General features: G+C 40.0%; 1 protein-coding gene and 1 pseudogene across 1 annotated transcript; one reads left to right on the top strand and one right to left on the bottom strand.

Moving 5' to 3' along the window:
• Window positions 1-30,051: 30,051 nt before the first annotated feature.
• On the bottom strand, window positions 30,052-133,141 carry CATSPERB (cation channel sperm associated auxiliary subunit beta). The gene is made up of 26 exons (XM_047079922.1): window positions 133,063-133,141; window positions 130,104-130,192; window positions 127,524-127,664; window positions 122,770-122,830; window positions 111,387-111,482; window positions 106,898-107,047; window positions 101,642-101,737; window positions 101,387-101,505; window positions 99,782-99,814; window positions 95,730-95,796; window positions 95,413-95,459; window positions 94,612-94,770; window positions 92,926-93,078; window positions 85,559-85,703; window positions 73,047-73,201; window positions 70,484-70,638; window positions 58,957-59,147; window positions 56,659-56,991; window positions 51,510-51,649; window positions 48,768-48,965; window positions 47,561-47,671; window positions 43,371-43,481; window positions 41,911-42,046; window positions 40,297-40,397; window positions 39,539-39,613; window positions 30,052-30,255 (listed from the first exon to the last, which is right to left on the bottom strand). The coding sequence occupies exons 1-26, from the start codon at window positions 133,139-133,141 to the stop codon at window positions 30,052-30,054; spliced, it is 3,345 nt and encodes a 1,114-aa protein (XP_046935878.1).
• On the top strand, window positions 113,733-114,795 carry LOC124512362 (pyruvate dehydrogenase (acetyl-transferring) kinase isozyme 3, mitochondrial-like; annotated as a pseudogene).
• Window positions 133,142-144,179: the final 11,038 nt, after the last annotated feature.

Raw genomic sequence — 144,179 nt, 5'->3', positions numbered from 1 at the left:
ACTAATCTAAGGGTTAGATCCAGTTCGCTGACCTATGACACTTGCCTGCATAGTTTAAAAATTGGGAAATTTTACATAAAAAATCTGGACTTCTGACTTCTCTTCAGGGATTGGGAAATCTGGCCACATTGCTCAAATTACCATGGGACAACAACGGGTAGGTGACACAGAGTAGAAACTACGTCTTGAGAGAGCATACACACCTGTCAGTGCTCACTTGTCCTGCTTTTTTATCCGTGCCTGGCCTTAAGCCCTTAAGTTTCTGACTATTAGAAGAATCAGTAAGTGCCTTGTAGCTACAATAGGTAACCATATGCAGATGAGTCAGTAGAGCAGTTTAAAAACATTTGTTCCCAAGAAAAAGAAGTTCCAGAAATTCAGCAGACTTAATTAAAAAGGATGAAAATTCCTCTAGGTGGTGTTGTTTTATATCCCTTTTGAAATTCCTTAATTCATTTGTTTATCTATCTAACGTGTTTTTCTTTTGCTAAGAACATTAGATTAGAACTTAGATTATTTAATCAAAGTAATCTAAGATCTTTACCAAAGCCATTTTTTTCTTTCTAAAGTGATTAATAATTTTTTTCTTTTCAATATTGGGTTGTGAATCAAGCAGACATGCTTCTAATGGTGGAGTTTACTAGAAGCTATTATTTCTACTGTGTAGCTTATCAGTATCATCCGTATAATTTGTCATTTTTATTTTAAGCACATTTAGATTTCCCACTAACACTTGAATAAATGGTAAATACAATATACCAGCAGCTGCTGTGGAACAGAGTTATTAACATTCAAAAACATTTAAAAACTTTTTTAAAAAGTCAACATGTGGCAAGATGCCATAAACTGGCAGACTTTCGACTGTATCTGGCTCACACACTGTATTAAAAAATTCTGAATTAGTTGCAAACACTGAAAATTGCAATGTTTGTAATGAACCTTCCACAAGGGGGTGCTTCTGGGACACTTGATTGTGCAAAATGACATGCCTGGCCCCACAGACATCGAGTTTGTGACCTGCGCTCCAAAGTTATTCTTTTTTAACTCAGCGATATTACAAGGAACCTCATTTTTCACCCTTTTTTCTGTTGTTTGAAAGGCATTGACAATATATAAAGACATTAAAAAGTACAAAGAAGTACTTATTGGAAATGATGAGACTAAAATGTGACATCATTGTATGAAATCAAGGAACTCAGAAATTAGCAAAGAAATCAGCAAACTCCCAGAACTAATCAGATTTAGTAAGATTTAATGTGAATAAGATAAATACAGTTAAGAACACTCAAGTATTTTAGCATGGAAAATATAAGATAATTTCTCCCTTACCTCATCTTTTAAAAAATGGGTACTAAACACAGTCAGTTCTCATTATATGTGGTAGTTACATTCTCCAAGGTCACTGCAAACCCTGAATTAGTGAATAGTGCATCATCGCTTCTAATGAAACACAGGCTTAGGTTCCTGTGAGCCTCTGGTCACCACATTTTTGTCAACTGACCATAACCTTGTTTTAATGTGTGTTTCTGTTGATCGATTTGGAGTTACAAATAAATTTTAGTAAATAGGCAAACTGGAAAATATAGAATCTGCAAGAAAGAAGAATCAACCGTACGTAAAATTGCAAAAACACCCACTTATAATTTTACAAAAATACATATATACTTTTTTTTTGATGCAGTGTTTTTTCTTTAGCTTTTTGGTTGTTTCCCTTCTCATTCTCCTTCTTCTCCTTTACATCCTTCCCTACTTTCATACCATGCACCAGGGGAATTTATGTAAATGACTTAATTGATATCATCCTGTCTTTTCCTCATGTTTAATCACATACAAAATAAACATATATCCACAAACATATATTGTCTTATAAAAGTAGAATTAAACACCCTTATCTCCGTCTTGCTTTTTATATCTCATGGAAGTTCATCCAAGTCACCCAGTATATCCCTAATTCAGTCTTTATAAAGGCTGTATAATACTCCATGGTTTGGGGCATGTATCTATTTTCTATTGGTAAACATTCACTTTGTACTTATTTTCACTACTATAAACAATGCTACAATAAAGTTCATAGAATATATATTCTCTCTTATTTCTATGGGCTAGGTCCCCAGGAAAGGGACTGGTGGCTTCTGTCAGATCATTTTCCAGAAAGTCTGATGCTAACATTTGTACCAGAAATATCTGAGAATATTCTGATATCCCTATAAGGAATAGATGCTACCAGGCCGCTAGTAAAAGGATCATTTCATTGTTATCTTAATTTGAATTTCCCTGAGTATCATCAAATTGGAGCAGTTTTTCGTGTTTGTTGTCTTTTGGATTTGCCTGTCTGTGAACAATCTACTTTTTCATTGGGCTACCTAATCCATTTTTTGCTGAAATGTAAGAGCTCTTTCTATATTTAGGGATCATAAATAATTTGTTCTCTGTTTTTAAAATATCTTCTAAGTTTGTTATTTTTTGAAAGTTTTTATGTAAGTTCCAGTTAGTGAACGTACAGTGTAATATTAGTTTCAGGTGTACAAATAGTGATTCAATACTTCCCTATGACACCTGGTGCTCATCACAAGTGCCCTCCTTACTCCCCATCCCCTATTTCACACATCCTCCCACCCACCTCCCCTCTGGTAACCATCAGTTTGTTCTCTATGGCTAAGAGTCTATTTCTTGGTTTGCCTCTCTCTCTCTCTTTTTCCCCCTTTGCTTCTTTTGTTCCTTAAATTCCACATACGACTGAAATCATATGGTACGTGTCTTTCTAACTTGTTTCACTTAGCATAATATTTTCTAGCTCCATCTAAAGAATGGATGCCAAGGTTTTGGCATGCACATTCATATATATATGCCACTTCTTTATCCACTCATCAGTTGATGGACACTTGGGACGTTTTCGTCATTTGGCTTTGAAGATAATGCTGCTATAAACATTGAGGTGCGTGTATCCCTTTGAATTAGTAGTTTGTCTTCTTTGGATACGTATCTAGTAGTGCAATTGCTGGATCGTAGAGTAGTTCTATTTTTAGCTTTTATGAGGAGCTTCCACACTGTTTTCCAGAGTGGCTGCACCAGCTTCCATTCCCACCAGCAGGGCAAGAGGGTCCCCTTTCTCCACATCCTTGCCAACACCTGTTGTTTTTTGTATTGTTGCTTTTAGCCATTCTGACAGGTGTGAGGTGGTAGCTCATTGGAGTTTTGATCTGTGTTTCCCTGATGATTCTAAAGTTGTTATAATATACAGACTTTGATTATAGTATTTTTTCCAAAACGTAATTTTAATTTCTATGTAGTCCAAATCTCACCTTTCCTTTATAGCTCTTGGATTTCCAGTTTTGTCCACAGTCTTCCCTGTCCTAGATTATACATGTGATATTTTATATTTTCTTGAAAGATGTTTATGCTTCAATCCATATAGAATTTATTTTTTTAAGTTTATTTATTTTGAGAGAGAGTACATGAGCGGGAGAGGGGCAGAGAGCGAGAGAGAGAGAGAGATGGAGAGAGAATCTCAAGCAGGTTCTGTGTTGTCAGTGCAGAGCCTGATGCAGGGCTCAGTCTCATGAACTGTGGATTATGACCTGTGCCGGGATCAAGAGTCGGACAATTAACTGACTCAGCCAGTCAGGTGCCTCTAGAATTTATTTTTATATATGGTGCTAAGATAGGCCTTCAACTGTATTTTCATCCAGGCGACTAGCCCGTTGTGCCAGCACCATTTAATTAAAAAATCCACTATTTTCCACATATTTGAAATAATACCTTTGTCAATATGAATACTACTATATTTATATTAGGGACAATACATTTTACTGATCTATTTATCTATTCTAATGACGGGTTAAAGGATTGACATTTTTGTATTTTTTCCCAGTCAAGAACATGATGTGTCTTTCCTTTTGCTCAAATCTTATTTTATGGCTTTCAAAAAGATTTTTATAGTGTTCTTCATATAGGTTCTAATCTTGTTACGCTTACTTCCAAGTACTTAATAGATTTTGTTGCTATTATGAATGGGAAAAATACCCCCATTTATTTTTCTAGGAAATTAAAATAGAGAATGGTTATTTTGTACATTTAACTTTTAAGCCATTTTATGAACTTCATGAATTTTATTGATTTTTTATAAATTTTGTTAATGTTTATTTATCAGAGAGAGAGAGAGAGAGAGAGAGAGAGAGAGACAGAGCACGAGGGGGGAGGGGAAGAGAGAGGGAAACACAGAATCCAAAGTAGGCTCCAGGCTCTGAGCCATCAGCACAGAGCCTGATGTGGGGCTCGAACTCGTGAGCTGCAAGATTATGACCTGAGCTGAAGTTGGGATGCTTAACCGACTGAGCCACCCAGGCGCCCCAAGGAATTTTATTGGTTCTAATGCATTCTTCTCATGAGAATCTCTTGGCCTTCCTGGTTATAAAATAATGCCAGCAACAAATAGATGGTTTTTATCTTTCCTTTTCCAGTGTTATGCCAGTACCTTATTTCTTGGTCCTAGTGTTCCTGTTATAACTTCCAAGACGACGTGGAATGTTATAGTAGCAGGTTGTCCTGCCTTGTTCCTAATGGTTTTGATCATTTGACCAATGTTCATTGAACGTTTGCTGAGAGTCAAGCAGTGTCCTAGGGGCTGAGGATACCTGGGGGGATAAAGCAAAATCCCTGGACACATGACGCGTACATTCAAGAAGGGGTACCATGGAAGGGGACTTGGAGTACCTTTGTTCCACAAATGTTTGGTCATGTTCTTGATTTTCACTGATGTCGCTTCAGTGTTTTGTCACTTAAAGATATCATTTGCTATTGATGTTTTCGTAACTATGCCTATGTTATAAAAGGAAGAGCTACCAAATTTTATCAAGTACCTTTCAAGGATTAAATTATATGATTATTTAATTTTTCTCTTTTAACTTACTGATGCATTTGAAATGAACTATGTTGCTTAGCTTCCTGACCCTGAATTGTCCTTGCACCCTTGGACTATACGACTTGGTCATGCTGTATTGTGCACTTAACTGCACTGCTGGATTCGATTCACTAATATTTTATTTGGAATCACTGATCATTTTTACCATTAAAGGTACATAAACTTTAGAAAAAGAACTGGGGGGCGCGCCTGGGTGGCTCAGTCGTTAAGCGTCCGACTTCGGCTCAGGTCATGATCTCGCGGTCTGTGGGTTGGAGCCCCGCGTCGGGCTCTGTGCTGACAGCTCAGAGCCTGGAGCCTGTTTCAGATTCTGTGTCTCCCTCTCTCTCTGACCCTCCCCTGTTCATACTCTGTCTCTCTCTGTCTCAAAAATAAATAAACGTTAAAAAAAATTAAAAAAAAAAAGAAAAAGAATTGGGAGGTTCCACTTTTTTTATGGCAAGGAAACATTCAAATACTATTGGAATGATCTATTCTGTGTAGGTGACAAATCTCAGCTGTTAATCTGATTCTGGTTTTATTTCAGTGGCAGTTGCTTAATACCTTTTCCAGTCTCTTTAATGATAATTGGTTTATGCAAAGTTTCCATCACTTCTTAGGTTCATTTTGGTAACTTAGAATTTGTTAGGGAAGAATGCATTCTTCCAGGTTTTTATTTTGTTTTCTTTTTTCCTTTTTAAAAAAAATGTTTATTTTTTGAGAGAGAGAGAGAGAGAGAGACAGAGCCTGAGTGGGGGAGGGGCAGAGCGAGAGGGAGACACAGAATCCCAAGCAGGCTCCAGGTTCTGAGCTGTCAGCACAGAGCCCGATGTGGGGCTCAAACTCACAAACTGTGAGATCATGACCTGAGCCTAAGTCAAACGCTCAACCGACTGAGCCACCCAGGTGCCCCTCTTCCAGCTTTTTAAATTTGCGTTTTCTGTCCTGTTGCCCTTGGAGATATCATACATCTTTTAATCTTGCCATGATTTGTGGTTATATTGTCTTCATGTTTCCATTTTTAATTTTTATTAGCTTTATTGAGATGTAATTGAAATATAATAAAAGACACATATATAAAGTGTATAATTTGGTAATTTTTGACAAATGTGTATGCCAGTAAAAAACATCACCACAATCAACGAAAATATCCATCCCCTGCTAAAGTGTCCTCAATGCCCCTCCCACTGCTTCACCCCACCCCAGCCAACCACTGATCTGGTTTCTGTTGCAATAGATTGGTTTGTATACAATGTGTATTCTCTTTGGTTTCTTTTGCTCAGCATAATGATTTGGGGTTCATCCCTGTTGTGGTTGTACCCATAGTTCATTCCCTTTTCTTGCTGAGCAGTATTCCATTGTGTGGTCATAGCCCAATTTGTTTATCCATTCACTTATTGATGGATATTTGTGTTGTTTCTAGTTTGGGGCTAGTCTAAGTAAAGTTGCCATGAACATTTGGGTACAAGTCTTTGTATGGACATGTACTTTCATTTCTCTTGGGAAAGTACATAGGAATATGGTCAGCAGAAGTTTAACTTTCTAAGAAATGATAAAACTGTCTTCCAAAGTGGCTGTACAACCACCGTATGACCTGTACCTCCAACACGTGGTATGATCAGTCTTGAAACGGAGCCATTCTAATGGTTGTATAGTGGAACAACAGGTGTTGGCGAGGATGCGGGGAAGAGAGAAGCCTCATGCACTGTGGGTGGGAATGCAAACTGGTGCAGCCACTGTGGAAAAAAGCATGGAGGTTTCTCAAAAAATTAAAAATAGGACCCTATGATCTAATAATCGCACTGCTGGGTGTGATTTACCCCCCAAATACAAAAACACTAATTTGAAAGGGTACATGCACTCCTATATTTATTGCAGCATTATTTACAATAGCCAAATTATGGATGCAGCCCAAGTATCCATCACTAGATGAATGGGATAAAGAAGATGTGGTATATATATATACAATGGAATATTATTCAGCCATAAAAATGTAATCTTTCCATTTGCAATAACATAGATAGACATAGAGAGTATAATGCTAAGTGGGGTAAGTCAGAGAAAGACAAATATTATTTCGCTCATTTGTGGAACTTAAGAAACAAAACAAACAAAGGAAAAAAAGAGAGACAAACCAAGAAACAGACTCTTGAGAACAAACTGATGGTTTCCACAAGGGAGGTGGGGGGGGGATAGGTAAAATGGGTGGGTGATAAGGATTAAGGAGTGCACCTGTTGTGATGAATACTGAGTAATGTATAGAGTTTTTGTTGAATCACTTATTTTGTACACCTGAAACTAATATAACCCTGTTAATTATATTGGAATTAAAATCAAAAATTTAATTAAAAAAACTAAAAGAAAAGTACCATGATATGTCACTGTACTTTTAATTTTGATATACATTTGATCTTTATTAGGGTTTGATTTTGATTCTTGGTTTGAATTCTCTTTCTGTTTGGTTTTGTTGCTTCACAACTGAAAGAGTTAGAAAGAAACCAGGGCGATCTATTCCTTCCACAGCAACCACACATAGGGATACTTGTAAATCTTATTTAAAAAAAGGGGGGATCTCAGACTTGAGTCACCTGACCTTAAAACAAATAGAAGAGTGACTTTTCCCCGAGAGACCCTCCCCCTTGTCTCCACAAGTGACTCTCAGTGTGGAAGGGGAAATAATGATCCCACCACCTTCCCAGTGGGCACAGGAACAACACATTCCACAACCAGCATCTCTTTTTTCCCCACCACCATCCGCTGGAGTATACAAGCCATACCTGAGGCAAGACTAGATAATCTGCCACATGATTTGCCTTTATTTAAGCATCTCTCTGTCTCACCAAGACCCCTCACTACAGCACAGCCTTCTGCTTAGCCCACTGCCCAGTAAACCTTCTGAGAAGATATTTACTCTCCAATTGGAGTATCAGTCTTTGCCCTCTCTATGACCTCACCCTCAAGTCCCTGACTCCATGCCTATTATCCTTGCCTTTCAATGACTCTCATGCATCATATAACTTCTTGTTCGAGTCAAAACCCTTTGGATTCCCTTAAGTGATGCTACAGGCTGAATGTTTCTGTCCCACACAGATTCATGTGTTGAAAACTAACTCCCAATGTGATGGTGTTAGGAGGTGGGGTGTTTGGGAGGTGACTAGGTCATGAGGGTGGGGCCTTTTTGAATGGGATTAGTGCCCTAATAGAAGAGACTGCAGAAGAGCTCTCTTGACCCTTGCCATCATGATGGCTGTTGAAGTGGTGCCATGATCTTGCACTTAGCCTCCAGAACTATGAGAAATAAACTTCTGCTGTTTATAAGCCACCCAGTGCCTGATACTGTTATAGCAGCCTGAACAGACTAAGACAAGTACTAGCTATGTTAACTAAGATACCTGACTCCCGTTGAACTTGCTCCCTCCACTTATAGGCCAAATCCAGGAGGCTGAATCTCTCAAAGTAGAAATAAACCAGCCCATGCTACTTCCAAGATTACTGTAAGATCCTCTAAAAGCAGAATCCTTCCATGGTTTTCAACTTATAATTTAAGGCAGTCCCTGTAATACCTCTATACTCCCAGTAAGGAGACTTACTGCCAAGAGATACTGGACCCCATAAGACTCATGAACAAGAAACAGAATAGTCAAACTCAGGTTTCCTCCAGCTGCTAATTCCACACTGTTCTGGCCTCTATCCCACACACTACTCATTTCATAGTCACTGACTTACATTCTGCTTTTTCCAATATACCTCTTCACCCCAACTACAATTTTTTTTTTTTTTTGCCTTCACATGTACAGATCACCAATACCCATGGACTGTCATACTTCAGGGGTTGACTGAAGCTCTGCTTTATTTCACTAGCACTTAAAATTAAAACTCATTATCCTATTCTATTTACAAACATGAAAGCATCCTCACTCAAGCACACAACAAGCTATCAGCCTTTTTGGCTCTTTAACCTCATTTTAGACCCAGTGGTCAGGTGCTTTCCTCTTATTCATGAACAGTTTCCATACTGGTCCACACCCTTCATAATATCGTACATTGTGATAGTGGAAATCTTAAGGGTCTCCTCTACAAATGGGTCTCCTCCAAAAATGATGAGGACACTTCAGCCCTCATATTGAACAGGGAACCTTACTTAATTTGTCCCATCTTCCAGAACCATAGTCCTGGTAAAAATGTAAAGGTAGAGCAAGGATGATAGCCAGCTCCCCAGGTCCCTTTCTCCACTGGAAAATGGAATTGATTAAACTCCCAAAGTCTCATGGATACAAATATGTTCTAACTATAGTCTGCATTTGAAAAAGGATGGTTGGAAGCTTTTCCCTGCAAATAGGCTACTGCCACAACTCTAGCTAAGTCACTGCTAGAAAGGATTTTCCCCACTTGGGGAATCCTTTTATTCCTCTCCAGAGATAGAGGAACTCACCTCATTGCTCAAGTTATTCAAGATACTCAATGTGTTCTTTCATCTTACAAAAATTGCATGGTCCGTATCACCCTCAATCCACCAAAACCAGAATGGGCCAATGATGCTCTTACACTTAAACCAGTCCAACTCTGAAGAACTCAACCTGACTTAGCCCAAGGTCTTGCCATTAACCTTGTTGACCCTTTGATTTTCATTCTCCTCTCAACACTGATTATCCTTTTATGAAATAATTACTGGAAAGCCAGTGAAGATTCCTTACTTTTTTTGTACCATAGAAGATTCAAATCTGATCCAATCTGATATTCTTTTTTAAAAATTTTTAAATGTTTATTTATATTTGAGAGAGAGAGAGAGAGAGAGAGAGAGTGAGCAGGGGAGGGGCAGAGAGAGGGAGACACAGAATTCAAAGCAGGCTCCAGGCTCCAAGCTGTCCACGGCACTTGAACTCACGAAATGTGAGATCATGACCTGAGCCAAAGTCAGACACTTAACTGACTAAGCCACCCAGGCACCCCCAATCTGATATTCTCAAATACTGACAAGGTCTTACTCAATATACTCTTATTTATTACCAGTAGTTCAAGTCTGTCTTTCCCCCAGACATCTGACTTCAGCCCTTATCTTTAGGTTAAAGGGCTTCTGGAAGGAATATCACCAAAAGACCAATGTTGAACCCAATCTTAGGAAGACCAATACAGTTGACTCATGAACAATGCAGAGGGTATGGGCCTTGACCCCCTGCACTGTCAGAAATCCTTGGGGGAACTTTTGATTCCCAAATAACTTAATGACTAATAGCCTAATGTTGACCGGAAGTCTTACTGATAATATAGCCAATTAATACATATTTTGTATGTTATATGTATTATATGCTGTATACTTACAATAAAGAAAGCTAAAGAAACTGTTATTAAGCAAATCATAATGAAGAGAAAATACATTTGAAGTACTGGACTGTATTTGTTGAAAAAAATCTGTGTGTAAGAGGACCTGCACAGTTCAAACCCGTGTCAACCGTACTGCCTTCCTAACCACTGACTTCTGTAAAACTGTAAGGAGTACAACTTTGGGTTCATGTTTCACAATTTAAAAAACATCAGTCTAGGGGCACCTGGGTGGCTCAGTCGGTTAAGCGTCCAACTTCAGCTCATGTCACGATCTCGTGGTCTGTGAGTTCGAGCCCCGCATTGGGCTCTGGGCTGCCAGCTCAGAGCCTGGAACCTGCTTCAGATTCTGTGTCTCCCTCTCTCTCTGCCCCGCCCCCACTCGTTCTCTCTCTCTCTCTCTCAAAAGTAAATAAATATTTACAAAAAATTTAAAAACCACACCAGTCTTATTTTGAAGTTGGGGAAATTCACCCTAACAGGAGACCTTAAACTGAGGCTCTTTTGAGAGCTGTCAGAAGCAGATAATGACAGGAGACAGACTACTTTCCCACTAGCTTTGGAACAAGTAGACGACATCACAGTGGGGCCAGCTTCTGCCCATGACTCTGGAACATGAGTACCTCAGACCCTCCAATCTGGTCTCCTTCATATTCCTCCTTCATCTCCTTCTCATTATTCTTCCATTTGTCTATCCCCCATTAGTTCCAGGACTTCCGTGAGTCATGCCTTCCCTTTCCTTTTCAGTTCAGCCCTCCTTGCCATTTCTTTCTCTACTCCTCATCTACCCATAAACACTCAAGTCCCCCGGTGTTGCACATTTGTTCCCCCTCAACCTCCCTGACCTCCACATCATAAGCAAGGACACTTAAGATGCTAACCAAGAAATGTCTTTGCATGGCAACCATGGTCCTGACCCATTATCAAAGGACCTCTCACACCAATTTGTCTGAATCCACTAGATGGGTTCCCCCTGGCTTCGAGTCCTCGTTGTGCTTCTTAACACAGCTTCCGTCACTTGTCTCCTCTTTCCTACAGTTATATTCCCAACTAAATGCCTTGCTTCCAAAACCCCTTCTCAGCTCTGGACCACCATCAGAGCTCAACAGATGGTTCAGCCAGTGCTCCAAGGAGAGCGCCAACAAGGAACTGCTGACTCCATGGACAGTTTCACTGAGCCTTGACCAAGACCCCGCAGAAATGACTCTAACCCCTAAGAGTGTTCTGAGACAAATGATGTCTTTCTTGCACAAGAGGGGGCACTGATAAGGCCAAACACAGACCTTTCCCCTTTGCCTGAACCTGCTGACAAGGCCAGACACTGATCCTCCAATTCCCCCTTCTTTGTCTCATGATTGATTTGCTAAGATCAAAGCTGTCCCCTGAAACTAACCACAGAGAAAAACATTTCCTGTTCATGTAACTGACTGAAACTTCTCGTGCTTGAAAAACAAGCCCAACTATAAATCACCCCATCTGCAACTTGTTTACTCCTCCTTACAAAAGTCTAAAGACAAAAACACCCTGCTATGATAAATAAGGTGCCACAAAAGAGTGGCAAAAAATTTTTTTGTTTAATTGATGGTATTGGGGAAATTAGCTCACTCCATGGAGAAAAATAAAGAAAATAAAGTTAAGTCTCCATTTTTTATTAAACAAAGGGGGGGTGTCTCAGACTGAAATCCTAAATTCAAAAGTTAAAATTATAAATCAAATTGAAGAAAATGTAAGAAAATATCTATGTGAACTAGAAGTGGAGGGAAACTTCCTAACCAAGACTCAAATAATGGATGAATTTGAGTCCATCAAAATTAAAACTTTCTGATAAACAATGTACCCATTGGCAAAATAGAGACATGACAGACTGAGTAGGAATTACATCAATTGATCGTTTGTAGACCATTATTGGGTGATAAGTTCAGTGTAGTGATTGCAATCAGCATTAAAAACAATGAGGTAGGGGCACCTGGGTGGCTTAAGCCTCTGACTTCAGCCCAAGTCATGATCTCAAGGTTTGAGAGTTCGAGCCCCGCGTCGGGCTCTGTGCTGACAGCTCAGAGCCTGGAGCCTGCTTCGGATTCTTTGTCTCCCTCTCTCTCTCTGCCCCTCCCCTGCTCATACTCTGTCTCTGTCTCTCTCTCATTCTCAAAAATAAACATTGCAATCCCTATCAAAATAACACCAGCATTCTTCACAGAGCTAGAACAAACCTAAAATTTGTATGGAACCAGAAAAGACCCCGAATAGCCAAAGCAATCCTGAAAAAGAAAACCAAAGCTGGACTCATCACAATCCCGGACTTCAAGCTGTATTACAAAGCGGTAACCATCAAGACAGAATGGCACTGGCACAAAAACAGACACTTAGATCAATGGAACAGAATAGAGAACCCAGTAATGGATCCACAACGTATGGCCAACTAATCTTTGACAAAGCAGGAAAGGATATCCAATGGAATAAAGACAGTCTCGTCACCAAGTGGTGCTGGGAAAACTGGACAGCAACATGCAGAAGAATGAACCTGGACCACTTTCTTACCCCAGACACAAAAATAAACTCAAAATGGATGAAAGACCTAAATGTAAGACACAAAGCCATCAAAATCCTCAAGGAGAAAGCAGGCAAAAACCTCCTTGATCTTGGCTGCAGCAACTTCTTACTCAACACATCTCCGGAGGCAAGGGAAACAAAAGCAAAAATGAACTACTGGGACCTGTTCAAAATAAAAAGCTTCTGCACAGCAAAGGAAACAATCAGCAAATCTAAAAGGCAACTGACAGAATGGGAGAAGATATCTGCAAATGACATATCAGATAAAGGGTTAGTATCCAACATCTGTAAAGAATTTATCAAACTCAACACCCAAAAAACAAATAATCCAGTGAAGACATGGGCAAAAGACATGAATAGACACTTCTCCAAGGAAGACATCCAGATGGCCAACCAACACATGAAAAAATGCTCAACATCACTCATCATCAGGGAAATACAAATCTAAACCACAATGAGATACCACCTCACACCTGTCAGAATGGCTAACATGAGCAACTCAGGCAACAACAGATGTTGGTGAGGATGTGGAGAAAGAGGATCTCTTTTGCATTGTTGGTGGGAATGCAAGCTGGTGCAGCCACTCTGGAAAACAGTATGGAAGTTCCTCAAAAAACTAAAAATAGAACTACCCTATGACCCAGCAATTGCACTACTAGGCATTTATCCAAGGGATACAGGTGTGCTGTTTCTTTTTTTTTTTTTTTTTTTTTTTTTTTTTTTTTTTTTTTTTGGGACAGAGAGAGACAGAGCATGAACGGGGGAGGGGCAGAGAGAGAGGGAGACACAGAATCGGAAACAGGCTCCAGGCTCCGAGCCATCAGCCCAGAGCCCGACGCGGGGCTCGAACTCACGGACCGCGAGATCGTGACCTGGCTGAAGTCGGACGCTTAACCGACTGCGCCACCCAGGCGCCCCAGGTGTGCTGTTTCAAAGGGACACATGCACCCCCATGTTTATAGCAGCACTATCAACAATAGCCAAAGCATGAAAAGAGCCCAAACGTCCATTGATGGATGAATGGATAAATAAGATGTGGTATATATATATATATATATACACAATGGAGTATTACTCGGCAATCAAAAAGAATGAAATCTTGACATTTGCAACTACGTGGATGGAACTAGAATGTATTACGCTAAGTGAAATTAGAGAAAGACAAATATCATTACTTCACTCATATAAGGAATTTAAGATACAAAACAGATGAACATAAGGGAAGGGAAGCAAAAATAATATAAAAACAGAGACAGAGACAAACCATAAGAGACTCTTAAATATAGAGAACAAACAGAGGGTTACTGGAGGGGTTGTGGGAGAGGGGATGGGCTAAATGGGTAAGGGGCATTAAGGAATCTCCTCCTGAAATCATTGTTGCACTATATGCTAACTTGGACGTAAATTAAAAAAAATAAATTATAAATAAATAAATAAACAAACAAACAAACATTGTTTGTTTGTTTTCAAATGAAGTAGAGGGGCACCTGGTGGTTCAGTCAGTTAAGCGTTCAACTCTAGATTTCGGCTCAGGTCATGATCTCCCGGTTTGTGAGTCCAAGCACCACATCGGACTCCACACTGGCAGTGTGGACCCTGCTTGGGATTGTCTCTCTCTCCCTCTCTTGCCCCTCCCCAGCTTGCTCACTGTCTTTCAAACTAAATAAACTTAAATTTTTTTAAAAAAAATAAAGTAGAATAGAATGGAGAATATCAGAGATCATAGTAAGTATTAGGGGAATATACTCATCAACTTTTTGTTTAGATTATGTAAATAAAATGCAAATTAAAATATACATATATACACTGGGGCACCTGGGTGTCTCAGTCGGTTAAGCGGCCAACTTCAGCTCAGGTCATGATCTCATGGTTTGTGGGTTCAAGCCCCGCATTGGGCTCTGTGCTGACAGCTCAGAGCCTGGAGCCTGTTTCAGATTCTGTGTCTCCCTCTCTCTCTGCCCCTCCCAGCTCATGCTCTGTCTCACTCTCTCTCAAAAATAAATAAACATTAAAAAAAAAAATATACACATATATACACAGTGTGTATGAAAACTATAATATTTACATATACATCTATATTAATGCATAGTAACATATAATTAATCAAAATTACTTACATAGACTTAATATACAATTATATATTGTTCATATAATCAATATATATTATAATTAATATATTCATATGTAATCTTTACATATACTAATATATATATTATAGATAATATATATGCATTGGTTATAGTATTAAATATATTCTTCCTGTTGATTATGATCAAAGTAGTGAAAACCACTTGATATCTGCTCAAGCAAATTGCAGAGAAAATAATGATACTCAACAGAAAATTGAGCAAAGTACACCAAAAGACAGTGAACAGAGCGAGAAGACTGAATGGCTAGCAACTATATGAAGAGGTGCTCAAACCTATTAGTAATCTGGCAAATACATTTTAAAACTATGTTACACCAGAAGGACAAAAATAAAATAGATGTATGCTACTGAGTGTTAGGGTACAGGGGAACTCTGGAAGTTTTGATGCAAGTAGAAACTGGTTAAGACATTCTAGAAATAATCATTTGGAGGTACACAGTGGATTAAGAATGCAAATTCCCGTTGACTCAGCAAAGAGGAATCAGCGTCCAGATGTGTGTGTCTGGGGGTGGGACAGATACCCCTCTGCCCTTAAGGTGGCATATAATGGGATGCTTGCTGTGGTGGTGTTTATGGATTGCGAAGTTGGAGGCAAATCTAGGTTTGATCATTAAGGGAACGGATACCTAGAATGTGGTGAATGCACATTTAAAATACGAATTCTTATGCACCAGTTAGAAGCAACAGACTAGTCCAAACAAAATCTTGAGCAATAAAGAAAGAGAATGAGATTTGCACCATAATACCATTTAAGTCAAATGCGTATACGCACATACTGCATATGTTAAGTTAAAACTAGTTGTCTATAGCTAGTAGTAATATGGATTTTTTTCTTTTTTTAATTTTTTAAAGTTTATTTATTTATTTTGAGAGAAAAAGAGTGGGGGAGGGGTGGGGAGAGAGAATCCCAAGCAGGCTCCACACTGTCAGTGCAAGAGCCCGACGTGGGGCTTAAAGTATGCATGGTATAATTTCAATTCTTGTAAACTTATGAAGGGCTGTTTTGTGACCCAGTATATGATCTATCTTAGAGAATGTTCCATGTGCACTCGAGAAGAAAGTATATTCTGTTGCTTTGGGATGCAGAGTTCTAAATAGATCTGTCAAGTCCATCTGATCCAATGTATCATTCAGGGCCCTTGTTTCTTTATTGACCGTGTGTCTAGATGATCTATCCATTTCTGTAAGTGGGGTGTTAAAGTCCCCTGCAATTACCCCATTCTTATCAATAAGGTTGCTTATGTTTATGAGTAATTGTTTTATATATTTGGGGGCTCCCATATTCGGCACATAGACATTTATAACTGTTAGCTCTTCCTGACGGATAGACCCTGTAATTATTATATAATGCCCTTCTTCATCTCTTGTTACAGCCTTTAATTTAAAGTCTAGTTTGTCTGATATAAGTATGGCTACTCCAGCTTTCTTTTGGCTTCCAGTAGCATGATAAATAGTTCTCCATCCCCTCACTCTCAATCTAAAGGTGTCCTCAGATCTAAAATGAGTCTCTTGTAGACAGCAAATAGATGGGTCTTGTTTTTTTATCCATTCTGATACCCTATGTCTTTTGGTTGGCGCATTTAGTCCATTTACGTTCAGTGTTATTATAGAAAGATATGGGTTTAGAGTCATTGTGATGTCCGTAGGTTTCATGCTTGTAGCGATGTCTCTGGTACTTTGTCTCACAGGGTCCCCCTTAGGATCTCTTGTAGGGCTGGTTTAGTGGTGACGAATTCCTTCAGTTTTTGTTTGTTTGGGAAAACCTTTATCTCTCCTTCTATTATAAATGACAGACTTGCTGGATAAAGGATTCTCGGCTGCATATTTTTCCTGTTTAGCACACTGAAAATATCGTGCCAATCCTTTCTGGCCTGCCAAGTTTGAAAAGAGAGATCAGTCAGGAGTCTTATAGGTCTCCCTTTATATGTGAGGGCACATTTATCCCTTGCTGCTTTCAGAATTTTCTCTTTATCCTTGTATTTTGCCAGTTTCACTATGATATGTCGTGCAGAAGATCGATTCAAGTTACGTCTGAAGGGAGTTCTCTGTGCCTCTTGGATTTCAATGCCTTTTTCCTTCCCCAGTTCAGGGAAGTTCTCAGCTATAATTTCTTCAAGTACCCCTTCAGCACCTTTCCCTCTCTCTTCCTCCTCTGGGATACCAATTATGCGTATATTATTTCTTTTTAGTGTATCACTTAGTTCTCTAATTTTCCCCTCATACTCCTGGATTTTTTTATCTCTCTTTCTCTCAGCTTCCTCTTTTTTCCATAACTTTATCTTCTAGTTCACCTATTCTCTCCTCTGCCTCTTCAATCCGAGCTGTCGTCGTTTCCATTTTGTTTTGCATTTCGTTTAAAGCGCTTTTCAGCTCCTCGTGACTGTTCTTTAGTCCCTTGATCTCTGTAGCAAGAGATTCTCTGCTGTCCTCTATACTGTTTTCAAGCCCAGCGATTAATTTTATGACTATTATTCTAAATTCACTTTCTGTTATATTATTTAAATCCTTTTTGATCAGTTCATTGGCTGTTGTTATTTCCTGGAGATTCTTCTGAGGGGAATTCTTCCATTTGGTCATTTTGGATAGTCCCTGGAGTGGTGAGGACCTGCAGGGCACTTCCCCTGTGCTGTGGTATATAATTGGAGATGGTGGGCGGGGCCGCAGTCAGTCCTGATGTCTGCCCCCAGCCTACCGCTGGGGCCACAGTCAGACTGGTGTGTGTGTGCCTTCTCTTCCCCTCTCCTAGGGGCAGGATTCACTGTGGGGTGGCGTGGCCCGTCTGGGCTACTTGCACACTGCCGGGCTTGTGATGCTGGGGATCTGGCGTATTAGCTGGGGTGGGTAGGCAAGGTGCACGGGGGCAGGAGGGGCAGGCTTAGCTCGCTTCTCCTTAGGTGATCCACTTCAGGAGGGGCCCTGTGGCAGCGGGAGGGAGTCAGATCCGCTGCCGGAGGTTTGGCTCCGCAGAAGCACAGAGTTGGGTGTTTGCTCGGAGCAAGTTCCCTGGCAGGAACTGGTTCCCTTTGGGATTTTTGGCTGGGGGATGGGCGGGGGGATGGCGCTGGCGAGCGCCTTTGTTCCCCACCAAACTGAGCTCTGTCATCCGGGGGCTCAGCAGCTCTCTCTCCCTTTGTCCTCCAGCCTTCCCGCTTTCTGAGCAAAGCTGTTAACTTATGACCTCCCAGAAGCTAAGTTGCGCTTGCTGTCGGAACACACTCCGTCCATCTGGCCCCTCCGCTTTTGCCAGCCAGACTCGGGGGCTCTGCTTGGCCGGCGAGCCGCCCCTCCGCCCCGGCTCCCTCCCGCCAGTCCGTGGAGCGCGCACCGCCTCGCCGCCCTTCCTACCCTCTTCCGTGGGCCTCTCGTCTGCGCTTGGCTCCAGAGACTCCGTTCTGCTAGTCTTCTGGCAGTTTTCTGGGTTATTTAGGCAAATGTGGGTGGAATCTAAGTGATCAGCAGGACGCGCGGTGAGCCCAGCGCCCTCCTACGCCGCCATCTTCCTCCTCCCGACGTGGGGCTTAAATGCACAAACCGTGAGATCATGACCTGAGCTGAAATCAAGAGTCTGGTGGGTTAACTGACTGAGCCACCCAGGCGCCCCCAAGAATCAGACTCTTAACTATAGAGAACAAACTGATGGTTACCAGAGGGGTGGTGGGTGGGGGATGGGGGAAACAGGTGAGGGGGTGAAGAGCACACTTATGATGAGCACAGAGTATGTACGTATAAAATTGTTGAATCACTATGTCGTACACCTGAAACTAATATAACACTGTATGTTAACTATCTTGGAATTCAAACTAAATGAAATTAAAAGAAAAAAACCTGAGTTTATACTAGTGTCTCTCACTTTAATCTAGCATCACAGGGCTCATTCTAGCCTCTCTCCCTTTGCTTCTTTGTTTTTATTTTTTATTTTATTTTATTTTTTTTTGGAGAGAGAACATGAATGGGGCAGGGGCAGAGGGAGAGAAGAGAGAGAATCTTAAGCAGGCCTTATGCCCAGCACGCAGCCCAGCATGGGGCTCGATCTCACCAACCCTGAGATCATGACCAGAGCTGAAATCGAGAGTCAGAGGCTTAATGGATTGAGCCACCCAGGGGCTCCTCCTTTGCTTCTTCGTAATTTCTTTCTCTCACAGTGAGAAACCTGGAGCCTATAGTCTACACTTTATTTACTTATTTGCTCCACCCTAGAATATGCATTAAGTAGTTTCAGAATTTCCAATCTGTACCCCTTTAAGAAACAAATTTAACAACTAAAGTACAGTACCTCCTGTTCATGTTGTCTTTAGCCTTACAGTATCTAGTCAAGATGCTTCTTTTCCCAAATTACTCAGGTCACCTCCTTTTCCTTCACCCATCTCATTAAGGTCATATCAGACATTTGCAATACAGTTAGATTCATTTGTTACAAAGTGCATTCCATTCTGAGATGTCTCAACCTCCTGGATGATTTTTTTTTTTTAATGGCATAGAGTCAACTTCACTCTTCGTGGTATATACATTTCCAAGAATTTTGATAAATGTAGAGTCATGTATCCACCACAACAGGACCATAGACAGTTCCACGATGCTAAACAAATCCAACTATGACCCCTTTGTGGTCTACCTCTCCAACTTCCCCCAATGTCTGGCAGCCACCAATCTGTTTTCTGCTCCCATAGTTTTGCCTCTTCCAGAATGTTGTGGAAGTAGAATCATATGGCAGTGCCAATATAGTCTTTTGGGTTTGGGTTCTTTTACTTAGCCAAATACATGTAAGTTTCCTCTATGTTGTTGCATCAATTAATAGTCCATTCCTTTTTTTTTTTTTTAAGTTTACTTATTTATTTTGAGGGGGGGAGGAGCAAAGCAAGAGGGAGAGAGAGAATCCCTAGCAGGTTCTGCACTGTCAGTGCAGAGCTGGATGCGGGACTCAAACCCAAGGAACCATGAGATCATGACCTAAACCAAAATCCAGAGTTGGACGCTTAATTCGCTGAGCCACCTTGGCACCCCAGTTAACAGTCCTTTCCTTCGGGGGCACCTGGGTGGCTCTGTCAGTTGAGCATATGGCTCTTGATTTTGGCTCAGGTCATGATCCCAGGGTGGTGGGATCAAACCCTGTGTCGGGATCCATGCTGAATGTGGAACCTGCTTAAGATTCTCTCTCTCTGTCCCTCTGCCCCTCTCCACTGCTCATGCTCTCTCTCTCTCTCTAAAAAAAAAAAAACAAACAAAACTCAGTCTATTCCTTTTTATCAGTGAATAGCATTCTCTAAACAGGTTGTTTATCTGTACACCAGCTGAAGGATAGCTTGGTTGAATCTACTTTTGGGAATCACGAATAAGGCTGTTATAAACATTTACATTCAGGTTTTGTGTGAACACAAGACTTCAATTTACTTGGATTAATTTCTAGGAGTGGGATTACTGGGTCAAAGGGTATGTGTACGTTTACCTTTAGTAAAACTAACAAATTATTTTCCAAAGTGGCTGTACTGTTCTGCATTCCCACCAGCAATGATTAAGAGTTACCATGACTTTGCAACCACACCAGTATTTGACATCATCACAATGCTTCCTCCTCTGCTGCTCAACTGCCAAATTCTTTTTTGTTGTTGTTGTTTAATGTTTATTTCTTTATTTTGAGAAGGAGAGCAAGTGAACATGTGAGCACGAGTGGAGAGAAGAGAGAAAAGGAAAGAGAGAGAGAGACAATCCCAAGCAGACTCTGCACTTGTCATCACAGACCCTGATACTGGGCTCAAAGTCACAAACAGTGAGATCAAGACCTGAGCCAAAATTAAGAGTCAGATGCTTAACCAGCTGAGCCACCCATGTGCCCCACAACCACCACGTTCTATTAATGTTTGTTTGCCATATGTATAACTTCTTCTGGCAAGTGTCTATTCTGATCTTTTGCCCATTTTAGAGGCTGCTCATTTTCTTCTTGTTTAAAGAGTTCTTTATGTATTCTGCATACAAGTTTTTTTTAAGTTTATTTATTTTGAGAAAGAGAAAGAGAGCAGGGGAGGGGCAGAGAGAGAGGGAGAGAGAGAATTCCAAGCAAGCTCCATGCTGCCAGCACAGAGCCTGATGCAGGGCTTGAACTCAAAAACCGTGAGATCATGACCTGAACTGAAACCAAGAGCTGGATGCTTAACCCACTAAGCAACCCAGACACCCCTCTGCATTCACTGGATATGTGACTTGCAAATATTTTCTTCCAGTCTGGTTTGTCTTTTCATTTTCTTAATAATGTCTTTTGCGGTGCAATAGTTAACTAATTTCAAAAAGCACAGGTCATTATTTATTTTTTTATAGATGGTGCATTTGTATCGTATCTAAAAACTCATCAGCAGACTCAAGGTCATGCAAATTTTCTCCTACGTTTTTTTTCCAGAAGTTTTTTTCTATGATAATTTTGAGTTAATTTTTGTATAAGTTTGGGAGTATGTGTTGAGGTTGATTTTTTTTTTTTTGCATATGGACATCTAGTTGTCCGAGCACCATTTACTGGAAAGGCTTTCCATTCTGTTCCCTTAATTGATATATCTATCTTTTCCCCAACACCACCTTCCTTCAATGACTGTAGAATCATAGCAAGTCTTGGAATCCGACAGCACGAACATCCGAATTTGTCCTTCTTGTTAGAATCGTTCTGGCTAATCTAGTTCCTTTGCCTTTCCATATAAATTTTAGAATCAGCTTGTCTATATCTATAAAAAATTTGTGGGGTTATGATTGGAACTGCATTTAACCTGCTGATCAAATTGGGGAGAGCTGACATCATAACAATATTGAGTTTTTAATTCATAGACTTAACACACTATATCTCTTCTGTTTACTTAGATCTTCTTTGACTTATTTCATCATTGTTTATAATTGTCAGCAGATGGATCCTGTATATTTTTTGATTGGTTTATATATATTTCTTCTTCTCATAGAGAATAGAAATTGAAACTAAAACAATAGTACCTTTTACAATGGCACCAAAACCATGATACACTTAGTCTCTTAAATTGTATGCAAGTCCTATATGCTGAAAACTACAAAAGGCCGATAAGAGAAATGAAGGAAGATATAAATAAGTGGAGAGAGGTAGCACATTCAGGAGGTGAATCACTCAGTATGGTTAAGATTTCAATTCCTCTGGGGGCATCTGGGTGGCAGAGTCAGTTAAGTGTCTCTTGATTTTGGCTCAGGTCATGATATCAGGGTTGTGAGATAGAGCCCAGTGTCAGGTTCTATGCTGAGCATGGAACCTGCTTGGAATCTTCTCTCTCCCTCTCCCTCTACTCCGCTCCTGCTCCAGTGTATACACATGCTTTCTTTCTCTCCAAAAAAAAAAAAAAAAATTAATTCTCCCCTAATCTATTGACTCAACACAATCTCAATCAAAATCCCATATTTTTTTGTTGAAATCATACCAAACCCTGTATACAAATGTTCATTGCACATTTATTCCTATTTGCCAAGAACTAGAATCGACCAAAATATGCTCTCATCGGTAAACAGTTTAACAAACTGTGGTTCATCCATACAATAGAATGCCACTCCGAAATAAAAAGAAACAAAGTAGTGATATACACAATATAGACAAATTCCAACTGCATTCTGCTATGAGAAAGAAGCCAAACTTATAAGGTTATATACCAGATGATTCCACTTATATGACATTCTGGAAAAGAAAAAACTGTAGAGCCAAAAACAGACCCACAGCTCCCAGGCAGTAAGAGTGGGAGAGGTGTTATCTAAAAAAGGTCAGGAGAAAATTTTTTGGAGTGATGGGAAAGTTCTGGATCTCTCTCTCTCTTTTTTTTTTTACCATTTATTTTTGAGAGACAGCGCCTGAGCGGGGGAGGGGCAGAGAAAGAGGGAAACAGAGGCAGGCCCGGTGCTGACAACAGCAAGCCCACCCAGGCGCCCTAGATCTTGATTGTGATTGTGTTTACATGAATGTTCACATACATTTGTCAAAATTCTTAGAGCTGTATACCAAAAAGGATGAATTTAACTTGCATATAAATACATGTTTCTCTAAACTTAAAAAAAAAAGAGGAGAAATCAAAATAAAATTCCGCAAGTTTGAGTTCCAGACAAAATATATTAAATGAGACAAGGTTATGTAATAATAATTTTTGTCTTCTTGGGATGACCCCAGTGAACAGAAGGGCTAGGCTGAGTTTCATGTCCCTGTCACGTGACCACAGCTGGTTGATCTTGGGATAACCATCTCATTGAGAATCCTTTAGCCTGATTCCTGCCACGGATTTTTTACTTGAATTGGAGACCTGAGATAGAAGTTGTAGTTGTGTGTGGCTCGATGTGTGGGAGCTTAGTCACACAACAGCAGTGTGTGAAAAGGTCTCACCAGGAACCCCCTGCTGCTGTAACCTGAAGCTGCCTGGGTCAGTGCAGGGTCCTGAGTCCCCTGGGTGTGACATGAGATGGGGGTGTGTGGGGAGCAGGATAGATATTAGCTGACTTGCTTTTTAAAAATTTTTAAAAATTTGTTTAATGTTTATTTATTTTTGAGAGAGAGACAAAGTGCAAACAGGGGAGGGGCAGAGAGAGAGGGAGACACAGCATCTGAAGCAGACTCCAGGCTCTGAGCTCTCAGCACCAAAAGTAGTGGTATATGTAAGATAGTCTTGGCCAGACTACTTTGTGACCCTTCTGAATGAAGCTCTCATTACACATGGTCAAAAGCTGAGGTGATGAAAACCTGGTTCAGAAATGAGTTTAGGGATTTCCAGTTGTGTTCAGAGACCAGGTATATTTCTTTGATGAACATCAAAATGGCATCTTATATTTCCAAAGACGACTGCAACAATCCCACCAGACCCACAGGCTCTTGGCCATGCCGTGTTGCCACACAAAAGAGGTGGAGTCTATTCCTCCTCCCTTTGAATCTGGGATGGCCATGGGACTACCTTGACCATTAAAATGAAGCAGAAGTGACCTTGTGAGACTTTGAAGTCCAAGTATTGAAGAAAATCTGTTAGCTCCTGCTTTTGTATTCTGGGGGGAAGCCAGCTGCCATGCAAGAAATCCAACTACCACGATTCCACAAGTGTGTGAGTAAGCCTAAGCTAGCTCCATGGAGAGGCCATGTGGAGAGGCAGGTGCCTGGCCAGCTTCTAGCTGTTCTGGCCAGACCACCTGAAGAGCCAGGCATGTGAGTTAGGAAGCCATCTTAGATGTTTCACTCCCAGCAGATGAAGGAGCCTAGACTTGTTAAGGAGGGTGGTTTCTGGCGGTCTGTTTCATTGGTGGCCTTCAAAAAAACCTCATCTCTCAATATTCATGATCGGGCATAGTCCTCTTCCCTTGAATCTGGGCTAGCCTGGTGACTTTCTTTAGCCGATAGAACATGGATGATGTTGTGCCAGTAGGTGGCCCAAGCTTCTCCTTTTGCATCTTTAGGAGCCCCGGGCTGCCACAAAAGAGGTCTGGCTATCCTGGTAGAGAATCCACAAAGAGAGGCCATGTGGACAGGTCTCTTGAAAAGGAGAGGCCCTGAGACTCCACAGAGAGAGAAAGCAGCTCAGACATCATCACTGGCAAGACCAGCAGAACAATTCAACTAAGTCCAGTTCAGACGACACCATCTTGAGCAAATGTAATGGTTATTGTTTTAAGTCACTAAACTGTGGAGTTGGTTGCACAGCAATAGATAAAAGCAGCAATCAGATAAGAGAGGGATCTTAAAACTTGATGTTTAGAATGAAAGTAATGGGCATGCCTGTCTTGTTGGGCTTGGCCACGTGGTTTGATCTGGCTAACAGAATGTGAGCAAACATAATGTGTACTTCTTGCTTTAAGTAGTTTAGATGGGTTGGCTGGTCTCTTGTGTCTGGTCCTGTGCTGTGAGAAGAGCTGGCAGGTTGGCCCATGCCCTTTAGCCTGTGTTCCAGAACCACAGATATGCAGGGCAGACCTGCTTCGAGGCGAAGCACCACAGCCTATCCACAGACCAGTGAGCAAGAAATACATGTTTGTTGTCATGAACCACGGAGAGCTGAGATGTGAGGGTCGCTGCTCCTTTAGAATCCAATATGCTCAGCCAACCAAATACTGTCTAAATTCTTCCTTCAGTGAAACCTTTGTGGCTTCCAGATGGGCCTCTCTTGTAGGCTGAATCTCAAAATCTTTCTTGTGCCCAACTCTTTTTTGAATGCTGGGTTCTGACTCAAAACAAACAGGATGGTGTTCAACAGAAGAGTTACATCACAGAATTGCAGGTATAGAAATGTGCTGATTTTATTGTCAAAACTCTAGGGAAATGTTTATGGGCCAAGAGTTTGGAGATGTTCGACCAAAGACTGAAGAATATAGTACTGATTATTCTCAATTTATTGTCATAGCGATACTGTAGTCAGTATGCTAGCTGAGGCTGCTAGCTGGGCTTCTAAGGGACTGGATGAACTAATGCAAATCTGACGCACTATCTGCATTATGTCAGGTGCCATAGAGCGCCTGGCCCATGGAGAGGAATTCAGACTGATGACACCTGGAAGTCTCTCTCCTTTTTTTTTTTTTTTTTTTTCTTTTTGGTGTCATTAGGAGTGGATTGATAAGGAAAGTATTTGAATCTTTCAAGGCATGCTCCCTGACCTTCTCTTTGGGTAGCTAACACGTCCACAGCACTTCCTAGGTGCCAGGCTCTGTTCTAATACACTTTGTGTATTATCTCCTTTAATTCCCAAATAATCCAATGAGGTAAGTAACATTATCACACTGACAAAGAAACCAAGACACAGAAATAGTTTCCTCAAGAGGACGCAGCTAGAAAGTGGCAAAGACAGCATTCCCACCCAGATGTTCCTACTCTGGAGCCCAAGCTCTTACCCGCCATATTGTATAGTAGGATTGGATGGGGGTGGGTGGTGCTGCAGTGAGAGCTGGATCCTGGTATTGGTGGAGATGGGAGGTGCTAGATGACCATGTCCTGCATGGTCATTACAATGACAGCAGAGTAGGCACAGTAATCACGGTGCAGAGACAACCAGTGAAGGGCCTGGTACTTGGAGTATTGCTCTATTTCAAGTGCAGGCCTTCCGCTGGCAGGGCAGCAATATACCTTTACTGTTCTGTCCCCTTTGACTCTGCTCCCCAGGCTAGTGGGGAGTGAGTGGACCACCTCACTAGGCTATAGAATATTATGTTTCATGGCTCTGAGAGGTATGTAGAAGCAAGTTCTTAAGATATCTTGATAGGTTACATGTGTGATGGAGAAGAAAATCAAACTCAGCAAGAATACACTTTGGCAAAGTCTGGGCTAATTCAGTATTCCGGAGCCTGTGGGGGCCTCTCAATCCAAAGTAAAGGGCAGGCGAGGGCACCTTCCATCCCCACCACTAAGGAGGGCAAACAGTGCCTGGTAGGTCATTTGGGAAATGTGAAGTAGCACATAACACATAATGTTTAGAATATTCTGCTCTAACTCATTTTGGTTCAAAAAGTGGACAGCTTTGAGTGGCGTCTAGCCCAATACAGGCTGCAGTACAGATCTGGTTACTCTATTCTCATGATCTAGCAAACCTACGAACAAATTTAAGTCCTGTTTGTGCCAATCACTTGGAAGGCTCTGAGGTTTTATCCCACTTGCAAACTTACAAGGTAGTTCTGGGTGCTGGGTGAAGATGCAAGACTCCCCGGACAGAACAAAGGACTATTTATCACCTTCAGCAATAGCATTAGCCAGATTATCAGCGTTTGGGCACCACATTTTTCACCTGAGTCTCAGGGTAACACAAAGAGGGTGGGGTGACATCTACCCATGTAACGAGTTATGTTATGTGAAAGGAACCCTGAACTTAGGGAATTTGACTCTTTGATAACAGGCAGTAAGCATGCTGCCTTTGGCTCTTGAAAAAGACGTTAATCTTCATTACACAGTGATCGTGCCCGCCCATTTGCTTTGAATGCCTTATATGCTGCCATGGTGTTCTTCCATCCCTGCCACTTTATATTCCAACACGAGGAATGGGGCAATCCCTGCACTCCCCGCCCCCCCCCCCCCATGAGAATAGTAAAGCCCTGTTGAATGTATTCAGAATTTTCCAATCAGAAAAATCTAGAAACAGGTTATTCTCGTTTCCACATACATTGAAGTTTTGTATTAGGTCAAATTTTTTTTTTTTTTTAGTTACGAATGGGGAGACATGATATTCTTTTCAGTACTTTGAGACGTTATTAGTTTCAGCCCCTCACGATTTGCCTGTGACCTTATCCTCAACTGCGCAAAAACAAGTGAAGAAATGGGTTGATGTTCTGGAATTTACAGCATTATTGTTACTCTGTCACCCAGAAATAGGTGATCTTATGATAAGGAGAAAGTCTACTGAAAGTCCGTGCACAATGGCCCCTTGGACACTGGCAATTTCCCTGGTTGGATAAAATGTATGTTCTATGCCATAATTCCCAGTAAACAGGGTTATTCCTCATAGCTATAACACATTCATTTGGGAAACAAGGATGGAGAATGAATGGTTCTTTTTAATATTTCACTTAATAAAATACTCCTGACACTTTGCTTTCTGCGCCCTGAACTTTGGGCTCTGACAATCAAGTGGTCTCTCCAGCTAGTGTAGAAATGCTTCCAGCAGTGAACACGATATTGATTCCACTGACTTGGAAACCAAGACTGCCATGTAGCCTTTTTTGGTTCCTAGTATATTAGGAAAACAGGCAGAGGGAGAATAATTGATCTTACTGAGGAAAAGTAGAGATGCTGTAACACAATGAGGACCAACATTAACCTGGGTGGATCCTGGGCCACAAAGGTTTATTACCAAAAATACCCAAGGATAATGACCAACGGAAAGTAACAGACACCCGACAACCAAAGGGTAGGTTTACCAAAGACTCAGACCCTGTGGAAATGAAGATAGTTCATTCTCTTGGGCAAAGGGTCCTAGTCAGCTGAGCTGCTGAGGTTCAAAGGCAAGGGAGCACATGGAATGTAGAGTGGAGAGGAATCTAATATCAGCTTTAGTATGTGTTACAGAAACAAGGGTCATAAACTCTATTCACATTTCTTGTTTTCTGTGAAAGCATTGTAATTGTCACCATTTCCCCCCTTTTCAAGAAGAAACTAAGAGAAATTGATAGCAGGTAGACTTTGAATTGTCTTTTTTGGGGGAAGAGGTGAATGAATTTGTGGGTGCATGTACAATAGTTGGATTATCTTAGCAGGAGCATCTTTGAATGTACAGGAAGACACACGTGTGCATCTATAGACCATAGTATAGAATCTTAGGTTAAATAACTTACCAATGGCCATATGGCTAGTAAGTGATGGAGGGAGATAAAAACCAGGCCATACGATGTTAATATCAGTGGCAACTGAGTGTGGGTTATATGGGAACCCTCCATACTATCTTCACAACTTTCCTATAAATCTAAAACTATTCTAAAAGTTGTAAACATTTATTAAAAGAAAAAAAAAACCAGGCTGTTAGACTCTGGAACTTACACTTTTAACCACAGTGCCATGTTTTATCTCTAGACCTTTGGCCCAATGGATGCTCTGAAGAGTTGAAAAACTCTTGTTTCCTAGGTCCCCAGAACGTTCTCATTCTTGCCCATGACAAGAATCGATTGTCCAGATTTTGCTTGGATTATCTTTCTATAGTATTCTTCCAATAAATTTCCCTTTTTATTACAATTAGACACGATCACTCTCTATTATGCGCCACCAAACAGCAACAGCTAACAATTATAGTATTCATGGAGCCAGGCGCTGTTCTAAGTACTTTACATGCAACTATTCATTCGGCCCTCACAATAACCTGCCTATTAATTATCTACCTATCAGGTGAGTATTAAGACTACTTCCTTTTTACAGGTGAAGAAACTCAGACACAAGGAAGTAACTTGCCCAGGTCACAAATCCAGGAAGTGGCAATCCTGGATGCCTGGCTCCTGAGTCTGATCCTTGGAGCCACCTTGCTCACTGCCACCTCAAGAGACCTTTCCCGATATACAGGCACGGCCACAGTTTATAGCTCTCAGAGCTGGGCTCTCCTGAACCAGATGTTTACCTTTTCCTTACGTTGTCAGAGCAGTGTGCTGCCTCTCCTGAGCTTTTCCAAGAGAGTGTAGCCTGATCTCAGAATGTATTGGCCATCTTCTGACTATTTGGGAGCAGGTGCTCTGAGAGAGCACGCAGAGGTACATCTCTTGGATTTCTGCACGTGGGTTTGTAAACCAATACCTTGCACACACAGTGTTCTTCCAACGCCCCCATAATGGGGGTCACATCTCCCTCTTTTTAGGTATTACCGTCTGGTTTTGAAGTTGCTTCAAATGGCTTCATCTTTAACTCCTAGGAGGTTCTGATAGTACACCTGTGGATGGGTGTCCTCTGCACCTGCCTTTCCCTGGCAGGACTGCGTTCTGCTTATACTCTTTTGTGAACAGAGCAAGGCGCAGGCGCTCTGATCCCACAGAATGGGCTCCGGTCAATAAAAGCTAAAACATACGGAAAACTCATTCCACACAGAGATGGCTGTCATTTTACAGTTTTCTAAAAACCTCAAGGAAAATCTTCTATGTAAGGGTTAACATAAGAAATTTGGGGGGGCGCCTGGGTGGCTCAGTTGAGTGTCCGACTTTGGCTCAGGTCATGATCTCGCGGTCTGTGAGTTCGAGCCCCGTGTCGGGCTCTGTGCTGACAGCTCAGAGCCTGGAGCCTGCTTCGGATTCTGTGTTTCCCTCTCTTTCTGCCCCTACCCCACTGGTGCTCTGTCTCTCTCTGTCTCTTAAAAAAATGAATAAACGTTAAAAAATAAAAAAAGAAAATTTCTGTATATGTAGGGGCACCTGGCTGGCTCAGGCAGAAGAGCATGTGACTCTTGATCTTGGGGTTGTGAGCTTGAGCCTTCCATTGGGTGTAAGGATGAAATTAAATAAATAAATAAACAAATAAATAAATAAATATTTTTTCACGTATTTAAAATAGGAAAACAGAATGGTAAACACACCGACAAATAGCAATTTGAGTTATAATGAGTTGAATGGTAATAGCATTTTATCTCATTTTTATATTCACATTTAAACATATTGTTCTAGGAATTGTCTAATAAAAACAGGAAATAAAGAGAGAATTGTGATTATTGTTTGCTCACTATTCAGATTTTCATCTATAAGGCAGCTGATTGATGCTGAGATTTGATAAGTTCACTTTGTTTGTTGTCATAAAGTTTTGGAACATATCGCCTGGGTGGATGTTACGTATTTGAAGCATAAATGTTATAAAAATTAATGCCCCCAGCACTACAGCTGTGGCCACAGCAATAAGTGTGTGTCCCGGAAATGGCAATGGTACTTCATCAACATAAATCTGCAATGGAAAAAGCAAAGTCCGTTAGCTTTCTGAATCTAGTCATTCGAAACACTGAACTTCATATGATTTCCCCAACAGCAGAGGTATTATTAACCAATTTTGCAAGCTTCTGCTCAGCTACATGCAGATATTCGGCATCCACAAAGCCCAGAGACAGTCACTTGACAATCTGGCAAGAAATGATTTGCACACAATACAGGATAAGAATTTTATTTACCATCCTATACCTTTATCATCGGTCTTTAATGGCGGCGGTAGGCAGGATACGGCGGGGAAAAGTTCTGTGTTCAGTTATAGAGGAATGGACAGCGTGCTTTGGGAAAACAGGTAGGGAATGACTAACTGCCTAGGGTGACTAGGGATGGAGCTTCCTGAGCTGGATCTTGAAGAATAATTGGGTCCACAGAAGAGGAGAAGAAGAATGGGCATTCCCAGGAGGGGGAATCAGTATGTGCTCTTTCAAGCCATCATCTCTTTAGAAAATCCTCTAGGTGTTAACATAGGGAAACTTCTGTATATTCAAAATGCTTCCTACACCTGAATGGATAACTAATAAAAATAAGTTCCTAGAAGAGAGACAGGATTGTTAACAGAGAGACACAGAGGCATCTTCTTCTCTGGGACTTGAGTCAAGAATGGGCACCGTTTATGTTAAATGTAGAAGTGGGGACAGAGAGTGAGGTGGTTTGAGCCCGGTGACTTGGGTTTTGTCTGTGAGGCAGGAAGCAAGATCACATTTTGAGGTAGAAGAAAGAAGGGATGAGTGGAAGTAAGACAGTGGCAAACGTGGGAAAATGCCAAGGATAAGAAAAAGGATCAATACGCTGTTTTAGGATACAGCTCAAAGTAAAGTTACTACCACCTCCCTGCTAGTGACCTAAGGAGGTATGCCTTTTCTTAGAAACAGCCCTCGTATGCCATCAATTCTTCTACAATTTCTCTCTCTTTTTTTTAATGTTTTATTTATTTTTGAGACAGGGAGAGACAGAGCATGAACAGGGGAGGGTCAGAGAGAGGGAGACACAGAATCTGAAACAGGCTCCAGGCTCCGAGCTGTCAGCACAGAGCCCGACATGGGGCTCGAACTCATGGACCTCGAGACCATGACCTGAGCCGAAGTCGGCCGCCTAACCGACTGAGCCACCCAGGCGCCCCTTCTTATTTATTTATTTATTTATTTATTTTTCACTTATTCCATTCCATTTTCGATCCTGCTATTGTGAGCTCTATCGACTCACCTTGTACAAACCAACCACTTAACCTCCTTTCCACCCTGTCAATCCAGGTTGACATAATAACATCGCCAGATTCATCTTGGTAGGACACCAATCTGTCCATAAAACACTTTTATTTTTTTTAAGTGAAGTTGCTTTATTTGCAACCAAAAGAATTTTGACCATAGGGAACTGTTACTGGAAGTGGGATGTTGTAAGCTGCAGAATTTAAAAGGTGGTCCCGGCTGAGTGGTGTGGAGAGCAGCGAGAAACCATTCTTTCCCATCTGGGCAGATACTTATCCTTGCAATAATGGATCAGCTGGCCTAACCATCTCCTGTTGTACTTTAGAGCCAATGGTATGTGTTCAGTTGGTACTGGAATTATTGGGAATTTGGTAGAAAATGTTAGATGCTGAATGGATATTCTACTTGTGGCCTTCCAAACGTTACTGTAAGAAAACAAAAATCTTCCTTTTAGGGGCGCCTGGGTGGCTCAGTTGGTTGAGCGTCCGACTTCAGCTCAGGTCATGATCTCGCGATTGACGAGTTTGAGCCCCGCGTTGGGCTCTGTGCTGATGGCCCGGAGCCTGGAGCCTGCTTCGGATTCTGTGTCTCCCTCTCTCTCTGCCCCTCCCCTGCTCATGCTCTGTCTCTCTCTGTCTCAAAAATAAATAAACGTTAAAAAAAATTAAAAACCAAAATCTTCCTTTTAAGCTGGACCATCAGAAGAGTTTGGATAATTAGCTTTGTTAAGAAAGATCTAATCTGGGGTGCCTGCGTGCCTCAGTTGGTTGGGCGTCTGACTCTTGATTTTGGTTCAGATTGTCATCTCATGGTTCATGGGATAGAGCCCTGGGTTGGGCTATGTGCTGACAGCATGGAGCCTGCTTGGGATTTTCCCTCTCCCTCTCTCTCTCTCTCTCTCTGCTGCTACACAGCTCATAGGCTCGTGTGCTTTCTCTCTCACAGAATAAACTTAGAAAAAAAAGAACCCTCAATTTTCCATTCAAAAAAAAAAAAAAAAGAGAGAGATCTAATATGTTTGTGGCCAATGAGAGAGACAGTTTATACGCTACCTGTAATTGCAAAAGTGAATTTTCTTTTCTATGCAGAAGTTAGAGCCAGAGGATACAAGTTACTATAATCATAGTCCGTTTGGGGTTTGTTTCCATCTTTCTGTTCTGCTTCCTCGGTGTTGGGTATCTCCCCTCTCAGTCCCCACAGCCCTCATGGGTGACAGCAGCAGCTCCTGGGGCTACAAGTTTTTTGTTCAATATCATCAAGAAAGAGCAAATACATGTCCCAGCGCTTGGAACAAAAATCCTGTGATTCACTCTGACTGGGCTGCCGTAAACCTTGATTCACTCTGACTCTGACTGGGCTCCTATAGACCTTGTGTCCATCCCCAAACACCTTTCTTCGAAAATGTTTAATAGCTTCTTATTGCTAATAGGAATGTTCTGAAGCTCTCTTTACGACATTTGAGGTCTCCCACAATTTGACCCTAACCTACCCATGTTCTTATACATAACCTTGAGTTCCATCCAAATGTCTATAAGCTACTCAAGAGGTAAGTTTTATACGTTCCCTTATCTGTCTTTGAGGCTGCTGTTCCCTCTACCCAGAATCCCTTCCTTACCCATTTTTACCTAAAATAAAATATGAGTCACCTCGCCAGACACTATAAAAGTTTCACTTGTTCAGTTAAGCCATCCATTATTTTTTGAGACTAGACACCTGTATCACCTCTGAACTCTGTATTCTCCAGCAAAACCGCCTCCTCTAAAGTTCTTGAAAACAGTTTTTCCTCAAATGTTTCCCTTCCAATCTTCTTTGACTATCCAAATATTCCACACCATGTCTCAAAAAAGGTTAAGCCCCAGAATCATAAAGGAGTATATTCTGGACACAATGTCTCTTTACTGCCAAAATACTTCAATTTGCATTTCTTAAACACAAAGAATTCACTTAAATGGCCACATTGTAATTACCGAAATCAAGGAATTAACACTGAGACAATGTTGTTATCTAATCTACAGATGTTCAGATTTTTTCAGTTCTCCCAATAATGTCCTTTATGGTGCACAAAAATCCGTTGCTTTGGGATACTTGAAAAGCAGGTTTCAACAGTCCCAAGAAATTTTACGCTCTTTTTTTCTATTTCTTAATGATTCTCTTTCTTTATTTTATTTTGAGAGGGAGAGGGAGAAAGAGAGAGAGAACACAAGCAGGGGAGGGGCAGAGGGAGAGAGAAAGAGAGAATCTTAAGCAGGCTCTACACTCACGACAGAGCCTGATACAGGGCTCAATGCCACAACCCTGCGATCATGACCTGAGCCCAAATCAAGAATCGGACACTTAAGCAACAGAGCCACCAAGGTGCCCTGATTCTTTTTATTAACTATGCAATCATTTCCTCTGTTTCTTAAAAAAAAAATTTTTTTAATGTTTATTTTTTGAGTGAGAGAGAGAGAGAGACAGAGTGTGAGTGGGGGAGAGGCAGAGAGAGAGGGAGACAGAGTCTGAAGCTGGCTCCAGGCTCCAAGCTGTCAGCACAGATCCCAATGTGGGGCTCGAACCCACAAACCGTGAGATCGTGACCTGAGCTGAAGTTGGACGCTTAACTGACTGAGACACCCAGGCACCCTCCTCTTTTTCTTTCATTCATTTTTTTTTTTTTTTGGTCCCTCTTTCATTCCTGAAGCTTTGTTTCCTTCTGTTGACATTTCTTTCCGGCCTAAAGAACTTCTTTATACATTTTTTTTTTTTTTAAGAGAGTTTCTGCTGACAGTGGCTTACCCTAATTTTCCTTCATCTGGGAATGCTTTTGTTTTTCTTTCATTCCTGAAGGACTAGATATAGAATTCTGGATTGGCAGCCCTTCCTTCCCAAACTACCCCTGTCCCCCGTACGTTAAAGATGTTGGACAACTTTCTTCTAGCTTCTAAGGTTTCCGAGAAAAAAATCAGCAGTAATTCAAATTATTGTCCACTCACATGTTTTCTGTTTGTTTGTTTGTTTGTTTTTTGGCTGCTTTCAAGATTTTTTTTGTCTTTGATTTTTATTAGTTTGATTATGATGTGTTTAGACAGGATCTCTTTTGGTCTGGATTCATTAAGCTTCTTGAATATATAAATTTATGTCTCCACCAAATTTGGGGCATTTTCAGGCTTTATTTCTCCTCATTCTCCTCCTCCTTCCCCCTCCTCCCTCCCCCCCCCCCCCGCTTCTCCTCTTTCTTCTTTTCCTGCATCAATCCCTTTTTCCCATCCTTCACTGACTCTGGTGACATAAAGGTCACACCTTTTGATGTCATCACATAGGTTCCCGAGGCCATTCTTTTTTTTTTTTTTTTAAAGACACATTATTCAGCATCATGATCAGACTATTACATTTAGCAATCAACAGCATGGGTGCAAAAAAAAAAAATCGACATAAAAACCCTTTGTTGGGATGCTTTACACTTTCCACAGAACCGAAAATAAAAGAACCTGTGATACAATTAATCACAAACACAGGCCTCAAGTTTTTGGCCCATACACATGAGTATGGTCTAAAACATGTCTTCTCTGTAGCAGCTAGGCCCTGCCATGCTGTGCGTGGCTGAGCTCACAAATCTGTCAACACCAAAGTTGTCATTCCCACCAAAACCACCTCCACGACCGCCACCAAAGTTTCCGGAACCACTTGGATCTCTTTGGCCGGATGAAGCGCTCGCTGTCTGTTGCTCAGATAGGGCTCTCCTTACTTCGTACTCACAACATGGTATTTTTGAATGACGATCTGGTCTACAGAGTTATGGTCATCAAACGGGACCAAAGGAAAGCCTCTCTTTTTGCCACTGCCTCGGTCCGTCATGATTTCAATCACTTCCATTTTCCCATACAGTTCGAAGTAATCTCTTAGATGATGTTCTTCAGTGTCTTCTTCAAGGCCACCGACACAAATCTTTTTGACAGGTAAGTGGGCACCAGGTCTTTGAGAATCTTCCCTGGAGACCGCCCTCTTGGTTCCACAACACTTCCGTCCGTCTTGTGTGGCCCTGCATTCATGGCTGCATCCACGACTTCCACAGTGGCTTACGTGACAAACCCAAAGCCTCTGGAGCACTTGGTGTTGGGAGCTCTCATCCCTACAGAGTCTGTGAGCGTTCCCCATTGCTCAAAATGGCTCTTCAGACTCTCATCGGTTGTTTCAAAGCTCAGAGCTCTGATGAAAAGCTTCCACAGCTGCTCAGGCTTTTTGGGAGACTCTGGCTTAGACATGATGGCGGTGGGAGGGAGACTTTCACGATGCTTCCTCATGGGCAGAAAGGAGGCCATTCTTTGTAAAGTCTTTTTTCTTCAGGGTGGATTTCTACTGATTTATTTTCAAATTCACTGATTTTTTTTTCTCTGCCATATTTGTTCTGCTACTGAGTCTATCTAGTGATTTTTAAGTTTTAAATACTGTATTTTTCAGTTCTAAAATTTCCATGTTGTTCTTTTTTACAGCTTCCATTTCTCTACTGAGAATTTCTTCCATTCCCTTTTCAGCCATTTCAAGTGTTTACCTTTACCCCATGGAAGCTGTTATCATGGCTGGTTTAAAACATCAGTCTGGAGGCGCCTGGGTAGCTCAGTCAGTTAAGCGTCTGACTCTTGGTGTTGGCTCAGATCGTGATCTCACAGTTCATGGGTTTGAGCCCCACGTCAGGCTCTATGCTGACAGCATGGAGATTGCTTTGGATTCTCCCTCTCCCTCTCTCTCTGCCTCTCCCTCTCTCTCTCAAAAATAAATAAATTTTAAAAAATAATAACGTGTAATTATTTTATTTTGCTGTCCAGTGCTGATTATCTTTTGAGGATTATATTTTCTTAGTTATTGGCATAGTGAGTAATTGTAGATTTTATCCTGGACGTTTAAGATATTTATGTTGTGGGAGACAACTGGGTGACTTGGTCGGTTAAGCAGCTGACTTCAGCTCAGGTCATGGTCTCATGGTTTGTGGGTTTGAGCCCCACGTCTGGCTCTGTGCTAACAGCTCAGAGCCTGGAGCCTACTTCAGATTCTGTGTTTTTCTCTCTTTCTGCCCCTCCACTGCTTGTGCTCTGTCTGTCTGTCTGTCTCTCTCTCAAAATAAATATTAAAAACATATAGTTATGTTGTGAGACTCTGGGTCCTGTTAAAAATTCTTTGGAAAGTGTTAAGTTCATTTATTTATTTCGAGAGACAGAGACAGCGTGAACAGGGGAGGGGCAGAGAAAGAGGGAGAGAGAGAATCTTAAGCAGCCTCTGCACTGTCAACACAGAGTCTGATGAGGGGCTTGAACTCACAAGTGAGATCATGACCTGAGCCAAAATCAAGAGTCAGCCGCTTAACCAACTGAGCCACCCAGGTGCCCCTGTTGGGTGTTTTGTTTGTTTTAGTATTTGGACACACTGGTCGAGTTCAGACCCCAGGTTCTGCTTTACTTTCTGTGGTGGCTCCATTGTCAGTTTAGTTCTCAAAACCTTTGCTATGCTAGTATGTGTTCCTGGTTTCTATGTTGCTCAGGGGTTACTCTAGAACTTAGGTGGTGTGTATATTGCATTTTTATTTTGAAGCCTTTGCTATGCTTCTATTTTTTTGTTTTGAATTACTGTACTTTTGCCAATTTTATTTTATTTGAGTTCTTAAGGTTTTATTTAAATTATAGTCAGTTAACATACATCTGCAGCAGTGTGGACTCATTACTGGGGCTAGCCTTAGGGCAGGGTCAGGATAGAAAAAGAAGAGGGAAAACTATAGAAAGCTTATGAAGGTAATTGAAGAAGATATAAAGAAATGGAAAGACATTCCCTGCTCATGGATTGGAAGAATAAATATTGTCAAAAGGTCAATACTACCCAAAGCTATCTCCACATTCAATGCAATCCCAATCAAAATTGCACCAGCATTCTTCTCGAAACTAGAACAAACAATCCTAAAATTCATATGGAACCACAAAAGGCCCCGAATAGCCAAAGCAATTTTGAAGAAGAAGACCAAAGCAGGAGGCATCACAATCCTAGACTTTAGCCTCTACGACAAAGCTGTAATCATCAAGACAGCATGGTATTGGCACAAAAACAGACATATAGACCAATGGAATAGAATAGAAACCCCAGAACTAGACCCACAAACGTATGGCCAACTCATCTTTGACAAAGCAGGAAAGAACATCCAATGGAAAAAAGATAGTCTCTTTAACAAATGGTGCTGGGAGAACTGGACAGCAACATGCAGAAGGTTGAAACTAGACCACTTTCTCACACCATTCACAAAAATAAACTCAAAATGGATAAAGGACCTGAATGTGAGACAGGAAACCATCAAAACCCTAGAGGAGAAAGCAGGAAAAGACCTCTCTGACCTCAGCCGTAGCAATCTCTTCCTCGACACATCCCCAAAGGCAAGGGAATTAAAAGCAAAAATGAATTACTGGGACCTTATGAAGATAAAAAGCTTCTGCACAGCTTTGTTGGAAACAACCAACAAAACTAAAAGGCAACCAACGGAATGGGAAAAGATATTTGCAAATGATATATCGGACAAAGGGCTAGTATCCAAAATCTATAAAGAGCTCACCAAGCTCCACACCTGAAAAACAAATAACCCAGTGAAGAAATGGGCAGAAAACATGAATAGACACTTCTCTAAAGAAGACATCCGGATGGCCAACAGGCACATGAAAAGATGCTCAATGTCGCTCCTTATCAGGGAAATACAAATCAAAACCACACTCAGATATCACCTCACGCCAGTCAGAGTGGCCAAAATGAACAAATCAGGAGACTATAGATGCTGGAGAGGATGTGGAGAAACGGGAACCCTCTTGCACTGTTGGTGGGAATGCAAACTGGTGCAGCCACTCTGGAAAACAGTGTGGAGGTTCCTCAGAAAATTAAAAATAGACCTACCTTATGACCCAGCAATAGCACTGCTAGGAATTTACCCAAGGGATACAGGAGTACTGATGCATAGGGGCACTTGTACCCCAATGTTTATAGCAGCACTCTCAACAATAGCCAAATTATGGAAAGAGCCTAAATGTCCATCAACTGATGAATGGATAAAGAAATTGTGGTTTATATACACAATGGAGTACTACATGGCAATGAGAAAGAACGAAATATGGCCCTTTGTAGCAACGTGGATGGAACTGGAGAGTGTGATGCTAAATGAAATAAGCCATACAGAGAAAGACAGATACCATATGTTTTCACTCTTATGTGGATCCTGAGAAACTTAACAGAAACCCATGGGGGAGGGGACAGAAAAAAAAAAAAAAGAGGTTAGAGTGGGAGAGAGCCAAAGCATAAGAGACTCTTAAAAACTGAGAACAAACTGAGGGTTGATGGGGGGTGGGAGGGAGGGGAGGGTGGGTGATGGGTATTGAGGAAGGCACCTTTTGGGATGAGCAGTGGGTGTTCTATGGAAACCAATTTGACAATAAATTTCATATATTGAAAAAAAAAAGAAAAAAGAGAGGGGTGGGGAAAGAGGGAGAGAAAGAGAGAGAGAGAGATTTTATTTTTGATAATGTGGTATCACTATTCGATAATGAATGAGTCATTAATCAATTAACTCAAATTCTCATTCCCTGCCCCCTAAGGGGCACTGATTTTGGTTCCAAATACTTTTGGATCCTGACAGATGTAGGCGTATTAAGACTATCATCACAACAATGATAATCAAAGGGAAGATCATAATGGAAACTTGAGTGTTATAGACCTGTGTTCCTCTGGGGAGATGCCGTGAGAGGAAGTGCGGTAAAAGTCTGAAAACTGAGTTAAATATGGAAGATGGAGAGAGAATAAAAACAAATACAAGCACTTATTAAAATTTTCCCAGCATTGCTGGGTCCTATACCTGTCACACACTCTGCCTTCACCATTACTGACAATGTCATCCCCATTTTTCAGGATCTCTTGTCTCCAAGCCTTGTGTATCACACAAATTATGCTGTTTGTTTTTTTTTCTCTTTAGTGTCTCATGCATTGACATTTGTCATGTTACTTCCCCAGCCATCATCCCATCAGTACCTTGTGCATTTACTATACCTGAAATTCTTCAACTAAATTGCAAAAAGTGACACCCGGAACAACAGACACTCTGAAGTGAAAAAGTTCAGAGCCCTGTGGAAAAAACACACCTGGTCATTAGCAGCATGGACACGTGTATTCCTTCAAGCTAAAATACACACTGTGGCCACTTTCCCTACAGATGATGCATAGAAAAATCCGATCCCCTTCCTAAGGCTTTTGCACATCTACTTCCTGTATCAAAATTAGAACGGAGGGAGAAGGACAAATAGGTGATACCTCTTTTTAGAATGAAGAAACAGAGACACAAAACCTAACATGGACTTGACGAGTAATTTGGGCTAATCATCATATTCATGGTTTTGATATGTTCACTAATTGTTACTGACTTTTATAATTACCTAGATTATATCAATTTCATGTGTTCTTATGGGCGGCTATGAAGACATACCTGTATACATCCAAACGTACACACAAGAAAACTCATTTACCTCCTAAATTTTGGAAATAACGTTTCTGCTCTACCTTGAAAAATAACCTATTAGTTTTGCCTATCAGCTCAAAAACTAGTAAAGTGTTCAATTTAACTTTCAGATACCTTTTGAAATACTGATGTCAAGAGAAATGGAGGAAAAATAAACACTTTTCCATATATCTTAAAGATACAGTTTCTGCTACTGACGGACAGCTATACTTTAAAACGTAAACCAGTCTTAGTTTAGACACATGTTCTTTGTGAACTCAAAACAGGAAAAACAAAAATGCTGTCAACTCACCTTTATACTTAAGTTGAGGCCTAAAGGATTATACACTGGAGCAACAAGACGTGGTTCTAAGTAATCTTTCAATTTTTTTACATTCTCTGGTACACTGTGTTCTAAAAGTACATGAGGTATATTTTAAGCACATTATGCTGTTTGCACATTTTGCATAAAATTTACTACATACATCAAGGTACAATGAAGGAATTTACTCCGTAACATGGCTAAGTTATCCCAGACTTTCAGTTCTGCTTGACTTTATAGAAAATGTACTTAGGGAAATGAGGCCAACAATGCATCTTCTCAAGGACATTGTCAAGAGGGACAAGCCCTTTGACCACTTCATTCAGGCTGCCCTTTTCTTCCGACCCCATGCTTATGACAAGTTCTAACCTGTACGTACTTTATATCTTTGGCAATGAGATAATGCAACCTTAGTGGTTGCTAAATGATTTTCGATAAGGTGGCAGAAAACTTTCACAATAGGATCACTTAAATCTTTTCTAAAAGAAACGATCAGGTGTTCTTGCTTTTCTTGTAATTCTTTCTAAAACCAGATATATGGTGTGGGGATTAGAAATTGAAGTGGTATAACGGTACATGGGATCTAAGGGAGGAGAAAGCTTTGATAGCAGCATTTGCCAATTTCCATGGTATAAATAGCCTCACCATGGCTAATCTCCAGCTACTAATGGCTTAACAACCAGTACACAAAACGCTTGAATATTTAACAATTGATGCTCAAAAGCTGGCAACATTAGGCTCCAGCATACCACAGAAAATGGGGATGTTAGTAAAGTGAAATAGTAGTTTTCTTTGCTAGATTTTTCATTTCAAGAATGCATATACTGGGCAGAGTAAGACTCACTGAACACCCAGTGTCTGGATATTTGGTAACATTAATAACTGGCCAAAATTTCATTTAATTCTATCAATCTATTTGTCTACTTACTGATCGAGTGGGAGATTGCCTCAAAGTATTTATAAACAAAATGTGCAGGAAAGAGTTGTATATTCGAGGTAACATTGAATTGTGGTAAATTTAATTTTAATTTAATTTTATTTTTTTACAATTTTACTTTCAAGTAATCTCTACACCCAACATGGGGCTTAAACTTACAACCCTGAGATCAAGAGTTGCGTGCCCTACTGACTAAGCCAGCCAGGTGCCCCTGATTTTTCTTGTTTAAAAAAATTTCTGCATCTTTTAAATTATTTTACCATAGAATTTTGAAAAAACTTTGCTTGTATTAGAGAGTAGATTCTATAGGCTATCTGGCCACACCTTTTAGAACCTTCTCTGTAACACAGCGAAACCATTCGAAAGAGACACTAGACCAATGTGTAGCACAAATTCAATCAATCGTTTTTGCTACTCATCTACAAAATGGCTTTCAAATGTTTTACAGTTCAAATTCTTCAAAAATGCTGTTATGCCACGAAATCCAGGGCACCGAAAGTAATAATACGTGGGAGACAAGGAGGACAGTAAACCGCAAGTTGCCAATGGACTCAAATTCTTTTCCAAAGAACTATTGGTTGTTGTAAACTGGTTTTATAAGCTGCTTACCTAGGTAATAACAACATTACTTATAAGACAAAATAATTATAGAAGAAAGCAAATTCTACTTAGTTTCCAATTTTCCCTCCTGTTCACTTCAGTCACGGTAACCAGATACGGCATTTCCACTGGGATATGTCCATCCTCACTGTAAATTTCCAAAGAAATTGGATATTGTGTAACTGGAAACTTAAAACGAGGAACCTAAAATGCAAATTCCGAGAATGAATGTCAATTTGGACAATTCAGGACTAATTTCATTTCCTGGTAAAGAGTGAATAGATACATTCTCCGAGAGCTTGGCCATTCTAAGGGACATGTGCCTCTCAGGGCTTCTGCCTTCTCAGGGCATGAAAAACACGGTGTCTTACAGCAGAATTAATGTGAACTCCAAAAGTAATACACAAATATTGTGGTAACAAAATTCATGGCTTTCTATTGGTCTTTTTTCAGAAATTTTCTATGATGGTATTCAAACCTTTTTGGCTAACCCGCATCTCAAACGGCACTGCATGAGGTGGCTCTTGGCCACCTCTCTCACACCTCTCTCCCAGCCAGCCATGATCTTTCAGCCACACTCTTTAAGCTCAGGCTCCGGAGTCAGAGCTGAAATCTAACTCTTTCATGTATCAGCAAGGTGATCTTTGGCAAATTACCTGGCTTGTCAGTGCCTTGAATTGGAGACAAATCGCGAAGAATGCGTAGAGCAGCGTTTGGCAGTCAGCAAATGTTCAAGAGATACATTGTAATTCAGTGAGGGGAGAGTTGCAGGGGTATATGTGACACTCCTCACAATTCACTGAATGCTAATTCTACGCCCAACATGGTATTCAGTGATTTTATCTTTATATCAAAGATTTTATAAAAATCAAATCACTTAATATAATGCTATAGATAGATAGAAGACAGAGATGGAGAGTCTATAATGCTATTATATAGTCTTACAAGGCCTTGAAATAGATCTACTTGAAAGCTATACTAAGTGGACATTTAACTCACCTATTGCAAACATCAATATCCATTTGATACACTCTTGGATGTCTTGAGGCTAACAGAATAAAACATTTGACACAGAACCCTTCTCTTAACCAATATACTATGCTGTCTTCTATTTTGTGGCTGCTACCAGACCAAACTCCTTGATTACAAGGACTTGATCTCCCATATTCCCAGCACTGACACTCATGTACACATTTTTTTTTTAGTGAATCAATGTTCATCATAATCTAGTGTAGCGTAGGACAGGTCACAAATTGTTTTCATACAGATACGTGCCTGTGTGCGTATCTTCGTAAGAATCTTGTGAAATGGACGGGGTAGGGCGGGTATTCTTCTGTCTTATAGAGTGGTTAATTAACTGGCTTAGGCACATTTAAATCCAGATCTTTCTAGCTCTGTGTCCTATTTAATTCTGTGTCATAATGAGACGTTTCTTTGTCTTAACACTCAGGTTTAATCAAACTGCACATTTCAAAACCTTTATTGATATGAAAGTATTTTGTCTTCGGGTAATTAAAAATTAGCTTACCTTTTCTCTGCAGTCTGAGAAAGCGACAGCATGTGAAAATTTCTGATCATTTGTGCAGTTACACTCTTCCCGAGTAGACGCATTAGCGCACTGTTTGAATTTACCAGATTTCTGCAAATAGAACACAGGTTGACTTGCTTTTTTTGTGGAAGGCTTTCTGCCAACCGAGTAAATGTTCAATAAATATTTGTTCCCTGAATGCATAAAATCCCTGAGAAGTTAAGAGGGCAAAAATATCCACTAATAATGAAGTAAAAGTTGATTCTCTCCACCTTTCTTCAATTCTCTTTTTTATTCACCTCCACTCTAATCTTTACTACTTCCTTCTATCTGCTTACTTTGAGTAATACTATATTATTTTAATTACTTTTTATATAGAGGAAGACAAATCCATTCATTTTCTGTTCTTCAGATTATTTATTATTATTATTTTATTTTTAATGTTTATTTTGGAGAGAGAGAAAGAGAGGGAGAGAGAGAGAGCAAGCATGAGTGAGGAAGGGGCAAAGAGAGAGGGAGACACAGAATCCAAAGCAGGCTCCAGGCTCTGAGCTGACAGCCCAGAGCCTCACACGGGGCTTGAACCCACTAACTACAAGATCATGACCAGAGCTGCAGTTGGACACTTACCCGACTGAGCCACCCAGGAGCCCCTTCAGATTATTTATTAATACAAATTTTCTTTTCACTATGAACTTTAGAATAAGCCCACCGTGTTCCCTCAAACATACCCTGGTGGGTTTTGATTGTATTTGCACTGAATGCAGTGTAATTACTCTGGAGAGAACTGAGCTTTTAATGGTGAACCTTCCCATCAAGAACATGAGACTTCTCTCAATTTATTAGGTGTTTTTTATGTGCTTCACCTAAATCACACAATGTTTTTCATACCTGCCTTACACATAATTTTAGATTAAATTCTACATCTTTTATTGTATGCAGATGAAGTGTGGGTTGTTTTTCATTATTACTTCCAATTAATTAGTACAGATATATAGGAACATTACTGATTTTTCTTTGTGATCTGATATCCATTGGACTACATTAGTGATAATTATTATTCATTTTAATAGTTCGCCAGTGGTTTCTTCCATATTTCTAAGTAAGTAATTATATGTGGAAATGGTGAGTTTTGTCTCTTTACAATATTTACACTTTATTTGTTTTTTGTTGTGTTGGCTTAGGTTGACCCTACAGAACAAAATAAAATAAAAGCATTGAAGCATTCATGCTTTAATATTGAATTTTATATGTTTGCTAAGGACTTCTCACCGATTTTATTGCATTGGGTGGTATCACTTCTATTTCTGGTTTACATAAACTTATTCAGAAATGAACGTTACATTGTATCAAATATGTTTTATGGCTTCTGTTGAGATTAGTTTTACTTTAATCCATTTATGCAGTATGTTATTTTAATGTTTTCCTACGCTCAAACTTGCTCACACTGGAGAAACTCTACAGTCTCCTGATACACTACGCTGTTAGTGTATTCATTCCTGCATTTGACTTGCTGGTAATATTTTACTTAGGATTTTTCACAAGTCACACTAGACAGATTTAGGGGTGAGTGAAGTAAAGATATATGTGTGTCTGCACGTACTATTTTCTTTTTGCATTGTTTTGCATTTCTTTAATTTGAATTAAAGTTATAGAATGCAGACCATATTAAACCTTTTTGGAATTCACTAAGACTTTATTACAAAATAAGCCATCACTTTATATGAATGTTCCACGCAGACTGAACGGAATGTGTATTCTCTGTCTTACACAGACACACTCACTGCGCTCCATGCCTCCCGGTTCTCCTGACTCATGGAGCTCTTTGCCATGACTGCCCTTGTGACAACACCGCCTCTCCTGGGATGCTCTCTGTCTCTCCCTTACCCTCTTCTACACCCTGCCTTGCTCTTCCTTTGTTGGCTCACCCCTACTCCTCTTTCAGTCTGACTCCCTTGGACTAGATTATATGCCCCTGATCCACAGTCATCTTGTGTGTTTTGTGTCTATTTCTACTACTTGGCTGTCTTAAGTGTAAGGGTAAGTAAGGATTAACTAGGAGAGGTTTTTTTAATGCAAATTTCAGGACTGCACCCATAGTTTCTGATTCAGTAGCTGCGAGGGACAATTGAGAAAGCTGCATTGCAGAAATATGCCTAGATAATTCTGCTTCGGGTTATGCACGGCCATACATACAGAAACAGTATTTAATTTGTACAACTTTTTTGTTTAACTCCTATCCTCCCCCATTACAGGAAAGATCTATAAAGGTATCTGTCTATCTTGTTTGTTGCTGTATCCTCAGAGAACATCTGTTTGTACAGTAGCTGACAGCACTAGAAATGTTGAAATTAACATGTGTCGACTGCATAAAAAGTACACTAAAAAATTACTGACTTAGCTGTAAATTAGATACAGTTACTATTCAACTCCCAGATTCAACTCCCAAGATTCAAGAGAATCTTGAAAATCCAAACAAATTAAGGATTTCCACGTAAATATAGTAAAATCATATTTCAGTAGTGGAAGCTTGGTTCTAGTGACACAACAGGGTTTATCTTTGGGGAAAAAAAGGGGAATCAAAGCAGAACTCAGTATTATAGCTGGTCATTGCCTGGAACGGAGCTTCTTACACCAAAATGCAAGATTCAGCCAAAAGTCAACCTCCCCCTGTGTTATGTGTGCAATAATATTTGCACAAATGTGTATTATTAGTTTGTCCAACAGTCTTAAAGCACTCTTTACGTCTGGCACTGTTCTGGGTACTAAAGAGGCAGCAGAGGAGAAGATTTCAAATCAACAGCAACAACCCTGACTTATCCAGCTTATCTTTTTATGAATCATGATAACTAAAACAAATGAGCAAAATCCGTAAAATTATAATAAGTGCAATGAAGAACAATAAGGGAGAGAAGGGGGACAAGGAGTGGGTAACAACGGAAGTGGAGTTTCCAATTCTTTTTTTTTTTTTTAATTTTTTTTTTCAACGTTTTATTTTATTTTTGGAACAGAGAGAGACAGAGCATGAACGGGGGAGGGGCAGAGAGAGAGAGGGAGACACAGAATCGGAAACAGGCTCCAGGCTCTGAGCCAGCAGCCCAGAGCCCGACGCGGGGCTCGAACTCACGGACCGCGAGATCGTGACCTGGCTGAAGTCGGATGCTTAACCGACTGCGCCACCCAGGCGCCCTGGAGTTTCCAATTCTAAATAGAGTGGTCAAGGCACGCCTCACAATGATGGTGGCATTGAAGCAAAGACCTGAGGACAGTGACAGAGTGTGCTGTGTGCTCTCTGGCAGAAGAGCATCCCAGACAGGAATTTTTTCAGCTGCAAAGGCCCTGAGTTGGAAATATGTCTGGCATATCTGAAGAACCACATGGAGGCCAGTGTGGCTAGAGCAGATTAACCCTGGGGGAAATCAGGTCAGACGCAATGCCAAGGCCAAATCATGAAGGACCTGATAGACCGCTGTGAGAATTTGGCTTTTACTCCCTATGACATGGGGTGACAAGAGAGAGTTCTGAACAAGGGAAAGAACCATTTTATGTCTTTGTGTACGTGTGCGTGCACATACACAGTGCGTGTGGATATGGAATGGATGTGGATGTCTGTGCACATCTACAGGCAGGTAGGTGCGTTGCCCATCACGTACTCTTCCTCGGAACCTATTGGTTTCTCTCTGTTCTTCCCCCCGTGTTCAGTCCACACTCCAGAGAGTGTGGTTGTTCTCTAGGAAGAACCTTGGCAGCACTTTAAATGTGCCTGTGTTGGATCAAACAGTCTTCTTTCCTCAAGGACAACCCTTCACTTCACTAAGCTGGACATGAAACGGGCCTGGGGCTCCTTTCCTTTGAGAAAAGATACTCTCACGCCACGTATCCCCTTGGAAATCCAGATGGGAACCAGGGAACAGTCAGGAGAAACGGGTCCACTTAGACTTCTTGGCTCCAAAACCACCTCTAGAAATAGCAGTGAGAGGAGACGGGGCTAAAGGAGGAGGAAGAGGAAGAGGAAGAGGAAGAGGGCAGGAGTCATAGTAATAATAACAGTGCTGACATATCAGGGCAGGTAGAACATTGTTTAGAATACACCTTCTCATTTAATCCCTGCAGCTAGGGCCATCTGTTATTTCGCTGAATGATTTCTCGAATTCAAATAAGTACTGGTTTAAATGTGAAAAATTATTTACCTTTGACTTAGGAAATAGATTTCTCGGTATGGGTTTGCTAGGGTCTGCATGGTAAAAATTATCTGTGAGGGGAATGGCAATCCCCATATTAGATGGAGGCCGGTAGTTGACCTGTAAGTGACCAAGCAAAGAAAACAGGTAATTCATTGTTATTTACTAAGTCTTTAACTTAAAAACCTTGATTTTCCATAAAAACATTCAAAGCAATTTTTTTTTTTTAATTTTTAGTTCCAGGTATTAGAGTCCATTTCTACTTCCCCTGCACTCCTTACACCTTATTCTTCTGGAATTTCGACAACCTCAACCCATGGTAATAGAACTGTTTGCAACTTGTAAATAAGTGAAAAAAATGTTAGTAGATAAAATAGCTACCATGAAGCAAATGCAATAAAGTTTCAACACTTTATAAAAAGTCTTAGTGATGTCTTTAGTAAATAAACCTTCAAGTTTGGTTATTTGCTTTTTTGTCACAGAAAAATTAAAAGTAATAGTTAGCAAAGAATAATAATTATATATATAATAATTATTATATATATACTATATATTATATATTATAATAATTATATATACTATATATTATAATAATTATATATAATATATTATATATTAATATATTATATTATTAATTATAATATTATAATTATATATTTATATATTATAATTATTTATATATATTTATATATATTATATATAATATATATTTATATACATAATATATATTTATATTATATATTATTAATTATATTATATTATATATAAATATATAATATATTATATATAAATATGTATAATTATATATATATAATAATTATATATATATTTTTTTTAAGGTGTCACAGATACTGACAAGGCACAAATTAAAACTGTAACTACATCACAATGGAACCAGTAAACTATCAGCCCGGGACAGGTCAACATAATGACAAATCACTGTAGATTACAAAATCCCCGAGATTATGCCACCATAATATAGCATAAAGTGATTTTTAAAATGGTGGCACTGAGTTACCGAGAAAAATCATTATTTCAGGAAGTTCTTATATTTTAGAAATAAATAATAATCACATCCTCAAAATGATAAGAAGTTTGAAAAATGACCGGTGTTTTGAGTATCATAGGAAAGAAATGTTCAGACACAATGGCCAGCCAATCACACAAAAGTAGTATGTCATGGGCACCCTTACGACAATGCGCTTGGGGTTCTTACCGGCAAAGTTTTGATCATATTGAACCCCTGACTGTCTTTGTGAATGCCACTAGTCCAGTCTTCCAGTGGGATAGGCTTACTCGGAATATGATGCATGGATTTGAGATAACTACAGCTGTTTTTCAATGTTGGCACGACTGTTGTGACAAAGCACTCAGTAGATGCTCCCCAGACAACTAACGCCAATGAGGTTGAACCCTGGAAATATCCAAGTAAATGAAGATTACTTAAAGTAACTGTTACAGGCTCAAGTGTGTTCACTCAAAATTTGTATGTTGAAGCCCTAACTCCCAGTGTCTCAGAACGTGGCTATTATTTAGAGACAGGGCCTTCACAGAGGGGATTAAGTTAAACTGAGATCATCAGGGTGCACCCTAATTCGATATAATGGCTGTCTTTATAACAAGAGGAAATTTGAACACAGACACACACAGAGGTGAGACAGCGTAAAGACGCGAGGAAAAGACGGCCGTCTACAAGCCAGGGCGTGAGGCCTCAGAAGAAACCAACCCTGTTGACATCTTGATCTGGGAATTCCAGCCCCCACACCCGTGAGAAAATGAATTTCTGTGGTTTAAGACTCCTAGTCTGTGGTATTTTGTTATGACAACCCAAGTAAACTAACACAGTGACCAATGAAAGAATATACAAAGAGAGGGGCGCCTGGGTGGTCAGTCCGTTCAATGTCCGACTGGGACTCAGGTCATGATCTGCTTGTGAATTTGAGCCTCGCATTGGGCTCTGTGATGACAGCTCAGAGCCTGGAGCCTGTTTCAGATTCTGTGTCTCCATCTCTTTCTCTCTCTGCCCCTCCCTGCTCGTGGCCTCTCTCTCAAAAATAATAAACATTAAAAAAATTTAAGAATATCTGAAAAGAAATGAGTGAAAATAGAAATAGAGAGATATGTTTGACCATAAAGATTGTTTGAGAATAAATCATGACAGAAAACACTTTCTTTTCCAGGAAGAAGTACATTGCTATCTAACAGCTGTGGGCAACACTGGAAATGAGAAAGCTTATGAAATAAACTCCATTATTACACCCTACTCAGACTGATGATGCTTCCCCCCCTTCCCTCATGAACATCTGGAGATTTGCTTGGATGATGTGAATAAAATAACTTCCACTGGTATTCATTTTGAAAAGAAGATATACATGTAGCAATTGCTGTAGCTCACAAAGATATGTTTTTAGTAGGAATTTATGCACAATATGTGTGTTTGAACACATTTTGTTGAATATTCAACAAAATTAGCTATATTCCGTTTGAAATTTTAAAGTCTTTTTGGAATTTTAAAAATCTAGAAATACTAATAACTGTAGTGGTGTTGTAGACTGTACCTCTGTCCCCGTACTCTGTACCCATTAAACATGATGTATTTTTAAAAAGTTGGACCAGAATCTAAACACGGTTTGTTCTACAATTAAAGAGAATATGGTTAGGGTTGGGAGACATGCAAGTTAAATAAGAAACAAGGAAGCAAACAAAAAAAAATCCAAAATGTTGGACATTCTATAACACAACTGATCTGATTTCTACGATTCAATGACAAGGGAAGAAAATGGACTGGTACCTACCTTCAAACAAAAGACACTTCAGAGAAAAATAATTACGTGCTGTGTGAATCTTGTTTGGATCCAAATTCAAACAAAACAATTATAAAAATATTTTTAAGAAAATTGGGGAAATTTGATTATGGACTAGGTTTTATAGGATGCCAAAAATTGTTTAAAAAGTTTTAGGAAAAACAATGGCATGATAATAGTTATGTGAGAGATAGTCACATATTTTTTATACACGTGTATTGAATCATGTAAGAAGTGAAATGGCATGATGTTTGCTTTCATTCTGAAATATCTCAGACAATAAACCAAAAACCAAAGAGCGGGGGGAAGGGGTGATGATAAAACAAAAGTAGCAATGTCTTGACTACTGTTTGAGTATTAAGTACATGGAAATTCTACTTGTTTGTGCATCCAAAAATCTTCATGATAAAAACAACTTTGAAATATGTAGAAAAATATTTAGTAACTCAAAAGGATTAAACCATACAGTTAAATGGAAGGGGCAAAATGTTCAAAGTGTATGTACAAAGCTCTCCCAGTTTTAGGGAAAAAAAGAAAAGAAAAATACAGTTCGTTTATAGTGACTGAGGATTTTCTACATGCCAGGCATTATTTAAAAAAAATTTTTTTAATGTTTATTTCTGAGAGACAGAGAGAGAGAGAGAGAGACAGGCAGAAAGAGAGAGGGAGACACAGAATCCGAAGCAGTCTCCAGGCTCTGAGCTGTCAGCACAGAGCCCAATGTGGGGCTCAAATTTGTGAACCACGAGGTCATGAGCAGAAGTCTGACGCCCAACCGACTGAGCCAACCAGGTGCCCCTAGACATTGTTTTAGATGTCCTACTTGAATTATCACATTTAATTCTCAAAAACAACCCTATGAGGTAGGTATTATCATTACCATCTCCATTTTCTAGATGAGGATACTGAGCCATGGTAAAGTGACCTTCCCAAGTTCACAGACAGTACCAGAAGATCTATACCAGCCAGTCTTCTACAAAACTCATTCAACCTCTGTTCTGTACTGCTACAATGCCTTTGGTTAATTCCCAAATGTTAAAAGTGCTTAGTCATTCTTGATAGATAGGGTTATGTGTGATTTTCTCTTCTTTCTCTTAGTTTATACTCTAAGTTTTCCATAATTAATAGATTTTTTTTTGTAACTAAAATCTTACTTGACGTAAAGCTTTGCTAGCTGCAGAAATTTTCATTACGTAACTATCAGTATCATCGAAAGAGCCTTCAGTTTTAACTTCTAACAAATTTGGATTTCCAACAATGACATTCAGTAGTGGTATTTGAAGTGTTCGAACACCTATGGAAACAAGGCCAAAGGTTAAAATTAAATCACTGGGTGTCAACTATACTAAAATATCTGTATCTACATTTATATCTATCTCTCCAGGTAAAATTCTTCTGGAAATTAATAAAAAGGAAAAAATTAAATCATGAAAAATTTATTTTTTATTTACTTTTTAAAATATTTATTGAGAGAGAGAGAGAGGGAATGAATCCCAAGCAGGCTCTGCACTGTCAGTGCAGAGCCCCATGTGAGGCTCTAACTCATGAACCGCGAGGTCATGACCTGAGCCGAAATCAAAAGTTGGGCGCTTAACCAACTGAGCAACCCAAGGGCTGCATAATCATGAAAATTTTAAACGATTTCATAATGACTGGCTAATCAGGATTCTAGAACATCTGCAGAGTCCGTTATGAAGGATGCATAATGGCCACAAATATAGTTAGGAATTTATGTAGAGTTAACTTTGATGGTTCTTAGAAAAATTCAACTTTGCAAATATTTTCTCAAAGAAATATTGCTCCCCTCCACTTCTCGTTCTTCAGCCAAGTTCTCAAATGCGTGGAAAGGTCACTTGGACAGTACCGGTCACACTGAACTGCATGGCTCAGGGAAGAAACTGAAGGATACATGCTCAGTTAAAAGAGCTGTCGGCCACCGTTGCCAAGACAAAACTAGGCAGTTAACGCGGCACATCGTCAGCCAGTCTCTGCCTTGCAATCACTCCATACTGAGAAATTTAATAGAAAAAGAGATTTGGCAGAGCAAGTAGTCTAACTTCCATCCTTACAAATCAGAAAGGGCTGAGAAGTAGGAAATGATTAGCCTGAAGTTTCATCTGCAACAGTTTCCCTTAAACCAAAGCGATCTGGCCAGTGCTTCCTAAACTATCATCAGGTATTCTGTTAACACGCAGATTCTGATTTAGCGGGGTCTGTGGAGGGCACTGAAGCTCCACACCCCCCTCAGCTTTATTGACGTATAACTGACAAAGAAAACTGGATATATTTAAAGCGTATAATATGATGATTTCATGTATATGTGTGTGTGTATACATATACATAGACACTGTCAAATGATCATCACAATAAGTTAATTACACACCCACCACCTCACAGTTACTTTGTGTGTGTGGTGAGAACATATGAGATCTACTCTTAGAAAATTTCAAGGATATAATGCAGTACTATTAACTATAGTCACCATGTCATATATTACATCCCCAGAACTTACTCACTTTACGATGACTCACTTTACAGTGAGAAGTATCTACTGACATCGGTCTATTTCTTTTTACTCCTGAACCCCTGGCAACCAGCATTCTACTCTCAATTTCTGTGAGTTAGACTTTTTAAAAATTAGACTCCACACCTGAGTGAGATAACACAGCACTTGTCTATCCCTATGTGGCTGATTTCACTTAGCATATCATCCATATTCATCACACACACACACACACACACACACACACACATCATGTTTTCTTTATCCATTCATCCATCAACCGACACTCAGGTTGTTTCCGTAGCTTGGCTATTGTAATGCCACAATGAATATGGGACTGCAGATATCTCTTTGAGATACTGATTACATCTCCTTCAGATAGACACCCAGAAGTGCGATTGCTGGATCATATCATAGTTCTATTTCTAATTTTTTAGGAACTCCCATACTGTTTTCCATAGTGTCTGTTCCAGTTTACATTCCCACCAACAGTGCATGAGCTTTCCCTTTTCTCCGTATCTTCAGCAGTCCTTGCTAGCTCTTGGCGTTATGATACTAGTCATTCTAACAGGTGTGAGGTGATACCTCACTGTGGTCTTGATTTGCATTTTCCTAATGATTTGTGATGGTGAGCACCTTTTCACGTTATCTGTTGGTCATTCATATGCCTTCCTTGAAAAATGTCTATTCAGGTTCTTTGCCTATTTTTTTAATTGCATTATTTGTAGGGTTTTGTTTGTTTTTGCTATTGAGTTGTATGAGTTCCTTATGTATTGTAAGTATTACCCAACCCCTTATTGCACATATGGTTTGCAAATATTTTCACCCACTCTGTAGGTTGTCTTTTCATTTTGCTTATGGTTTCTTTTGCTGTGCAGAAGCTTTTCAGTTTGATGTAGTCCCACTTGTTTACTGCTGTTTTTGCTGCCCTTGAATTTTGTGTCATATCCAAGTCATTGCCAAGACCAATGTCAAGGATCTTTCGCCCTATCTTATCTTCTGGAGTTTTATGGCTTCAGATCTTAACATTTAAGTCTTTATTCCATTTCATTAGTTTTTGTGAGGGGTATAAGATAGGGGTCCAGTTTCATTCTTTTGGATATGATGATCCAGTTTTCCCAACACTGGATCTATCAGAGGATAGATCCCACTGTGTGTTCTTGCCTCCCTTGTCAACGATTAGTTAACCATATATGTATGGGTTTATTTCTGGGCTTTCTATTCTTCTCCATTGGCCTATGTGTCTGCTTTTATGCCAGGACCATATGTTTTGATTAATATAGTGTTGTAATGTAGTTTGAAATCACGGAGTGTGATGCTTCCAGCTTTGTTCTTTCTTGTTTAAAAAAATTTTGAGAGAGAGAGAGAGCAAGGGAAGGGCAGAGAGAGAGACAGAGAGAGACAGAGAGAGAGAGAGTCCCAAGCATGCTCCACGCTGTCAGTAAAGAGCCCAATATGGGGCTTGAACCCATAAACCGTGAGATCATGACCTGAGCCGAAAGAGTCAGACACTTAACCGAGTCACCCAGGTGCCCCCTAGCTTTGTTCTCTCCAAAGACTGCTTTACTATTCAGGGACTTTAATGTGATGTATGACATTAACAGAATGAAGGGTAAAATCATTGATCATCTCGATAAATGCAGAAAAAGCATTTGACAAAATAGGGGTTTTCACAGAAATAGAACAAAAAACCCTAAAATTTGTGTGGAACCACAAAAGACTCTGTACTTCGTACAAGTACCCAGATGCTGCTGATGTGGCTCGTCAAGACACCCACACTTTGTATAGCATGCACTAGGCTTTTCTTCACAAAGAGGCAATTGAGTTGATTTGCTGATTACTATTGGCTTCCATCAAACTGAACAAGTAAAACTATATAATTCAACAACACATTTGGTATATTTTAAAGCTGCAATAATTAGAACGCCGTAGGATTTGTGCCCGAATACAAAGAGATAACAAAGGAACAGAGTTTTAAATATCCAGAATGGTCCAAGTGATAGGTAAATTGTTTACAAGATAAAGTTGTATTTGAAATCAGTTAAGAAAGGACACACTGTTCAAGAAGTGATGTTCGAACAACTAGCTAACCACCTACGATATACCAAAGCAAAATCTAGATCAATTAAAGACTTGGAAAGTTAAAACCATAAAATTAAAACTCTAAAATTACTTGAAGGAAATATGGACAATGAGTCATATAATCAATGAGAGGATTCTAAGGGTTTCAAGAGGAAGCTTTCCACAAAATTTAAGTCCACAATATTGATTGAAACAGAAATAGATGTCCTCCATTTTTTTCGAAGGCCGTAATTTTCATTTGTATAAATTGTATTTGGTTCTGCTTTTCAAAATGAGCCCTTTTAAAAGTAGCGTTTTGTCCTTTCATCATGGTTCAGGTCTTCTTTTGTCTCTTCGAGAGTTTTACATGTACTTGTTTTATTGTGTCTTTCTGATTTTTCTATTATCTCAACTTCTTAGAGACTAAACATCGAGTTCTTGGAGAGAGCCTGCAGACTTTTACATTTAGGTCATTTTCTTACATGTTTTAAAATTCTTGTCCTTGGGACGCCTGGGTGGGTTAAGTGGTTCAGGTCATGATCTCACGGTTGTGGGATCGAGTCCTGCTTGGAATTCTTTCTCTTCTCCTCTCTCTGCCCCTCTCCTGCACATTCTCCCTCCCTCTCAAAATAAATAATAAGATAAACATTAAGAAAATAAAACAAGATTCTTTTCCTCAATTCATGTTCAATGGATATTGATTTTTCCACGGAAGTCTATGTTCCCTGGGTCATGAAAGTATTCCTACGAAGCTTGCCTATGCTGGAGCCCAGGTCTTATAATTATTTCTCAGCTTGGGATTCCTGCAACTGGTGTGTAGTCTCTGGGGATTATACAGTCTTGGAGTCTGGGGTTTTTAAGGAGTTGGGGTTTTTACAGGAGATCCTTTTTTTCCACTTTGAGTCTTGTGGAGACGATAACCTCCCGAGCTCCCTCTCTGGTTTGTTGGTAAAGTTTTCCTAATCCCCTCTTCATGATTTAAGCTCTTAGCTTTACTTAATGGTCTTGGTTCCAACCTCCTACCACAAAGCATATTCTGCTAATGCTTGGGCATTAAAATCCATCCCTCTGTCTATATGGCCTATATCTGAGTCTCACATCCTTCAGGGAGCCACAAAGTAGCTAATTTATTTGGCTTTGAGTTCCCTCTTCATTTCTGGCGACAAGATTTTTTTCTCTTTTGCTCCCTTCCTTCCATCTTTCCTCTTCTCTTTCTAGCTCAGCTTTTTACTAAAATTTTTATTTTATTTTTCTAGTATGCCATTTCTCCATCATCTTTAGGAAGTTTAATATTACTTTTATAATAAGTAAATGTCATGGAAAAATAGGGAAAAGTATAGAATTCTATTTTAAAAGGCTTTTGGGGGGCTTAAAATAAATACTTGAAATAATTACAACAACACCAAAGTAACTAAAAGATTTTCTTTTCAGAGGACAGCAAAAATCTAAACTAAAATCCTGTGTAAATTTGGGCTGGTAACTTAACTCACTTTCCTCATTTGTAAATGAGAATTAAAATCTAGCCTTTTAGAGTTGTTGTAAGTAGTAAAAATACACAAAAATAATTTAGTACAGAGCCTCGCACACAGTAAGCATTCAGTCATTAGCAGCTCATACTGTGATTAGCAGAATGCCAGTTACTACATAAGCCAAAGATAAAGGAAATAATATCAAAGAGTATACATTCCAGAAAAACAACAACATCTCCTTTTGATGTTTCCCAATACAAATAAGCTTACCTTTTGTATTAGGTATGACCTTAACTTTTAAAGTATGAGACTTCCCCAGATCAATGTATTTCAGGACATTGAGTGATAGGGAATCATCATGTTGTTGAAACCAGTAATTACATGGTTTTGCATATATTTTCCACATTCGTCCATTCCTGTGCCCAAAGTTGTATAAGAACCAAGAGTCTTTGGGGACGGTCATATTGTTGAGTACTTTTGCAGGCATGGTAGCAATAGCCAAGGCATTCTTATCATCTAAAATGCTTATGATTATGAAGCTGCTGTAACCAGGAATCACCACGGTCTTCTCCACATCCAGATCTTGAAATGAAGAAATGGTACCTGAGGCTACAACAGGAATCATTTATTATAAAATAAAATAGCAAATGTTCTCCAAGCACACTGGTGGACGTAACTGATGAAAACACAATTTGAGTTTTTAAACTATGGTCTTAACCAGAGAACACGCTGGCCAGATTTTGAGGTCAGAATTCAAATTATTTTGTAGAAAGTATATCACAAATATGTCAAGCACAAACCTATACTTTAACTTTATTATGAAACTAGTTCTATAAAATCCTTATCAGAAAAAAAAAATACCCACATAGGGCTAAGTAATGACAAAAAAGCTGATTACTATAGAAATGCCAAGAACCTTAATAATTTAGAATCTTCACAAGAGAAGGATAACATAGCCAGTGATTCCCCAGTACCTAAAGGTGTGCCTATTACATAGAAGGTGCTCAACAAATATTTGCTGAGTAGATGAGTAATTGTTCAGAAAAAGCATGTAGATTTAAAAGAAACTAGACTTTAGGGAAGGACCGTGAGGAACACCACCATATAAGGAATGGAAAGGGAGAAAGATTTCCCCAAGCAGATAAAGAAGAAATCAGTGGAGAAAATCCATCAGAAAGGATGTGCAGGGAGCCAAAAGAAGGCTGTTTCAAGGAAGGGGAGTCATCACAATCAAATGTCTTTGATAGGTCATGAAACATACCACCACCACCAATATTCTCCTCATTCTGAAAAAATAAAGCGGTCAGAAGAGACCCTCCTAGCTCTCTTTATCATGTACACATGCTCTAATTTTCTCCCACTTAAAACAAACCAACAAAAATCCTTTCCCAGCTTTCTTTCAACTGCCACATAATCTCTCTCCTCCCCTTATAAACAATTCCTCGAGACAGTTGCCTGCATCCACTGTCTTCAATTCCTCTCCTTTCCTAATGTTTAGAAACTAATCCAACCAGACTTTCATCTATACTACTCCACCTAACAAAAGCTTTTGTCAGTAACTTTCATACAGATCTGCTGGTCAGTTTTCCTTCCTCTTCTGACCTGACCTCCTTCTTGAAAGACCTTCCTCACCTGGCTTCTGAGAGACAGTTTCTCTTAGTTCTTCTTTGAGCAGACCATCCAGTCTCCTTTCCTGACTTGTCGGAATGTTAGGGATTGCATCTTAGGCCTTTTCTTTCCGTATTTACACTCATCTTGCGGGCGACGTCATCTGGTCGCATAGCATCAACTATCATACATGTGCCGATGGCTCAAATTTCTCTCTCCAGTCCAGATGCCTTTCCTGAACTCCACATTTGTCTTCCTAAATGTGAACCTCATTTCCCCACTTGGATGAGTAACAGGCATCTTCAATTTAATATAATCTCTCACCTGATTACTTCAACTTCGAAACTGATTTCTCTTGTCCTTTCCTTCTTAACCTCTCTCCATCACCTACGCAGTATATTCTCAACACGGGAACCAAAGTGAACATGTTAAAATCTAAGTCCAGTCGTGTTACTTTCTGCATGAAACCCTCCAATGGCTCCCCCATTTACTCACAATAAAATCCAAATCCTTACAGTAAACTATACTAACTTTGGCTTTGTATCTATCACGTATAATCCTTTGAAAAGAATTACCCTACATAACAGTGATTTAAAATTATTTTAGTATGTAGGGCAAAATCTACATGAACAATTTTTTTTTCGGATTTCTGTTTGTTTGTTTGTTTGTTTGTTTTTTTTTACTTCTCCTGAATACTGCTTATGATGAAATCAATAACATTACAGGCATAAAAGACAGGCACTAGTATCGGTGAAATATTAATGAAGTTATAGTCAGGGTTTGTTATATTAGAAACCAAAACTTCCTCCAGGAACCTGAGTATGTAGACTTCAGCAGATTGTCAACTGGACAAAATTTTGAAATATACTGTTTTATAAGTAAGCATGAACAATCCTCCTAAAAAGATAATTCATCTTTTTTTTTTAAGCTATCAGAAATGTGCTATATTATTACACTTACTTTGCGGTTGAAGAGTAAGTTTATAGGTGACATTGCCAGTTTGAGTAATGGAAAGGGAACTAGACAAACAAGAGCTCTCGTTCACTTCTTCTATTCCAAAAGGGTCTATCACTTCCACAATAATAGAGGACAAAAATCCTTCAGTAAGGTTATGTTGTAGTATCTCTCTTATATAAGCTGTTCCAGTTTTCCTAAAGACCAAAGCAACAAATATCAAACCCATCTGGATAAAACAGTGGTTTAAATGAGCAAGTTTGTGAAAATATGATTTAGAAATATATCAAAAATGGCTAACAAATGAGTATTTGATTATCATTTATTCAACCTCACTAGCAATCAATGAAATCTCAACCACTGCAACTAGATACAGTTTTTCACCCATCAGAGATTAGCAAAGATTTTTATTATTTATTTATTTATTTATTTAATGTTTATTTATTATTGAGAGACAGAGAGACACAGAGCATGAGCGGGGGAGGGGCAGAGACAGGAGAAGACATAGAATACAAAGCAGGCTCCAGGCTCTGAGGTGTCAGCACAGAGCCCCACGTGGGCCTCGAACTCACAAACCGGGAGATAATGACCTGAGCTAAAGTCGGAGGCTTAACTGTCTGAGCCACCCAGGCACCCCAGCAAAGATTTTTAAATGACAGGGTTCATGAGTGGCAAGAATTGAGTGGAGATAGGCACTCATCCACTACTGATGGTTTGTAAATTGGTACAAGCTTCCCAGAAAGCAGACTGACATTGTGCATGAAGGGCTCTATCATTATTTCCCCTCTATGATTCCATGAGTCTACTGACAGGGCTCTATCCTAAGGCAATAACTTGAAACGCAGAAAAAGAAAAAAAGCTTTCCACACAAAGATGTTCATCATGGCATTATGATGAAAGTTAGAAATAAGAAATACCGACAATCAGAGAATTAAGTAAATGATAATACATGATCTAGTTAGAATAGATGTAACTATTAAAATCGTATTTAGAAAGTGTTTTTCCTTATATAAGGAAAGTGGTCATGTTCTAATGTCTAAATGAAAGAAGTAATGTAATCCGTGAGCGTGGAATGTTTTTCCGTTTCTTTGTGTCCTCGATTTCTTTCATAAGTGTTTTAAAGTTTTCAGAGTATAGATCTTTTACTTCTTTGGTCAGGTTTATTCCTTGGTATCTTACTGCTTTTGGTGCAATTATAAATGGGATTGATTCCATGATTTCTCTTTCCGCTGCTTCATTATTGGTGCATAGAAATGCAACAGATTTCTGTATATTGATTTTTATATCCTACGACTTGGTTGAATTCATGTATCATTCTAGCAATTTTTTTGGTGTAGTCTTTCAGATCAGAAGAACAAATATTGTTAAAATGTCTATACAACCAAAGCAGTCTACACATTCAATGCAACCTGTATCAAAATAACACCAGCATTTTTTCAGAGATAGAACAATCCTAAAATGTGTATGGAACCACAAAAGACTCCAAATAGCCAAACTAATGTTGAAAAAGAAAAGCAAAGTGAGAGTCATCACAATTCCAAACGTCAAGCTGTATTACAAAGCTGTAATCATCAAGAGTATGGTACTGGCCCAAAAACAGATACATAGATCAATGGAACAGAGTAGAGGACCGAGAAGTGGACCCACAACTGTATGGTCAACTCATCTTTGACAAAACAGGAAAGAATATCCAGTGGAAAAAAGACACTCTCTTCAACAAATGGTGTTGGGAAAACAGGACAGCGACATGCAGAAGAATGAAACTGTATCACTTTGGTACACCATATACAACATAAATTCAAAATGGTTGAAAGACCTAAATGTAAGACAGGAAACCATCAAAATCCTAGAGAAGAACACAGGCAGCAACTTCTTTGACCTCAGCCACAGCAACTTCTTGCTATACACATCTCCGGAGGCAAAGGAAACAAAAGCAAAAATGAACTACTGGGACTTCATGAAAATAAAAACCATGTGCACAGAGAAGGCAACAATCAACAAAACTAAAAGGCAGACTACGGTATGGGAGAAAGTATTTGCAAATGACATATTGGATAAAGGGCTAGTATCCAAAATCTATAAAGAACTTACCAAACTCAACACCCCCCCCACCCCCCCACCCCCCCACCAAGTCCAGTTAAGAAATGGGCAGAAGACATGAATAGACACTTTGCCAAAGAAGACATCCAGGTGGCTAACACACACATGAAAAAAATGCTCAACATCACTCATTACCAGGGAAATACAAATCAAAACCACAATGAGATACCACCTCACACCAGGCGGAGTGGTTAAAATTAACAACTCAGGAAACAACAGATGTTGGCAAGGATGTGGAGAAAGGGGAACACTCTTGCACTGTTGATGGGAATGTAAACTGGTACAGCCACTCTGGAAAACAGTTTAGAGGTTCCTCAGAAAGTTAGAGATAGAACTACTCTATGACCCAGCAATTACACTACTAGGTATTTATCTAAAGGATACAAAAATACTGATGCAAAGGGGTACAGGCACCCCAGTGTTTATAGCAGCATTATCAACAATAGCCAAATGATGGAAAGAGCCCAAATGTCCACAAGCTGATGAATGGATAAAGAAGATACGATACAGATATAGATGTAGATACAGACACATAGATATAGATATATGGATACATATACAGTGAACTATTAGTCATCAAAAAGAATAAAATCTTGCCATTTGCAATGGCATGGAGCTAGAGTGTATTATGCTAAATGAAACAAGTTCATCAGAGTGATTTCACTCGTACGTGGAACTTAAGAAACAAAACAGATGAACATATGGGAAGGGAAGGAAAAATAAAATAAGATAAAAACAGAGAGGGAGGAAAACCATAAGACTCTCTTAACAGTAGAGACCCAACTGATGGTTGATGGAGGGAGGTGGGTGGGGAGATGGGCTAGATGGGTGATGGGCATTAAGGAGCACACTTGTTGTGATGAGCACTGGGTGTTGTATGTAAGCGATGAATCACTAAATTCTATTCCTGAAAACAATACTACACTGGATGTTAACTAACTTGAATTTAAATAAAATCTTGGAAGAAAAGAAACAAAGAATAAATGAAAGAAGCAAGGTGAAAAATGGTAAGCAAAAAATTAAAAATGCATATTTAAAAGGATTAATTGCTAACTCATCAAAATGTTTACAGTTGTGATCCTAATTTGCTTCTTCATGTTTATCTGACTCCTAAGAAATTTGCAAGGAGCAAGTACTTTACAGTCAAGGAAAAAAATCCATTTAAAAAATGTTAACTTGAAACATCCACATGCAAAAGAAAAAAAAATCTAGACACAGACTTTACACTCTTCGCAAAAATTAACTTGAAATGGATCACAGACTTAAATATAAAATGCAAAACCATAGAACTCATACAAGATTAACATAGGAGAAAAATCTACATGACCTTGGGTATGGGGATGACTTTTTAGATATAACACTGAAGTTATGATCCATGAAAGAAAACATTGATAAGCCATACTTTATTAAAATTAAAAACATCTGTTCTGTGAAAGACACTGTCAAGAGAATTAGAAGACAAACCACAGACTGGGGGAAAATATTGCAGAAGACACACCTGATAAAGGACTGTTACCCAAAATGAACTGTAGAGAAGGAAAAAAGCCTTTTTTTCTTTTTTTTTTTTTTTTCCTCTACCTCCCTAAATTCTGAACCTGAGGGCCTGGAAATTAAACTGACAAAAGACAGATTACAAGAAGAAAACAAATAGAGTTTATTTTTCTAATGTTTATTTATTTATCTATCTATCTACCTATCTATTTATTTATTTAGAGAGGGATAGAAAGCAAGTGGGGGAGGGGCAGAGAGAGAGAGAGAGAGAGAGAGAGAGGGAATCCCAAGCACTGTGAGCACGGACCCCACCGAGGGGCTTCACAAACTGTGAGAACATGACCTGAGCTGAAACCAAGAGTTGGATGCTTAACCAACTGAGCTACCTGGGTGTCCAACAAATAGAGTTTATTAACCTGTGTGTCATGTTTACACACTAGAGAAACTTCAGTGATGAGGAACTCAAGGTGGTTAGAACCTGAGGCTTACAAAGCATTTTAACCAAGAACAGTAAATTCTCTGAAAAGCGACAAGGCAAAGGAAAAGCGGTTTAGGCTTTCAGGAGTGCCAAATTGGAAAAGTAAATATGCCTCTGAGGGAAACTAAGGAAAGAGAAGTCTTGTTTAGTAAGATTGGTTATGTAGATTCCACTCTGGCCTCTGGGCTTAAAAGAGTCTCTGGAGATTAGGAATCATCTTGCCTTTCCTGGTGGGGAGGGAGAGGGCAGAGATTTTTTTTTTCTTTGTGTGTTTGTGCGCACACGCACGAGCTTAATTGCTTCACTGTTTTTCTTTGTTCTTTTTTCTTTTTGTAAGATGAGAATTCAGGAAAATGATAAAAATCTATGCTCTTCGTTAGAAGACCAGAGGAGAAATAAAAGCTCTTTCATTTATCAGTTGTGTGATGCCTTGAAATGCCTATCCCTACGAGTCACAGTGTCCTTACGTGCATTTTATTAAAGGGGCAACTTGGGTTTTAAGTCAGAGATTTGTTTTTCTTGTATCTGCTTCTTCTCAATTGTCTTCAGCTGAAAACAATCCTCATGCCAAACTGGAATATTTTGGGGTGGCACATTCTGATCCCCTACAATATAAAGAACTCTTAAAACTCAGTAATAAAAAAATCAACCCAATTTAAAAATGGGCAAATGAACTGAACAGACACCTCACCAAAGAAGATATACAGATGGTAGATAAGCATATGAAAAGATGCTCCACATCATACATCATCAGGAAATCCAAATTAAAACAATGATGAGATACCACCACACCTATTAGAATGGCCAATATACAAAACACTGACAACACTGAATGCCTGCAACAACATGGAGCAACAGGAACTCTCATTCATTGCTCGGGGCAATGCCGAATGGTACTGACACTTTGGAAGACAGTTTGGCAGCTACTTATAAAACTAAACATATTCTTACCACGTGATCCAGCAATCACATTTCTTGGTATTGATCCAAGTGAGTTGAAAACTTAAGCTCACACAAAAATCTAAACAAGGATGTTGATAAGAGCTTTTGTTCATAATTGACAAAAACTTAGAAGCAACCAAGATGTCCTTCAGCAGGTGAGTGGATAAATAAACTGTGGTGCATCCAGACAATGGAATATTATTCACCACTAGGAAGAAATGAGCTCTCAAGGCTCAGAGAGACACAAAGGAAAGTTAAATGCCTTTTACTAAGTGAAAGAAACCAACCAGAAAAGGCTGTATATTTTATGATTCCAACATACTGTAATGACTCCAACTGTATGACATTCTGGGAAAGACGAGACTATGAAGACAGAGAAGAGACCAGTGATTGCTAGGGGTTATCTGGGAGCGAGGGATGAATAGGCAGAGCACGGGGGATTTTTAAGGCAGTGAAACTCCTCTGTATGGTACTATAAGGTGGGTCCATGTCATACATTTGTCAAAACCCACAGAATATAGAACACTGAGAGTGAACCATAATATAAACTATGGACTTTGGGTGATGATGGTATGTCAATGTAGGTAATAAGTGTACCACCATAGTGCAGGACATTGACAGTGGGGAAGATTGTGTATGTGGGTGTGGAGGGTGGATGTATGAGAACTCTGTACTTCCTGTTCAGTTTTGCTATGGACCCAACACTTCTCTAAAGAGTAAAGTTTCTTAGGGGCTCCCATGTGGCTCAGTCGGTTAAGCTTCTGACTTCGGCTCAGGTCATGATCTCACAGTCTATAAGTTCGAGCCCCGCGTTGGACTCTCAGAGCATTGACAGCTCAGAGCCTGGATCCTGCTTCGGATTCTGTGTCTCCCTCTCTCTCTGCCCCATCCCCGTTCATGCTCTGTCTCTCTCTGTCTTGAAAATAAATAAAACATTAAAAAAATTAAAAAAAAGAGTGAAGTTTCTTAATGAGAAAAAATGACCCTCGTTGCCTCTGAAGTCAATGACCAATGGCCAGGCAGACACCTTGACTACCAAAGCTGTTTCTCCCCTTCTCCACTTGAGTCTCTTTTACTCAAGTGTCTAGGGTTTGCTGTTGGGGGTAATTAAGCTCTACTGTTCTGGGAGAGGTAAGAAATCAGTGGGTTGGTTTTTTTGTTTGTTGTTTTTTGACAGACAGAGAGAGAGAGAAAGGGAGGGAGGGAGTATGTGAGCAGGGGAGAGGGGCAGAGTTAGACAGAGAGAGAATCTTAAGCAGGCTCCATACTCAGAGCAGAACCCAACGTGGGGCTCGATCCCACAAACCTGTGAGATCATGACCTGAGCTGAAATCAAGAATCAGACACACAATCAACTGAGTCACCCAGGCGCCCCTAGTTATAAGACTTCTGATTTTGCTTTAGAGGAAGAAAGATCAATCCAACAAGAAAACAAAGGAAATAAAGCACAAAGTCATCACTCTCCATAAGTCCATTAGAGAACTAAGGTCACCAACTAACATGACCAACTAACATTAAATCCAGGGGAATAAGCCATTCCAAAGAGAGTCTGAACACAAGAAGAGACTTACCAATAGAAGAGCTTGGGAGGGAGAGACCCAGTGTTGGCCACAACATAAGCAAGTAAGAATTGGCTAAAATTGTTTAAAAAAAAAAAAAAAAAAAAAGGAAGCCCGAGTATATGCTTGCATTATGAGTTTGGAGAAGCTAGGGCACCTTTCAAAGGGGTGTCCCCTTTGAACTCACAAGTTACTTCCTTCCCATGGGCTTTCCCAGAGGCTCATGAGAAAGACGGGGCAGGGCAATAGACCAGAGAGACCCCCTGGTGGTGGTCCAGGCAGCATGGAGGATGGGAGGAAACAGGCATCAAGCATCACCCACTTTCTTGAACTTTCTTTCATAGGAAGCAAAAATTTCAAGCCATGGGAAGCAAGATATTAACCACTTTTGCACACTTGCCTCCAAAGAGGTGATCAGTGCTGGGAGAGGTGGTTGGAGGGTGCTGGCACTGAAGCCCTGCTTCCCTCCCTCCTCCCCTCCCTCTGTCCCCCTATGTAGCAAAAGCTTGAAGCTACTGGGAGACAGGAAGCAAAAGCCATGGGGCACAGGCAAAGACACATCAGGATGAGAGAAGTATAAAATAATACTCGACCCATTATAGAGGGTCAGGAAGCTGTCTTGTGTCTATAGTTTTGGTAGAATTATCTAGGGGTGCCTGGGTGGTACAGGTGGTCAAGCATCCAACTCAATTTTAAGCTCAGGCCACTGTCTTAGCACCTTTTAGTGAAAAGACTAGACTGTTCTTTTTGCATTCTTATCCAGTGTCACATTTACTGTCCATAAAAAGAATGTCTCTTGGGGCGCCTGGATGGCTCAGTTGGTTAAGCATCTGACTTTGGCTCAGTCTTGTGGTCTGTGAGTTCAAGCCCCACATCGGGCTCTGCACTGACAGCACAGAGCCTGCTTGGGATTCTGTCTCCCTCTCTCTCTGCCCCTCCCCTGCTTGCACATGCTCTTTCTCAAAAATAAATAAACATTAAAAAAAATTTTTTTAAAGCATTATCTCACTATGAGGAGAAGAGCCGGAAATTTCCACCCAAGATTGAATCTCAGATACCAGGCAGAATTTGGCTGCAAGAGGTAATTTCTATTAACAGATTATTGTTTTTTGGTGGTTTTTTTTTCCCCTCCCTTAATGGAACCTGACAAGCTGAACGTAACATTTAAATGCAAGGACGGGGCACCTGGGTGGCTCAGTTGGTTGGGCGTCCGACTTTGGCTCAGGTCATGATCTCGCGGTTCGTGGGTTCAAGCCCCGTGTCGGGCTTTGTGTTGACAGCTCAGAGCCTGGAGTCTGCTTTGAATTCTGTGTCTCCCTTTCTCTCTCTGCCCCTTCCCTACTCACTCTCTGTCTCTCAAAAATACATAAACATTGAAAAAAAAATTTTAAAGCAAGGACAAAGGCCAAGAAAAACCAGGAGGGGTTGTTACACAGAGTTTTAGTCACTGTGACAAAGGGAACATGAATACTCCAGTGAAGCAGAAGAGAGACAGAAACAGACTCCCTCACACATGGACTCATCACATGTTGCAGGGTGGGGGGAACCCACATCAGTGGGGGGAAAGAGTGACTTCTACAGATGGCTGGTTATATATATAAAAAAAGAAAGAAATCAGTTCCTACTTCACACGACACGCATTGGTTCTAGACAGACTAAACACTTAAAAATGAAAAGCCAAACTAAGACTATTACACGAAAACACAGGAGAGTTGCCAAATAGATCGTGGTGTATTAATGTGAGTGAATTACAGATGCATCAATACCGAGGAATTTAAAAAGCATATCGCTGTATGGAAAAGCATATCGCTGTATGGAAAAGGCAAGTCACAGAAGAATAATACATTTAGCAAAACTAAATAGTATGTTTTGATGCATGGGTACATGTTAAAGCCATAAAGAAAAAAATGTGTCAATGTTCACGCAGAAATCAAGATGATGCTGATCTCTGGGGGACCAGGCCTAGTGTTGGGGTGGGGAAGAAAGGAGACCTTCCCAGGGGGATTGCCCAAGGGGTGGAGGGAACCAGCAGGGTGGACAGGTAGAGTAGTGGCCTTGTCCCTTCCAAAGGACTCTGGAGGAGGGCCTCTCCATCAGGAGGGCCTCTCCCCCTTTTATTTCACCTGCTTTCTCTCCCCCGAACTCTGGAAGGGCTAGAAACCATAAGCTTCAAGGGAAGAAGATACTAGAAGCTGAAAAATAGTAAGAATGAGCAATACCCCACCTCCCCCAGCTCCCCAGTCCAGGTCAGGCCCAAACAGGGGCTGGGAAACAAATTTAAATTGGGTAAGAATTTGACCTCCCCTAAAACACTGGACAAGAAGAGAGTCACGTGATTCTTAGACTGACTTAGACATTTTTAGACCAAGGAAATATTCACCTGCCCTCGAAGAGAAAAGCTATGGGACTTGCCTGATATTCATCTAGAGATAGAACGGAGGGAAGTCCACGGAGGGGCTTGAAGGACAGTAAGAGGAAAATTAAAGGTGGTCTCTCCAGCTTATGCAGTGAGCAAATTTCACAACTATCTATCCAGTTACTCACATAATTAGAAGACTTCAATGCCTCTCCTTCACCTGGAATGACATCTAACCCCCCAACCCCATCCCCGCGGGACTCAGAAGGCCCCACCCAACCTGGCTCCATGGTCTTGAATGACTTTTCTCCTCCTTTCACAACACTGAAGTCACTCTGGTTTTCCTTTGGTTTCTCAAACACACACCATGTTCCCATTGGCCTGGGAGCCTTCTACGTGTTGTCCTCTCAGTCTGGAAACTTCCCCCCACCCCTCTCTTCATCCGCATTCTTCTGTTCCCATCATAAGCATCACCGCCCCCGAGCAACCTTCCAACATCCTCCAATAAGGGCTCAACCCTCAGGAAAACACTCTCTTGATGGCCCATGCTCTTCTGCTGTCAATGACGTGAGTTCGAGATGTGCGTGGGTTCGAATGTCGTCTTCACTGCTCTATGGTATCCAGAGTGCCTTGCACATAGTAGGTTTTAAGCAATTGTTTGTGGGAAAATGAATGAAGGGCTCACCCTGCTCCAGCCCCTGAATACCTAGAATCTGCCTTGACCGATTGCTAACTTTGGAACCTTGGGTCTCAAATCCTTGACCAGTCCAGCTGAAGTTTGGCTTTCTTCTAGTTCTCTGATCCTGGCTCTTTTCTCCCATTTCCTGTCTTGGAGATGCCCATTCCCTCGTTTCCGCACCAGTAGAGCAAAGTTAGAATCTGACCCCAGAATGTGCTGTTCTGATTTTTAAATACAGGCACCCTCACTTTTCCAGAGTTCACCTTGCGCCGCTCCACTTTTAGGAAAGACCAACATTAGCCCTTGTTTTCCCTAACTGGAAGAAATCCCAAGAGGATGCCCACTTCCACGAGAAGAGGCAAAAAGTGAAAACAGAATCCAGCTTTGGTTTTGCAGTGAGCTGAGCCCTCATAGGGGCAGAGCACATCCCCAGCAGCAAGAAGGTCCCGCCGAACTCCTCCCCCTCGAACCGCACGCAGCATTCTCTGCGCCAAGATGCCAGAGGGTTGACCTGTGTGAGCAGCTGTGGTTTATCTCCATTCATTTTGTGCATCCGTTAGCAAGATATGTCGTAAGGCATCAGAAAAAGCCTAACGGAGGTTATTTTTGGGGTCTGGGAATGCTCAGAAATTTTTCCATAAAAATTAAGGGTAATTGCGTCTTTACGCCAGTTTGGCTTCCAAAAAGTTTCACAGGAACACTCTACTTTTGGATAGTGAGGGGAAACTTGTATTTGGATCCTTAAGAGGATCATATGCTTTTTAAAATTATTAGGATGTAAAACACTAATATTAACATTGAGATTGTATTAATCATATGTCAGTCTTTTAAAAAGTGATTCTGTATGTTCTCTACAAGGACGTGCCTATGTACACTAAGTGGTGGGCACCTGGGTGGCTCAGCTGGTTAAGCGTCCAACTTCAGCTCAGGTCATGATCTCGCAGCTCATGAGTTTGAGCCCCGTGTCGGGCTCTGTGCTGACAGCTCAGAGCCTGGAGCCTGCTTCGGATTCTGTGTCTCCCTCTCCTCTCTGCCCCTCCCCTGCTCATGCTCTTGCACTCTCTCTCTCTCTAAACACACACACATGCGCACACACACACACACACACACATTAAAAATAAAAATAAAAAAAAGACTAAGTGGCTTGGAAATGTCACACACACAAAATCCCAGGTACTTTTCTTTGACACAGAAAGTTCTACCATCCTTGTGTGGGATAGGGGGACTACTAGCAGCATTTGTTCCATCCTATCCAATTTCAGTCTTTACCTCCATCTCTGTGTGAGCTGCCCCACGGCACATGAAGTTGTTGGCTACGCGACAAGGTGCAAACCAATATCCCGATACAAATATAGTAAACAGATTTCAATCTGGTGGAGACACCTGTTTGGAGTAGGGTGAGTTTCTTCTGGTCATCTGAAATTGTTCCTTTTCTGGTTGTTAGATTTTGGGGGTTGTAAAATTCATAGTGGTCTTCAAAGACGGTTTTTAGCCCTAAAGGTAGCTTTAAAGGTCCTGGGCTCTTGCTGTGATCTTAGAAGTAAGCGTGGCTAAGAATACCACATACCCTGCCGTGCGGTATTTTGTGCAAGACGACCTTCGCTTCGCTAGATGTGTTTGTCCTTAGTACATGTGAGAAATGCCATGTAAGTGAGCAGTATAGACAAGCAGTATCCAGTGTAGCCCAGGACGTCTTTGATTACTCAAAGACGAAATCTTTGATACTGAAGGTGCTGACGTGATCAATCCTGTGTTTCTGAACTTGGGGCCTCAGTCAAGCCACCTTGGAATCTACCAAGGTATGTGGGCTCCTGAGGTATCGGAAAAAGATACACTCTATCTGGTACAGCTAAGAACACGACTCAAAAAATTTAGCATTTAGAACCCAGTGTGAAATCTAAATACATGTGAGGCAAATCAGTCCCTACCTGGAGTGTATCACTTTTCCCAAGTGGATGTTGCTGAATTTCTTGGTGTATCTACTTTCCTGAGGTTCATTTGTGGGGACGTACGCAAAAAAAACGACTTCTTTTAAAGTGATAAACTGTGGCGCGAGTGCAGTTTCGAAGCCCATGTCAGGAGGCTGGAGTAGGAAAAAAAGAAAACAGTGCGTCTAAACTACTTTATACTTCAATTAGGGCAAAATGCAAATATGAGATTTGTTTCCAGTTCAGGTCAAAACAGGACCGTTTTTGCTCATCAGTAGGAGTAATATTTCAACATGTTCTGTTTGAATATCCACGCATGTGTGAGGGATAATATCTTCTCCCGGTGCGGAGGCAAATTCTGGGGAGTAAGATTCAGTTTGGGATTCCTGTGACCTTGGCAGGAGCTGGAGTGGAAGAATGCACCGAGGCATGTCTTCCATTGTGTGCGAGGGGTCTGGAGGGGCAGATTTTGGAGCTCGGTTCTTACTGGAGTTGTTCTTTGTTTTTGTTTTGTTTTTTTTACAGGAAGGGGCTGTGGCATACAGCTCCTCACTTGAAAGCCGCTGCTCCCACCGCCACATGCCAGTGACCCCACGGCTGCCAGTGACCCCACGGCTGACCCCACAACCCCCCCTCTCCTGTGCTATAGCCTTTCTCATTTCTTCTGTTTCACAAGCCTTTCCCTATAGTCCACGCCAGCACCGCTGCCCCAATTTCTGACCCGTAGTGTCTTTCCAACACACTCTACTCTGATCCTGATCCTGTCCAGCTTGGGGAACTTTGAGGACCATCCCAAAGGGGGTGTTGTGGTTTGACCTCGTTGTTATGACATGGGGAGTGGGGGTGGTAGGTAGTGCAGACTGGTTGGGGGTGTGGCCATTCAACAGTGCCTCCAAGACCCATTTTCTGTCATGTCTTGTCCCCCTAGTGTCTTAAACTTGGGAACCCACTGAAGAGGGGAGAGAGTGGGAAACAGATGCCAGGAGAATAGACATGAGACAGAATCAGTGTCTTAAGGGCTCTCGAAAGGCTGAGAGTGCTTTAGAGTTCCAAACACCACGGGGTGCCTGGGTGGCTCAGTCAGTTAAGCATCTGACTTTGGCTCAGGTCATCTTGAAGTTTGTGAGTTCAAGCCCTACATCAGGTTCTGTCCTGATGGCTCGGAGCCTGGAGCCTGCTGCACATTCCGTGTCTCCCTCTCTCTCTGTCTTCTCCTCCCCGACTCTCTTTCTCAAAAAAACAAATAAAGATTAAAAACAATTTTAGAATTCCCAATGCCATTCTAGCCTGGGAGTGACAAGACCACCCTATGAAAAGTGTGTACAAGTTCAATGAAAGGCAACACGCGGGGCCTGGGACCTGCTGTCTGGGTAGATGTCAGTGGTGTGTGTGATTTGGGGTAGATTATTCAGCCTTGCTCTGCCTCATTTTCCTCATCAGTAAAATGAGGATAAGTAGCTGTTACAAAGATTTAAGAGAGCAGAGCAGTGCTCGGGACATAGAGCCACGAAAAAGCCAGTGGTGATCTTTATCCCGGGAGGATGCACGCACAGCTTGTCTGGGGGAGAGAGGTGAGTTAAAAAAAAAAAACCTATTCATTGGCTTTTGATTTTAAGAATGTAAACTTTCACATAAGAGAACTGAGACATTTCCTACAAATTGTGAAGTTAGTGAAAAACTGTGGAATCTGCTTTTTTGGCAAGTTCCACCCTCCCCTCATGTCATTTGATTTGTGTCTATGCAGAGCCCACACGGCAGACTAGCAACTACACAGAAAGTCATATGGCGGCATTTTACAGTCACAGGGAAGTTCCTGCCGCCCTCTCTAGGAATATCTTGGACAGGGAAAGCAAAGACAACAACCTTTCGGCCCCAGTCTTGGCCTGGTAGTTTGCAGTGATCTGTTGAAACTAGAGTCGGCCTTTATTCCATTTCCTTTAGGCCTAAGGGAAGGTTTTGTTAAGCCCCAGTGAACACAAAAACCTTGTTCTTTGCTGATACACTCAGGAAAGTTCATTTCATGACCGTGTGCCCAGTGATGAGTTCTTAGGCACATGCACCATCACAAGTGGCACATTATACATTAAAATTATTAGAACAACTCTTTGCACTGTCACCTGTGAGGAAGCCCTATATTAGTATCAGAAAAGGAAAAAAAAATAAAGGGGCAGGGTTAATATGAAAGAGGAAAGGTAAACCACTGGGAAAAATGGAACTCATATTTCTTGCTCATATTTCTTGGGAGGTAGAACACCAAACCTATCATGATCCTGGGTTGGAAGTAGTAGGTCTAAGTAATAAGCTTAGAATATCTGGTCATGTTGCTCTGAAGATAGTCTGGGTGGAGTTAAATCTATATAACCCTGAAAGGGACTGGGAAGAAGGTTTTGGAGATGTTCTCTGCTATCTGGAGGCTTTTCCTGTAGTCTAACAGAGCAAAGTGCATTAATACGAGTTTGTCCCAAGGAAAATACCTTCCTGTTTTCCCACAATTCTGTGTGTGGAATGTGGTATATGTATTCTTAAAGCAAGGTGAACAGTTTCAATGCATTATATCACTAACCTGTCCAAAAATACCTTTAGAATTTCCAAAGGCTGCAAATGACCCACCAGCTTCAAAATGGTCTGGAGTCAGTTTATGTATGAAACCCATGTGGTCATAGTATAATGTGAAGGTATCATCATTAATAGATCCGATTTTACTATATCTTCTTAATCCTACGAGGAAAGAAACAGAAGTCTCTTGATGTCGATATAATACAACTAGAGACGTTTTAATACCATACCTTGTAAAAAACAAACAAAAAAAAAAACCCAAAAAACTAAAAAACCCTTCACTTAAACTAAGGGGTGGAAGTAAGGCTTTGAGACTCCACAATTAGTAAAATACATGTTGGTCTTGGTTAAGTCCCTCAAAAGTCCTTTCGGGGCTCCATTTCATTACAGAACCTGTTCCCTGAAGTAGGTGAAGGCCAGAGTGAGGGTCACAGGAGAGATCTGGAGAAAGAGAAGTGAGCTCCCCCTGGTGGTGGTTCCTCTTCCTGATGCCAGGAGAATTATCTGCAGAGACCCCGGAGTCATTAGCTATCCTACGATGAATAGGTTGAACCAAATTTGGTGTCCTGTGTTTCTCTCGTGCCTTTAGAGAAACATGATGGGCAGTCCTGGCAGTAATCTGGTAGTAGCAAAGCATTCACCTAACTGAATGGACACTGGTCCAGAGAGAGAGAGAGAGAGAGAGAGAGAGAGAGAGAGCTGCCTCCCACAATCCCTGAATGTTGGTGTGCCCCAGGGCTCAATTTTTAGATCTCGTCTCTATCTCTGGAGATCTCACCCAGTTTTAGGATTTTAAATCCTTTTTTTTTTTTTTAAGTAGGCTTCACACCCAGCACATAGCCCAACATGGGGCGTAGAACTTGAGATCAAGACCTGAGCTGAGATCAAGAGTGGGACACTTAATTGACCGAGCCACCCAGGTGCCACTAAATCCATCTTTATGCAGATGATTCCCAAATGTAAACCTCTCATCCCATTCTCTTCCCTGAACTCCAGATTTGTATATCTGGCCGCCTACTGACCGTTCCAGATCCATGGCGGTCAGGCATCTCAAACCAAACTCATCCCAGACTGGACTCCCAACCCCCAGGCAAACTCCTCCACCCTCAGCCTTCCTCCTCTCCATAACGCCAACTGCAGTTTTCCTTTTGCTCAATCCAAAACCATGGTGTCATTCTTTCTTTTTTTTGTTTTTTTTTGTTTTAACATGTATTTATTATTGAGAGACACAGAAAGACAGAGTGTGAGCAGGGGAGGGGCAGAGAGAGAGGGAGACACAGAATCCGAAGCAGGCTCCAGGCTCTGAGCTGTCAGAACAGAGCCGGATGCGGGGCTTGAACTCACGAACTGCAAGATCAAGACCTGAGCCGAAGTCGGACGCTTAATCAACTGAGCCACCCAGGCACCTCCCGTGGTGTCATTCTTAATTCTCCTCTTCCTCTCACAGCCTGTATCGAGGCCATCAGCAAATCCTACTGACTCTAGCCTCAAGATGCATATAGAAGCCAACCTTTTCTCGCCAATTCCACCTCTGTCGCCCCGCACAAGTGGATATGATATGGGCAGAGGTTTACTGTGAGGAATTAGCTCATACAATTATGGAGGCTGAGAATTGCTGTGATCGGCTGTAAGCTACAGAAGCAAGGGCCTGAGAACCAGGGGATCAGATGGCATAACTCCCAGTCAGAGGACAAAGACATGAGGACTGAAAATCAGAAAGGCCCCTAGTTTAAGTCCCAGGCCAAGGACAGGAGAAGGCTTACGTCCCAGTTCACAGGCAGGCAGGAAGCAAAGGAGAGGATTCCATTTTCCTTCACCCTTTCGTTCCACTCAGGCCTCCAATGGATTGGATGAGGCCCACCCACCCACACTGGGTAAGACAGTCTGCTTTATAGAGCCTGCTGGTTCAAGTGCTAATCTCCTCGAGAAACACCCTCACAGTCACATTCAGACATAGTTTAATCTGGGCACTCCTTGGGGTGCCTGGGTGGCTTAGTTGGTTAGGTGTCTGACTTCAGCTCAGGTCATGATCTCACAGTTGGGGAGTTCAAGTCCCGCTTCAGGCTCTGTGCTGACAGCTCAGAGCCTGGAGCCTGCTTTGGATGCTGTGTCTCCTCTCTGTCTCTGTCTCTCTGTCTCTCTCTCTCTCTCTCTCTCTCTCTCAAAAATAAAGAATTTAAAAAATAATTAAAAAAAATATGAGGACCCCTTAGCCCAGTCAAGTTGACACAAAATTAAATATTACAGTTGCTAAGGTTCACTAGGCCATATTTCATCTATAAACATAAGATACACTTTCTTCACATTTTAACATTTTGATTGAGATCACTTCCGTAATTGCTGTGTCTTACAATCATTTCCCACCAGGTGGCACTCAAAGTACAGTGGTCACTTGGCCACACAGGCTTGTACTTTGTGCCAGCTTTTTATATTGCCCATCACTTCAAGTTTCCTGAAACACTGGTATAATATTGTTGAATTTTACCGATGCTTAAGATGCCTTCAATAATATTACATTATAATTTGGCACTGAAACAAAATTGTTATGGGCGCAGTAAGAGAAGAAAACAAAGCAGGGTATATATTTATCAGTAAGCGACACTGGAAGAATCACCACAATGTCACATTTTCTTGTACGACACCAAGTGTTTTATAGAACCTAAGAAAGAAAGAATCCGGGGCGCCTGGGTGGCTCAGTCGGTTAAGCCTCCGACTTTGGCTCAGGTCATGACCTCGCGGTCCATGCGTTTGAGCCCCGCATCCAGTGCTGGAGCGTGGAAACTGCTTCGGATTCTGGGTCTCCCTCTCTGCCTCTCCCCCACTTGGACTCTGTCTCTGTCTCTCTCAAAAATAAATAAACATTAAAAAAATTCTTTAAAAAAAAAAAGGAAGGAAGAATCGCACAGGAGATGACATTACATTATCTTTCGCTAGTGAAATACCACTCAAAACGATTACCCTATCACATACCAAGTAAGGCAATAATGTCACAGTAATCCAAGCATCACTCAGGAACACTGTTAAAACAGGGTGTTAAGGTTTAATTGGAAGTTTTTCTTTGTGGTAACAGAACAAAGTCATCTTATGATCAGTGAACCCCAGCTTTGACTCAATATAGCTTTTACAACATTCTTCTGTTGGCTTTGCATGTGAATTACTGGTGAAGTTAGTTGGCCCCAAATTCTTAGGTAATATTATTTTTCTCTGAAAGTTCTGTAGAAGAATATGTGCCTTTCATCGTGGCAGCAGAAAAAAATCCAAGGCTGACTTGATTTTTCTGTGCCTTTAAAGTTGATTTACATTTTCTATTTCAAATAATTCAGAAGTGTTTTGCTTTTAGTTAAAAAAATCTTATTGTCACTTTTGGTTTCCTGTATTGTTTTCTATTTTCAGTATTTATTCATTCACCCATCTGTCCACTCGTATCGGAGGGGACGTGCCAGGAACTGTAGAGATAGAGAAACAGAGACACCGCCTCCGTTCTTCACTGGAAATTCCTACAACTTTGTTTCTCAAGCATCTGTATTTATCATTTTAGATTCTTTCCACTTATTTTTTTTATTCCATGTAGACATGTTTCTTTATTTTTTTATTTTATTTATTTATTTATTTTATTTTTTAAAATTTACATCCAAATGAGTTAGCATCTAGTGCAACAATGATTTCAGGAGTAGATTCCTTAGTGCCCCTTCCCCATTTAGCCCATCCCTCCTCCCACAACCCCTCCAGTAACCCTCAGTTTGTTCTCCGTATTTTTGAGTCTTTTCTGTTTTGTCCCCCTCCCTGTTTTTATAGTATTTTTGTTTCCTTTCCCTTATGTGCATCTGTTTTGTCTCTTAAAGTCCTCACGTGAGTGAGGTCGTATGATTTTTGTCTTTCTCTGACTAATTTCATTTATCATAATACCCACCAGCTCCATCCACGTAGTTGCAAATGGCAAGACTTCTTTCTTTTTGATTGCCGAGTAATACTCCGTTGTATATATACCACATCTTCTTTATCCATTCATCCATCGATGGACATTTGGGCTCTTTCCATGCTTTGGCTATTGTCGATAGTGCTGCTATAAACATGGGGGTGCATGTGTCCCTTCGAAACAGCACATCTGTATCCCATGGATAAATGCCTAGTAGTGCAATTGCTGGGTCGTAGGGTAGTTCTATTTTTAGTTTCCTGAGGAACCTCCATACTGTTTTCCAGAGTGGCTGCACCAGCTTGCATTCCTAAGACATGTTTCTTTAGTTTCTATCTATACTTTGTCATAGTTCATCATTTATATTGACAATTTAGTTCCATTTTCTTAGGTGTTATTTTTACTGCTTGCAAAGTAATCTTATTTAGCCTATTTCAATCTTTATTTCATAATATGTGCTGTTGATTCTCTGTTTGCCTTTTCCTCCAGATACATCCTTAGACTTCCTCTTCCCTGTTTGCTACACTGGAAGGCTGACCTCTACGAACTGCAATACTTGTGCTCTGTTTCCAGAAGGCTTCTGATTGGGTTTGGCACTAGCAGGAGAGAAGAACAAGGGAAGGAGAGAAAAGTCTAGGTAGTTTTTCCCTGCCTTTCTCCCTACTTTAGTGATACAGTTCTGGCAGTAGCTTTGAGCCTCCAACACTATTCCTCTTATAGGACAGCCCCTCTTCCATCCCAGCTTTGACTGGGCTTGGGTGATGCTATTACCTATCTACTATCTATCTGTCTATCTATCATCTATTTATTTGCATTACCTCTGTTTTAAAATGTTTATTTATTTAAATGTTTATTTATTTTTGAGAGAGAGAGAAATAGCGTGAGTGGGGGAGGGGCAGAGAGAGTGGGAGACACAGAATCCGAAGCAGGCTCCAGGCTCTGAGCTGTCAGTGTGTAGCCTGACATGGGGCTCAAACTCACCAGCTGTGAGATCATGACCTGAGTCGAAGTCGGATGCTTCACCGACTGAGCCATCCAGGTGCCCCAAAATGTTTGTTTATTTTGAGAGAGAGAGAGAGAGAGAGAGAGAGACAGCGAGTGTGCACACACACACGCAGGTCGGGGAGGGGCAGAGAGAGAGGGAGAGAGAGAATCCCAAGCAGGTTCCCCGGTGTCAGTGCAGAGCCCATTGTGGGGCTCAATCTTATGACCTGAGTTGAAATCAAGAGTCGGATGCTTAACAGGCGCCCCTATTTGCATTGCCTCTTAAATCCGAGGACTGTAATGGTTTTCTCCCATTGCTAATCTCTGGGTACTTCAGTGTCATTGTTGGTTCCTTTAGCTCTGTCCACTGCTCTGAAAATCGTCTCCTTATAAAGGCTCTTCAGGTGAAACACTCGAGTGGAATTATATTTGCTGTCAGGACTAGAAGTGGCACAGTATTTTTACTAGAAACGTCCATGGAAAATAGAATATCCAGGCTGGATTCTGGGACGGAGTCGCTCACATATTCAAGGAATGCACAGATGACCTCTATGCCTGGTAGTTATCGTGACACTGGCAATCCACAGCAAGCAAGGGCATCACAGTTACTCAAAGTATTACTGTAGTGGCAGGGGATGGCGTGTCTGTGGACGGCTGCACTTTAAATGATCAAATGCGGTTGCTGTACCTAACAACGATGACAACTACAAAGATTTTTTCAAAGCTTTTCCCAAAGACGGTAGGGTGGTACGACTTTATGGATATACCAAAGAGCTTACAAACAACAACGACAACTCATGACCTTGAGTATTCAGCTCAAGGCCATAGTAGAAAACCTGACAGCTTTATGGGGAGAAAAGAACCTCACTTCATACTGCACACGAAAACAGAAATGTCACGTAGACCTATACAACCAACCTAGGACAATCTGCTAGAAGGAAACAGGAAAGGATCTTCATAACTTTGGGATAGGCAAAGATTTCTCAAACAGGATATAAGAACAAGTACTTGCCATACAAGAAAAGATGGATAAGCTGAACTTAAAAAAAAATTTTTTTTCATGTTTATTTTATTTTTGAGAGAGACAGAGCGTGAGCGGGGGAAGGACAGAGAGAGAGGGAGACACAGAATCCGAAGCGGGCTTCAGGCTCCGAGCTGTCAGCACAGAGCCCGACATGGGGCTCGAACTTACGAACCGTGAGATCATGACCTGTGCCACAGTTGGATGCTTAACTGACTGAGCCACCCAGGTGCCCCGATAAGCTGAACTTTTAAAAACCAATAATTTTGCCCCTCACAGGACACCATAAAGAGAACAGAGGGGCGCCTGGGTGGTTCAGTTGGTTAAGTGTCCGACTTCGGCTCAGGTCACGATCTCGCAGTTCGTGGGTTTGAGCCCCGTGTCGGACTCTGTGCTGACAGCTCAGAGCCTGGAGCCTGCTTCGGATTCTGTGTCTCTCCCACTCCTGCTCTGTCTCAAAAATAAATAAACATTAAAAAAACACAAAATAAAATAAGAAAAAAAGAGAAGAGAAAAGATAAGCCATTGGTTGGAAAAAGATGTTTGTAAGTCATATTTCTAAAAGAAGACTCATGTCCATAATACATTAAAAATTCAGAGCAATCAATCAAAAAGGTCATTCCAATAAAACTAGATTACAAAGAGGCTTGAGATAACTTACCAAAAATATATAAAAATTGGTCAATGAACATACGAAAATGTGCTAAACATTATTACTCATGCAAAGCAAATCTTCAGCAGATATGGTTACATACTGATCACAATGGCTTCCTGTTTAAAAGACTAACAACCTGAGTGCTGGAGAGGAGGAGGAGCAATGAGAATTCCTCCATGTTGCTCATGGGATAATAGATTGATGCAATTACTTTGGAGAAACGTTGATAGTACTTAACATTTTTTTCCACAAAAAGCCAAATAAACATACACTTTACGGTGCAGCAATTCTATTCCTAGGTATATGCCAAACAGAAACGAAAGCTCTGTCCAGAAAAAGACTAATACAAAAATGTTCATGGCTTCTCTATTTATACTCAGCACCCAATGGAAACAATTCAAATACCTACTAGAAGTGGAAGAGATATGGTATTAGGACAGTGGAAGACTACACAGCGGTGAAAAAGAACAAATTGCTGCATCAGTGTGGAGGAATATCACAGTCATAATGTTGACTGAGAAAAAAAATATATATGCATAATTGTATTTATGTGAAGTTCAAAATCAGATAAAACTAATCTATGGTATTAGAAGTCAGAATAATGGCAACCCTTAAAGGTATACTGATGGGAAAGTAGCGTGAGGGAGCTTTCTGGAATACTGGAAGTATTCCACATCTCACTCTGCTTTCCAACCCCTCCTAATATTACTCATAGCCATTTTCATTTATTTCATAATCCTGTGATGGCTGATCATTAGATTCTGAAATGCTATGTCACAACTGCTGTCTCAACGAATATAGCAGCAAATACACCAAGAAGATTAACCTGATACCAACAGAAATTGAATAAAAGTTCAAAAATGAGCTGGAAAAAAATTGGATATAGAATACATAAACGCAGTGGTGTAGTCCTGGAGAAACAGAATCAGAATTCTGTGGTCTCTCCTCATCGTTGAGTAAGGAAGAACCAATAAGGAGATTCTATGAAGGTGACACTGAATTCTGGTGGTGTGCATTGAGGACACAATACTGAGGTCAAAGAAACCTTGCTTTTTGAAGTTATAGCAGAAAGCTTCAGAAGACTTATTGCTTAACATCGTATCAGAGACCAGAAGAAACTGGTTGGAAACTAAACAGTAAAGAATGCTGACTTGTTAAAAACAAACAACAACAATGAATCCAGCCTCACTCTTATCTCGGGAATAATCAATGTTTTTCTCACTGTGGTTAGACCTGATCAGTTATCTCTAAGTTTAGCCCCAATTCCAAATTTACCCAATAATCTACAGAAGTGCCACTGGAGCACTGTTTGGGAAGACTGTATTTCTGAAGGCAAATCTCCTTGCCTATGAAGTTGTTGATTGAATTTCAGTTTTATTTTTTATTCAATGGATAGCTTCATCGTCTTATGAACACCTAACAAAATGGACCAAGACGTATGTATGAAAACTATAATCCCCTTTAAAGAAAACATGGGAGTAAATCTTTATGACCTCGGATTAGGCAATGGTTGTTTCCTTAGAGATGACACCTAAAGTGCAAACAACAAAAGGAAAAATAGACGAATTGAACTTCATCAAAATTAAAAATGTTTAAAAAAAAAATTAAAAATGTTTGTGAATCAAAAGGCACCATCAACAAGTCAAAAAGATAACCCAGAATGAGAGAAAACGCATCCAAATCATGTATCTGTTAAGGGACAAATATCCAAAATATATAAAGTTCTCTTACAACTCAACAATAAAAAGACAATTAACCCAACTTTAAGATGGGTAAAGGAGTTGATCAGACATTTCTCCAAAGATGTACAAATGGCCACCAAAAACATGGAAAGCTGCTTAACATCATTAGTCATTAGTGAAACGCAAATCAAAACCACAATGAGATACATTTTCTCACTCAAGTAATTAAAATAAAGAAGACAGACAATAAATAATAAGCGTTGGTGTGGGTGTGGAAAAATAAATCTCACGCATTGCTGGTGGGAATGTGAAACAGTACAGAGTTTGGCATCTCCTCAAACTGTAAACACAGAGTTACCGTATGACCCAGCTGTTAGACTCCTACACACGTACCCAAGGGAACTGAAAGCATGTTTCTACACAAAAATTTGAACATAAATGTTCATAAAAGCGTGATTCATAAGAGCTAAAAAGTGTTTAAACATCAAATGTCCATCAACTCAAATGTCCCAATAAACAAAATGTGCCATATCCATAAAATGGAATATTATTCGATCATAAAGAGGAATAAAGTACTAATAACCTGCTAGAACATGAGTAAAACCTCAAGACATGGGGGTGCCTGCGTGGCCCAGTTGGTTGACTGCCCAGCTCTGGCTCAGGTCAGGATCTCTGGGTTTGTAAGTTCGAGCCCCACATCAGTCTTGCTTCTGTCAGCGCACAGCCAGCTCTGGATCCTCTGTCTTCCCTCTCTCTGCCCCTCCCTCGCTTGTGTGCGCGCGCTCTCTCTCCTCATTCAAAAATAAACAAATATTAAAAAAAAAAAAAAGACCTGAAGATAAGAGAAATAAGCCAGTCACAAAAGGACAAAAAGTGTATGATTCCACTTATCTGAGGTCCCTAGAGTAGTCAAATTCACAGGGACAAAGGTAGTGGCCTGAGGCTCGGGGGAAGGAAAAATGGGGAGTTATTGTTTAGTGGGTACAGGATTTTAGTTCGGGAAGATGGAAAAGATCTGGCGGGAGATGGATGGTGTTGGTGGTGCCCAACAATGTGAATGTACTTGATGTCAGTTCATTGATGAACATGGCTCATTTAACACGGTTAAAATGCTAAATTTTGTGCTAGGTATATTTTGCCACAAAAATAAGTAACAGACAAAAACAAAACCACCAGCAACAATCAAAATAGGGAAAAGAACGATATGTCAAAACATACAAAAGAAAGTGCTAAGGGAAGCAAGAAAATTCTGATGTAACAGGTCACACCACTCTACACCCAGCCCTTTTAAGTAATACTGAGAGAAGGAAGATAAATCAACAAAATCCTGAGGACTCTCAGGAATATTCTCCTAACAAGAGAGAAGTTGACAATGGATAAGATGGTTCTCAAAGGAAAAAAATCAAACCCTCTTGAGTGTAGCCAGGTTTACCACCTTCCAAGGCTCTGTCCTAGCAGAACAAGTTCAAGTGCTACCTTGATGAGGTGAAGCAAACAGGTTTCAAGAATAACTCACCTACATTATCTTAGAGCAAATAGAAGATCTGACCGGTGCTACACACTTTTGTGATGAATTAGAGAGAAATAAAGGAGGATCGGAGATAGAAGGAGGAGAAGACATAGTGAGGGAAAAGGGGAAAAGAGGAAGGTGGGGAAGAGCAGAGGGGAAGAGGAATGAAAACGCGGAGAAGGAAGGTACTATAGCATTTAAAAGATATAAAAAATCCAGTTGAGACGAAGCCTGTCTCAAGATAAGGTAAAATATCCCCCATATTTTGCATCAAAAGACCTTAACAAGTTAATAGATTCAACAAAACAAGATCTCAAAGACCTAGTAATTGAATAACAAAATAAAATGAGAATGCAGATCATAGAGATGTAGACCTGAACAGAGAACCATGTTCCTTTATCATTCTAGGCTCCAAGACTGGTTAACAAAATTCAACTGATTTGGAAAAGATTGGGCATCTGTCCATAACTGTTCCTTTTGCTGCACAATAAACTGAGAGGAGCTATGTGAGCTTGGTCAACAAAATCACAAAATTAAAGTAGATTGAGAGTCATATGCCATTTATACAATGCCACCTCTTACAAATCATGTGATTTGAGTTGCATCAATTTGAAAAAGTAGGCTAACATTACCTACGTCAGCTGGGACGCTGTGAATGTTAAACGCTAAGCATTTGTGCTAAGCACAAATGTAGCTCAGTAAGTGGGAGTATATTATTGTCTATTGAGAAAGCAAAATATCACAGAAATTGTAAATGAGAGCTTAGCATGATGTTCCAGGATCCCCCTCTTTAGGGCTGTTCATAGGGTCCTACTTTAGTAGATCCTAAAACTCTATCACCCCCTGGAGGATTCTGGGAAGACTGTAGAGTAGGAAGTCCCAGGAATCTGTCTGCCGACAACAATTGCACTGGCAGAGTATATCTGATGTAATTACTTTGGAATTCTGGAGTCTATTGAAGGCTTGCAACTTCCAGAGTAAGGCTTGGATGGTAAATTATGGTTAATGTCAGCCTTTGGCAGTATTTACCCATCCTCTACTCAAGCCACCTGGCAGGCAGCTGTGCACATATTCCTGGGGCAGTTTATAGGAGCCAGGGTGGGCAAAAAGATCCCTGTCCTCCAAATATTGGGATCTGTGTTCCAATCTTTTCATGATAAAAACACTTAGACTAGGAATAAAAGATTATCTCAATATAATAAATGCCATTTATGAGAAATCCACAGTGAGCATTATACTCAATAGTGGAAGACTGAAAGCTCTTCTTCTAAGATCAGGAATGAGACAAGAATGTCTGCTTTCACCACTTCTATTCAACACAGTACTAGAAGTTCTAGCCAGAACAATTAGGCCAGAAAAAAAAAAAAATACAAAGCATCTAAATGACAAAGGAAGAAGTAAAATGATCTCTGTTCACAGTGATATGATCCTATATGTTGAACCCCCAACAATTCTACAAAACAAAGTTATAATAAACAAATTCAGCAAAGTAGCACAATATAAAATCAATACATAAAAATCAGCTGTATTTCAATATACTAACAATGAATAATCAGAAAAGGGAATTAGGAAAAAAATTCCATTTATAATATCATAAAAAAAGAATAAAATCCTTAGGAATTAACATAACCAAGGAGACTAAGGGCAACCCACAGAATGGGAAAAATGTTTCCAAATGTTTCATAAGGGATTAATATCCAGAATATATGGAGAACTTCTACAACTCAGCAATAAAAAACAAGTAATCTGATTAATAAATTGGCAAAGGACTTTAATAGAAATTTCTCCCAAGAAGATACATAAATGGCCAATAAGAACAAGAAAAGATGATCAATCATTAGGAAAATGCAAATTAAAACTATGAGATACTACCTTACACCCATTAGAATGACCACTATCAACAACAACAACAACAACAACAACAGAAAATAACAAGTGTTGACAAGGATGCAGAGGAATTAGAACTCTCTTATGCTGGCAGTGGGAATGTAAAATGGCATAACTACTATGGAAAAGAGAACTGCAGTTTCTCAAAAACTTAAAAATAGAATTACCATATGATTCAGCAAGTCCACTTCTGGGCGGACACCCAAAAGAATTGAAAGCAGGGTTTCAAAGAGGTATTTGTATACCTATGCTCATAGCAGTGTTATTCAAAATAGCTAAAACATGGAAGCAACACAAAGGTCCCTTGATGGAATGAATAGATAGGCAAAATGTGGTATATACATACAGTGGAATGTTCTTTAGCCTGACAAATGAAGAAAATTCTGACACCTGCTACAACACGGATGAATCTTGAAGACATTATACTAAGCGAAATAAGCCAGTCACAAAAGGGCAAACACTGGAAGATTCCACTTATATGAGGGGCCCAGAGTAGTCAAAACCATAGACACAGAAAGCAGAATGGGAGTTGCTGGGCTGGGGGCAGGGGGAAATTAGGATTTATTTTTTAAGGGATACAGAGTGTTAGTTTTATAAGAGGGAAAGAGTTCTGGAGATGGACGATGCTGATGGCTGATCGTTTTGAATGTACTTAATACCATCAAACTGTATACTTTAAAAGTGAGCAACACGGTCAACTTCATGTTATGTGTATTTTGCCACAATAAAAATATTTTTAAAAAATCCGTCACCCCTAACAGGTTTGAGACCTTAAGATTAGTTGATTAAAATGGCAGAATTTTTTCAGGTATCTTCTAATCCCTGACTCACATGTAGTGCTTACGCCAATTAAAGTGAATTCCTCACCTGCTTTCGTCAAGTAAACATTTCCACTTTGGGAAACAAAAGTAATATCTGAAGTATAAAAACTATGGTAAGTGTTCTTTATGATATCATCATGAAAGTCCGCTAAAAATTCGAAAGTGTTGCCGCCGTCGATCGAAAACCATACCTAAGGAAATAAAAAGATAAGAGCTCACTGAAGAGGCTGCCATCTGACCGTCAGCATTCGCCTATCAGCCTTATCTTCCTAGGTAAGCAGAGTCCTACAGCATGGCCTTCCCCATGTTCCCATGCATCCATCGCACGCACGCATGGCACGCACATACGTACAGACTCCTTACCCACTTCATCAACGCTCTGGTTCTTTCCTAGGGCCTGGATGACAGTGTATGTGGCCGAGTCACAGGTCTACACAGTGTGCATGGTGAATGTGTAAGAGAATGAAGGTATCCCATCATCTCCCAAGTGGGGTCCCTTTGATTCTAAAAGGATGAAATGTTGGGTGTACTTGGATAGGAAGGAGCGAGCTCACCTCATACTGACACGAGACTTTCATGTTCCAGGCATCCAGCCGATCTGGATGTGAACATGTTTTGTGTGGAAGAGGCCCCGGACACTTGCAAGAGGGTGTCCTGGGACCTTGGTAAATCCTCACGTATACTCCACCATAGCACGTGAGTGTCTCTATCCCCTCATCTTTCAGTTACGGGTTGCTTGAAGATAAATCAGATCCTGTATTGGATGAATCCTGCCTGGTACCTTTTTTAATAGCCTAAGTCTTATTCACATGAAGATTTCAGGTTTTTAAAGTTCTTCTTAAAAATGAATTTTAATGACAAGTTATACCTGAAAATAGGCTTTTCTTAAATTTAACATGTTGTAAATGCAGCTGAAGTCTCTTTGACCACCGTCCAAATAATTTTCCTTTTATACCTTATCTTAGATAATTGTGGTCTCCTCTATCCCTTCCCAGACTCCTCTCTTTTTTTCTTAGTTAATATAGCTAAGGGTTGATCAATTTTGTTGGCCTTTCAACTTTCAAAGAACCAACTCTTAGTTTTGTTGATTTTTCCTATTATTTTTGTATTCTCTTTTGCCTTTATCTCTGTTCTAATTTTTATTATTTCCTTCCATCTATTGACTTTGGGTTTGATTTGTTCTTTTTTATAGTTCCCTAAGATGTAAAGTCAGGTTGTTGATTTGAGATTTTTCTTCCTTATTAATGTGTGTGTTTGTAGCTATAATCTCTCCTGTTAGTATTGCTATTGGGGCGTCCCATAAATTTGGTGTGTTTTGTTTTCATTTTCATTTTAACATTTTTAAAGATGTTTTTATTTATTTTTGAGAGAGAGAGAGAGTTCTAGTGAGAGAGAGGCAGAGAGAGAGAGAGAGAGACAGACAGACAGAATCTGAAGGAGGCTCCAGGCTCTGAGCTGTCAGCACAGAGCCCGACGTGGGGCTTGAACTCACGAACCAAAAGGTCATGACCTGAGCCGAAGTCGGATGCTTAACCATGACCCAGGCGCTCCTTCATTTTAATTTTCTTAAGATATTTTCTAATTTTCCTTCTGACGACATCTATGACTCACTGGTTGTTTAAAAACGTGTTGTTTTAATTCCCATATACTTGTGGATTTTCCAGTTTTCTTTCTACTATAGATTTCTGGTTTTGTTCCATTATGATCAGAAAAAAACACTGTATAATTTCAGTCACTTTAAATGTGTTGAGACTTTTTTGTGGCCTTGCTTATGTTCTGTCCTAAAGAATTCTCTGTGTCTTTTGAGAAGCATTTATATTCTGCTGTTGTCAGGTGGAGTCATCTGATTATGTCTGTTAGGTCTAATTGGTCTACAGTGTGGTTCAAGTCTTCTGTGTTCTTACTTATCTTCTGTCTGGTTTTTCTATCCATTACTGAAAGCGGGGTATTGAAGGCTCCTACTGTTACATTGCTGTTTCTCCCTTCAATTCTTTTAAAGTTTGCTTCATTATATTTAGGAGCTCTGATGGCTTGGGGCATAAATATTTATAATTGTTAGATCTTCTTGGTGAATTGAACTTTTATTCTTATATAATGTCCTTCTTTGTCTCTTCCAACACTTTTTGACTAACAGTTTATTTTGTATGGTATTAGTATAGCCAACCTTGCTCTCTTTTGGTAACTATTTGACGGAATATTTTTTTTTCAATCCTTTTACCTTCAGGTTATGGGTGTGCTTAGATCTAAAGTGATTTTTCTTGTAGACAGAACATGGTTGCATCCTGAGAGTTTTTCTTAATGCTTTTTGTTTTTATAGATTCAGCTTATGTTTGTCTTTTGACTGGGGAATTTAATCCATTTACACCTAAAGTAATTACTGATACAGGACTTATTATTGCCATTTGGTTTGTGTTTTTGTGCGTCTTGTAGCTTCTGTTCCTCTTTTCCTCTCTTACTGCTTTCTTTAGCATTTCACTGATTATCTGTAGTGACATTCTTTGATTCCCTTATTTTCTTGTGCATATATCCTACATTTTTTTCTTTGTGGTAACCATTGCAATAAAACATCTTAAAGTTATAGCATTCTTTTAAATCTGATAAAAACTTAACTTCATTGTGGGCAAAAGCTCCTCTTACATAGCACTGCCTTCCCACTTTATGTCAATGACGTCACAAATTACATCTTTTTATATATTTATTAACATAGGATTATAATTTTAAAAAATGATTTTCTCATTTAAATTCTATACGAGAATTAAAAGTGAATTTATGCACCAAAATTACAGTGCAAGTACTAAATTTGTCCATGTATTTACATTATTGGAAAACTTTTAAATTTTCATGTGACTTCTTGATGTTATCTAGCATCCTCTATTTTCACCTTGAAGGAGGCTCTTCAGTAATTTCTTTTCCTTCCTTCCTTCCTTCCTTCCTTCCTTCCTTCCTTCCTTCCTTCCTTCCTGACAGGTCTAGTTGTAATGAACTCCCTCATCTTTAGTTTTCCTGGAAAATCTTAATTTCTCCTTCAATTTTGAATGACAGTTTGCCAAATGTAGTATTCTTGATTGACATTTTTTTTTCTCTCAGCACTTTGAATGTATTATCCCACTCACTTCTGGCTTGCAAGGATTCTGCTGAGAAATCCACTGATAATCTTACGGAAGTTCCAATGTATATAATGAGCCACTTTTTTCTCATTGCTTTCAAGATTCTTTGTTGACTTTTGACATTTCGATTATGTCTCAGTGTTGGTCTTTTTGGATTCATCCCGATTGGAATTCTTTAAGCTTCTTTAATTTGTACATCCATTTCTTTCCTCAGCTTTGGAAAATTCCAGTCATTACTTCTTTAAATAAGTTCTTCCTCTCTTTCTTCTCCTTCTGTAAGTCCCATAGTGCATAGATAGGTCTGTTTGATAGTCCTTGTAAGTCTCTGAGACTCTCTTCACTTTTCTTCATTCTTTTTTGCTTTTTGCTTCTCTGACTTGATGATTTCAAATAGTAAGTCTAACGTCCACTCCTCTAGTGAGTATTTCAGCTCAGTTATTGTATGTTGCAGCTCTAGAACTTCTGTTTGACCTTTTTTATAGTTCCTATCTATTTTTTATATTCTCCATTAGTTCATTATTTTCTTCATTTCTTTTAGTTGTCTAGCCGTGCTCACTTCTAGTTCGTTGAACATCTTTATGACAGTTGTTTAAAATTCTTCGTCAGGCAGCTCATAAGTCTGCATTTCTTTACGGTCATTTCCTGGGGTTTTATTCTGTTCCTTTGATTGGGCCATGTTTCCCTGTTTCTTTGCATGCCTTGTGATGCTATTGTTTTGAGACTTGGGCATTTGATTACACAACCACTTCTCTCACTGTTTATGGACTGGCTTCATGCAGACCTTTACCAATTAGACCAGCTAGAGGCTCTAGGACTTCTGCAGTCTCTTCCAAGGATGTGTTTTCTCTGGCTTGTGCTGTGTTTTTAGTTGTTTCAAGTTGCCTAAGCAGTTTATCCCTCTCCTTCCAGACACCCAGAAGCTCTTGCTGCTCCTGGCATGTGCCTGTAGAACTGCAGCTTTAAAGTGCCGCAGAGGTCATATCTGTTTTCAACAGTTTCCAAACAAGGCTGCCAGTTCCATCAGTGCTCTGAGTTAGGTGACACAGATTCCCCAGTCTGGCCAGAATGTTGGACACGCAGTTAATTATTTTGTTTCCATCCTGAGGGAGGATCCCCGGAGGGGGAGGCTTCCTCCAAGTGGTGCTGCATTAAGTCAAATAGAAGGAGAGTCATGGATGGATATGGAAAATGCTGTTAAGTCTTCCTATCCCTTTTGTTGGAATCTCTCGGGCTTTCGGTTGGTCTGGATGCTGTAGCTTCTCAAATGGATTCTGGAGTTCTTTCAAAGGTATTGTGGTCTGTATATTGTTGTATTGGTGTCTCTGGGGGGAAAGGGATGTCTCATGCTTCCTGCTCCGCCATCTTGGCAATGCTACTCCTCCTCCTTTACAGCAGTTTCCAAAAAATTCTGCCAGTTCCATCAGTGCTCTGGGTTAGGCAAGACTGAAACCAGTCCCTTGAGCCTCCCTCAGACAAGCCAGAATGTTGGATGCAAGGCCCACTCTTTTGTTTTTATCCCAAGGGAAGCTCCCTTGTGTGGGAGGTTTCCTCCTGGTTGTGCCATGCTAAGGTGGTTGGGGGTGGGGCACAGATGGGCAAATTTTCCTACCCCTTTTGTTAGAATCCCTTTTTGGTTTTATGTTGGTCTGGGTGCTGTAGCTAATCAACTGGTCTCTAGAGTTCTTGCAAAGGTACTCTGATCTGTATTTTGTAGCTAACTCACTGTGTCTATGGGAGAACAAGGGCCCAAAGATTCTAAATCTGCCATCTTGCAGAACCAGAATTCTTTTTAATGGAAGTGATGCTGTCTTTTTTAATGGTCACTGTTTTTTATGTCTTGTTTTAAGATGCTTTCCCTATCCTGATGTCAGAAAGGCATTTACTTATATTTTCCTGTAAAAGTTTTTATATTTAAATTATTAATCCATCAGGAGTTGGACTTGATGTCTGTGGCAACATTTTCCATATGTAACCAATGCTTCCCACCCTATTTTAAGCAATCTTTTATTTTCCCCTCAGCTGTGATGCTATTTTTGGCCTCGATCAACATTCTAGATGTGAATGGGTCTATTTGCTTTCTATTTCATTCCACTGGTCAGTTGGTCTGTTCCTGGGTCAAAACACATTCTAATTATGAAAACTTCTTAAAAACTGTTAATATCTGGTAGTACAAATCCCTCATCTTTATTCTTTTTTGGATGCATCTTGGGTGCCTGGGTGGCTCAGTTGGTTAAGTGTTTGACTCTTGATTTGGGCTCATGATTTCATGGTTCATGGGATCAAGTCCCACTTCAGGCTCTGTCCTGACAGTGCAGAGCCTGCTTGGGATTTTCTCTCTCTCTCCCACCCCGCATGCCCCTCCCTCCCCCCCCCCCCCCCCGCCACCCTTCCCTTGCTTGGGCTCTCTCTTGCTCTCAAAATAAATAAATAAACTCAAAAAACAACAAAAAAAGAAGTGTCTTGGTTATTCTTGGTCTTTCGTTTTTCCATATATACTTTTTTGGGGGGCTTTATTTAAAAAACATTTTTTATACTGAGGTAGAGTTGACATACACTATACGTGCTTTAGAATTAACTTAAACTCCACAACAAGCCTTGAGATTTTAACTAAAGTTGTATTAGATCTACAGATTAATTTAAGGAAGAAATGATATTATAAGTTTTCCTATTTACAAGTATGTTTTTATCTGTTTCTTCTTAAAGTTTTAAACGTCCTTCAATAAAGCTTATAATTTTCTACATATAAGTCTCAGAAATCTTTTCTTAGATTTATTCCTACATACTTTAAAATTTGTGTGTGTGTAGTTTTGCTTTGTTTTGTTTTTGCTGTTGTAAATAAGGTCTTAAAAATTATGCTTTCAGGGGTGCCTGGGTGGCTCAGTGCAGTTAAGCATCCAACTCTGGATTTCGGCTCAGGTCATGATCTCATGGTTTGTGAGTTTGAGCCCTGCGTCTACCTCTGTGCTAACAGTGTGGAGCCTGCTTGGGATTCCCTCTCTCTCTCTCTCTCTCTCTCTCTCTCTCTCTGTCTCTGTCTACCCTTCCCTGCTCATGCTCACTCTCTCTCTCTTTCAAAATAAATAAACTTTAAAAAATTATGCTTTCAAATTTGCTGATCATGAGCAGAAATGAAACTGACTTTCCCTTCCACTGTTTAACTCTTTTCCTCTTTTTAATAATGTGTATGTACCTTTTAAGTTTTCTACATAGGCAATCAGATCTTCTGCAAGTAAATAGTTTGTTTACATTTTATTACTCATGCCTTTGATTTCTTAATTTTTTTTTGTCTCACTGCATTTCCTTCTGTACACTCTTTTACTTCCTAATCACCTCTTGATAAAACTCCAACTGTGTTTAAATACAACTCTCTGTCTTCTCCGATGTGTGTGGACCCCCACAACTGACCACAGAGAAGAATGTACAATAATGCTGAACTGGTAGCACTTGGAATCCATGAGCACAAAGCCCAAGCAATTGTACTGCCTTCTCTCATCCGTCAATCCACTCTCCCGCTCTCGTAGGCAACTATCTCTCTCTGTTGTCTCTTTCCTCAAACCCCCAATGCTCCTCCACCCTCATGCTCAAACAATAACTTTGGTTTTTGTGGAGAAAATAAAAGATAAATTTCCACCCCCTTCCATTACCACATCTACCCACTTACCAGCTCTGGAATCCAAAAGCCCTCCCTTCTTCCTGGTACTGTATTTAGACATGTCGCTCCAGCAACTTTTCCCTCTCTCACCCGCATCACCAGTCTTTCCCTCTCTACTGAATAATTCCCATCCACATAGCCTAATTCCTTCTGTCTCTTCCTCTTCTCTCTCTTTTTAAATTTTTTTAATGTTTATTTTTGAGAGACAGAGACAGAGCACAAGTAGGGGAGGGGCGGAGGGAGGGAGACAAAGAATCTGAAGCAGGCTCCAGCCTCAGAGCTGTCAGCATAGAACCTGACAGGTAGGGGGCGGGGGGTGGGGGTCGAACCTACAAACCGTGACACCATGACCTGAGCCCAAGTTGGACACTTAACCAACTGAGCCACCCAGGTGCCCCTCTCCCTCTTCTCTTGACCTCCCTTCCTCCTGCTACCATTGCTGCATTTTACTGCTCTCCTTTTCAGTAAAACTTTGCAAAGGATTTGTTTGTATTCACTCTCCTAATTCCTCTGCTCTCATTTTCTCTTCATTGGGCCTTCTATCTCCCTGATCATCAGAACGATGCTGTTTTTTACTTGACGTATAACCACTCAGCATAGAACAAGAGAATGATTTACACCTACCCTAGAGCATGAAATGTCATGTGTACTCACCTGATCACCATAAGCATACAGAAAATGGCTTCGCGGATGGAATACCATTCCCACAGGAGATGAAAATGATGAAGGAAATACGAAAAGTGGAAATTTTGGTTTTAATCCTGGTTTGTTATTTTTTAGGGTGCTCACAGAGACAGTGGTGGTTTTCTAGAAATAGATTAAGCATGAACAAATCATAAGAATTTTACCATTTATATTACTAGATGATGTTACAATTTTTTGTGTTTCCTGTTACTTGGATTTTGATTAAGACAGGGACACATCCATTAGCACAGAAGAGAACTGAAAGGAGTGGCAACCATCGATGTGTCTTTGCTCTGCCTCTCCCTGCCTCATATGCCCATTTTATAGATGTTGAGCATGAAGTTTAGAAGATTAAATAATTTGTCCAAGCTTCTATAATAAATGGCATGGGGAAGTTTATTATAGAGCTATTGCTCAAATAGACCGATTCCAACGCCCATGCTTACAACTGTCATGGCACCCTACCTTTTAAAAGCGTGGATGCCTGGGTCACCTTACAACTCTACTTGGATCGTGGCGTTGAAGGGGGTCAGAAAGGGTACCCCAAGATATGCCACTGTGGTATAGAGATCATCGTTAAGCTGTAGACATTTAAGATTCAACAGATGCAGAAAAAAAAGCCTTCCCTTCTCTGATTAAAAGCAGCAACTTCTGGGAAATAAAACTATCATTAATTCCTCTTCAGAGCAGATCTACTTCCAGAAGGGAGAACACAAATAAAACCCACCCCAAATCCCTCCTCCAGAGGAGTTTTATGGCCCTGAGGAGAGGGGAAAACCACTCAAACCTGTATGAGCAAACATTATCACAAACTTTCTTATCTCCTGTTCGTTCTCCTGTTATCTTTTCACTTGTTTTCCCTTAAGCGCCTTTCTCTCCTGCCCCCTTAAACTATTAAGATGGTATATAATCCCCAAATTTGAACCACCTTTTTGAGTTTCTCATCACTGATTTTCAACCACATGTGTATACACTGCATGCATAAATCGATTGTTTTCTCTTCTCCTGTTATCTGTCTTTTATCAGTTTAATTTGCAGGGCCTCAAGAACTGAACTTAAGAGGGTAGAAGAAAATTATTTTTTCTCCACTAAAATTATAAGGGTAGGGCTAGTCCCATTTTTTGCTCATTTTAATTTTTTTTTTTTTACTGTTTATTTATTTTTGAGAGAGAGAGAATGGGGGGAGAGGCAGAGAGAGAGGGAGACCCAGAATCCAAAGCAGGCTCCAGGCTCTGAGCTACCAGTGCAGAGCCCGACATGGGGCTCGTACTCATGAACCCCAAGATCATGACCTGCGCTGAGGTCAGACGCTTAACTGACTGAGCCACCCAGGCGCCCCAGTTTTTGTTCATTTAAACAAATCAATTTATGGAACCTTAACCTTATATAGACCAAGCTCAGCTTATATTCTCCTGGAGAAGAAGTAAAGAATCACTATGCAGACACCATCGTATTTTCTGTTTTCATCAAACTGAACGGTAAAGCAGAGGCAAGAAACCCCTAACGTGCCTTAAACTATATTATCAACCATAAATAATTTTGTGGTGGTTAATTATAGCCACTCCTCCTGCCAAAGATAACAAGAACTTGGAGATAAACTTGCAAGGGTAAATTTTCACTGTTGTGTCATCAAGAGTAACCTCCCGGGGCTGTAACGCTTACCTGGTTGGAGAAGAGATAGACTCCAGCACTGTGCTCTTGGTCAACAAGAAACGTTACCAGAGTTGAAGCGATAGTTTTCCTTCCTTTTAAAATGTGAGGTAAGCAAGGTAACCATTGACGGAGTGGTTCTTTGCTGTAAAAACAAGAGCTTGACTACAAAAAGAGAAAGGAAAAGTTAATGCCATTTTTAAAATATAAGTTCTAATTAGTTCTCTTAAGCAGAGAGCCACTAGTGAGCCACTGTCTTCTCCTGATCAACCACGAATACTAGTGATAAATCTTTCCTGTCTGTGCTTCTCTTCCGGCGGGGAGGGGAGTCCAGAAAACACTGCGAAGCCTCTCTTTCTGGCATGAATTGTTCTTCGAGAACTACTGTGTAGTTCCAGATTTAACGTAACTAGGTAAGTACCGTTAAACCCAAGTAGAAACACAACTGGGCACGAAGAGGGATGAAGTCCTTCAGTCTGCAGAACTGCCGTTTTTCTTAGATTAATAACAATCCATGAAATAATCCAAAATAATCCAAGAAATAAAATTCCTTACCTTTTTTTTTTTTTTTTACATTTTATTTATTTTTGATAGAGAGACAAAGCACAGGTGGGGCGGGGCAGAGAAAGAGGGAGACACAGAATCCGAAGCAGGCTCCAGGCTCCGAGCTGTTAGCACAGAGCCTGATGCGGGGCTCAAACCCACGAACCGTGAGATCATGACCTGAGCCAAAGTTGGACGCCCAACCGACTGAGCCACCCAGGCACCCCTAAAATTTCTTACCTTTTAAAATATTTAAGAACATACCTCACTCAGGGTCCTGTTTCTCTCAAAGGTGATAGTAACATAATCAACTATAAAATACAAAGGTACAGAAATTAAAAGCAGCATCTACAGTTTTAAATGTATCATTAAGTACATTCAAATACAATATTTTTTTTCACTTATAACAGGGCCTGCCTATTTCAGATTTAATTTCCCTCCCCCCTCAGTTTTAGGCCATTAACTTATATAAACTAAACCTACTTTTCTATTTTATTCTATCTTTATCTTATGTCATTTTATTTCATCTTTATATGCCATCTATGTTGACAAAAGCCTGTTAATATCTCTTCTCAATTTACCTTCAAAGTGTTCTCTGTTGGCAAAACATTTTTCATTATACCACAATTTTCCTTTGACATAGTCAACCTACATAACAGAAGAAATAAAAATATCATTTAGGCAATAGGGAGACTTAAGATATAAAAAGAGAAAAACCTAATGAAAACTTCTAAAGTTTGATAGTTCAGGAGTGTGAGGCAAATACATGGAGAAAAATTCTATGTCAACAAAGGAAATGGTTGGGCAAGAAACAACAATTAGTACACGTACTAATATGGCATTTTCCCCCCTGACATGTTGCTAAGTGAAAACAACAGATATGTTCGTATTTAGGATATAGTGGGAGCAAGTGAGGAGAGTTTGTATTTATAATTATTTAAATTTACATTTAAAAGTCACTGAGGGGGCACCTGGCTGGCTCAGCTGGTAGAGTGTGGGACTTTTGCTCTCTCGGTTGTTAAGTTCGAGCCCCACACTGGGGGTAGAGATTACTTAAAAATTAAATCTTTAAATAAAATAAATAAATAAGTAAATAAATAAATGTATGTCACTGAAAATCTAAAAGATGTAGGGGACAGGAAGAAGCAGGGAGAGTATATACAAAGGAGCAAGTGGGACTTTTTAATGTAGATTTTTATGTAACTGTTTTGGTTTTTAATTATGGGAATGTATTACTGTTTGAAAATAGTCATTTTTAGATGTTGGAAATTCTAATTTCCCTTGCAACATGTTCTCTCTGTTTCAAGATCTTCGTCAAGCACTCCATTTTTATTTACACAGACAGAAAACATAGATATTATGTAAAACGAGAGAAAGAGCTAAGCACTGCTCATCACTGTTTCCTGTTCTCTTTATCTCCCCAACATCTGTGCTCACTGGTTTATTTTGTTAAAGTTCTCTCCTGAGTATTTTCCTTAGCTGGAATAACTGGGTGATACACTTTCCAAATTCTTTCTTAATTGGAAAGATGAATAATCTCTTGACTGGAAAAAGGATTTTTGGATTTTGGCCCCTCTGTCTTGATAGCCTGTAGATGTGTATTTTAGTCTTTTCCAGCTTCTACTGCTGTATAAGTGAACGCTAATGCCAGTGAGGTATATTTTGCTTTTGTTTCTTCTGTTTGGAAAGTTGTAGTATTTTCCCCTTAATCGTCAAATTCGGAAATATTATTAGGATATGCCCAAGCATACATCTTTTTCAATTCTTCCAGGATATAGTGGTTTTTTTCAATAGATAGCCTTGGATCTTTCTTAATTTTGGTGTAATTTTCTTCTGCTATTTGTGTTATTATTGCCTGTCTTCTATCTGTTCCTTTTTTATTCCTCCCCAAACTTCTCTCACCTCTTAGACTTGGATTATCCTCAAAGGCCTATCTTTGCCCCGTGATTTTTACCCATCTTCTCTGGTTTGAGAAGTTTCTTCCTCTTCATCTTCAGCACTGCTTATCTGCATCTAAACAGTGGCTATTCTATCCTTCAATTTATTCCATTACAAAAAACAATGTTTACTGATTTATTTTGAGAGAGAACACAAGCAGAGAAGGAGCAGAGACAGAGGGAGAGAGAATGCCAAGCAGGCTCCATGCTGTCAGTGCAGAGCCCAAGGTGGGGCTTGAACTCACCAACCATGAGTTAATGACTTGAGCCAAAAATCAAGAGTCGGATGCTTAACCCTTGGAGCCACTCAGGTGCCCCAATTCATCCTATTTTTTAATTGCAGTGTGGTATTTAATCCCAGAAAGTACTTTCATGTGGCACTTGAAACTCTTAAGCTAATAGATGTTGGTGGTCTTTTCTTCTCGCTAATATCTCAGTGCCAAGAACAGTAGCCATAGAATAGACGCTCATTGGATAATTGTCAAAGGAGTCGATTCATTTTGTTGTTCTTCTTCATTTATCACCTTCTCCATCAGCAACTCTGCTGTATGGTCTGATTCTAATGATCTTTTGTGCTCTCCGCCTGCGGAGCTGGCTTAGACGTATTTTGAAGGGAGCACTCAAGTCTGGTTTGGGAAGCATCTCAGACTGTGAAGTAACAGAAGGCCAAGTGGTCTCTCCACCTCTGGGCTGCCATTCCCCCTCACCTCAGAACCAGAAAGAAGCTTCTCTGCTTCCGTGTCCTTCACCCTGCTCACCTCAGGCACAGGGAGAAAACAGCCTTCCCACTGGGCTTTTTTTCTCCAGGAGGCCAGCCACTCTCACAAGGTTGACTGAAACCTTCTCTGGGGGCTCCTGGATTTCTGCAAGCCAAGCACTCTCCAGGAGCCTCCCCCTTCTAGCCGTCTGCCTGCAGGTCGCCAAATGCCTTGTTCTCACCTGACCCATGAGAGGAAAGACATGCCAGGCCTCCTCACTGGGGTTCCCCAAAGCTTGAGGGGTTCCTCAAAGCTCAGGCTTTGAGTCCAGCTGTCTAGCATCCCCAACACTGCTGAGTTGACAGCCAGGTGGACTGGAGATGAAAGTTAGTGGGAGCCGAGGGGTAAGGAAAAGAGCTCAGGGTATAGTCCCCTCTGTCTCTTTATTCTATTGCTTCTTGTATGATTCAATTTTAGCTGACATATTTGGATTGATTTCTAGCATCTCACTTTATGGTTGGTTTTCCATTCTTCTATCTTTGCACCTATTTTCCTCCTTTCTTGCTTTTTGTAGGAACTGATGGATTAGTCCTTAATCTTCTTCCCTTCTTCTGGTGGGTTGGAAGCTTTAGGTCATATTTCCTTTTCTTTTCGGGTAATTATCCCTTAAACTGTATGGTTTGTGTTGAACTGAGTACGTTTTTCTATCAAATTCCAAAATGATTCCCCATATGGATTCTCCCACCAAACGAGGGTCTCACAATAGGCTGGTCATCCGCTGAAAATCATCTCCCTTCCTCCTTGTAGTATCTGGAGTTTTGGTTCCGCCCAAGTATTAAACACAAAATTTGGAACTGTAAATTTTTTTTTACGCCAATTCCATTCTTGGAACAAATATTTACTAAGTGCCTACTCTGTGGCAGGCACCGTGCTGGACGCGGATCCCAGAGCGGAGCTCACAGACGAAGTTCCTTCCTCTGTTAGAGTTTAGAGCATACGTTTTAGGTCTGTCACTATTTCTGGTATTCCACTCCTTCGTGGGGGTTTCTGGGTAGTAAGCTCCGCTAATGTCTTATCTGTGCAACTTTCTTTCCTTCCGGCTCGTTCTTGAATGACAGAGTTGTGCCGGGTACGGAATTCTATTTTGGCAGGTACTTCCCCTGTTCTTTCTAATGTACATCAGTGTTGCCCATCGGGCCTCCCTGGGTCTCTGCTTTACGTTTCCTCCAGAGAGTGTGGCAGGAATCTGTTGCATTTGCGTCCTGAGACATAAGTGCTCCTTCCTTCTAGGTGGTGAGAGCGAGTGAGTGTGTGTGTGTGTCTGCGTGTGTGCGTGCACAGCTGGGTGTGTGCCCACAGGCCTGCATGAGGATGGAAGGGGGACGGGCCATGGCAATAGGCTAGGAATCCTCATAATTTTGTGGTGGGCTCCGAACTCAAGCATGCTTGTGTTGATGGGAATGACCTACTTGAATCACAAAATTTGACTTTGTAATAACAGAGGAAAGAAAAGACGGATGGAATCCCTTCCCCACCCCACCCTTCACAGGCCAGCAGCGGAGCTGTGGCTGGCTTAAATGGCACTTTTGTGAAAATTGGAGGTGCCTTTTTCTCCAGGCAGGCAGAGACCCACAAGGGGGGTGGGGGTAGATGGACCGGGGAGAAAAGTGTTAGCCAAATTTCAGCCCCAACTCTCTTTTCAAGGGGGTGCCCTTGTGCAGAATACACCCGAACAACCACAACAGTTCTGGAGAGAACATGCGAAGAAGTGGGGGAGGGGAGGCCAATGAAACAAGCAAATACACTTCTTCCTTTGAAAGGGAAGGAGATCATTGCTTAATGTCTGCTGGAAGTAAGTTTCTTTAAGTTCAAACTGGAAATAATATCATAGTAACAGGAATGATCTGTGTTGTGAATTCTTAATCTTGTGCCTCATCCCTCGGGCATCAAGGAAACACTCCTCTTCTAACCAACCCCTGGAAAATTTAAGCTTCTTACCCTTTCGAAACCACAAAAGTCTGCCCTTGAAAACTACAAGAAAAAAAAAAAACACAACAACAACACTTTAATTTTTGCTTGCGTATCAGGAAGCATAACAAAACACAGCAATTTGAATTATACTAAAGGAAATGATGCTTTTTGTATCCCAGCAGTTAGGAGTGTCACCCATTAAAACCAGCCTCTAACATACTTTAAATAATATCGTGGAGATTTCCTCTCTGGTCTTTGCTTTGTTTCACTGTTTTATTGATTTATTTGTACTTGGACTTAATCACAGAAAGGATCTGAGTTTTTTGTTTTTGTTTTTGTTTTTTAAATCACGTAACGATTTAAACGGAAGAGTTTAGAAGGGTACAGAAAGGTACTAAATCTGCCACCCACTGGGATTAGGAAATCCCTTAACATATTATTTTCTCCATGGTCCCCTGTTTCTCCTGCCTCACCCAGGGCCAGCCCTCACTGTACAACCTGTGCCCAATCCTCCATGTTTTGGACTTAAGTCACCGTGCCCGGCTTCTTCAAGTCTCCACTTCAACAATTCCACGGTAAGCACATAAAAGGTCAGATCTGTTGGTTGTTTGAGCAACAAATGGTACTTCCTCAGAAATGGTGAGGAAGGAGGGAAGGCTGTGAATATTCATAATCCCCACATGTAAGAAATACCTGCTTCTCAACCAAAGCAATCACCCCTTCTATACTCTCTCATCTTTTTTTCCACTGTTTCAAAATCTCTATCACTGCTCTTATTTCTGTTGTGGTAGTTTTTGAGAGATGTTTATTGACCTGTTTAAGAATTTCATGGTATAAGTATTGTGTATCCTCACCAAAATGTATATGCCCCTCCACTCAATCCCAGTGCTAACTTTTCGACTTATGTTCATTTGTAATACTATATTTAGCTGTATAAATTACCATAAAGTATTTGGGGAACATACATAGCTCTAAATAGATAAAAAATCTTCTATATGTACATGTTTAAAACATAAACTTGTGTAGCAATAAAATTAGCACCATTTCCAAAGGATATGGTCAACACTATGAGGCAAGGGAAAAAGCCATTGTATTCTGCTTTTACATTTTAAATTCTAAGACACACCACACATAGCTCAAGTATCAAGTATGTCTACTTTATGTAGATAAAAGGTGAGATCAAAGTATTTGGAGTGTGTTATATCTTCTTTTACTAGGTTCTCATGAGGCATTAGCAAATACTTCTTCTATTTTTTTTTTTAAGTCACAAATGGTAAAGTAAATTAAACATAGTTTCTTCCACTTGGAATTTTTAATTTTCCTCTTACAGTTTTTAAATTAATGACTACGATTGTATTTCTGAACTAGGGATGTATTTATTTATTTTTTTAACGTTTATTTATTATTAAGAGACAGAGCATGAGCAGGGGAGGGGCAGAGAGAGGAGGAGACACAGAATCCGAAGCAGGCTCCAGGCTCCGAGCTCCGAGCTCGAGCTGTCAGCACAGAGCCCAACGTGGGGCTCAAACTCACAAACCGCAAGATCATGATCTGAGCCGAAGTCGGACGCTCAACCGACTGAGCCACCCAGGAGCCCCGAACTAGGAACGTATTTAAAAGCAATTCACATACCGTTAAGACAGAGGATGATGGATAACGGAGATCTCCACTTACAAAAAGACCCAGAGAGGTGAGGATAACTAAAAAGTGATTGGTTAAAACCATATCCACCACTGAAAGCTTTGTGTGTTCTAAGGGGAGAAATCACACCAGGTTAAAAAGGAAGGAAAGGTGAGCTCCTCAGCACAGACATTTCATTTCATTCATACTGATCAAGTATTGCTATATATGGGATCCTGAAGATTAAGTCACCATTAGAGGAATTACCTTCTCCAACTTGGGAATAGATCGTATCTGTCAGGTTATACCACGTGGTATCACTGTAATTCCAAAATCCGGAAAAACTGAGGCCTATGTAAATACCTAACAGGAAAAAAAAGGAAGATTCAGTTTAGATAACATTACGAAGAGAGTAACCCACTTCTATGGTTCCCAGACTGCCGCAGCCAGAAATGACATCTGCCCCACCTTCCAAACCAATCTCTGCCCTGCCTCAACTCGCCTCCCCTCGGCTAGAATCTCACTTCCTAAGCATTGGAAAGATGAAGCGACTTCAGGTTAACATAGGATTTTAGCCAACTGTCTGATTTAAATTTTAAGGATTCTGTTTTGTATCAAAGGGATCAGAATATGTCCCCCCAAAATATGCCACTCTGGTTAAGGATTTTTTTGAGCCGAAGGCAACTGAGAATCAACAGATTCAGGAAGAGATCTCTGCCCTCCCCTCACCTGGCTACAAGCAGAGCATGACTTTCTCTTTGGGACACATGCCTCCCCACCCCTGTGCCAGGAAGAGAAGAGCTCTCTTCTCATCAGAGATGGAAGAGAAGTCGATGCTAAATTTGCATAAACACACTTTACAAGAACAGCCCTTCTCTTTCATTAATCCCCTCACATCTTTCCTAGTCACTTCCCCATACTTTATCATCCCCTGAAGCCCAACCTTCTTTCTTTTGTTAAAATGGTATATATGCCCCAAGTTTAACCACTTACTTGAGCTTCACTGCTTTTAAGTTAACTCTGTGATGTAAATATTTTTTAATGTTTATTTTTGAGAGAGAGAGAGAGAAAGAGACAGACAGAGTGTGAGGGGGGAGGGGAAGAAAGAGAGGGAGACAGCAGAATCTGAAGCAGGCTCCAGGCTCTGAGTTGTCAGCACAGACCCCCGACACGGGGCTCAAACTTGTGAACCGCGAGATCATGACCTGAGCCAAAGTCGGTCACTTAACTGACTGAGCCACCCAGGTGCTCCTGTGAATGCAAATATTAATTTAAAATGTGTGCCTTTTTTTCCTGATAATCTGCCTTTGTTAATTTAATTCACAGCCCTCATTCACTACACATAAGAGAGTAGAGGAAGAGGGTTTTTTTCTTCCCTGATGGTATTTTTGTAAGCATAAGTACATTCCTAGTTCAGAAATACAATCTTAGTCAATAGTTTTAAAACTCCAAGAAGGAAGTTAAAATTCCAAGAGGAAGAAACTATGTTTGATTTACTTTACTATTTGTGATTTTTAAAAAAAATAGAAAAAGTATTTGCTTATGCCTCATGAGAACCTCGTAAAAGAAGACAGAACACGGGGCGCCTGGGTGGCGCAGTCGGTTAAGCGTCCGACTTCAGCCAGGTCACGATCTCGCGGTCCGTGAGTTCGAGCCCCGCGTCAGGCTCTGGGCTGATGGCTCAGAGCCTGGAGCCTGTTTCCGATTCTGTGTCTCCCTCTCTCTCTGCCCCTCCCCCATTCATGCTCTGTCTCTCTCTGTCCCAAAAATAAATAAACGTTGAAAAAAAAATTAAAAAAAAAAAAGAAGACAGAACACACTGCAAATACTTTGATCTCACTTTTCTTTGGCCATACCTAGGAGTGTTGAGAGTCTTTTGCTTTAAATGTGGAATATTAACCTGAAATCTAGTCAACAGGCATAATTATTGAGGGTGGTGGGAGAGCCTGAAGACGGTTGATGATCTAATGCATGTGCTCTGTTTCCCAAAGACGAATGTAGGACCACTCATGTGGTGAAGTGTATATTTTCACTCTCAGCTCTTTTCTGTGTAGGGAAAGATGTAGCAGGAAGTGTTGTCACCATATACTTTTTCCAGAGAGAGAAAAAGCTAATGACGTGTGTTGCCATTCTGAGCTCTAAGTCTCGTTCCACAGATAACACTATCCTATATTCTAAGTAGGGATGATCATCGGTGTCCAGTATGATATCACATGACCAGGGCCCTGCAAAGTTTAGAAATATTCAATAGAAGGGTAAGTAGGAAAACAAATGTCTTGTTCTGGTTAATACTTTGAGGCTCAAATTAAGTTACAAAGCCACTCTGTATAACAAACGACCACGACTGTACCCCAGGGTTACAGAAGCGGATGTGGACCATTGTGAAGAGTTTGGATTTTATTCTACTGGTCATAAGGGAAGCCGCTGCGTGTCTGAGGCAGGGAAGTGATGTGATTTGGTTTATACTTGAGAAGACCACTCTGGTGGCTGTATGGAAGATGGGTTGTACTGGGGCAAGAATACAAATAGAAGCTATGAATAAGAAGCTATGAATTAGTCTCGTGGAAAACCAACGTTGACTTAAGACTTCAGCAGAGGAAAGAAGCGGTCACACTGGGGATACACACTGGGTACGGCACCATCCTGGAATGTCATGAGAGCAAGGGCAGTCAAGAATGTGTTCTAGACTTTAGCTTGGAGCAACTCCATATGAATTGGGATAAGGAATACTGGAGAAGAACAGATTTTAGAGGGAGATGAGTCAAGAGTTCTGGATCAGAGTTACTGTATTTGAGATGCTCAGTAGACATCAGGAGGAAATGTAGACTATAGACAATTGCATAGAGGAGTTTGGTCTCCACGGAGCGCTCAGCACCAGAAATATAGGTTTAAGAATCACTGGCCTGGAGACGGCACTTAAACCATAGGACTAGGTTAAGTTTTTCAAAGAGAGAGACGTGGCTCCCTAAGGAAGGAGAGTCAAGGACAAAGCCCTGAGTTTGACAACTACTTGAGGGGACACACCAAAGAGGAATGGAAAACTAAGGAATGACCAATGTGGTCAGATAAAAGCAATCAAAGGTGATACCGAGAAAGCCAAGAGGATAAAGTGTTTTGAAGACAGAGTGGCCAGCTGTGTCCAGTGCTGCTGGGAAGGAAAGTAGAATGAGGATAAAGAATTGGAGGCTGGGGACGCCTGGGTGGCTCAGTTGGTTAAGTGTCCAGCTTCAGCTCAGGCCATGATCTCACGGCTCGTGAGTTTGAACCCCATGTCAAGCTCTGTGCTGTCAGCCCCGCTTCCACTCTCTTTCTCTCTCAAAAATAAATAAACATTGGGGCACCTGGGTGGCTCAGTCCGTTGAGCATCTGACTTTGGCTCGGGTCATGATCTCACGTTTTGTGGTTCGAGACCCGCGTCGGGCTCTGTGCTGACAGCTCAGAGCCTGGAGCCTGCTTTGGATTCTGTGTCTCCTTCTCTCTCTGCCCCTCCTCCGCTCGTGCTTTGTCTCTGTTTCTCAAAAATAAATAAATGTAAAAAAATAAAAATAAAAAATAAACATTAAAAAAAAGAAGAAGAACGGGTGGCTGGAACTGACAATATGGAAATCAGAAATGGTCTTGGGAAGAAACATTTCACAAGACTGGCGGGTACCAAACACTCATCTCTAGCGGAATGAAGACAAAGCGGGAGGTGGGACAACGGAGCACCATCTACAATAAGTTCTTTGCCCAAATTTTGCTTTGAAGGACAACAGAAAAACAGCTAGGATGCTCCCAAACAAAGGAGGGTTTGTCTGTATGCCAATGGACCCAATCCAGCAAGGAGAGAGAGCAGACGATGCAGAGGGAAAGGTGGCATTTGCAGCAGAGAGGCAGCAGGAGCAAGGTGCTTCAGATGGTCGCAGGGAACGGGATCCAGAACACAAGGGTTGGGGTGGTGGCCTCCGACAGGTGGAGTCTGGGCAAAGATGCTTCTCGCAACGCAACAGGCGAGAAGGCAAGGCTCACAAGCACCAATGCGGGTAGAACGGCAGGTTTGCAGGTGCAACGACGAAGGAGTGCCTTGTGGTCGATCTTGGTTTTCTATATGAAATATTAGATAAAGGCACAGCTGAGAGTGGAAAGGGGAAGGGGGTGACGTGGAGGGTTTGAGGTGTGGGAAGAGGTGTGAGATAAGGCCACTTGGCGGAATCGGAAAATAAACATACCAGCGAAGAGGGACAGGGTTTCTGGGTGGTGCTGAGGGCCCACTTGAGACTTGGGATCGGGAATTTAAAGTGAGAGCAGTCGGTGGAATGCGAAAGGGAGACTGGCGTGCAGTGTCTTCTCTAGCAACATTCCGCTGTCTCAGGGCAGGACTAGAGGTGGTTTTAACCGGAGTTGGCACTGCTCGGGGAATGGAAGACAGAGCAGGGCAGGGAAGCTACAGAAGGATCTGTAAGGGTGGGCTATGCAAATTATGGGGGAGGGGAGAGAGAAAACCAAGGGTGTTGGGAAGTGGAGAAGGTGGTAGGGACAAGACACTGAAGTCTCAGTGAAATCGAAGGAGCACCGGAGTGGGAGCACTAGAAGAGGTGGTAAGAACGTGAGGGGAGGGGGCGTGGACAGTGTGAGTTGCTCATGGTAGAGACTCCACAGGTACCAACATTAGGGGAGATGATGAGGTCCAGAATATGGCCACAGAAGTGCGATGGGGGAAGATCATTGGAGGAAACGACGTCTGGCCGTTGAGTATTACGTCGGTCATCCACATGGATGGTGAGTTGGATTCGAGGATTTTAGTTTGGATTTTAGGGTGCCCATATTATTTGTGAGTAATAATATTTTGTTTCTTTTAATTCTTTTATTTTCCTTTTCATTCATTGGGTTTGGGGACTAGAAGGTCACCGATGATCTAGGAAAAACAACTATCATAATACATTAGAAGTTGAAATGATGGGGTGCCTGGGTGGCTCAGTCGGTTAAGTGTCTGACTTCAGCTCATGTCATGATCTCACAGCTCGTGAGTTCAAGCCCCACGTTGGGGTCTGTGCTGACAGCTCAGAGCCTGCTTCGGATTCTGTGTCTCCCTCTCCTTCTGCCCCTTCCCCACTCATTCTGTCTCTCTTCTCTCAAAAATAAACATTAAAAAAAAAGTTGAAACGGAGTAGGATGCTTTTAAATACTACAGTAGGAATCTAAAAGCACCTACATAATAAATGAAGTAATGTTATGATGCCTTAGAACATGATTCCCATTTACACAAGGAGTCACCTCTGAGAGGAAATAACATATTAATAGAAATCAGGGGGTAAGTGAAATTAGGAGAGACACTACAGTCACGATGAACATGACCAAAAGTCACAGAGTAAAAGTAGTTGATCACACTTGCAAGTTGACAAGGGGAAGTGACAAAGAGTAAATTCGCAGGTGGTTTTAGGAAACGTTTTGACTCCGTTGAGTCTAACTTGCACTGCCAGTTAAACACTGCTGTTATAAAACACAAAACCCACATCCAACTTTCAACACAGCCAACAGACTTACCATTGTAGGTTTCATTCAAAATGAAGCCAAGTAACGCTACATCGTTAGCACAGGGGCATTTTGCCACTTTGAGATCCATCACGTGCTGATACACTTTGCTGATATCATTTTTTGTCATTATGGCCCCGAGATCCCCCTGAAGAATAGGTTCTGTGGAAATCAAATTTAGGTGTTTATAAATCGTGGCTGCAGGCTTGAATAGGGGACGTTACTACTTTCCTTTAAAGGTTTTTTTATTTTGAATTTCCCCCAAGTTTTTATTTAAATTCCAATTAGTTAACAAACAGGGTAATATTCGTTTCAGGTGTAGAATTTAGCAATTCAACACCTACACACAACACCTGGTGCTCATCACAAGTGCCCCGTTTAAGGATTTTTAAAGCACTATGTAGAGGGCCTATTTCATTTTCCAAAAAGCAGGTGTATTACCTCACCCTTCATCAGCTAAAAAAAAAAAAAAAAAGGTTGATTCTTATTTTCCAGAGTAGAAGGAATGAAGGCTAAGTGCCCTTCATGGGGGCCTGGCACAGTCACACTGCAGAAGAACGTGTGGGATGGCAGACACTGCTTTGGTCACCTTTGGGGACGAGGACTGGCTGCAGGATCTCTCCCTAGAAATTGAATTGCTGGGTCGTAGGACACTTACGATGGAGAACAGCTTCTGCTTCAAAAGCCCACACCACACATTTACTTTTTGTTCTCTTCCTCCGATTCCACAGAAACGGCAGCAGATATAGAACAATGGGAATAAATCCGGAATACCAGTAGATGGGGAAAGGTATCATTAGGGGCTGAGACACTGGGGGATTTCCGGAAGAGACACAGAAGCTGGGCTGGGATTACAAGGAAAAACCAATGAGAGGGGTACAGGTTCCACCCCTCAACCTGGCAATCTATTCTTGGATATGCAAAGCATTGGGGCTGGATGAAGTCAAATTTTAATGATAAGAAAATAGGGCAATTTTTTTTTTCTTCTGAAAAATGAGAAAAGGGAGTACAAAAAGCAAGCCAGGGCAATTTGACAGAATACTGTTGTCTGAATTTCAAAAACAGCCAAGGGATTTTTAAAAAGAAGTATCTAGGGGCGCCTGGGTGGCTCAGTCGGTTGAGTGTCCGACTTTGGCTCAGGTCATGATCTAGTGGTAGGTTCAAGCCCTGCGTTGGGCTCTGTGCTGACAGCTCAGAGCCTGGAGCCTGCTTCGGATTCTGTATCTCCCTCTCTCTCTGCCCCTCCCCCACTCATGCTCTGTCTCTCTCTCTGTCAAAAATGAAAAAAACATTAAAAAAAAAATAAAGAGATATTTAATAATTGATTCTTTAGCTGTTTACATTTCTACAATGTAGATCTTTACCATTTCCCCCTAATCTGCGGCAAAGCCCAAGACTTTAAGTGATAACATTTTTCACTTCCTGCAAAAGCAAGAAATGGAGGTAGATTTCCATCTGGGTTGATACAGTGTAGCTTAGACCAGAAAGAGATGGAACTTATAAACCAATGTTATTCACTCTGAAGTTCAAAGGCATTTGGGGTATGGCAGCTGACTCTTCAGGGTGACAGCATGTCTGTGCAGGCAATTAATAACCAGATCTTACAGGACAGAGAGACTGGACCTTGTTGCTGGGACATGATCACATCAAAATGAAAACACCTCGATGTACAAGCTCCCTAGAGTCAGATACTGTATTTTAAATGTTTTAAGAATGAGGGAGTGGTTATAAGTCTTGACTACTATTGAGAAGTCAAGGAGGAGACAGAAAAGGGACCCTTATGAAAGGGAACCAGGGATTGTGATTAGGAACAGTGTTAGTGGAGGGGTCTAGGGGGTGGATTGGAGTTAGTAGTGAATAAAGAGTTCCTACTCTAACCCTAACTTTAACTCTTAATTGCCCCTTCTCAATGCTTTCTCCCCATGTCTCCAGCATTTCAGTAAATGAGACCATCACCCATTTGATTGCTCAATAAGAAATCTAGGATTCATTCTGATTCCTCTGTCTGCCTTATCCCTCATCCACCAGGAAGGAACTCCTACCAGCTCTACTTCCGAAACACATTCTAAAGATTCTTATTTCTCACCATCTCCACCCCCCGGCCCATGTCCCCCGGACCACCTCCCAGGTGGACCAGGGCAACAGCTGTCAACCAATCTCCTCTATGCCATTTTTGCCATCGTTCTCTGAGTGTCTTCACACAGCAGCCAAGGTGACCCACTTAGAAAGCATAAGTCAGAATGTATCACTCTCCAGCTTCAAACGCTCCAAAGGCTCTTCCTTAGAATAACACCTGCGCTTATTACCATGCTCCCTGCTGGCCTCTCCAAACGTATTATAAGCCACTCTGCCTGTCGTTTACTCTGCTTCCACATCACAGGCCTCCTTTCTGTTCCTCAAACACATGAATCTCATTTCTGCATCTGGAACCTTTAACAACAACTCATTTGTAGAACTCTTTGCTACCACGTTACCTCTATACATTCTAAATTAAGTATATGCTAACATTTAAATGCAGTAGATAATAACCTGGGTGCATTTCAATGTGTTGTGATTCAGATTTCAAAAATATTTTGAAAACTGAAATAATTATGGACTGTTACTTCAGTACTTAAAGGTAGCTAGCACAGGACTTCAAAATATCCATCTCAAAGGCTTGCAATTACTATTGAATAACTATTAAAAAAATTTTTTTTTAATGTTTATTTTTGAGAGACAGAGCGTCAGTGGGGGAGAGGCAGAAAGAAGGAGACACAGAATCTGAAGCAGGCTCCAGGCTCTGAACTGTCAGCACGGAGCCCAACACGGGGCCCAAACTCAAGAACCACGAGATCATGACTTGAGCCGAAGTCAGATGCTTAACCGACTGAGCCACCCAGGCGCCCCAATAATTGACTATTTTTTAAAAACCTGGACGCTATGACAAAATAATAAAGCACAACATTTTGTCATTTTTCAGGTGTTTTAATTTTGGTTAAAGAAATAAAACAATATAGAATGATTGAAGATATCTCTGCTCCCTTTGTGGCCCCATTTCCAAATTTTCCCCAAATGCAACCACTATCATGAAATTGCTGTGTATAATTCTAATCCCATGTTTTTACATTTTTACTACAATATATATGTACCCATGAATGGTACATAGCATTGTTATGTGTTTTCTAAATTTTGAGTAAATGTTCTCCTATTCTATTCTGAAACTTGAATTTTCATTCAATGCTTTTGAGTTCTGTTCTTGATGATATATATGGGTCTATTTCCTTCATTTTAACAGAAAATTCTACAGGTATCTGTCTTTTCCCCTATTGATGGACATTTAAGTTGTTTCTCATTTCTATTACAAATAATGCTACATTAAATAGATCTGTCTTTTGCACACATGCAACCTTTGTTCTAGACCAGTTCTCGATCCTCTGCACGTCAGAATCACCTGGGGGGATTTTTTTTTCTTTTTTTCTTTTTTAGTTACAGATGGCTGGCTCCACTTCTAGAGCTCAGATTTTATTTTATTTTATGTTTATTTATTTATTTGGGGTGGGGGGGAGAGGCAGAGAGAGAGGGAGAGAGAAAGAATCCCAAGAAGGCTCTGCACTGTAATCACAGAACCTGAAGTGGGGCTTGAACCCATGAACCACGAGATCATGACCTGAGCCAAAATCAAGAGTCAGATGCTTAATCCACTGAGTTATCCAGGCACCCTTAGAGGTCAGATTTTAATTGACATAAGGTTGGGTGGGACATCATTACTTTTCTTAAAGCTACCCACTCTCCTAAAGCTACTACTTTCCATAAAATGTATTATTTATTTATCTTTATTCTGCATTCTACATAGCACCATCAGAGTGGGAGTAAAGAATAAAAGTAAAAAGCACCTGAAACTAATATTACACTGTATGTTAAATAACTGCAATTTAAATTTTTAAAAAAAGGGAAGGTGAGGAAAGTAAAGATAAATATAAGATCCAGGAATGAGGACTTAAAAAAATACAATTTAATGCTATGGATGATCAAAAATTGGACTATAAGTCAGACAACTGGAAAAGAGAAGCCTAGACAGTTATATCACTCAGTGTTCATAACCTTAAAAGAACCAATTTTTCATGAAAAAAATGTAAATGTCCCTACAAAGAATGAGCAAATATTTTTGCTGATGGTCATCATAAAGGAAACTGAAATGCAATGAACACTATCTTTTGTAACATGTTCATAGAATGTGCAAAAACTAACTTTATAAAGCCATTATTTATCATGACCTCCATATGATTATAGAAAAAAGATATATTTCCATATTTCTATAGCACTCTTTGCAGACCTCTATTAACCATTAGAGGTGTATTTAATTATTTGTTTTCCTCATCAGAATGGGAGCCCCTCAAGGGTAATGATCATCTCTCTCTTTTTTATTGCTAGAACTTAGCACGGAGTCTGGCTTATAGTAGGTTACAACATTTGTTGAAAGAATATTATGAATTCCATTTTACTTTTATCTGTTGGCATTTACCTCGGACATTATCCAATAGTGTTCCTTCAGTAGTATAAATATGTAATCCGTGTTGTAATGTGATCCTTACTAACCATTCTTCTACAGCTGCAATATCTGTTTGAAAACAAAAGGCAAATAATTAGCTATTTTTTGTGTGTGCCAAGTTGGTGAAATTTAAGGCTATATACACACGACCAACAACATTATTATTCATTTCCCAATCGCTTTGACTGCATTTAAATATAAGGTTTCCCATGCTTTTCCTACAGACATTTTGATGATTAAATAAATTAAAAAAAAGAATTATGAAATGGTCTTACTACCACAACCATAAATCCAGATAATATTTTAGATCATAATTTTTCTGTAAGAGCTGTTGTGGCTTGGTAAAAAGCAAATGATGACACTTCATGTGAAGTGGTATACTATTATTTTAAAGCAGACCATGATTAATTAAAATATATAGTGTAGGGGCACCTGGGTGGCTCAGTTGGTTAAGCATCCAACTTTGGCTCAGGTCATGACCTCACAATTTGTGGGTTTGAGCCCTGCGTCGGGCTCTGCACAGACAGTGCTGAGCCTGCTTGGGATTCTCTCTCTCCCTCTTTCTCTCTGTCCCTCCCCAATTCGCTCTTTCTCAAAATAAACTTTATGTATATATACATATATATGTATATATGTGTATATATATGTGTATATATATACACATATGTACACATATATACGTATATACACATAAAGAATATATATATATATATATATATATATATATATATATATGTATGTATATGGTGTAACCCTTAGGGCCAACACACAAAAAAATAATTTAAGGTATAAATAATAAGCCAATAGTAGAGATAAATAGAATAAAACATAATTAATATAAATGAAGACAGAGAAAGAAAAGTAGAACAGAAGAGGGGTGTCTGGGTGGCTCAGTCAATTAAGTGTCTGACTTTGGCTCAGGTCATGATCTCATGGTTCATGGGTTTGAGCCCCACATCAGGCTCCACACTGTCAGCGTGGAGGGAGTGTGGAGGGGCAGGGATGGAACTTTCTGCCTCACAGAGTGCACTTTCCCCAGGCTGGCGGTCTGCACATCCTGTTTCCCCCTTTCCTGCCCGCTGGCCCTTTCTTGGTTCCCTTCCCGGCTGCGGATCCACTCACGAGCTCAGGGTCTGGCCACCACAGACACCCGCCCCCTCCTCCTGTGGGGTGAGGGACAGAGTCACACACTGGCCACACGAATGCCGGCCACTTCTTCCCCCTGTGGCTTTCACTATTGAGTTTCTGTTCTCACAGGCAAGTCCATTCACCAGTACCTCAGGCTCAGCACAGAGCCTCATCCCATGCAAAAATTTCTGTCTGCCTGGGACGGGCTCCTGGTCCCTGAGGGTGGCTGGACTTGTGCCCTCTGGCTTCCCTTTGGGCTAAAAGCTCTTCCTACTCTGGTGGTCATTTTCTTCAGAATTACAACTTCTCTCACATGAGGGACACTTATCCCACTGGGGCCCAGATCCCAGGGGCTTATCTTTTAAAGGGGGGTGGTAGGGGCAGATTTAGCTGGGGACAGGGCTTATGATTCTGTTGTAGTGGATGAAATTAATAACTAATATTAAATATTAGTTATTAAATTAACTATTAAGTAACTAATATTAAAATTTACTGGTTCATGAGAGAAAAAAGAAAACAGAAGAGAAGGAATAGAAAATACCCTGATGATAAATTTCAAAACAACCATATCAACAATTACATTAAACGTAAATGATCTAAAAATACCAGTCAAAAGATTTCCAGACAATATGTAAAAATCAAGACTGAATATGCTATCTATAAGAGATCCACTTTAAGGGGCGCCTGGGTGGCGCAGTCGGTTAAGCGTCTGACTTCAGCCAGGTCACGATCTCGCGGTCCGTGAGTTCGAGCCCCGCGTCAGGCTCTGGGCGGATGGCTCGGAGCCTGGAGCCTGTTTCCGATTCTGTGTCTCCCTCTCTCTCTGCCCCTCCCCCGTTCATGCTCTGTCTCTCTCTGTCCCAAAAATAAATAAAAACGTTGAAAAAAAATTAAAAAAAAAAAAAAAGAGATCCACTTTAAATATAAAAGTATATATAAAAATATAAATATAAAAACATTGATGGGGAAGCTATGGGTGGTGAACTCAGCCTGGGAGCTCTTGTGACATGGGCCAAGGCTGAGGCTAAAACCAGGGTGCACTCATGAAAAACATGCCTGACCCAAATGACAGCTGAATGGGTTTTCATGTACACCCAGGCATCTAGTTGGGTCTGTGCAGTGGCTGCTGAAGTAGCTAGTGTGCCCAAATAGATCAGATGATATTTGTGCTTCTTGCTGTCACTATTTTCTATCGAGCAATTCCTGGACTTTGAGAAAGATAATGGTGTGAGAAAACATCATGTATATTTCTACAAAAGGAGCTTCCCACGTGACTGGCTGACCCAGAGAAGTCAATCTTTGGATGTATGACTTAACTGGCCCTCTGTGGGACTGGTTCAGAGTTGGTATGTACATAACCATCTTTGACTTTTAAAATATGAAGAGCCCTGGGGATCCACACGTCTTGGATAACTCTTTACAAGTTCTGACTAAAGACAGAAATGGTATGGTTCCTATAATGGCACATGGAGTGATTGAATATAAGGAAAAGTGTGGATTTAATTCTTTTTTAAAAAATTTTTTGTAAATGTTTATTTATTTTTGAGAGAGAGAGAGACAGAGACAGAGAGAGAGGCAGAGCAAGAGCAGAGGAGAGGCAGAGAAAAAGGAAGACCTAGAATTGGAAGCAGGCTCCAGCCTCTGAGCTGTCAGCACAGAGCCCTGCATGGGGCTGGAACTCAGGAACTGCGAGATCATGACCTGAGCGGAAGTTGGATGCTTAACTGATTGAGCCACCCAAGCGCCTCTGGATTTAATTCTTTATTAACAGTAACATCCAATTATTATCTATTATAAATCAAATTAGGTTGGATTTATAGCAACTGCATCTCTTCCCACATGTTTATTAACCAGCACACACTTCTGGTGGTAATACTAATCCCACTCATCCTAAACACACAGGAAATATTAATCCCACCTGCAATGTGGTTAATGTAGTGAAAGATGTATATGAAACAGCCAAGAAGCCATGCAATGCAGGGTTAGCTGGTAGATCCAGAACTGGAAGTTGAAGAGGTTCAATGACAAAGCTCCACACAAACCTAGTCAAGTAGTTGATGTGCCCTCACATCGGTCTCACACGCTATTCAAGAATTCAGTGAGAACAACAGAACTGCATTAAGAGTTATAGAAAAGAGGGATATCTGGCTGTTAAAACCCTAGTTACTTTGGGTAAAGAAGATGTGTCCACTAGATAAGTGACCAAGGCGATGGTATCCCATCACTATGGGATAGCTATGGGATAGCACCATAGCTATTCCAGTGCTTGAATGTTTATTTTTGCTAGACTAGCTGGTTGTTTTCCATGGAGTCCTTCCTACAGCTCCAGTTCCTCCATTACACTAGTAACCTGAGCAATTTTTCATCCTATCTTGTTGTGCTATGGTTAATTCCTTCCTCACATGCTCTGCTCTCTGATTTAAATTTCTGCCTTCCTCCATCTGATTGGATTCTCGGTGGGAGGCATCAGTACTTTTGTGTTTGATCTTATTTACTGACCCCTTGATTTTATTTAAATTCATTTGTGCGCTTTCATTCTGTTGGTCAATGTGTTCTAATGGTTGCCTTGGGAAAAACAGGCAAGAGAATGAAAAAAAGAAAGATACATTATGCAAATACTAATTCACAGACAGCTGTAGTGGCTATATCAATACCTGACAAAGACGATTTCAGATCAAGGTAATATCAGGAATAAAGAGCAGCAATGCATATGATAAAGGGATCAATTCACTAAAAAGCTGCAACAACTCCAAATGTGTACATGCTTAACAAGAGCTTCAAAGTACATGAATCAAAGGCTGATAAAACTGAAAAAAGAAATCTAAAAATCCACAATTATACCTGGATATTTCAAAACTCCTCTCTCAGTAACTGACAAAAATCAGTACGAATATAGAAAAGCTGAATGCTACCAAACCAACTGACCTAACCAACATTTATAGAGCATTCCAGCTGAGAATAGCAGAAGATTTTTTTCACGTGTGCGTGCAAGATTCCCCAGACGAGCCATACCGGACATCTTAACAAATTATCATATGAAATATGTTCTCAGAATACAGATATTAATCTGGAAAAAATAGATAACAGAAAGATATCTGGAAAATCTCCAAGTATTTGGACATCTTACAATGTACTTCTAAATAATCACAGGTCAAAGAGAAAGCAGGAGGGCAAATGAGAAAGTATTTCTAACTGAGAGAAAATGAAAACACACCACATCGAAATTTACGAGACGCAGCGAAAGCAGTGCTAGAGAGAAATATATAGCAGTAAAATATTTATATTGGATAAAAGAAATACCTCAAATCAATGATCTGAAGCTCGGGTTGAAAGACAGTAAAGGCCTTATACAGAGTCAAATAGTAAATATTTTGGGCTTTGTGGGCCATATGGTCTCTGTCACAACACTAACTTCTGCCACAGTAATACAAAAGCAGCCCCAGCAAACACATAAATTGATGAACATGGCTGTGTACCAATAAAACTCTGTGTACAAACACAGGCTGCGGGCCAAAAGTGTAGTTTGCCGACCCCTAATCTAAAGGTTCCCAAATTAAGAAACTAGGGAAAAGGGGGGAAATTAAACCAAAAGCAAATAGAAGAATAAGATAAAGAGTGAGGTTCAATGAAATGAAGGCCAAAAAAATAAAAACAAAACAAAACAAAACCCCCAAAAAACTAATATTCTCAATCAGTGAAATCAAAAGATGTTTATTTGCAAGGGTCTATAAAATTGAGGAAACTGCCAGACTAATCAAGAAGAAAAAAAGGTGCAAATAACTCATATTAGAGGTGAAATAGGGAACCTCACTGGGGACTGTCTATTCTACTCGCTGTGTCATAAATTCAAAAATGTAGATGAAACGGAAAAGTTCCTACAAAGATGCAAACTGCCAAAACACACTTGAGAAAAACTAGAAGATGCGAATGTTCCCACATCTATTAAGGAAACTGAATTTGTGGTTCAAAGCTTTGTCACAAAGAAAACTCCAGACCCGGATATCTTCACTGGCCTGGAGAAGCTCACCAAACATTTAATGAAAAGAGAATATCAATACTACAAAATTCCTTCCATAATATAGGAGAGACTCTTCCTCATTTTATGTGTGTATGTATTTGTTTATTTCTGTTCTTAGAAGTTAGCTTTATGTTCAGTGTTATTTAGTTCTAACAGCCTATGTACTTACTTTTCCTTCCCACCAGGTTTACCTGCAGGCCGAGATTTCAAAAACCCCAACAAACAAACACACAGCACTGTGGGATTTCAGGCAGTGACCACCTGCATTTCATTTTGGCAATTAAACCAGGACTCCCTTTCAAAGAAACTTCTATGCAAAGTGCCGTGTTTCTAGAATGAGGCGCGTGTTTTTTCAACCTTGAAGTCACCCTCTTGAAAAGCAGACCCAGAAACCCAAGCTTTCAGAACTTGGTTATAGTATCACCATTGCTGTGGTAATTTTACAACCAATAGCCCCCAAAGTTACTTTATTTAACATAACAGAGGGCTTCAAGACCAGGCGGAATTTCTTGGCAATCTCACCTGCCCCTGCTGACTTGACTGTTCTACATCTGTTTCCATGGGAATCTTCACCCTTAAAGTCCAGGAGATGACCTCAGCTGCACCAAGTTGCCAAGCAGAGCCCATCCGGAGAGGGAGGGGTAGGGAGATTTGGACACAGGGCCCCTTGCTGGTCCCAGCACTGCTGTCTGACCCAGCAACAATGAACCTGTTCACTATTCATAAACGCTGTCCAATAAAGAGCATGCATCAAAACTTAAAGGCCAACCTTTCTGCCCAGATTCCTGGATAAAAAGGATTTTTAAAAATCTGTATAATTTGAACCAAGAGGGCAACTATTAAAAATAAACCAAGAAAAAAATAAAATAAAATAAACCAAGAAATATCCAGAAACAGGTTTCTAGTGAAAGCTTGACTTCCAATGCAATAAAATGATTTAGACAGGTTCTTTTATCTATGGGGAATGCAATGGTATCACAGCCCCTTAGTTAAGCCTTCTGAAAATCCTTAAGTAGAAAGCATTTTAATTCAGAGACCAAAGTGAAAATATCTTTGAAAGAAGAATAATGTGGCTAGGAAACCTTGTGCCTCTTGGCAAATATTTTCCAACCCACCATGAGCTTGGGCTTTCTGGGAAGGTCACTGGTTTCCCAGTCAAAAACATTCTTGAAGTCATCAGGAATGGAGGGATGGAGACACAGCATCTGGGCAGGTGTGTTTCTAGTTCCATATCTGGGGCTCAAGAGCCAAAAAGCTTGATCCTGCAGGGCCTCATGAAGACATTCCCCAGGGTGATAAAGACTCTAAAGCATCTGAGGCTCCATAAGAACTCCTGAATGTTACCAGCTGTGCTGGGGTACCCGGACTCTTCCCCAAAGCCTTGCATTGTCTGTCCTTTTTCACTTAAAGTTGAGCACCGACCTGGCATTCATCAGCAGCATCCACAACAACAAAGCAATTCATTGTATAGTGATAGCTTTATTGGATACCAAATGGAGATGAAGACATTAGGAGAAAATAAAACTCTAGACTGATAACCACAAGAACCTACTAGCCAAATGAGTCCAACAATATATAAAAAGGATAATACATCATGACCAAGAGTTGTTTATCCTAGGATTACAAGGCTAGTGCAAAATTCAAAAATGAATCAAGGAAATCTAGCATATCAACATGCTAAACAAGAAAATCCTTATTTTCTCAACAGATGCAGAAGAGCATTAACAAAGTGCAACACCAATTCACCACAAAAACGCAGCAAATTAAGAAGAGAACTTCCTTAACATGATAAAGGGCATCTACAAAATACCTAACATAATACATAATGTTGAGATATTGAATATTTCCCTCCTAAAGTTGGGAACAATGCCTAGATGTCCTTTTACCATTCTTATTCAACATGGTCCTGGAGGTCCTGCCTTTGCAATAAGGAAAGAAAAAGAAATAAAATGAATACATATTGGAAAGGAAGAAATAAAATTATATCTGTTTTTCCACATAGAAAAACCAAAGAATATACAAAAGGCTACTTGATCCAATAAGTGACTTTAACAATATTGCAAGGCACTTGGTCAGTCTACAAAATCAATCATATTTCTACATAGCAGCAGTCAACAGTTGGAAATTCAAATATTAAAAATAACCCCTTGGGGTGATGGGCATTGAGGAGGGCACCTGTTGGGATGAGCACTGGGTGTTGTATGGAAACCAATTTGACAATAAATTTCATATTTAAAAAATAATAAAATAAAATAAATAAAATGAAATAAAAATAACCACTTATGCTATACCAAAGCCATGAAATATTTAGTTATAATTTTTTTAATGTGTAAGATCTCTATGCTGAAAACCACAAAGCCCTGATGAAGTAGTTCAAAGAGGATATAAATAAATGGAGAGGTATACAGTGTTCATGGATACAGCGTATACAGTGTCCACTGGTAAGATGTCAATTCTCTCTATAGATTTAATGCCATCCAACATTTTAAAACCACAGGATTTTTCAAATAGAACTAAATAAGTTTATTCTAAAATTTATAAAGATAAAAGAAGTATACTAACCAAAACAATTTTGAAAAAGAAGATCAAAGTTGAAGGATTAATGTTACTTCTTATAAGCTTATTATTTATAAAGCTGAAGTAATCGAGACAATTGGTATTTGTGAAAAGACAGGGACCCCAGAAATAGTAATACAATGGAGACAGAGTTTTTACAACAGTGGTGCCAGAATAACTGGATATCCATATTCCCCCACCATTAACCTCAGTCCATATAACATCCAAAAATTAGCTCAAATTGAGTCATAGACCTCAATACAAAACCTGGAACCACAAACCTCTAGAAGTAAACATAGGAGAACATCTTTGTGAATTTGACTTAGCTGTGATGCCAAAAGTGCAATCCATAAAATAAAAAACTGATAAATTAGACTTCACCAAAATTTAAAACTCTGATATTTAATATATCTTAAAGATATGTATATATACATAATATATCTTAAAGATATATATATGTATGTGTGTGTATATATATATATGTGTGTGTGTGTATATATATACGTATATATATGTATGTATGTATATATATATATGTATATATGTATATATACGTATATATATATATATTTGAGGGAGAGAGTGAGTGAGCATGAGTGGGGGAGAGAAGGGCAGAGAGAGAGAGAATCTCAAGCAGGCTCTATACTATACTCAGTGGGGAGCCCGATGTGGGGCTGTATCCCATGATCCTAGGATCACAACCTAAGACAAAATCAAGTTGGATGTTCAACCAACTGAGCCACCCAGGTGACCTAAGAGATATTCTTAAGAGATGAAAAATATAAGCCACAGCCTGGGAAAAAGTATTTGTAAGTCATATATCTGGTAAGGGATTTGTATCGAAAATATATAACAAACTTGCAAAAGATCTGCATAGGTAATTCAAATGGCAATATAAGCACAAAAAATGCTCAATGTCATTATTATTAGGGAAATGCAAATTAAAACTATTATTAAATGCCACTACACACCTATTAGAATGGATGAAATTATACACACACACACACGCTCTTATATATGGAGTCAGATAACCTGCTGGTGAGAATGCAAAATGATACAGCTACTTTGGAAAACAGTTTGACAATTTCTTATAAAGTTCAACTTACATTTGCCACATAACACGGTGATCCTACTAGTCGATATTAGCTAAGTGCAATAAAAGTTTATGTTCATAAGAGAACTTGTATGAGAATGCTTGTAGCAGCTCTTCCCAAAATTGCCCCAAACTGGAAAAATACAAATGCCCTTCAATAAAATTAACTGTGGTACATCCATACAATGGAATCCTATCCAGTAAGGAAATTTAAAGAAATTGCAACACAGATGAATCTCAAATGAATTACGCTAAGTGAAGGAAGCCAGATTCAAAAGGCTACATATTCCGTGATTCCATTTATACAACTCTACAATAGGCAAAATGATAGGAAGGGTAAACAGAACTGTGGTTGCGGGGCTTGGGCAACAGGGAGAGGTCGACTACAGGTGGGGTAATTTTACTGGGTCAAGGATCAGTTCTGCATCTTGATTGTAGTGATTACACAACTGTATACATTTGTGTAGACTTCTAGACCTGGACGCTAAAGAGGGTACATATTACTGAATGTAAATTATACCTCATTTTCAAAGGGAAAAAATGGACAAATTATGAAGTGTAAATCAAAGAGCAACTTTTTTGACTTTCAATAGTTATATGCTGTTCAAACTTCAGGCTGCCTCCAGCACTCTCTAGCTATCACTACATCTCCCTACGGCTCCATGGGCCTCAGTTAAATCATTCGAAAATGGACATCATAACGGGACCTACCATATAGGGATAAATGAGTTAATATAAGTAGAGTGTTTACAGTAGTGATGAAATACAAGGATTCAGTCAATGTTACCTGCTAGCTCCACCATTACTATGATGACTGTTTTGCTACCTTGGTGGTTGATGTGACCTCAACTACCCTTCCCAAGATGTTATGTTTACATAATACTCCAATTCATGGCAGGACAGGAAATAAGATATGATTAAGGAAGAAAAAAATGAATGAGAAAGTATGATCTCCTTTCCCCTGAATACTTTTTTTCCCCAATTTCTAGCATATTACTAATTAGACCATCCTCTCCTATTAAATTATGCACTCAAATATATTTCTTTTACTCGGTCCTGGGAGTTGTGGCAGAGCCCATTTGGTGTCTTTCCATAAAATACTCAAGCTCTCAGCTTGCCTTTGTTCCTCTCTGGGTCACCCTAGAATCACTGCATTTCTGAAACTAAAGTTTGTAAATAGAAAAAGCAAAAATAACGAGTGATCTTCACTTTTTCAGTTCTCAAAGTAATATCAATATTATTCCAAGGAGCTAGAATGATCCATCCTTATACTGATGAGAGTGAAGTTAGAGAAAGAAAGAAAGAAAGAAAGAAAGAAAGAAAGAAAGAAAGAAAGAAAGAAAGAAAGAAAGAGTATGATTTTCTGGATGAATTCCTTGAAAAAAAAAAAAAACGCACCAAGCTTTCAACAGATTAATTTGGAAAAAATTGAGATGAATAAAGGATAAAAATGCCGATATGAACCATATCCGATATTACAACACTGGGACTTCTTTTACAGACTTTTGCTTTGACACTTCCCTATTTGGAATCTTTTCTATCATTTATCTAATGAACTCTCACTTTTACTCCGAAGGACACAATTTCATGTGTCCTTTAATTACTCCTGTACCTAAAGGGGTTGGCCTATAGGATTCCCATTGTCCTGGTCCCTCATGACTATTTGATTGATACACAGGTGGATGCTGGAACAACACTTGTTGATTAAAGATACTCCTCTGGGAATTTGGAATTGGGTTGGTCCCTAAGAAATATATACTTAAAAAATTGACTGGCAATGAGGCATGTTTAGGAAGATAGTCTGCAGAGAGAGAGACACAGAGAGAGAAACAAATGTAGATTTACAGAAAATATAGAAAAGAGAAATAGGAGGAAAGCAGTCTATGGGGTCTTGATGACTGTCCATTTATTAGTACTAATTCCTTCCTGTAACCTGATTGCATTTTTATTTGGTTCCATGACAAAAGCAAATGTCTTATTTTTCCTTCAGTGAAGCCAAGTTGGTTTCTGCTTCTTTCCCCTGCCATATTAAAACAATTTACCCTCCATCATTTTTAATCTATCTCATTAAATGTATCTCATGCCTCAAGATCTCCTAGCTCAGTCTACCAGCTCAATATACTTTCCTCCTTTTCCATCTGAGTATTTGCAGTAGGATATAAAGCTATTTATGCTGCCATGTAACATTTAATAGAAGCCTCCATAGTGAATAATTCATTACATATTGCAGTCTATTTTAAGGTAACCTATTGGCACATGAATTTCTTGATGCTATAGTTTTTGAGTTCTAGAAAATGAATTTATTTAAATGAAGAACAATATAAATGTTACGTGTGTCAAACCAATCTATCTATAATAGAATTGCCAGATAAAATACAGGAACCCAGGTTAAATTTTAATTTTAGATAAAGTACAATAATTTTTAGTAAGTATGTCTGAAATACTACATGAGACATCATATGGAATAGCAAATAAATTTTTAATACAATAAATAATTTTTTATTTGCTAAATTTGGCAATCCAGACCCATGAGTAAAAGAATTAATCCAGATCACTCTTACCTGTATTTTTCGTAATGTTTTCTCTGGGAATTTCAATCAACCAGTAAAGTCGATCACTGAACTTGAATAAAGAAGACATCAGAACACAGTGTTTTACAATGTTCGTGGCCATACTTATTTTGCATATTCAACCTTATCTTTAAAAATGAAATTAAACAAGAGCATCTAATGCATATACCTTTTACTCAGCAATTTCACTGTTAGGAATTCTCCTACATTATACTCACATATGTGTGAAATAAAATATATCCAAGGATATTTTTTGGCATTACTTGTGATAGTATAGATTGGAAATAACTAAAATCTTAATAGGGATGTAAAATAGTATAGCCATAAAGTGGAATACCATGCAACCACGCTCAGGTAGCACAAAACTGGGGCATTACTGGCTTGATGGGTCAGAGGACAGAACTTGGTGTTAAAAGAGAACTGGGAAATTGAAAAGGAAAATCCCATGAACAAGGGAACTGCAAGAGTGGTGAGCTAAGAGTTAAATATAAACTCTTCTTGCGCCCTGGGGCAAGACAAGTGCAGAGGAGACTCATGAAGTCCTTGTTAAAATAATCAGCCCTGGGGAATCTGGGTGGCTTAGTCAGGTAAGCATCCAACTTCGGCCCAGGTCATGATCTCACGGTTCATGGGTTCGAGCCCCACGTCGGGGCTCTGTGCTGACAGCTCAGAGCCTGGAGCCTGCTTCAGATTCTGTGTCTCCCTCTCTCTCTGCCCCTCCCTAGCTCACACTCTGTTCCTCTCTCTCTCTCAAAAATAAATAAACATTAAATAACATTTTTAAAAAGTCAGCCATGGAAGCTTAAAACCTGAGCAAAGATAGCAGCTGCTGAAACCATAGCTAAGACAGTTTACAGTTTGTGTCCAGGCAAGAAAGAATCTTTTACACTACAACAACAACAAAAGAGCCCAGCAAATTCTCATAAGAACATAACAGAATCCAGAGCTGCTACAGCTTATTATCTTAAATGTCCAGTTTCAACCAAAATAACAAGACATGAAAAGAAACAGAAACATCTAACTGATTAAAAAAAAAAAGTTAGATGACAAACTGACCCAGAGTGAGTCAGAGAGTAGATGAAGACTTCAAAGCAGCTATTACTAATATGTACATAGGCTAGAAGTGCCTGAGTGGCTAAGTCAGTTAAGCATCCAACTCTTGATTTTGCCTCAGGTCATGACCCCGGGTGTGGGATCAAGTCTCATGTCATGCTACGCACTGAGCATAAAGCCGGCTTAAGGTTCTGTCTCTCTCTCTCTTTTTCTCTCTCTCTGCCTCTCTCCCCTGCCAGTGCTGTCTCTCTAACACAAAAATTTTTTAATGTATATAGGCTTAAAGAAAATGTCCTAGTGAAAGAATGGATAGGGAATCCTAGCACATGAGTGAAAAATATAACAATAAGACCAGATGAAAATAATGAGGCTGCAAAGTATAATAACTGAAATAAGATATTTAGTAGATGAGCAGATTGGAGATGATAAAAGAAAGAATCAGTAAACTTGCAGATACAGCAGTTAAAATAATCCATTCTGAAAAAGGGGGGAAATGATTAGAGAAAAATGAACAGAGCCTTAGATATGCGTGAGATAATGCACATAATTAGAATCTCATGAAGAAAACAGACAAAGGAGCAGAACATATTTTTTCAGAGAAATAGTAGCTGAAGACTTCACAAATTTGGTAAATTTATAATCCAAGAAGCCCATAGAAACCCATTCAGAGTCAATACAAAGAGAAAATCTTAAAAGCATCCAGAGAAAAATGACACATTACATATAGGGGACAAATAAAGAAGATGTGGTATATATATATATATATATATATATATATATACACACATACATATAGGGGACAAATAAAGAAGATGTGGTGTATATATATACATACATACATGTAAATATACATACATATACATATGTATGTACATATATGTGTATATGTATATATACATATATGCATGTGCATGTATACATATACATATATGTATATGCACACATATGTATATGTATATACATGTACACATACATACATACATATATGTATATATACATATATACATATACATACACACAATGGAATACTACTGGGCGATGAAAAAGAATGAGATCTTGCCATTTGCAACAACGTGGATGGAACTAGAGGGTATTATGCTAAGCGAAATAAGTCAGTCAGAGAAAGATAAATATCATATGATGTCACTCCTATGTGGAATCTGAGAAACTCAACAGTGGAACATAGGGAAAGGGAAGGAAAAATAAGATAAAAACAGAGAGGGAAGACAACCATAAGAGACTCTTAAGTACAGAGAACAAACTGAGGGTTGCTGGAGGGGAGGTGGGTGAGGGGGTGGGTTAAATGGGTGATGGGCATTAAGGAGGGCACTTTTCTGGATGAGCACTGGGTGTCATATGTAAGAGATGAACCACTAGGTTCTACTCCTGAAGTCAAGACTACACTGTTTGTTAACTAACTTGAATTTAAGTTAAAAAAGAAATGAAGTAGGACACATCCTACCACATGGATGAAGCTTGGAGACGTTACACTAACTGACAGAAGCCAGTCACAAAGAACTAAATGTTGTATGATTTCGTTTACATGAGATGTTCAGAAGAAGCGAAATCTACAACAGATGGGTGTAGTTTAGTGGTTGCCTGCATCTGAAGAGCAGAGGGTGTGCTGGGGAATTCACAGGGATGGGCTGTCCTTCTGTGGTGATGAAGATGTTATAAAATTAGACAGTAGTGATTTTTGCACACTCTCTGAATATACTACACACCATTTAATTGTGCACTTTATTTTTTTTTAATTTTTTTTTTAATGTTTATTTATTTTTGAGACAGAGAGAGACAGAGCATGAACAGGGGAGGGGCAGAGAGAGAGGGAGACACAGAATCAGAAGCAGGCTCCAGGTTCTGAGCTGTCAGTACAGAGCCCGACGCGGGGCTCGAACCCACAGACTGTGAGATCATGACCTGAGCCGAAGTCGGATGCTCAACCAACTGAGCCACCCAGGCGCCCCATTAATTGTGCACTTTAAATAGGTGAATTGTATGGTATGCAATTATATCTTAATAAAGTTGTTATCCCCGAAAAAATGAGGGGGAATGAAGATATTTTCAAGGGGATGAAACTCCCGGAGAATTCACTGCCCATAGACCTGTACTGTAAGAAATGATGCCTCAACTCCCCAAAAAGCAAATAATCTAGTGAAGAGACAAGCAGAAGACATGAATAGACACTTTTCCAAAGAAGACATCCAGATGGCTAACACACACATCACTCATCATCAGGGAAACACAAATCAAAACCACAATGAGATATCACCTCACATAGGTCAGAGTGGCTAAAATTAACAACTCAGGAAACAACAGATATTGGCAAGGATGCAGAGAAGCAGAGCCCTTTTGCACGGCTGGTGGGAATGCAAACTGGTGCAGCCACTACCCTACGACCCAGCAATTGCACTACTAGGTATTTATCCAAAGGCAACAAAATGCTGATTTGAAGGGGCACGTGCACCCCAATGTTTATAGCAGCACAATTGACAATAGCCAAATTATGGAAAGAACCCAAATGCCCATGACTGATGAATGGGTAAAGAAGATGTTGTATACAGACCCGATGGAATATTACTTGGTGATAAAAAAAGAATGAAATCTTGCCATTTGCAATAATGTGGATGGAACTAGAATGTGTTATGCTAGGCAAAATAAATCAGTCAGAGAAAGACAGCTATCATATGATTTCACTCATATGTGGAATTTAAGAAACAAAATAGATGAATATAGAAGAAGGGAAGCAAAAATAAGATAAAAACAGAGAGGGAGACAAACCATAAGAGACTCTTAATTACAGAGAACAAACTGAGGGTTGCTGGTGGGGTGTTGGGTGCAGGGAGGGGCTAAATGGGTGATGGGAATTAGGGAGGGCACTTTTTATGGGGTGCCTGGGTGGCTCAGTCATTTGAGCCTCCGACTTCAGCTCAGGTCATGATCTCGCAGTTCGTGAGTTTGAGCCCCACCTCAGGCTCTGTCCTGACAGCTCAGGGCCTGGAACCTGCTTCGGATTCTGTGTCTCCCTCTCTCTCTGCCCCTCCCCTGCTCGTACGCTTTCTCTCTCAAAAAAAAATAAACATTAAAAAAATTTTAATAAAAAAAAAGAAGGGCACTTGTTGGGAGGAGCACTGGATGTTATACGTAAGTGATGAATCACTAAATTCTATTCCTGAAATCATCATTACACTATATGTTAACTAACTTGGATTTAAATTTTAAAAAATTAAAAAAATAAATAAACACTTCAAATATATTTGTAATGATGTGGGAAGGGATGTCCAGAATTTACAAATTTATTTGCTACCCAAAGGAAAGTGCTGGCATGAATATTTTGAATGAGACAAGGAATAAACCATTTTCTCTGAAAAAATTAATAAAATAAAATAAAATATTAAAGAAAAGAAATGATAATAATTCTTTGGGCTGAAAAAATAGCCCAAACTTATATCTCTGCAAAAAAATGAAGAGTGGTGGAAATCATTAATACATAGGTAAATAGTAAAAAAAAAAATTTATTTTTTCTTTAATTTCTTAAAAATTGTTTAAAGCAAAACATGTAACACTGTACTGTTAGGTTTAAAACATATATAAATGTGATCTTATGGGCTAGCTATTAAAAAAAAACACATCCTACAAGAGAGAGTATGCTTCTCATTAATAATATAAAGAATAAAATAAAGTGTCATTACCAAAGTTAAGTTAAAGTGGAAGATGCCTGTATATGTACTATTTATAATTTCCAAGCTGGGAGCAAGTCCTCCTGATGTGAACACACCTAGAAATTCCTGCGAAGTATGCCCACTTTCAGATAGTAAAAAACACTGGATTTTCTGTAGGAAAGAGAAGGGGTGGAAAGTAATGACAATTTGATGGCGAGAAGCATCTCCTACATTAATTTAAAAATGAGAGGTAATCTATGAATCGTCTATGCTGCTAAAGACGTCTATCTGTAGTAATTTTCGTCTCTAACCAGGAAAAAAAAATCTATTTTGAAAAAGCACGCTTCTAGAACTTAGTAACCTATCATACTAGTGTCATAATAGGTTGAAACCTCAACCATATGGTAATCTTTTCTGTAAAAAGAATGGACATAAAGTTATTACATTTAATAAATATAGAATCAAAGCCACATGCCCATCACATGTAGAAATCCCTGTTTTATTAAAATCATTATTTTGTGTTTAAATTTTACAAGGAGCAAATGTATAAAGGAAAACTCATTTTAGTGTATTTTTATTGCTGTTTCTCAGTTTTGAGAAGGTATATGAAAATGCAGCAACTGGGGCACTGGGTGCCTCAGTCAGATAAGCATCTGACTTCAGCTCAGGCCATGATCTCACAGTTTGTGAGTTCGAGCTCTGCATCAGGCTCTCTGCTGTCAGCATGGAGCCCACTTTGGATCCTATTGTCCCCCTTTCTCTCTGCCCCTCCCCTGCTCTCTCTGTCTCAAAAATAAGTAAAATAACATAAAAAAAAAAAAAGAAAATGCAGCAATCACAAATGAAAACCAACACGAGATAGATGCTAACAACTTCACCTCATTTAGTTTTCCTAATAGTTAAGACCACTTTGGGCAAGTTGCCTGAGTTTCAGTTTCCCTATCTACAAAATAGGGAAACATATTCATTCCAAAAACGTTTTCTGAGCTCTTACCACAAATCAGGCAGTGTTGTAGGGGCTGGGGAAGCAGAACTGCTCAAAACAGACAAAAAGCCCTGCTCTCAAGGAACTTAGGTTCTAATGGAGATTGGAAGACAGATGAAGACAAACACCTTTTCCCTGTCTTGTCACTGATTTACAATTTATTGCCCTTTGTTAAGATGGCATATAAGCCCCAAATTCTAACCACCCTTTTGAATTACTCACCACTGAGTTCTCCTGTGGCTATACATACTGCATGTGTCAGTAAAGTCTGGGTTTTTCTCCTGTTAATCTGTCTTTTGTCCATTTATTTTACAGGTCCCAGGTACAGAACCTAAGAGGGTAGGTCCAGTACTCCTCTACTTATCTTAAGTACTCATCTTACAGAAGATTAAAGGTTGTAATGAACATAAAACGCTTTGAAAAATGCCTGACACATATAAACATTTTATAAATGTTAGGTTTTACTTCTACTAATATATTCTAGAACTACTATATGACAACTCTCTAAAAAGTAGGTGATAATTAAGTTCTTTTTTAAGAGGACAAAACTAGGGATTAGAGGGGTTAGGTAACCTGCTCTAGGGCATGACAGACCATGTATGTCTGTGTATAACTCCAAGATTTGACCCCAGCTCTGAACGTTTTTCTTCCTCTAACATCCATTTTTTGCCCCATAAGTAATCACAAAGAGGAAAGGCATTTTTGACTCAAAGGGGCATGCCCTTCGCAACAGTTGTGGATAAAAGACTTAAATATATGTCTGGCATATCAGGAAAGAACTGGGAACTAAGTCAAAAAAGACTTTGGGAAAAATGTATTTGTCCTTGTGGGGTGTTATATTTATCATAGACTTTCAAACAATCTGTACATTTTTTCTTAACTTAGGTTTTTGTTAGCATTTGCTGCATGGCTATCTTATTTTGGTGTGTGTGTATGTGTGTTTAAATGCCATTAGATGAAATGAAGAAATCAAATGATCCCTTACCCCAAATGGCATCTGCAATGTGGTACTTGTTCTAAAAGAGAAAGATTCTTTCTCTAGGTCATGTGAAGTAAATTTCTCTAACAGGCTGTATCTGTCAAACTTCAAAAGAACAAATCAGATCTATAAAAAATAAAAATCATTACAGCCAACCTTTTAAAAAGGGAAGGAGGGAGCCATTCAGTCAGCTAAGCATCCAGCTTTTGATTTTGGGTCAGCTTGTGATCTAACAGTTCATGAGTTCAAGTCCCGAGTTGGGCTCTGTGCCAATGGTACAGAGTCTGCTTGAGAATGTCTCTCTCTCTCTGTCTCTCTGCCCCTCCCCTGCTCATGTTTTCTCTCTCTCTCTCTCTCTCTCTCTCTCTCAAAATAAACTTAAAAAAATAAAATAAAAAGGGAAGGAGAAGGTATCTTAAAAAAAAAGAAAAAGAAAAAACAACCCAGGATGTTCAATGGCTAAATGCAATATTTCACTTGATACAAATGGAATGGAATAGAAAAGATTATTATTTATTTACGTAGAATTTTACCTCCCCAAGTCTGAACATAGTAGAAGGTATTTGAAAAAGTACAGTGTTAGTGGTTTTACACGTGGAGCTAAAAAGAATGCGAGAAGTTGTCACATATTATTAATGGATCTTACCAAGTCATTGGAAGAAAGGTACAGCTTGATTATTTCATTCTTTGGGGGGATCCCTTCACTGGCACAAGCAAAGTGTTTCTCTATATCACCTAAATAACAACAAGAATACACATACTTTAGGTCGCTGATAGAAGGATTTCCATGAAAAGAATCATATTTTTTAAACTGACAAAGTAATTTTAAGGGGGTAAGAATTACAGTTGTATATTTTAAATTCAGAAGTGGCCAAAAACCAGGGTTGGTTTTTTTTTTTTAATTTTTAAAATTTTCAACAAATTTCATTATCCAGATGCAAAATCAACAAGAACACTTTTTACTTGAAGCATTCTTCAGAATACATAAAAAAAATATGTATACACACACACATGCATATATATATAACTTGAAGCACTCTTCAGAATACATAACATATATATACACATGCACATATGTTATCTATATATGTTATATATAATATATATATTATATATAACATTCAATCCAAGAAAAATAGAATACACATTATCCTCAAGTACACACAGAAGAACCCCCTGGTTAAATCACATTAAAAGAGCCATCACACATACTACAAATCTAGTAAGACTGAAATCATACCAAGTATATTTTCCAGCCACAATGGTACAAAAGTAAAGATCAACAGTAAAACAAAGCTGGAAAATCTGCCGTGTAAATATTAAATAGTTCTTGACTCTTCAAGTCTTTGGGGAGCACAGAAAAGGGACAGAAGCCAGAATTTGTATTTTAATAGAGAGCCACAGATAGGTGACTCCTCCCCCAAAAGGGGCGGGGTTGGGAGGAAGATCCCTTCTCCTTATCTTGATCTAAAGTGAATCTCTTTGAAAGACAGATACCATATGTTTTTTTGTTTGTTTGTTTGTTTTTTCAACGTTTATTTATTTTTTTTGGAACAGAGAGAGACAGAGCATGAACGGGGGAGGGGCAGAGAGAGAGGGAGACACAGGCTCCAGGCTCTGAGCCATCAGCCCAGAGCCCGACGCGGGGCTCGAACCCACGGACCGCGAGATCGTGACCTGGCTGAAGTCGGACGCTTAACCGACTGCGCCACCCAGGCGCCCCCAGATACCATATGTTTTTACTCTTATGTGGATCCTGAGAAACTTAACAGAAACCCATGGAGGAGGGGAAGGACAAAAAAAAAAAAAAAAAGAGGTTAGAGTGGGAAAGAGCCAAAGCATAAGAGACTCTTAAAAACTGAGAACAAACTGAGGGTTGATGGGGGGTGGGAGGGAGGGGAGGGTGGGTGATGGGTATTGAGGAGGGCACCTTTTGGGATGAGCACTGGGTGTTGTATGGAAACCAATTTGACAATAAATTTCATATATTGAAAAAAAAATAATAAAGTGAATCTCTTGTAGACAGCAGAGTTGGATCATGTGTTTTTATCCATTCTGACAACCTCGATCACAAGGAATTTAGACTAAAGCCCAAATCCCAGCTTGGCATTCCAGTATCTCATTGACATGAGCTGATTTCCTACCTTTCCAAAGTATTTTACTTTTTCTAACCCTTCATTCTAGCCAAACGAAACTACACACTTCTCCCCTCACATTATATGATTACCTACCTCCGTGACTTTACCATCACTTACCCTGATGTTGTCTTTGTAAAATACTCTTCCCCATGCATGCATAGATAGAGATTACTCATTTTGGGGGCCTGGATTGATTTCTCTCTTTTGTTCAAAGCCTTCCCTGACCACCCCCGACTCAGGTGGAAGTCAACTCTCCCTTCTCTGAAATCTTAGAAGTTGGCCTGTGACTCTCCAGTCTTAGAGTATACCCATACGTGTGTTGCATATTCTTCAGAAGAACCTAGGGACTGGTACTGGGTCATCCTAGAACTCAAGCAATTCTGCAACAAACCTGTGAACAGAAGACAGACTGAATCCCCCTCTTCATTGTTTGGTCAACAATTTTTTTTTTTTTTTTTGAATCAAGCATCTACTATGTTCTAGCAGATCCAGTCCAAAATGTTAGAGAATCTAAACAATCTGCACAAGTGGAGGTGGACTGTTTCATTCCTTTTACAAAGCATTTCCACCATAAAAGTCATATTGAGTGATTTAATCCATGTATTAGTTTCAGAAAATAATCTTCAGTCTCAATCTGTTCGCTTTATTAGGCAGTTTATAATTCATACCACAGGTAACCATTCATGTAGGAAGAATGAAAAAAATCTATTTAAATAATGAACAATTTTTCAAATATAAAATGCTCCTTAGGGGCGCCTGGATAGCTCAGTTGGTTAAGCGTCCGACTCTTATCTTGGCTCAGGTCATCTCACTGGTTCATGAGTTCAAGCCCTGCATCAGGCTACACACTGTTAGTGCAGAGCCTGCTTGGGATTCTCTTTCTCTCTCTGTCCCTCCCCTGCTCGTTCTCTCTCTCTCTCTCAGAATAAATAAATAAACTTAAAAAAATGTTTTTAATTAAAAAAAATAGGGGCGCCTGGGTAGCTCAGTCGGTTAAGGGTCCGACTTCAGCTCAGGTCACGATCTTGCCGTCCGTGAGTTCGAGCCCCGCGTCGGGCTCTGGGCTGATGGCTCAGAGCCTGGAGCCTGCTTCCGATTCTGTGTCTCCCTCTCTCTCTGCCCCTCCCCCGTTCATGCTCTGTCTCTCTCTGTCTCAAAAATAAATAAACGTTAAAAAAATTTTTTTTAATTAAAAAAAATAAAATAAACTGCTCCTCAAACTTTAATATTCTATGACTTATAAATGATGAAACACTATAATAAAGGTCTCTATGTACACAACTTAATAACAATAGATTCACAATATTATTAGAAATTGCTAGACAAGAGTACAACAAATAATACCTGAAAAAAACTGAGAGGTAAGGTAAAGAGAAGTACCAAGAAAGTATTTTAACTGTTAACGAGGAAGGGATGGAAAGGAAAACTCCTACGAGAAAATAGAGAGTAAGAGAGTCTGAAACTTACCTTTATTATATATTATTCCTGATGAAAGGTCAAATATGGTCAAAAGTAAAATTATAATATACAAAAGTGGCAATTCCATCTATCGAAAGAAATAAGAATTATTTCTATTCAGTTGCTCTGAACGTACTTTTTAGTTCCTTTTTCTATAAACAACTACATAGTAAAGAAATCATCTATTCCTTTTAAGTTAAAAATATTTCCCTTTATGTGACAAAACAATGTTAACAGTTGACTAAGCTCTACATTTACTTCCTTGTTGGTATTAAAGATATTTATAATTACCACAAACTAAAGAGCTGGGGCTCTGGTTTTTCTTCAATGTAGATAACTGTTGGAGAGGTGTGATCAATTCTACAGCTGTATAAAACAGAGCCTGACTTGATAAAGACTCTGAGAAGGCAGAGCTGTACCTTATCTGATATTTTGACTGCACTGCTCTTGAGAGAGAGAATGCACACGAGCCCTGAGCATCCCTGTATGTCCCCCCACCCCCGTGTGCCAACACCGCAAAGCCCTGGCCCCTCTTTACCCAGGCCTTTTCTCAGAGTCGTGTTTGTGGCAAGAATCCTTGAGGAACAAGGTAACATCCCCCTTGGGCAAGAGCAGGCTTGTTTCCGTGGTGAATCTCCCAGGCTCAGTGTTCTCCTCCTGTAATACACCCCGCTATGTGTATAAGCAAGCATCTGTGATGGGCTGAAATGTGTCCCCTAAAAACTTATATGTTGAAGCCCTAACCCCTAGGGCTTCAGAATGCAGTTGTAGCTGGAGATAGGGTCTTTATACAAGAGTGATTAAGTTAAAGTGAAATCATTAGGGTGGGCCCTGATCCAGTGTGACTAGTGTCCTTATAAGAAGAGGAAATTTGGACACAGATATGCACAAAGGGAAGATGATGTGAAGACACAGGGAAAAGACGACCAAGGAGAGAAGCCTGGAACAGATCCTTCCTTCTTGGCCCTCAGAAGGAACCAACCCAGCTAACACCTTGAACTTAGACATTAAGCCTTCAGAAGTGTGAGTCACTTCTATTGTTTAAGCCAACTAGTGTGTGGCATTTTGTTACTGTAACCTTAGTATGCTAATACAGCTTCCATGATGGATATCTACTCCATGGAATTTGGGGGGCATGGAGACTGGGAGTGAACATCATGCTGACACTCTGGCTACTGCTGTTGCTGTTAGTGATGAAGTCCTTTGTCTCTGACCTAGGAGTCTTGTGTCTTTTGCCAGCATCCAAGAAACAGTAACAGACTGACTTGCCAGATGCAGGTAAAGCATAATCCAGATCCTGTGTGGTTCCTGACATCTGCTGAGTAAATTAAATTTCACTGATGTTTTTCCTCCCTTAAAATTGGTTTGCTTGATTCAATACAGTTAATCAACAATATAACATTCAAACATTCATCGGATTTTTAAATTCATCATCTTTATCACATGGTTGGGGAGAACTGTGGGTTTTTTTAAGTGGTTTTTTTTTTTTTTTTTTTTTTGGTCATCTGAGAAAACAACTTGTTTTCACAAACTGACACAAAACAGATGAATTAGTGTCCTTCTGTTTCTCTTCTCTCACTCTCTTTGTCCAGAAACATTTTGTTGTTAAGTTTTAGTGCAGCTCACCTCCAGCCAAAGAAAATCTTTTCAGATACCCAGTTGCTCTGAATTTGCTTACAATTGTAATCTTTTTTTAAAAATTTTAAATATTCATTTATTTTTGAGACAGACAGAGCAAGCAGGGGAGGGGCAGAGAGAGAGAGGGAGACACAGAATCTGAAGCAAACTCCAGGCTCTGAGCTGTCACCATAGAGCCCGATGTGGGGCTCGAACTCACGGACTGTGAGATCATGACCTGAGCCAAAGTCAGACACTTAACCAACTGAACCACCCAGGCGCCCCATAATCAATTTAATCACAGAAGAAACCCTGCAGAGGTGGAGCTCAAGGTTGCATTCAAAAACAGTAGATCACAGTTTTGAAGTCCAGCACAGATTAAAAAGCACAGATGTACCATTTATATAAGACACACACCGATTGTCTCTTAAACTACATATTGACTCCTTATGGACATTATTTTTTTTTAATCATGTAGTGCAACTAGGACAGTCAGTTGCCTAATTCACACAACCCTGAAAAGTTATTCAGCATGGTGAAACTGTATCAGCATGGTGCTATGTGCCATTATATGTTTGGTGTAGGAATGAATTTAACATTAAATGGAGAAGTCATCACAGTCACTTTGAAAATAGTGCCTTAGGGTCACCTGGGCGGCTCCATCATTTCAGCGGCTGACTCTTGGTTTCGGCTCAGATCATGATCTCACAGTTCGTGGGTTTGAGCCCCGTGTCAGGCTCTACACTGACAGCATGGAGATTGCTTGGGATTCTCCCTCTCCCTCTCCCTCTGCCCCTCCCGCTCTCTCTCTCTCTCTTTCTCTCTCAAAAAAAAATAAACAAAAAAAAAAAAAAGAAAGAAAGAAAGAAAAAGAAAATAGTGCCTTTGCCAGGAAAATCTTGTATTATTTTGCTCAATATTCACATTAAATGACATAACACCAGTACCAGAACCCATTCGTTTTTCTCCTCCTTAAAAAACTGACTGAAATCTATTATGCCCCAGGGCTCCAGACAGATGCTGTTATTACGTTATCCTCAGACTTGTCCCAGTTCAGTTCTCTCAAATAAATATAAAAAGTTCTCTAATTTCATTTGAGTGGATTTGGTTGTATCTATCTTTGACCAAAGAACTAAAAACCTACTTTGAAAAGCTTTTAAGTGCTTTCATTAAGGAAAGGAAAGCCAAGAGAGCATAATTGAAGAGAGAGACAGCTAAGGAAGGACCTCTGGGCCCTCCGTGACTTTGCTAGTAGCTGCATGTTCCCTTGTGCTAGTAATTCAGCCCATATTTATTCTTTTTTACACTTAGAGATGGAATGTATTTTAGAGTTAATATATGAAACACGAAGTTACATGTCTAAAGCCCATTACTAGCTAGTAACATGTTGGGCATAGAACCAAGACCTCCTGATTCAAAAGATTTAGTCAGCACACAGAGATGCCACAAAACGAGAATTTAAAAACAGAAAGCTATTAAGTACAAGATTCGATTTGACCTCTTACTGAAACTGCTACATGTGCCCACTGAGATTCTGTTCCATACGTTCATTAGTCTCCTTTCCTCCTTCTTCAGTATTACAACTTTCTTCAATTTAGTCCTACCTCCTTTCAACCACCATCTTATGGCTACAGAAAAAGCACTGACGTTGACTTCAGATCGGCTCTGCCCGTTTGGGATGTCTGATCTTTGGAAAGTTACTTAACTTCTTCAATTCAGTAAACCAGGTATAACAGCCACTTCGCAGGGTTGTTGTGAGAACTGAATGAATGATGCACTTTAGGCTTTCAGCAGCTGCTTTACACAGGCTACACAATGGATAAACACCAGCTCTGAATCCATGTCTTGATGTCCGGAAGCAATTTCTTTGTCTTCATCCCACTCCTGATTCACTCTTTCAGCCCTTAAATTACCTCCAGTTTTCAATCCCAGCTAACTATTATGAGCTTTATCTAACGGTCAGATGTAAGTCACAAAGCTTGGTATTTTCTATTCTCCGGCACCAAATAAACACTGGGAATTGTCCTAAAGAATGAAGTTGCATTTTCCACCATCTAATTCATTTTAAGTCACTCCGTTATAGAAGAGTGATTATGTTATCAGTGTGAACTATAGTAGGGCTCTCATTTTACTATTTCTTACCATGACTGCCTTCTAAGAGTAGATGCCTGATTACTTGCCCCTTTCTTCGTTGTGTTTTCCCAAGCTTTCTTCCATTCAGGCTCAGAAAGAAGACTGGGTCCAAATTTTCAGTTTACTGGTTTAATGGTCCACTTAACTTTAGTAACAGCCAATCAGCTGCTACCAAGTACGGAAGTGGGCTTGGAAAATCTAAAGGCTAGGCAGTTGGAATTTCCAATTAACTGCCTCTTTCAGAGAACCAAAGGTCATCTTCTTTAAAAATTTTAAGAGGTGGAGTTTCGCCAAACCTACCATGTTCCACCCAGGAAGGTTCAGAAACCTACAAATGACTATTCTCAAAGTCCGTAAATCATCATGGGACTGAGTGCCTGGGGGAAAGCATGATGCTAAAAGGAAATGCTAACTACATACAATGAGGTTTAAGAGAAGAAAATCTGTCAAAGAGAGCTTCATAACTAGGTCTTAAAGAAATATCGGGACTTTTAGAAAAGGAGAGACAACCTTGTTGATGGGGTAAACAAGATAAATAAATACACAAAGCACAAAGATGGGAATGAGCTGTGTATGCCTGGGAATCAGCAAAACCAAGTGAGATACCAAGCTGTTCTCCAGACTCATGGTTCTGTGAATGGCCTTGGTCTTGCTGATTATATCCACTTAGGGTGCCTTTGGCTACTGAGCCCAGACTGAACCTCTCTGATTTACTAACTATCCCGACAAGTCATGAATGGTCACCGGGACTAGCAATTTTTTTAGTAAGGATAATAAAACCTGTTTTACACTCATGCTCCCCTTCAGACATCCTTTTCCATGGCCAGGTAGAACTCACTAGTTTAATCTATTCCTGGAAGAGCCTGTATAAGAAACACCTTTCTCTTACCTTTCCCAGTGACCTAAAGAAGAAAGTTACTCCTCAATCTGAAATAACGAGGAGAACTCAACAAAACGTTTCTTCTGTAACAAGAAGTTAGTTATCAGAAACCTGGGACTCCTTTTTGCTGCTGATTTCTAACTACGGAAGGTGACGAGGGTTTTGTATTTTCAGTCTCTGTGGCAACACTGTGGTTGCTGCTTGCCCGCACTGCATCAAAATAGGAATGCCTGAGCAGTGTTGAAGGCGCACACTGAGGGCTCTCAAGAAAATTATGAAGCAGCAGGTGACATGGCCCTCTTTTCCCCCAGCCACACCTTTGTTTCCCTTCTTCATTTGCCCCCATGTGATGCTTCCTCCCAATTTGAGTAGTGTTTTCCTTCCCCCAGAAGACAAGGATCTGCTTCAGAGCTACTGACGAATTAACTTTGATGCAAATGAGGACCAAAGAACTCCCATGGCAGATCATTTCTCTGTTAGCAGTGCAATGAGAGATGTTCTTCCCCTTGGAACACAAGTCAGGAACTGGGTATCCAGTTAGGAGGGTTGAGAACCAGGGAAGGGGCTAATTGAAAGACAGATGGATGACTTTGACTTTTTTTTTTGTTGGGGGGGGGGAGGGGATTTTTTCTGACTATAAAAGTGCTCATAATGCAAAACTTGAAAAATATAAACAGGTATAGGGAAATTTACCTATAAACCAATGGTCAGATAGAACCACTGCTAACATTCTGACAAATTTAGTCTTTTCCCTACACATTTATACATTTCATGTAGGATCCTTCTGTATATAGCTTTCAGTCATTGTTATTCTGATTATTTTCTCGCATAATTCAAGTGTTTTTTCAGAAGTTTTCACAATTACATATTTAAAGTAACTACATGCAAATTATTTAAATGTAAGACATTCAGCTGCTTTCAGTGTTTTCCTGTTATGAATAATGTGGTAATAAACAGTCTCAAACAAAAATCTGTCCCAACATTTGAAAGGTTTTCTTAGGCTATGAATATGTCGAAGACTCCTGATACATGTTGGCAAATTGCTTTCCAGAAAATGCAGCACTGAGAATGAGATACAGTCTATAACAAGCCAAAAAAAGTATCTCACCGTTTTTCTTGTTTTAGTATTGGTGCAGCTGAAAATTTACAATATGCTTATTAGCCATTTTTTCTTCTATAAATTAGAAGACTTCTTGACCATGTCCTACTGGAATTTTAGTGTTTTGCTTGTGAAATGGTAAAACAGTCCCTTGCAATATTTACTGTGAATATTAAACCCAATTTGTCACAATTTTGTTTATGATGAGCTTGGATGTACAGTAATTCAAATGTGATGCAATCGAATTTATCTGTATTTTCCTTTCTGGTCATTTCCATTGCTTCATGGTTTCAAAGTCCATTCCAATCAGAGACATACTTTGCTCATACTTTCTATATAAGAAAACTTATAAAGACTCAGAAAGTTCAAAGAATAAAATAACAAGGACATTTTGATCACCCCAGATTAACAGTTCTCTCCCAGTTTTAAAAAATGTTTTATTATGGGATATTTCAAACATTAGAAAAAGCAGGAAGAATGGTATTATTAGCCTCTTTGCATCCATCACCTAGCTTTAGTCCTGTTTCATCGATACACCTACCCATTCATTTTTCTTCTCCAGGATTATCCTGAAGATATCTTAAACATCCATATATAGTTCAGTATATATTCCTTAGGGAAAATTACTTTTTAATTAAAGCCATGATACCACTTCATTCCTAAAGCTAAGAATGAGTCCTGGAATGTCTATCCAGTGATAGTACCTATTTCCCAGCTGTCTCATGCTTAAAATTGGTTATACTTTGTATGAATAAAAATCCAATGAGGTTCATACTTTGCAATTAATTGATATAGCTTTGAAGTTTTTTTTTTTCCTTTTTCAAGTTCTTATTTGAATTCCAGTTAGTTAACATACAGTGCAATATTAGCTACAGGAGAATTTATGATTCATCGCTTCCAGACAATACTCAATGCTCATCTCAAGTGCCCACCTTAGTACCCATCACCCATTTAACCCATCTTCCCACCCACCTGCCTTCTACCAGCAACCCTCAGTTTGTTCTGTAGAGTTTAGAGTCTGTTTTCTGGTTTGCCTCTCTCTTTCCACCTCACCCCCACCATATTCATCTGTTTTGTTTTTTAAAATCCACATTGAGTGAAATCACATAGTATTTGTCTTTCTCTGACTTATTTCACTTAGCATAATACTGTCTAGTCCATTGACGTCACTGCAAATGGCAAGATTTCATTATTTTTTATGGCTGAGCAATATTCCATCATATGTGTGTGTGTATATATCTATATCTATATCTATCTTCTTAGTCTATTCATCAGTCCATGAACATTTGGGCTCTTTCCATAATTTGGCTATTGTTGATAATGTTGCTTATAAACATCAGGGAATGTGTCCCTTCAAATCAGTATTTTTGTATGCTTTGGATAAACACTTAGTAGTGCAATTGCTGGATCATAGGATAGTTGTATTTTTAACTTTTGGAGGAACATCCATACTGTTTTCCAGACTGGCTGCACCAGATTGCATTCCCACCAACAGTGTAAGAGGATTCCCCTTTCTCTGCATCCTCACCAACATCTGTTGTTTCCTGAGTTGTTCATTTTAGCCATTATCCTTGAAGTTTTTAAATCTACAGGTAACTTCCCTACCTCTCCCCTATCATTTTTTTCTCTTTCTCCTTGCAACTTATTAGTTGGAGAACTCGCTACTGCTAATGTGTCTCTCACAGTCTGGATTTCGCTGATGGCATCACCATGGTATCTTTTTCTACCATAAGTCTATCTCATTTGTCCTGTAAGTTGTTAAGTTGATTTAGAGGCTTGGTCAGATTCAGGTTTAATTTTTTTGGCAGGAACACTTCATAGGTGTTTTTGGATACTTTCAACAGGAGGCACATAACGTCTGGTTGTCTCTCTTTTCATGACATAGCAGCTGTCATTTTTTTCCTACACCTGTTAAATTCATTAGAGGCTGCAATATGGTGATATTTTATCATTTATTCTTCATTTATTTGCTGGAATACGTTTATAAAGATCAACTTTCCTTCAACAGTTATCTGGTTACTCAGAGTATAGTTCCTAAGTAAAGGCAAAATAAATGCTTCGTTCTTTCCCTTACCAGTTTGAAAATAGCGACTTGATCCTCTAGAATCCTCATAGAAGCAACCAATAAGGTTTGTTTTTTAGTATCGTTATGAACTCATAGGTTTCTATTTATTTTTTAGATTTAAAAAAAATTTTAATGTTTATTTTTTGAGAGAGAAAGCGACACACAGAGTACAAGCAGGGGAGGGGCAGAGAAAGAGGGAGACACAGAATCCGAAGCAGGCTCCAGGCTCTGAGCTGTCAGCACAGAGCCTGACATGGGGCTCGAACCCACTAACTGTGAGATCATGACCTGAGTGAGCCAAAGTCGGACACTCAACTGACTGAGCCACCCAGGCACCCCAATAGGCTTCTATTTAAATATTTGAGTGTTTCTATCCATTAGTTATTATCCTCATTGTTGCTGAAAGTGTACAATTTTGGGCAGGTGTTGTCTGAAAGTTGGCTCTGGTCTTCTTGAAATGACTCTAGTGATCTCGGATAGCTTCCTTCCTTCTTTCCTTCCTTATAGGACAAGATATTCCAGGCTCACCTTATACATTTCCTGTCCTAGGCAGGCAATCAGTCATTTCTGTACGGAATTGTGATTCTTTTACTGAGAAATGGTATGTTTAAACCATAATCTGGGGGCTAGGGGAGACTTCTTAAAAATAAATGAAGGGGCACCTGGCTGGCTCAGTCAGTAGACCATGTGACTCTGGATCTTGGGGTTGGAAATTCAAGCCCCATGTTAGATGTAGAGATTACGTAAAAATAAAACCTGTACAAAACAAACAAATGAACAAACTGATAAGTACAAAACATTATGGAAGGTAAATGGTGGCTACTTACAATTGAATTTCCCCATATATTCTCCCTAAAAGTCACACAAATAAGAGGAATCAATAAAACAATCCTAAAGCAACCAGGAAACAGGGATTAATAACACTTTCAATTTGCATATAAGTAGAGAAAGCAATTTCTAGAACCAGAAGAACTGACTCCAGAGTCTATGTCACATATAGGTCAGGGAGAGACTGTAAAGAAAAGAAGAGAGAACAGCAAGAGTTTGCAGAGGTGGAAGACAGAGAATCTCTCTTGTGGAATCCCCCACCTAAGAGAGGACATACAAAGACCAGCTTTGAGAACTGGCAGGTTAGAGCACTGGCTTGAAAGTTCTCATGCAGTTTTAGGAGAGCAGCATTCTGAAGAAGAGGTAAGATGCCGTGGAAGATGGAGGAATTTCACAGATGTTAGATGGTGAAGAGAAAAAAGAAAGCCATAGAAATTGAAGGTCTTACAGAGATAGACGAGAACCACAAAATTGGAAAACACACTGACTCTACCTCAAAAAGTTTGCATCTACTTCACAAACGAACTTCACTAAAGCAACAGAAGGTGCTTTTGAATTCAGAAACCTAGCTAGACACTCCACTTCCGCCCCCTCCTTGAGGCTTGCCCAGATAAAATATGTTTGAAAATGAACACAAAGTGGCAGGAACATCAGACAAAGCTATTAGAAGACAGATCATGAGAAGTGAAACATTTCAGCAGATAAAAATATTCTCAGGGACGCCTGGGGGGTTCAGTTGGTTAAGCATTCGACTGCAGCTCAGGTCACCATTTCGCAGTTTGTGAGTTCGAGCCCCGCGTCGGGCTCTGTGCTGACAGCTCAGAGCCTGAAGCCTGCTTCAGATTCTGTGTCTCCCTCTCTCTGCCCCTCCCTGACTCATGCTCTGTCTCTCTCTGTCTCTCAAAAATAAATGAATGTTAAAAAAATGAAAAAAAGAAAATATTCTCCCTGCCCAAAGCAACAAACGAAAAGTACAAAGGAGAGGAAACTTTAACAGAACCCTCTAATCTGAATTAAAGTGTTAAAATAAGAATCTGCACATTAAAACAAAAATTACCTTGAATAATAAGTTTGAAATAACCAAGAACAGGGGCGCCTGGGTGGCGCAGTCGGTTAAGCGTCCGACTTCAGCCAGGTCACGATCTCGCGGTCCGTGAGTTCGAGCCCCGCGTCGGGCTCTGGGCTGATGGCTCGGAGCCTGGAGCCTGTTTCCGACTCTGTGTCTCCCTCTCTCTCTGCCCCTCCCCCGTTCATGCTCTGTCTCTCTCTGTCCCAAAAATAAATAAACGTTGAGAAAAAAAATTAAAAAAAAAAAAAAAAAAAAGAAATAACCAAGAATAGAAACAGAGAAAAAACCAGGAAGATGTGAAGTCAGAGTTGACCAAACTCAGGAAATGAAAGAAAAAGACAAAATAATCTCAGAAATAAAGATAAGTCTCAAGGTGTCCAGGGGAAAACAGTTTTGATCACAACTATCATAAGGGTCATAGAGAAGAGGGATGAAAACTATCAAGAGAACAGAGGAATTTTTTTAAATGGTAAAATCATTGGAGAAAAAGTATTAATATAGACAATGGACAAAGAAAATTCAACACTTTCTCAAAGCAAAACAAAGACACAAGTATACAGACTGAAATGTCAACGTGAGAAATGAAATCAGGCTCATATCTGATCCCAGTTGATGAAATTTCAGAACAAGGATAAAGATGCTTATAAACTTCTGGAGAGCAGCCCCTGCTTCTTCCTCCCTGCCCCAGCCTATCCCACCCTTGACTCCCCTCCGGCCTAGCTCACACCTGCCTCTGGCTGGAGACTCAGGTGGTCCTCAGCCAGCCGCCTGCCATCCAGTTGGGACAATCCCTGGTGAGCGCATCATAGAGACTGAAGGTGGAGGAAGAATCTTTGGCATACTTGAACTTATCTGCATTAGATAAGAATCTGGACTCTGAGTGCATGCTGGTCTCTCATCGACTTCTGTTCTATTACTGTGCCCTATTAGAGAGATGTGAAGGGTTGGTTGAAATTCAAATCCAAAGATCACAGCATCCTTTGACACCAATAACTGTTTATGCTTCCTTAGAAAGAGTTGCCTGACAATTGGGTGGTTTAACAAGATGGCCCCAAGAAAGCATCTTCAGAGGCAGTTGGATTTTTGTCGGCCATTAGAGTTTTTATTTAAAAACCTTGAGAGAAATTCCCACTAAAAGGATAAGAATCACACTGACATAAGTCCTATCAACAATACTGGATGATAGAAGAAACAGAACAATGCCTTCAAGGTCCTACAGAAAAAATAAATGATTTTTCAACCTAGAATTCTATAACCCATCACATAAGAAAGCATGAGAACAGAATAAAGACATTTCAAGACATTTTTACTTGGGGAGCCTGGGTGGTTCAGTTGGTCAAGAGTCTGACTCTTGGTTTCAGCTCAGGTCATGATCTCACAGTTTGTGAGTTCGAGCCCTGACATTGGGCTCTGTGCTGACAGCATGGACCCTGCT

Source organism: Lynx rufus, unplaced genomic scaffold, assembly GCF_022079265.1.
Source record: "Lynx rufus isolate CCGP_SWC_20201006 ecotype Redwood Valley unplaced genomic scaffold, mLynRuf1.p SCAF_17, whole genome shotgun sequence".
Classification (NCBI taxonomy): domain Eukaryota; kingdom Metazoa; phylum Chordata; class Mammalia; order Carnivora; family Felidae; genus Lynx; species Lynx rufus.
Note: the sequence above shows the minus strand (reverse complement) of the source record. Positions and strands in the feature narration are given on the sequence as shown.

What these genes read in the sequence shown, in the direction of transcription:
- CATSPERB (XM_047079922.1), bottom strand. Translation starts at nt 133,141, where the DNA reads ATGGAATTGCCACTTTTGTATATTATAATTTTACTTTTGACCATATTT. An exon ending in CTATTCCCAAGTTGGAGAAG is followed by an intron (nt 101,506 to 101,641) that starts GTAATTCCTCTA and finishes TTCTCCCCTTAG; the next exon opens with AACACACAAAGCTTTCAGTG. An exon ending in GGTCATACCTAATACAAAAG is followed by an intron (nt 51,650 to 56,658) that starts GTAAGCTTATTT and finishes TTGTTTCCATAG; the next exon opens with GTGTTCGAACACTTCAAATA.